This window comes from Cyanistes caeruleus, chromosome Z, assembly GCF_971803275.1.
Source record: "Cyanistes caeruleus chromosome Z, bCyaCae1.hap1.1, whole genome shotgun sequence".
Classification (NCBI taxonomy): Eukaryota; Metazoa; Chordata; class Aves; order Passeriformes; family Paridae; genus Cyanistes; species Cyanistes caeruleus.
Genome location: NC_141732.1, coordinates 8,829,367 through 8,973,545, shown reverse-complemented (window position 1 = coordinate 8,973,545; position 144,179 = coordinate 8,829,367). Strand labels below are relative to the sequence as shown.

The 144,179-nt window shown below is 39.7% G+C and overlaps 4 protein-coding genes and 1 long non-coding RNA gene across 8 annotated transcripts in view; 3 read left to right on the top strand and 2 right to left on the bottom strand.

Moving 5' to 3' along the window:
* Positions 1–51,999, top strand: part of CAMK4 (calcium/calmodulin dependent protein kinase IV) — a 144,464-nt gene extending 92,465 nt beyond the window's left edge. The window contains exons 5-11 of the mRNA XM_086866625.1: positions 4,160–4,232; positions 35,855–35,945; positions 37,753–37,827; positions 41,193–41,268; positions 45,300–45,426; positions 47,429–47,581; positions 50,293–51,999. Of these exons, the coding sequence (XP_086722751.1) occupies positions 4,160–4,232; positions 35,855–35,945; positions 37,753–37,827; positions 41,193–41,268; positions 45,300–45,426; positions 47,429–47,581; positions 50,293–50,460 (763 nt within the window). The 3' untranslated portion in view covers positions 50,461–51,999. The remainder of the gene's footprint in view (positions 1–4,159; positions 4,233–35,854; positions 35,946–37,752; positions 37,828–41,192; positions 41,269–45,299; positions 45,427–47,428; positions 47,582–50,292) is intronic.
* A 10,876-nt stretch (positions 52,000–62,875) lies between these two features.
* STARD4 (StAR related lipid transfer domain containing 4) lies at positions 62,876–73,384 on the bottom strand. 3 transcript variants are annotated; one of them, XR_015280007.1, is made up of 7 exons: positions 73,240–73,318; positions 72,878–73,007; positions 70,939–70,988; positions 68,356–68,482; positions 67,085–67,199; positions 66,200–66,506; positions 62,876–64,267 (listed from the first exon to the last, which is right to left on the bottom strand). XR_015280007.1 is itself a non-coding variant. In XM_023943351.2 (6 exons), exons 2-6 carry the CDS (start codon positions 72,980–72,982, stop codon positions 66,280–66,282), a joined length of 624 nt encoding a protein of 207 aa, XP_023799119.1. In that variant the 5' UTR covers positions 72,983–73,007; positions 73,240–73,384; the 3' UTR covers positions 62,876–66,279. The 3 variants fall into 3 exon arrangements, 2 of the variants coding, with proteins under 2 accessions (XP_023799119.1, XP_023799118.1); XM_023943351.2 differs by having other exon boundaries at positions 62,876–66,506; positions 73,240–73,384; XM_023943350.2 differs by having other exon boundaries at positions 62,876–66,506; positions 73,116–73,258.
* Positions 73,385–73,417: 33 nt separating this feature from the next.
* LOC111940746 (uncharacterized) lies at positions 73,418–83,775 on the top strand. Its single transcript, XR_002869655.2, has 4 exons — positions 73,418–74,329; positions 74,463–74,672; positions 77,173–77,246; positions 83,574–83,775. It is a non-coding gene; the product is annotated as an uncharacterized LOC111940746 (long non-coding RNA).
* Positions 83,776–86,270: 2,495 nt separating this feature from the next.
* LOC111940754 (uncharacterized) lies at positions 86,271–118,675 on the top strand. 2 transcript variants are annotated; one of them, XM_086866628.1, is made up of 3 exons: positions 86,271–86,539; positions 111,645–111,765; positions 114,751–118,675. In XM_086866628.1, the coding sequence occupies exons 1-3, from the start codon at positions 86,360–86,362 to the stop codon at positions 114,837–114,839; spliced, it is 390 nt and encodes a 129-aa protein (XP_086722754.1). In that variant the 5' UTR covers positions 86,271–86,359; the 3' UTR covers positions 114,840–118,675. The 2 variants fall into 2 exon arrangements, 1 of the variants encoding a protein (XP_086722754.1); XR_015280009.1 differs by lacking the exon at positions 86,271–86,539 and adding an exon at positions 107,892–108,019.
* A 421-nt stretch (positions 118,676–119,096) lies between these two features.
* On the bottom strand, positions 119,097–139,207 carry NREP (neuronal regeneration related protein). The gene is made up of 4 exons (XM_086866629.1): positions 139,085–139,207; positions 137,542–137,603; positions 124,159–124,236; positions 119,097–120,770 (listed from the first exon to the last, which is right to left on the bottom strand). The coding sequence occupies exons 2-4, from the start codon at positions 137,542–137,544 to the stop codon at positions 120,648–120,650; spliced, it is 204 nt and encodes a 67-aa protein (XP_086722755.1). The 5' UTR covers positions 137,545–137,603; positions 139,085–139,207; the 3' UTR covers positions 119,097–120,647.
* Between the last annotated feature and the right edge of the window lie 4,972 nt (positions 139,208–144,179).

Sequence of the window (144,179 nt, the reverse complement as noted above, 5' to 3'; positions counted from 1 at the left end):
GCTGGAAAGGCCATTTGGAGTCTGGTAAGGATTACTGCAAATTATGAAACACTTGAACACATACATGTGTTTGGTGATGGAAGCTGCCAAAACATCAAGGAGAGCATGCATCCCCAGAAATGGATTATGCCATTTCCCCATGGTTGCTGGGCAGTGTGACGCTGAGGGTGGTTTTTCTCACTGCTAAATGTGTTATAGCCTCGTTACCTGGCAAGGCTCTTCCACCTCTGGGCAGCAGCAGCTGAAGGAGTGTGATAACACAGATTTCTGAGGGGTCCTGGGCCATGCAGGCAGGCAGGGATGTGTCTCAGCTCCATGGGACTGGGGCTGCTCCCAAAGGACATCTCAATCTCTGCTGGCACTGAGAGAGGGAGGTGAGTAGGGGCCCTGAGAAGTATTTCCCTGCTCCTCTCTACCGAAGGAGGCAGGTTTGTCTCAAATAAGGTGATGTGTGCTTGAAAAGACTAGATTGAGTCAGGTGGTGCTTTGGGAGAGCTCTGACTTGCTGTCCATCTAGTAGACACTCTGCTAAATGTGTGTCTTGACATATAAAGGTGCAAGCAATTTAATCAGCATAATTCAATAAACGTTTATGCATAACCGTGAAAAAGGAATCTTACACAAATTGGCATTGCATTTTTGCTCAGTCTAGAGTGTCTTCATTTTGAAGTTGCATATTAAATTTCCTGGATGCTTGCAGCACCAAATTAAGTGTTTTTCCAAGCATTTTTTCTGGTTTCAAGCAGTTCTGGATTCCCTGCTGTCTTCCTCAGTTTTTCTCTCCGGCACTCTCTTGGCCTACCTGGCTCTTTCATTTGCATATCAAAGAGAATATTTAATTAGTTCCTTATTGCTGCTGTTCCTATCTTTCTCTTTCCTCTCAGCAAAGGCTTAATCTTCCTTCACACACAGTTTTGTCAAAGATCATCCTGTAATAAATAGTTGGGATTTGCTTCAATAATAGTGAAATAAGGTATTCTGCAGGTTTCCTTCCCATTATAGAAAAAAGGGCAATGAGTCATTGTTAATCTATAGTCTGAATCTGAACAATCCTTTTAAGGAAGACTCATTGGTCTCAGGTAGGAGTCTTGCTGGCACACCTATCATTTGTCTTGTGTAAACTATTGAAGGGAGGATGCAAAAAATAAAGGCACAAATGATCCCCCAGCAATACTGTATGACCTAAACTACAGGATAATATTTCAATACTCCTCCTTACTTGCCTTATAGACAGGTTTTAGTTCTAAATCAGAGTACCCTTATAAATAAATGTTCATCTGTAGAAAGGGTAGAATATGTTTTTTTTCATTTATTGCCATCACAAAATATTAGGTTTTATATTTAATAAATTATTATTGAATAAAAGTAAGTTTTCTATTCTCAGTATGTCTGAATTCTAGACTTCTGGAAAACTGGAAAGGTAGCTCAGTATGACATAATCTGTAATTGGCTTGCCAGTGCATGTTATTCACCTGTAGCATTAGCAGGTGAGCCCAGTACATTGCACAATATTTCTACAGTTGTTTTTTATTGCCCTCCAGAAACATGGGCCCACACTTCATCACATTTATTTATTTTAAAGTGTAAATTACAAATCTTCACCTACAAGGTCTGTGTGCTTCTTCTGCTATGTATTTAATGTAAATAATGAGAGCATCATGCTATCCTTATCAGCATATATTGTCTAAGTCAATGTGAACACATCTTGAGGTCAAGGGGCAGTCTTGAGTGTCTCTTTGATTTGTCCCTTGTGTCCAGTGGTCTGGTAATTAGCATTGGCTAAGTATTTACAGGAAGCTCCTCTTTTCTTTGATTTTGGTGAGTAGAGGAAAAAACAAAGCCACAGACTGCCTTTAATGGTTGGTTTTTGGTTTTTTGGTTTTTTTCCATTCCCCTGGTTTATGTGTTTCAAAAGATAGAACAAAGACTAAGCTACCACACTGTAGAAAGAGAATTTTTTTTTTTTTTTTATTTAGGGAGAAATGTAAATTGAATTGTAACTGCATTACCTCATATTTCTCTGATCTTAGTCTCAGATATGTTGGAAAAACAGAATTTTCTAAACACTCTTTAAGCCCTAAGAATCTGCCTCGTGCATTTCTGAGGTCAGGTTCATGAGGGTATCCTGCACCTGGTGGATTCAGTGCTTGGGGCAGGGTGGGTGCTGCAGACAGGCTGAAACACATGAATACCTGGCCAAAACAAAATACTTCATTTGAATTAAAAAGGAGGAGGAAGCAAAGCCAGTGTATACAGGGGAATGAATAACTGAGCAAGAGCATCACTGGGGCTCAGGTCTCACAATGTAATCTAACAGAAGAGGATAATTCAGTCTGAAATGGCTGAAGAGTAATCTAGCCTTCAAGTATAATGTAGCATTTTATTGCATAATTTCTAGGTTTTTGTAAACTCTTCCCTATAATTTAGGCTAAAAGCCTAATATAATGTAAGCCTAATATAATAACGTGAGTAAGATTTGCTTTGTTTTCCCCTTATGGTGATAAGTTCCAGTAAAGCTCTCCCTAATGGTGTAAACAGATGACCAGAACAGGAGAAGGACTGAAGGCACAAAAAACCCAAAGGTGTTAAAGCAGTGCATATGGCATGACAGCTAAAGGGTTGCCAAAAAACCCAAAGAACCCAAACCAAACTACCTTCTAGAAATAATCCCAACCAATTAGGCAGCAAAGAAATAATGATGAAATAGAAGAACTGCTTTAGAGGGATTGCTTGCTGTTACTGCTGCCACATGAATAGACTCAGCTCTCTGTGAAGACAATGAGTGTGAAGTAATTGTAGCTGATTAGGAATATCCCTGTGTAGACTGCTTTCCACAGTGTCATGCTGGTTGCCTCTCTTTCTGGTGTGGAGTGCTATCTTTGCATTGTTTCTTACTTCTAATCACTTGATCCTCTAATGAGTATAAAGCAATGATTTTCATATGTACATTAGTCACACCTTTCCTCTCAGTTTTGTGAAAAACAGGAGCTGCGCTGATGGTAACTCAACATGAACCTGTTATTTCAGTAAAAGAAGTGATAAAAAGTTCCTGCAAAGCAGGAGCAGTGGGGAGAAAGAAGGAGAGCCTTCCTGCCACCAGCAGAGCCTTTTCATATTTTATATCACATATTTTTATGGATCTTGGGGCAGAAGGTCTTTCCAGTGACTTCTGACATTAAAGGTTCCTTGCTGTACTGCTTCATGGGGATTTTAGGATATTGGTTTATAAAACTGGCTTGTCTGCTTGCAGAACATCATTTTATAAAATGTCTTGTAGGCACCACAGGTTCTGTTTCTAGGCAATATCTGTCTATGTTTTCTTAGGCTTTGAAAAATTAATACAGTAAAAATATCAAGACTTCAGATGAAAAATCTGACCTTTAAGGTAACTCTCTGAGGGAGAATTATTGTAGTTCACAAATATTATGCTCGGTTTAAAATGTTAGTAAAAAGCCTGCTTAGTGTCTTAAATAGAGTATTATGATATCTTAATGATAGATACTTCTTAACTGCTTGTATGTCATTGTGCAAATCTGTGTCTACTCCTGGCTCTGTAAGAAAAGTAGCTTTTCTGAAAGAAAAACATAGCTTTAATTGTAAAAACCCTGTATTTCTTTGCATATAGTTTTCTACTGACAGGATAAAAAAAGACAGTTGTTTGGCCCATCACACTTGAGGGATAATTTGAAACTAGTAAACTTTTATGCCAAATTCTTCTTCTCCTGAATAATTCAGATCTGTGTGTACATAGCATAGTGCTTTTGTTTAATGACTTAGTATCTATCTAATTAACTAAATAACTGGGGGGGAGGGGCTTAAGTTAAATATGAAAATGAAAAATCCGTTCCTAAATGTTGAATAGTTTTGTCTTTCAGTAATTCTGATTCCTTGAGTGTCAGAAAGTTTTAAAAACTTTGAACTGAATGTATAGATATACTATAAACATCTTGTCCAGTTGATATTTTACCTCTTGTCTTTCATTTAACTGGAAATCAAAGGTAACTTAAATTGCAAATGGGTTGTTTCCTAGTCTCTTGGGGACACTCCACTGTCCTGGTCATATTTAAATTTGATTGCTTGCTATCTCATTTTTGGAAAGAAGCGTCTACCTTCACTCTTTATTTATATTAATGTTTAATTGTATTGCTTTTTTCTGTAGGATTGTGGAAAAGGGGTATTACAGTGAACGAGATGCTGCTGATGCTGTCAAACAAATCTTGGAGGCAGTTTCTGTGAGTATTATCTGGCATCTCATGCTCAGCACCTGATCTGTCATCCATGGTGGCTCAATAAATACTTGTGTGTGAAAGAAGCAGTGTGCATTTTTAAGGTAGTCAGTGACACTTCAAAGAACTGCACTTCAATCAGAATGACAGTATTGTTGGAGAGAGCAGAATAATAATTGTTTCCAGTAGCTTGTGCAGCTTCTAATATACCTTCTTCCTCTTTATGTTTTGTGCATTTCAAACACTGGGATTTTTGTACAACAATTTCACACTCTATCACTTAGAGAAAGGTATGCAGATTCTTGAGGAAGGCTCCTAGTGTTTACACACAGGACTTCTGTACATTTTCTGTGCTTCTTAGTCACCTGTAGCCCTTCCATCTGATTTCACACCAGATGTTCTCCAAAACAGCAATCAGATGCTGGGGAAATACTTAAGAAATGGATTTGTCCCATGTCCAGTGTATGTGTTAGTTCTGTTCACTCCCAGTGCAGAAGAGGAGGGACGTGTTGGACAGGGGAAAAGAGAGGTCAGGCTGCGGAGCTCATCTGAAGGATGTCAGTGGTAAGGCAGGTGCTGTACAGGCCACCTATGGAGATTCAGCATCAAAGGAGCTGTCTTAGAAAAGGACTTGTGGTGGTGACTGGCCTCTGCAGAAGGGGTCTAGAGAGGAGAAGATTACTGGTTACAGCAGTAATTTGGTTCATCAGAAGAAATGAGCCAATCTGGGCACGTTCACCTGGTATGATAACAAAGTTATCATCAAAGGTAACAAATACGTGAGCCTGCTCACACTAAATAAGATGTGAGAACTGGTGTTTACAACTCTAATAGCACATACTGCAAGCCCATGCATGTTCACTTCATGATCCCTTTTGAATGATCTGATGTCTACTGTGTAACTCTCATCCAAAGAAATCTAAATTATGTATTTTACAGCACATCCTAATGCATTTACATAAACTTTTAAAATTGGCTCAAATGACTATTTAATTTCTAATTTTTTCTTTCACTTCAAGTGCCCCAGTTAAGATGGCTCTGCATTATTTAACATTCTTTTACCAAAAAAAATATGATTAAGTTTTGCTGCAACATATTTCAGAAGATGTTTAAGTTCTTTATTTTAAAGCCAGAAACAAGAGAAAAATCTTCAGCTTCTAACAGTTGTAATAGTTTGCTGAAATCAACAGTGATGTATGAAAACTGAAAACTGAAAAGCTGATTCTTATATGAGCAATAATTAGGATTTCTATGGTTCCTTGTATGAGATCCTTAACTAGAAATAAAGTGTATTGACTTCTGCCCTTACAGCTGAACATCTGAGCCAAAGATGGAAAAGCTGTGGAAGTGGCCGTTCTCAGCTTGGGATCTTTGCAGACCTGCTGAAGTACTCTGATAGATTTGGGCTATAAACTTGGCAGAATGGGGTTCATGAGCAGGACAGGAGTTATTATTAGAAACTGGAAACTGCTGCTGCAGCAGAGTAATCTTTTCAAAATAAAAAGAAATGTATCCATAGATCATTCTTAAAACCAAATATTTGTACAATTTGTACAAAAGGCAATGCTAGTGAATACCCTTCTGGCACCGTGTAGGCTTTTTGACCTATGTGATTTTTATAAATTGCTCTTTGAAAAAGCAGCATCCAGCCCTCCTTTTGCTGACCTCTCTTGAACTAAATGTTTTTTAAGGCCCCTGTGCAGGGCTGTTGCTATGGTCATGGATTTGTCCTTGCAGTGGATCACGAACACGAGGAGGTATTATGTCTTCATATAGCAAAGGTTTTTATGAGACACTTCTAAGAATTTAATGAGAAGTGTAGAGTCATATTTTAAAAGCACATAAGCATTTTTTATTCAATTCCTTTTGAAATTGTTAAAGCAAATGGACTAAATAACAGATTAATCCATAAAGTTTCTAGGTCTGTCTGGTTTTTGTAATACCTGAATACCTGTAAGCCATGCTCTTACTGGCTTACAAATAATTAATCAAGCAGCCAGAGTAGCACACAGAAGATTAATGTGAATCTTCATGTCACAAATCATCATAAATATATGACAGACATCTGTCATATCATCCCAAATCAGAGAAAAAACGAAAACCAGTACTGTTTTGAAGACCTCCACATTCATTTTGCCTTTTTTCATGACTTTCTGCTGTTTACATCTGCTCTGGAGTTCCCAGCCAGTGACTGTATTTACCCTTAGTGGAAACACATCAGATTTTTTTGCTCTCTCTTCCACATTTTTGCCTTTTCCATTATTCTTTCATTGTTCTTCAAGCTGGGAGATAGCTTAATCCATAAAATAAAAAGCAAAGGTACAAAAGTCAGTCAAACCAGTGTTCATCCCTTTAGCCCTTGTGATTTGCTGTTCAAAGCAGACAGAGAGGTTTTGTTGCTACCTGACAGCACAGGGAGATGAGATGGAATCCCATGATTCCATGAACGAGTTTCATGCCTAAAGAGGAGGCATTTGAGGGCAGTCTCTCTTGTCACACTATTGTCCTTTCTCTCCTCTCAGGGAATGAGTTGCATGCAGTGTGGTCTACTCGCATACTTACTCTAGTAGCAGTTTTTCTTAATTTTTTTTGTAATGAATGAATTTCTGCATGCAGATGTCCTGAGGCCAGATCTCCACTGGGTATCTTGCAGAATGAGTTTTTGATATTTTGGTATCCAAGTAGTCCTCAAAAGATTGGTCACAAGAGGAATATTGCACACTTTTTTAAGAGAAGAACACACACCTATTTTTTAGCTGATCAAACTTTATAAAATTACAGTGATTTTTTTTTTTAATGTGTTTTTTAAAATGTTGTGTTTGTCACTAAAAATAAATGCTGTTCCTTCTTACCTACTCTGCATTATTGTCAAAGGGATAACTTTCTGCTTAGGCACTAAATTACTCTTTTCAATATATTTAAATTCGAAATTAAGCATAACAGTTTAGTTTTTGTATTTAGGGTAGTTAGTAGCATACATACTGTATGTAGTTTTGAACTCATCCATTTCTAAATTAATTTCCCATCAAATTTTACAGTAATTTGTTTTCTTAGACTGCCCATTATCTTGTCTAGATAGGAACATTTTCCTGAAGTTATATGTGAGACTCCCTCAGTTTCTATTTTTTTAATTTAAATTTTTTACCACTTCAAGCTTCATTATAGATTTGCATTTCTGTTCAGATCCTTGTCATAAATTCACTGGGAGAATGCTGAATTGTCAGGCATGGTGGCAAAGCCTGAGGGCACAATTTGCTGCAGGTTTGAGAGAGAAAATCTAGATTGAAGGTCTCTATTCATTTCAGAGAATTTTGATCTCTCCAATAATGAACTGTATGTTATTAGGTAAGAACCTACCTACAAATATGCAGCTTGCAAGCATATTTACAAACTCTGAAGCATTGGTCTGTCTGACAATTAGAGCTTAAGCCAAATGTGCTAATCAGACTTCTAAAGACAGGATACGAATCAAGAGAATTTATATTTGGGGGGTTTGCCATTCAAAGAAAATTGTACAAGAGATAAAGATTATACAGAGGTTTCTCTTTTTTTTCTATGTAATCACTGAGTTAGTTCTTGGTGGAGATAGAGACAGCGAATATATTTTTGTTTTAGCCAGCAGCTACAAGGTGAACTTAACTGAGGTGTGATTGTCATAGGTTTGTGAAATTCTGAACAAGGCAAATGTGTTACATTATCAATATATACTTAGCAAAGGCTAAAAAGGCACACCAAATAAAAGGATAAGAATTGGGAAGAAACCTGGAGCTCAGTTCTGTAGAAAATTAAGTCAAAATTCACAGAAGAAGATGGCAGGGATGCCTAGGTATTACAGCAGAGGATAAAGACTTGTCTAAAATAGTAGCAAAATTTAGGAATACTCTATGGAGAAAGAAAAGTCCTACACTTGATTGAAGAAATTGAAGAGCACTGACTTCTTCTCTTTAGAAGATTTTGAAAAGGATTTTCTTCTCAATAGAAGAGGCATTTGTACCTTCAGATTTCTCCCCATTCACTGATGAATCCTGAGTGTTTTCCATCCTCCCTCTGGCAGTGGAGTGGTTTTCTGAGTCTGTTCCTGGCATAAGTGTTTTTATCCATAAGGAGGAAGTTAAGAAACAGCCACTGTTGTGATCTAAGACTGCCCACCAAGTCCTGCTTTTCTGAGGGGGAAACAAAGGGAAATGCAAAATTCTTCTGCCAAGTTTTCTGTATGTTTACTTGAAAGCGTAATTTAAGAAGCTTGCAGGTTTAGGCCAGATTCAGTGTGTCTTTAGCTATGTGGTTGTTGCTAAGGATGAATGCTTGATACCATAAGGAATTTGCAAAGGAATTTGCAAAGGATTATAGATATTTTACTGTATTCCCTGGGAGTGTGGTCCACTTCCACCATTCTCCTTTTTACAGGATCATTGCCTCTTGAAGTAGCATAAATACTACTTTAGTGGTGGTTGTATTAGACCACAGAATAAAGAGGTTCTAGCAATATTTCCAAAAAGGACTTCTATAATAAAACATGCCTCACATGCAAAATAAACCCTGGATATCAAGGCAGAGTGTCTGACATAGAGGAGGAGTGAAATAAAGGGACAATCTATTGTTTGCTTGCATTGTATCTTAAAATACAGTGAAAGCAGGCAAGGACTGATGGCTGGATTGATATCAGGATGTGTTTTGCAGGTCAATTACATTCATTTTTCCCTGAACTGGGAGTATTGCCATTGGCATGGTGTACAATTTAATGACTTGTAGTAAGAAATAACAACATCTGCCCATTCTACAGCATTGTTGTTGGGTTTTTATTAAATAAAAGATAATTTCTATTTGATCTAGTCTAGGCACAAAACGCTTCTTTCTTCAAGATTTGTTTGTGGGGCTTGAAGGTGAATCTTCTTGGAGAGGGGTGGTTTAACACATTATGTACAGAGATGACTGCATGGAAGCTTTTCTTCCATTTGGTGACAACATTCATCAGTGCCCTGAGAGACTGTTCTGTCACACTGCTGTTGGGAACAAATAAGCAAGTAGCTAAACTGACATGTTATGTAAGAAACCACTGGAAGTGCTGCCCCTGCCTGGGAGAGAAATGCATGTGTGTTTCAAATGTGCTGTTTCTGAAGCATGGTTCCATGCACAGCACAATCTGCTTAGGGGGTGAAGGTGTTCTTAATGAATAGGTTCATAATTTTGCAAGCTTACATTTGATTGCTTTTCATGTTTGTTGTAAACAGATTTTAAACTATTTTTTTTCTTGTTATCAATGTACTTAAATTGTGGGGAGTATGACAGAGTGGGACTTACTATCAAACTGGATTTATCAGTACCTTGATCCAGAATTATATCTTCAAAAATATTTTTGAGATCTGTTTTCAGCTGAGCACAAGGTTCCTCTTGCAGCACACGTATTGAAGAAGAGTTACAATCAAAAGAGCCCAGCAATGCTGCCATCAGCAATGAGGAAATGAGAGTATTGTATTTTGCTATTATCACTAATAGAGGAAATGGAGTGAGCTGATTTACTGTATTGCAGTTAATGTCCAATGCAGCAAAAAGTCAGGGTCATATTTGCCTGACTGTTACTGTTTGAAATTATGCTTTCATTAAGTGAGCTGTCTTTCTCTTGTTTTGGAAACACATCACTACAGTATTAATTTTGGAAAAGATTTGGAAGTAACAATGAAAGTGACTAATTAGCACTTCTTTTAACTCTCGGCGCACCACAAATACAATGTCAAATGATGCTGTGTTTGAGTAAGTAGCTGATACTTAGCCCAAGAGACTGACATTTGTAGGGAAATTGCTAAGAACTGACTGGGGACTCAGGGATTTGACCATTTCCCAGTTCATCTGAGGGAGATGGACAATTTTCCTGTGCCTTTTTTATAAGATGGACTGTTGAAAACATTGTGTGAAGGTAGTGCTGAAACCATCCAAAGGCTGGGTCTATCTGCCTGATTCACTAATTCTTGAGGCACTGTTTGGTGGAGGCCTGTCCATCTCCTTTAGAGGGGGAATAGCACAGGAAGAAAGCTCTGTGAGAGCTGAGTCTTGTCTTTCAACAGCCACACAATGCTCTTCCACACATTAGCCAGCACAACATTAGCAATTAATAAGCACAAGCAAAGGAAAAAGACTCTTTACCTCAGACCTTAAACTACTAATACTCCTCTTATTAAAATAATTTTTATTGCATGTATTTTGCAAACTGTAATGCAGTGATAGGGCACTCAATTACCTGTTCCTGTGGGACACACTGTACATTCTGCATCTCCAAAAAGTACATGTTGCTCCATGAGCTTGGCAGGGCTCTGACAGCTCCTGAGTTGGAGAAGCTCCTCAAGCATCCTGAGATCCTCACATACTGTGTAGAAACAGTGAAAGATTAGCAGCTGGATGCTACAGGAAGAGTCAAGAAGGATTGACAAAGAATGAGGAGGTCTCAGGAATTGCCCTAGAAGGCATACCAAAGCAGAAAACCACCCAGCTGTGCATGAAAAAAAGGAGAATTGTTAATTGACACTGCAGCAGTGCCACCAGTACCTGCTGCCCCTCATGCAAACTGTGCAGCCTTGGTAAAGTGATAGTGGTGTAGACACATATTGCAGAATTTCACTAAAGACTGAAAGGCAGCTGGTGAAATGCTACATTAAAATAGGAGCACCTTTGTAGGAGTCACTGCTTTATCCCCAAAAAGATTTACTGAAGCCTAAGGAAACTCTTCCGCCCAGGCCTCCAGGACTCTGTTCTTTTTCCTAAGCCAAGTGTGCCTGTAGGACTAAGCAAGGACAGGCTTCTCTCCTTGTGTCTTGCTGTTCATGCATCAGTAATGATGGCAAGGAATAAAGAGACATTGATTTCAGGAGTAGATTACAAGGGAACCTTTTCTTTTCACTGAAAAGAAAACCAGTTGCCAAAAAATTACTCAGTAGTATTATTATAGCCTTGTGCAATTTTGTACTTCCAATTTCATAGTACTAGACTGACTAAGATAGCAGCCTCTTAGCAGAACAACTGTTTACAAAATTGCATTTTTTTTCATTAGGTTGTATGGAAACTTACCAGAGCCCCCATGCCTGTGATTTGAAAAAAGAGAGAATTCCTGGCCTTTTTGGGGGAGATTCCTGTCATGCCAAGGAGTTGTCATAAACTAAGATTGACTGACACTGATCCCTCTTAAATAAGCTACGTAAAAATTTATCATTATTTCAGTTTAGTAGCTTCATTTCTCTGGCCCTGATGAGTGAATCGAGACTCCTCATTTAATCTCTCAAGGTCCTGACTTGATCCCCTGAAATGTCAGCAACTGTGGATATTTTGGAACTTCTAATGCATCTGGTTTTATCCTTTTTAATTTACTATTTCCTGATGATTTTTATGTCTCTGAGTGACTTCTTTACATAATGTTGTCACACTTGTTTTCTGGCATGTGAAGAATGCTTTCTGAATACTTTTACCTCCATTTTTATTGTTTCTGTCAACAAATCCAATGAGTGCCTAGACCTGAAATTTCACACACTCAGTTGAGCTTTACACAGACTTCCATGTTGGAAGATGGCAGAGGTGGATATTGAAGCCAATGTTTTCAGCAATCAGCACCACCCCAGACTCACCACTTCATTAGACTGGAGTGCATGTCTGTACTTGATGAGCTAGGAAGAGTGAGATGAGGAACTGACATGAAACAGGTGTCACCTTGGTTCACCTTTCTTGGGTTTTTCAGGAGCTGTGTTGGATGGTGCCTGAATAAAGCACACAGTTAATTTCTGACATTCTGATTTCTGGACACTGACAAATTTGACTGTTTGGTAACAGTGCTGGGTGTGAGGAATTTGTTGTATTTTCTGATGCAAGTTCTTGAGCAATAGTAAGGATGGGCAGCACCTGGAGTGTTAACAAACAGTATATCTCATTATTGAAATGAGTGAAATATATTGAAATATATTCCACATATTCTGATCAGCTGAGTCCATCTGATGAGCAGCAAGAGCAGAAATTCAGCATACTGTCTGTCAGGAAGTAAACATATGAATCTTTTATTTCTTGTGTTTTAAAGTTGCTTTGTTTAACCTTTGTGGTTTCCTGTATATAACTTATCACTGTATTTCGAAATTATTATCGCACTTTATGGTCATAAAATATTATAATTCTGAATTATATTTTAGTGGGCAGAATCTAACAACTGTAGGGTTAGATAAAATAAATTATCAGTGTGGCAAATTGGTCCTTTTCCTTCTCTCTGACCGTGCCTGCTTCACTGGTATTCTTATATCTTTCTGTTTGATACAAAGATGGATTTTTTTATAAGAAACTTGAAAAAGCATGAAATAAAATCTGTTAAAACTATGTCCTTCATTTAAAAATCAAGATTTAATCTAAAATTCCATAATGATTTGATAATATGTGGTATGGAACATTGTTGCCAACAAAAAATTCAACATGGTTTTCTGTGAAGATACAACCACTCTGGAATATGTTTGCACTTGAGGCTGTCTGGAAGGATGAATAATTGAACAAACTCAGAAAAGAGAAATTTGGCAGCTCCATGTCTCTCATAAATGAGAGTTCTTTCTTCCTGAATTCTGAGAGGGTGCTTCATTAAAGTGTCTTTAGTCTGAGCACCACATGAGCATTCAGATGTATATGGAATGAGTGTCTTGTCTTGTAGCATTTTCCTTGATGACAGGACTAAAAAAGATCTCTTCTTCTGGCTGCTTAATTTTTTCCACCTAGTGAGAGAGATGGTTGGTAATGTTTCAGTTTCTTGTAAAATGTATTCGAAATTATTCAATAGTCTGAAAAATTATTAGTTGGAGGGAGCAGGCTAAGCCAGGTTTTTTTTTAATAAGAACAACATAGTTTCAGACAAAATACTCTTAAATCATAGGATATCTCACTATTTTGAAGGATTCATCTGGTTTTCTGTGAAAGCATAAGTCCTTGCAATAATTTTGAATGTATGGTTGTCCAGAAAGGCAAACTTGTCAAAAATTAAATTTATAAATACACAAATAATATTAGAAGCTTCAATCTCTAGTAAGCTTTGAATTCTCTAATCAGATCATGTGAAAAAAAATCTGGTAACATGTAGAGAAAAATCTGATATACTTTGTTTTTAAATACCTGTGTGGTGTTTTTGTTTTGTTTTGTTTTTTTGCAGGAAGGGTAAGATCCAGTACGTCACTTGAATATAAATAACCATTTCCAGCCCTACATGTTTTTGCAGTTGTTTCCATGTGAGACTGCAGGATGGCTCCTGTGCTGGGTTTTCACTAGTGTTATCAGTGGAGGTGTTCCAGCTGCCACTGTCCTAGGCTTAATTTCCAAGTAGGGGTCTGTGGGGGATCCCCTGTTTAGTCAGTACAGACCTTCTTCCTTTGCAGACTTGCTGCATTTCCCCCATCTCTGCTCATCCTAAGGAGGCAGCAGACTGAAGCAGTTATGTCTGAGAAGATCTTTGAGCATGTGTTTCAGGAATGCACAACAGATTTTTATAGTTGTGTCTTAGTGGTAATGAAGAAATAACTGCTTAAATAACATAATAAGGGTACTTTCCAAACTACTGGATAAGATAAGCATAAGAGTGATATAGTTGGGTTAACATTGCTGCAAGAGAACTGGTTGGCAATTAAAAATTGAAATAGCCAGCAAAACATGTCTATTTTGCAGGTCTTTTTGAGGTTTGTCGCAGGTAACCCAGTAATCTGAGTTTTGGATCACGCACTGGGACTATTCCATGGTGCACCTGTGCTCTGTGGCTCACATCACACCTCAGGCTTTGGAGGTGATGGGCAGCAGCCTGGCATTGGCAGGGTGGTCTCCACAGCCCTGGGCTGCAGAGCTCCTCATGCTCCAGCCTGTGCCAGATTCCCCAAAAGAAAGTGCCAGAGCTGGCTGGATTTAGATCTGTAACTCATTTGACCCTGTTTTCCCCAGAAAGCCTTTAATGTATTGAAAGAACAGGTTCATGAAATGCTGTCACTCTTCAGATTTTATGTACTCAATATGATGTTACACAGAATGGGCATGTGGGTCTTTGACAGTAAATTATTCATCCCTTAATCTATTACTATTTTACTTACTGTTCTTCCTGGACTTTGTTTTCTGTTACCTTTTCTCTTTGTTTCTTAGAATTGTTTGCTTTCTGCATTAAATACAGACCAGTGTATTTAAATAATGAAAAGTCGTGGGCCAGTTCATAGCTTTCTGTCAGCTTTCAATTTGAGTGATATGCTTAAAACCACAGGGCTGATATCTGTGATCTAGGCAAAGAAAATGAAATTATTTTATATGGTAAGGCATATAAAATATGCCTTACCTAAGCAAAGAAAAGCAAAAGAAAATAAGTAATTCACTGGACTATTTTTTTCAAACACTAGCAATCTACCTTGGAGAGCTGAGTTTTCTGTCAGAGCTGCTGTGTTGTAAACTTGGCAAGGGCCTTTGGCTGAGATCCTTTCATTCAACTTTGGACATATAAGGAGGAATGACACCAGAAAAATAAGGCTGATCATTAGATTTCCCTGCTGGAACTCCCACCAGTTACCAGAAGGACAAGCCCCTTCATCACACCCTCCCTTAAAGACCAGCTAAAATGACCTTAAAGTCAGCTAAAACGATCTCTGATGCAGCCCCTATAAAAATTCTCATCTGCAGCCAGAGGTGGTGAAAAGAGCCTGGCAACCATTCAAACATGAGACCCTTTAGACCCCACAAGAGCCTACTCATCGAGAATGTTGAATGAAAAGCACTGTGTACCCAGCAGGGTGTGTGCCTCTTCCAGCAGGGGCTGCAGACATGTTCATCACTGACCTTCCTGACTCTGCTTCTTGTTCTGCTGCTGAAGCGTGATCTTGGCTTGTTACCACTGCAGCACTCGGGGGGAGTCCACGTTTTCTTCTGACTGGGAAAAGTAGTTTGCATTTTGTCTGAGCTCTAAGCTGCACTTGGGGAAGGGGGCTATCTTCCAGAGGGACAGGGAGATAGAATTCTTCACTACCCTTTTGGGGGGTGTCAGAGACCACAGAGACCTTCTGTGTCATTCCCCCTGTAATCCTGTCTAGTGATAGCTGCATTCATACTTTTGGGTTGATCAATAAATGCTAAAGAATAAAGGGTGGGAGGCCATAAATCCTCACCAGTTCTCAAATGTCTGGTCCCTTCCTCACTGTGCCCAGCATAGCAGTAGAGAGTTGCAAAGAAACATGTCTGCAGTGTTTGGAGGTCAAGAATCCAGCTCTGAGCCCCTCCCTGGATGCAAAGTTTTCTGCTGAAACAAAATTGAATGTAGCTTTATGCCTGTTGCTTTTCCCTTCCAATGCAGGTACTGGCTGCTAAGATTATTTAGATTTGCACAGCAACAAATCACATGAGATTTGAGAATAAGCTGTAGCATCTGCCATGCTGTAGTTTCTTCATCTGCTATCAATTTTGATTTACTCTGAATTTCAAACCTAAATGTATTAAATCTCTTTCAAATTTCTTTCACTCAAAAAAGAGTGAAATTTTCCAGTAAGATTTGTGCAGTATTTGGCAATGGAGGTAATTGTACATAACATTTCATGATAATTAGATTAAAGGACTGCTGTTTCTGTAATGGTGTGGATATATGGGATCTTATCATAATGAGCAGCTGATTTGTCTGAGTAATGATGTATCAATGTACAGTGACCAGAGAATGTCAAAGAACGTGGCGAGATAGTTCTGAAATCCTCTTTTCTTAATATCTGTGCCAGGAAAATATAATTTACACCCTTCCTAACTTAGGGGGAAGGTTATGTTTTGTAAAGTTAAAGATTTTTGCCTTTCTTAACTGATTTGCATGGGTCTTTATTCAGTTTCAGGAGGTTCTAGCCCTGATGATATTTCCTTTGAATGGGGAGTTTCACTACTGAGAATAATGAAAGTGTCCAGTTCAAGCCACAGAAATTTTAAATAGTCTGCTTCATTAGACAGAGTAGTAAATATAATAGGCATTGCACTTAGGCACAAAGGAATTTCTGAGTGCCATTGCATTGCCATTGTCTTGGAAAGTCACTTTGAACTTGGTGTGGACATTCATCCCTGTGATCTGTCATCAGTCTTCCTCTGCATTTTGTGTTAATTCTGGGGGGATGTCTAAGCAGGGAAACATGGCTAGCAAACAGTAGTTGAGTTCTCATTCTAACAGGTAGTGTGTTCAGTTGAACAAGCAGATGAACTTATCTGCAGATATTGTTGGTAACACTAGTGGGCTTGTTGTGTTCTTGAGAAATCAAAACTTATTTTGAAAGTAAAGAACTTAAGTTTCAGTTAACTTGGAAAACTCTTTAATGTGATTTAGCAGTATAGCTGTGGTTTGTACTTCTAGTCTGCTCAGAGCAAAGCATTCTGCATGTAAAATAAATGCAGCCAACTAAAACAAAAATTTAAAAATAGACTAAAAAAACATTGTTTGTTTGGCTTCTATGAAGCTTCCATACCTGATTTCAACATAAAGAGGAATAGACTGTTAGGAAAAGGGTGTGCTGTGAGATGTAACATGGACACACTGAAATAAACCCAGCATCAAATCTGTGTAAAAAGAGCTGAGGCTATGCTGGGTTACTCTTTCTGAGGCTGGAAAATATACCACTCCACAAAAAGGGTGTGCACAGCCTTGTTGCAAAAATGAGGTGTCACTAAACAGATGCTCTATAGCATCCCACTGTCCTCTTCTGGGTCTGTCTGGGCTGGCTCTGCTCTCTCCAGAAGGGGAGTCCAGGCTCTGGAAGCAGCAGCCATGCATGCTGCCTTGCTTGGGGCAGGGGGTGCTGCTTGGAGCCTCAGATGTGCCTTGCTGATTGATGGAAAATGAGAAGAGAAACCTGTGTATTTCTGCCATCAGCCACCATTGCAACAGCAGTTTTTTATCCAGGAATTGCCTTGAGAAGGAGTTCTTAAATCAAAGGAAATGGTGCCTTCAGATGTGGCTAAAAAAAAATTAATACTGGCCTTCAGATATTTACAAAAATACCATTTTCTTAGTTGCTAAAATGAAAGCCTCTTTTTAGTATTTGTTTTTTAGGTTTTTGGGTTCAGAATTTTTGGCATTTCTCTTGAAAAGAAGTGGCTTGTCTTGAGGAAAGGACTGAGATGTCACAGATTCACGTATTTAAATGCTCACTACAGAGAAGTATATTCAGTCTCTAAGATGTGATATGTATAGCCTCAGGTGTTGTGCACTGTTAGGTTTTGGCTGAAGCAGGTAGAACTGTCCCAGAGACTGAAGTCCTTTAGACTACAATTTGCAGATCAGGTCCTGTCCTGAATTTTAGAATACTTTGGTTTTGGCAAGTATTTTCCTGAAAAAAACCCACACTTTTTCTGGGGATTTTATTGACTCATTTTTGCAAGTTTAGTTCACAGTGAGTAATCATACCTCCAGAATTAATCCTTCTTGATTTCATGCATGCTAGGCAAAGGGAAGGAATATGCTCCAAATAGGGAACTACAAACTTACATGTCCTTTCACCAGCAAAATAAAAGCAAATAAAGGCTCAGGTGAAATAATTTTACTTCTCTTTTTCAGAGTATTTTTAATAAAGCAGCTACAAGGTAATACTTTCCTGGCAGTCACAATATATATTATTGTATGACCTTTTCCTTTGCTTTCATAACTCTGCCTGCCCCAGCCATGTGGTGGGCAGCCAGCTGCCTGCTGCCTCCTTCCAGGATGGTCACACCTCACCAACCTGGGCCTTAAAATCCTGGTCAAGGATGTTGTCCCTCAAGTTTAGTAGGGATTTAGGTGCAGCACCAGGTAGAAATGCACAGCTCCACGTGGAAGTGATGTTACTGAAACGCACATTCTGAATTTTGCACAGGTTAAATGCACTTGCTTTCTTCTAAAGAAAATGTGTCTGGTTTGGTTCAGTTCTTGTGCAATATGCTGGTGTACATTTATAGTCGTCCATGTAATGTGGTAGTCTGTAACTTAATGTTGCCTGCTCTCAGTAGGCTCTGTGGTAATTTTTTTTGTGCAGAAAATACCAGCTTTTGCTCATAATTCACATGCATACTGTTACAATTCTGCAATAAAATCTTCCAAAACCTGGCATGAGAGAGTTTAAGCACAGTGACAGTTAAGATAATTAGGTTCAAAGAGGTAGGTGTAGTAAATTCATTTCAATGGTGGAAAATGTTGGCATTTTCATAAGTTTTCATAACATTTTTGATCTTTTCCTGCTAAATCATTTGTTTGATGGTGTGCTTGAGAGTTTCTGTTTCCTTGTTTGGAAACAACATTGGTTTGTTTGAAATTGTTTGACTTTTTATAATAATATTTGTCTAAGCACAGTTACTGTCATCTCTGCAAGTTCAAAAGAGCTGAAAAATTACTGCAGCAGCTGAAGTCCCAAAGCTTTTGTTCACTGATTTAGCAGGGGGAAAAAATACATCCTATACTGAAAAGCAGGCATGTATTACATAAAAGTACAGATTTTACTGTGATTAAATGCTCCATCCATGGAGATCATCAATGCTGCACTGAAGCCACTGGAGTAAACACAGCCATTAAATTTGGTCTTGTTGACTCCACAGTTTGGAAAAAGCATCCCTGTCTTCACAGGTGTGCCCTCTTTTGGAGCCTTGGAAGGGTGCTCAAATCTGAAATTCAACCCTTTGTTTCCATTGTCTCCATGATTTCCAGGGTTTTTGTAGATACATCTCACAGAGCCATGATCATGAGACCAGTCAGATTTTTGTTACTGCATTCCCACTGGAAACCTCATTTGATCTCAGTGATTAAGTAACAGCTGTGGCTTGTCATTTCCCTTTCCATCTTGTATGGACATTCTTGTCTTGACAAACAGCATTTGTTTCCTCTCACAGCCAATAACTATTGCTTAGCCAAGTCTCTGCTCATGAGAACATGGACTTCAGGCTTCATAGTTTTCCTATTGGGAGGTCTGAACCTGATTGCAACATGTTCTGGGAAAACTCCAGCCTCACATTTCAGGTACTCATACTCAAGGTAAAATAATTCAAAATTAAATGAATTCTCCTGATCACTCAGATAGGTCTTTGCATGTATCACCTTATATATCTCCAAAATTCCCTTCTTGTTTTTCAGTCCAGAAAAGTCTCACTTATATGAGTTAAATGTTACAGCACATGGTAGCATCATCAGCCTGTTTTTACATCTGGTCTAAACCAGAGTCTTAGGCAGCAGCACCTCTCTCCATGACAATATCTCCCTGGCTGCATCCAAGGACTGCATTTTGTCTATTGTAAAAATGGCATCACTCCAGGAGTTCACTCAGTGCATCTGGGATGTACTCACAGCACACTTTGTGGTGTATAAATACACCTAAACATCTCTCTTCCTCTTGCTCTTGATAACACCTCATCTGTGAGCTCAACAGATCTATATAGGTATCCAGTAGCAGGAATTTTTGCTACCCCTAAGGGAAGTTGGTATATTAGAGATACCTGTGGACCTGCCAACACTTAATGCAGCTCATCTCTAGAGTGGTCTTATGAAACTGGTTATATTTGCTGTGTGAGGAAAACAGCAGAGCTGTGTGTACTGCAGGACATGCTGCCAGGATGCTGGAAGATGCACAAATGTGGATAAAGGCTGGTGCTGGATGAAGATCTTGGAGTATCTGGGTATGAGAAGCAGTGTGAGGGGGTGTGAGAGCCCTAAGCAGAAGGATGTGGAAAGACTAAAACAAAGAGTGTGATAATAGAGAAGAGGGACAGACCTTCAAATGAGCAAGAAGATACCAGTGGTTTGACTTCTTAGCTCTGTGGAGTGAAGAACTGGAGAGAGAAGAAATATAATGTAACTTGAAACTAGTTTTAAAAAAGTACAAAAAACCCAGGGCAGCAACCAAAGCAAAGATGGGTTATAGGCAATCTGTTAGCAGGATTACGTGTGCTAAATTGAAGTATGATAATTATCCAAAAATCAACATAAGTAAACATTAAAAACCTAAGCAAAAGAATGCACATAAATAGAAGACTTCATCATAGACAAGACTGTGTAGAAGCTCAGCCTCATAGTCTGCAGTGCTATCCTTGGTGTTTGAGAAAAGTCTCAGTGAAACATAAGTTTGCCAACTTCATCTGAGGCTCACAGATTAAAAGATGTAATTTTCAGCAGTACCTTTCCTTTCCATCACTATTTCAGAGCTACAAGATCTCTCTGCACCACATTTGCCCTTGAACTGGAGCTAAGCAGCCCATTAAATCATTCCCCTTTGACATGTTAGCAGCTTGAGTTGTTCTTACCTGACAGGAGACATTCCTCATCTGAACTTCTTCCAGTGCATCACTAAGCAGGCAGAAAAGTCATCTCCTCTTGTTTGCAGTATTTTGTGTACCGGGGCTTTGGCTGAGCAGAGATCACTTTCAGTGTGATGCTCACCCTGGCAAGCACTGATTTGAGATCAATACTAAAGGATGTAGTTGTCATTTCCAGTTCATCAGTGAAATAAATTGCTCCTAGCTCACTGCTTCCCTTTTGGCCTTCTTACTTTCAGCTTGTGTCCTCCTCCAGCCCAGCTGCACAAGTGCTTCTTACCCAAGAAATAGGATTCGATGCGTGGATTCCCGATTTCTGCTAATTAGCACAACACACAGAAGCCACCAAAAACTGCAACTCAAAATCATTCAAAAAGCTGTATGTGGAGCTTGATCCTGGCAGGATGACAGATGCCTACCTAAAGTATTCTATCTCTCTTTTCATTAGATGGGCAGGGGAGAAAAAAAACCCAAAAAGCTCATGGGTCAAGATAAGGGCAGGAAGGGATCACCCTTCCATGCAATTTCCATTACATGCAAAGCAGACTCAGCTTCAGGAAATTAGTTTAAATTATTACCAATTAAATCACAGTGTGATAATGAGAAAATATTCTCACTTCTCTCCTTGAACTGCTGTTGCTGTGGTGAGGGAAAATTTTCCCGTTCTTAAATACATTATCCCAGAGCTGCTGCCCCTGATGCTGATGTTCACCTTTGGGTACATCTTGGAGCCAGCTGGAATTGGCTCCACAGGACAGGAGGGAAGCTTTTGGCAGCCTCTCACAGAAGCCACCCCTATAGTCCCCTTGCTTCCAAAACCTTGCCATGCAAACCCACCACCTTTTAGTATAAACAGGAAAGAAGAAAAGATATACCATAGCATGTAGTCTTTATAGAGTCTTTATAGCCTTTTATAGAGCATCACCTTAAAGGAGTTCATGATTTGACCCACACACACTCCTCCTGGAAGGCTGCCCTTGATACTTGCGACTTTCACAGTGAGGAGCCTTTTTCTCATTTCTGGCCTAAAAATATTCATAGCTGCTTTCCAGTTGGTAAGAATGCCTTAGCTTAAACCTGTTGCTTCCACCCTGCCTGGTGTTTATTGCTATGGACTTGTAGAGGATGGTCAAACCCACCCTCAAACCTCTGCTTTGCATTGCTGAACAGAGCAAATTTGGCATTGTCTGATCAAACAGCCTCTCCACTCCTCCATTGATCCCTCATTTTCCAGAACAGTTTTCTCAACACCAAGTGCTTTCCTTGCTTTGTGCTCCTGTCTACTTTGCATTTCTCCTGCTGATCTCTATTTTTGTCAGTGCAACCATCAGCAAGACCAATAATACACCTGAGGCTGACATGCAGAATAAAGACTCCACAACCAGCAGGGTTGTAAAGTAAGAATGTTTTCAGTGCATGGGGGGATTGCTCCACCACTAACAGAGCAGGCACTCTGTTTATAAACACTTAGGCTCATACATATTTACAGAAGTTTCAGCATGCCTGTACATACATATTCATAACCTGTGCCCTACTACTTGCTTTGTCTGTTAATCAGCCTTTCATCATTCTGTGCTCACACACTGTCTCCTGGTGGTCTTGGGCAGGGGTCACTGCATGAAGGAAGTAGTCATCCTCACAATGTCCTCTTGATAAACCTTGTCTTTGCTCAGGCTCTCTTGGTATCCAGCCATCCTTCAAGACTTCTGGCCATAGTCTAAACTAAAGATCCAGTTTTAACCAGTTTTTAGAGCATTAGTTCATGTTTTATCAGTCTTGAATGGTAGGTGACATTCTGTTGTTGCATAGCAAAGAATTATCTGTTCTGAACACACTTGATTACACAGCAAACTCTGGTTGCATAAGCTTAGTCATAAGTTCCCTATACCAAGGTAATGTTAGATGCTTCACTAAAATTCATACATATTCACATCTGTGAGTGTGGCATAAAGTTTACTTATCAAAACTTCTGAAGAGGAGATATTTTTTTTCCCTGTAAGCAGTCCACAGGCAGACTGTTGTTTTCTCTTTCAGCATTGGTGGCTGTATTCACATTTGCCATTGAGCCCAGTCCAGGTGTGGTTTGATAAGAGGGGGTTGTAGGATAGAAGCAGCACCCCATGTTCTGAAATATGTTAAAATTAACCTTGATTTATCTTCTCTTACCACTTTTTAGTCTCATGAAATTGTTCAACCGCAGCCCTGAGAGAGCTTGGGTTCCTCTTACATAATTATACCATGCAAAACCATGAAAGACTTTGAATTTTTGCTTTTGTGTTTCTTCACAGTATTTCAATATTTATTTATAATCCAGGTCATAGCAAGCCAGAAACCTCTGTGATTTAAAATAACCAATAAATGGTGGCAGTGTAAACACTGAGGTGATAAAGCCAGGGTGTTAAGAGGGGATGTAATTTTCAGTCACCTCTTGACAGTTTTTCTGTCAGGTTGTTTTCTCATTCTGTTCAGTAGGAATTCAGCTGTTTACTTGAATGAGGCCATTTAGATTCAGAGATGTGAGATGTGAGAGAAAAGGTTTTTCATCCCAGCTGTCATTCCTGTTTCTCATTTCATCTTTTAGATTTATTTACTGGTATTTTGAGTAAAAGACTTTCTGTACACAAATTTTTAATACAATCATCCCCTCAATTTGGAAGTTACTCTAAAGCAATAAATACATTTTATATCTCATACTGATTGCTAGTCTAATCAGTAAAAAATCTGTGGACAACAAGAATCTGTGGAACAGATTCTTGATTCTCCTGTTGTGTACTCTTAGTATGGGAATAAATTTAATTCCAATGCTAATCTTTAAGTCTCTTGTACTTGATATAAAACCACAAACTTAGATAATATACAGATAGTATTTTTGTAAAAAAATACAAAAAGGAAAACATGCCACCACTCTGTGTCCAGCCCTCAGAGCACAGTGTTAACATGTGACTGAGTAGTGTTCATTACATTTAATTCCAGAGTTTTAAACCTGAAGACTTCGACTCTCTTTGAGAGCCACAGCAGTGACTGTCTGCTGATCAAGGGGACAGGGATGTACACTAAATTATAGTGGCAGTGCAGTGCAAAACACTAAAGTAGCAGACACACACCGGTTTCTTTGAAGATAACAGAAACATTTACACTGATTTTATGGGACAATTTGCCATTTTTCATGTGTAGCTGATCCCTTTTCTAGCTCTAAATACTAATTGAAAATTACCAGTGGCCTGTAAGACAAACACCTGAGATGCTTTTGCACCCCAGGCTCCTCCTGTCTGACCACAGACCTGAGAGAAATGCTGGAGGTGACAGCAGGTTCTCAGACATATTTTGTCACTATTCACCCTGGGGAGCACTTGTATTATATGAGTTTGTCACACTCTTAGCGAAACAGCTCTGGAAGTTGCAGTTTGGGAAAGGCTGGGTTATTTGCATTGGGAATACAATCTGTCCACAAAGTAAGGTCAAAATAATGTTTTCAGTTCTATGGCCTTGTAGAATACATGACATAGCACAACAGTTTTATTCATATTTGTAAACATCTTTGCAAGGATTTTCTGAATGCTGGGAAGAATATGCACTAACAGAAATTTAATTTTTTGTAGTTTTTTTATAGATATGTCCATTATAATAGTAACATTTGGAATTAAGAGAATTAAGAGAGATAGAAACCAGGAAAAATGTTTGGAAACATGTTTCTGAAAATCTTTCAGTGACAAAAATAAAATTTTAAATTAAATCTCTTACTGTGTCTCCCAGTATTAGTAGATCTCATAAAGGAAAATATTTGTAGCCCTCTGGATATTAAAACAACGATCATGATGTATTTTAAAAATTGGCAGCATTGCCTGAAGTTCTGGACTACAGCATCAAAACCACAGGGAGGTTTATTTTTTAGACAGAAATTAAGCAACACATTTTGATCTGTTCCTGGCCTTTCTGAAAAAGAGGATCTGCTAGCAAATTCAGGTTTACACTTCAGCATTTCTCTGGATGGTATGTGGTATTTCAGAATTTCAGGTGTCTCAACAATGAACATGGTGTGCCTGGATGAAGTCATGATGATGCCCAGCAGAAAGTGAAATTTTCTTCTGCTTTTGTGAGCCTCCACAAACACAAAACATGCCTTTACAGAAAACTCATACTAGTGTACAGTCTGAGAAAACTTTTCAACAGAAGCAGGCACCTATGTATCAGAGATATCCACAGGCTAACCTGACCTCTTCCTCTTACTGCCAAAGGAGAACTTTATACTTCTAGTTATATTCTTACAGCCATAGCTAATTCTTATGCTTTCGATTTTTTAAAACCACCTGACTTCCTAACAAATATTTCTGGTGCCTTGTAAAATAGGAACAGAAATGCGTGTTCCTAATGTCATCACTTGAAGAAAAATTCAGGCTTTAAAACCTAGAGTGGCAATGGATTTTATGAATTCTCACTGGTTTGGGATCCTAAGTAACTGTCTATGAAGTTGTTTGGATTTTCTCACTGAGTACCCATGACAGAGCATAATGGATTTCTTTTCTGATTTTAAGTGTAAATTTTGTGCTGCAAAACCATGGAAGTCGGGGATGGTTGGCAGGTCTAGCCCCCAGCAAGGAGCTGCCTGAGGTGTGGTGCTGCAAACAGAAATGACAATTTTTCCTTCCTGATTTCATATTGTATTTTGTGGTTTTTGTATTGCACGTGCTGAGGGCTCACATCTAGCAAATGGATAAGTGGAGACTCTTTCATGCAAGTACTCTTTGAGGGCTATGCTGTTTAAAAGTATGTTCTGTAAAAAATCTGTAACAAAAGTAAAAAAAAAAATATTGGTTTTTTTAATATCATGCAGCTTAAATGTGTGGTCAGTGTTAGGCTTAACAAGTGATGCCAATGTAGGCCAAACTTGACCATTCAACAAAAGCAGTCCAGTTAACACAAAACAACATCTGCCTGTTATTTATGGTAAAGAAGAATTCAAATGAAGGATTATAAGTATCCCATAGATAAAATGATGTGTCAAAAATCATAGATTTTTTAAAAATGAATAGTGTGGAATGAGAGATTCATGGGTGGACAAGAGAAATTTCATCCTCCTTGGTTTATTACCCTGAAATCTCACCTTTGAAAGAGTTTAAAGTCTGACCCTACCAAAACAGTAATTTGATGTCAGCAATGCCAGCTGGCTTGTTACAGATAATATCCATGCCACTAAATTGTGTCACCCTTTAAAAAAAATGGCCAGATTCAAATTGCCTGATGGGAATACACTTCCCCTTGATAAACAGGGTGTTGTTTTTGGTCAGTGCTACTTTACCCAGGACTTTTCTAAACATTTCAACAGTGTAGAAATTGAGTATTGGCATCCAAGAGCACTTCTTCACATGGCTAAATTTTGTAGTGTACAACACAGGCAGAACAAAATCTGCTTGTTCAAGAGCACATAATAAAGACTGTAACTTACCCATTTAAGATTACATTACTTTATGAAATATCCCTCTTAAAAAAGGACAAAAATTACTCAAAATGAAATTTAGTGCTTTGATTTGAATACAAAGTATCAGTTTCTTGAAGGAAAACTAAAATACATTGGTGCAGAATGAACTGATGTGTGCCTGTGTGGCTAATTAGGGCACTGTATTGTGGTCCTGTTACAGGTATCCTGGAGCTGTGGCTAGTGAATCCCTGTGGTCAGTGAAACCTAATGCTTCCAGAAATAGTTTTCCATTAGGCAAATGTCTCTCTGATGATGAAGGTTACTGGGACCAGAGCTAGCACCAGATATCACTGACAACAGCTTTAGATCTATTCTAGATTTGCTTTCATTTGTAAATTTTCAATTTCCCAATGGCAAAACCAAAAATGTTACTGGTTTGCAGAAACAGTGCTTGCTTTTCAATAACCTGCTCAGAGTACAGAATCTACTTAATTTTTAAATTTGCTTGAACTGTGGTGATCTTGCTAAATTTTGTTCCATATAGGGATAGCAGATTGATAAAAACATTTCTGTAGATTTAAGCCATTGGCTAAAAGGTAGAAACCAAATTTTATAAAATTCCTACCTGTTTCCTTTCAAATTTGCTGTAGTTGCATTACTTTACAAAAGCACATTAGTGTATTTACAAAGCTTTTGAAGCTGTATCTTTTTGTAGATAAGTCTTTAAATAATTCCATCTCTAATGCTATTTGAATATTTTTTATGCCTCGAAGTTAATTTAAAACTCTTGTTTATTAGGGATTTGTTTGTCTGTTTGTTTGTAGTGTGACTGTGGTCAATAAAGTAGAAGATGGTGAAGGTAGTGAGTATAACAAAGTGGTGAAATATAATGTGATTAAGATGCTTTTTGTCTTCTGACCTCTGTACAAACCCTAGAACTTCAGCACACTGTGGAGGGCTGGTTCTAAGGGCTTTGCTAAGTGCAGTAGGTTGAGCAGAGAGCTTCTGCAAGTTGAACAAAACTGTCGAGGAAATGGGTGCTCATACCAAGGAAAAACTGCACTGCTAGGTTTTGGCTTTTGCTTTAAGAGGAGTGCTGTTTTAAGGGGGAGTTTAGCTCTAGGTGTTTTTGCACCTCACAGAGGAGTGTATTGTACCTCAGCAGGTCTGACAGATCAAGTCAGACCTTTCGGTAAACTCTGCCCACTGCAATTTTGTGGCATTGCCCTGCATCTATTAAAATGATTCTTTTGAATTTCACCATAAATGACAGAGTTATCCCAAAACAAAATATATTCTTCACATCTTCTACATGCAACTGGAAAGGGGGCAGGCACAAGGAAGGTGCCCAGTCTATGTGGAGACTGAAGTGGGAAGATTTCCCTGCATGAAGGGTCTGGGCAATTGCAGGGGAAGATGCATCATCTTTGTCTTCTATAGCCCAGACATCCAGATCAAGAAAAACCCAAAAAACCCAAAAAACACCAGCAAACCAACCAACCAACCAACCAACCAACCAACCAACCAACCAACCAACCAAAGAAACAAACCAAAAAAACCAAAACAAACAACAACAACAAAATAACAAAAAATAAAATTAAGCAGAGTAGTTGTGTGGGCAACATGGTAAATGTATGTTAATTCTTCTCTGAATTCAGATAGTCTGCAAGTGGGCGTCTGTTCTGAATGGATGTAAGAAAAAGCCACTGTGTCAAAGCTCTTCTAGCTACTCTGATGCTGTGGCCTACTTACAGTTTAAGAGGAGAATTTTATGCCACTGCAGACTGTTAGCTTTCTGCACAAAGCCTGCTTGTTTGGGAACTGTGTGGGAAGATGTGCATGTTACCGTCTCCTACATATGTCAGATTGTACAGAAATTACTGTACATGATTTGCTATCACCACACCTGGTATAGTGTCATCATCCCTAAGGCTGCTTCGCTCTCCTGAAAGCTGGAATGTTCAAAAAGATAGAATTGCTTCCAAATGTAAAAGAAAATTAACAGTGAGGAATGCAGTTGAAACTTTATATAACCCAGCTGCTTCATTTAAAACCTCCTTTCTGGCCTATTTCATAACTCTGATTATCATATCATAGATAAGCGAAGAAAATAATATTTGGATTTATTCATCTATGCTGATGCATTTCTTCATTCTTTTTCATAGTAAACAGATTTATTATCTGAAATTATAAAATAAATTAGTTGTGTCAGTGCATACTTATGCTAAGTACAAATAATTCTTTGTTCCACTAAACCAATGTTCAATTAAATTAATCTGACTAGGTTAATAGATATTTTATGAAAATGTTTGGAATTTGGTTTCTCAAGTAGCAGACATAATGGCATATTCCTATTTCCCAGAGCAACCAGTAAATGCAAGATAAGTGCAAAGAATCAGATTTCTGCAAGATGTTTGAAGGAGCTTTCATTATTTGTGGCTTTTCTAAGTCTCTGTTTTGTTGTTATCCAGACACTGAATTCCAAAACTTGCTGTAATAATGCATCCAGAAAATAAATTTGTATTGGTTTTGTATTCTGTGGTGATAAAATGATCCTCTGTTTATTCAGTCCCAGAACCAATGTGACCTCCAGAACAGAATGGTCACAAAGGGGAGATAAGGATGTGTATATAACTATAACTTGATTGCACACTTTTATTACTGAAGCCTTGTTGATGCCAGTGGAGCTGGGTTTTGACATTACCATTGATGGAGGGTTTTTATTTTGGGTCTTTTTTTTTTAAGCTCTTTAAGCAGGAATTCTAACATATACTTCTGCAAGACCTCTTAAAAAAATCCCCATGTATTCAACATTGTTTATATTATTTTGTTCTATTTTGTACAGAAAAAAATTAACCCTAAACAATATTTTTACCATGTAAGCAACAGAGTCAGATAAATGCACTTTCCCATAATCAGCACAAATAAAACTATCCAATTTCCAAAGCATATGGGATTTCATGTTCTTTTCTGCCTTTAAAGTTATGTGCTGCCTAAGGGATAAATGGAAGCACAGGAACAGGTTGTCATATTACTACACATATTTTAAATAAAGTCTGACAAATGTGAAGTAGGGGAATTTTACATGGATTTCAGTGGTGACAGCACCGTTTCAAAAACAAATTATGTGTCCCCATTTCCCTTTACACTTGTCACTCTGACATCTGTGCAGCTTATATGCCTCAAAAGTTTCAAAAATGTGGAAACTGAGATGCAGAAGAACTGTCTGGTTTTCCCTAGGATAAGCCTACAGTAGCTCCAGGTCACATGCCATATCCTCTTATCAATCTGTAACTCCTGTGCAGCTCTTGGACCTGTGAGTTGCAAATTGGCTAATAATGCATGAGATTGTAGCAGTGCAGAGGTGTTCACTAACTATCACATTTTAGATATCTCTTGATTCCCCCAAGCCACATGAGCCTTGTGTTCCAAAGTCGACACCAACATGGAACGTGGGATGCCAGGTACATTTTCAGTGACACATTTTGAATGTGTCTCTGTACTCTGTAAGAAACGTGCTGAATGATGATTTTAGACATCACTTAGATGGAGACGGGCTTTCCCATTCTACTTGTGTAAGGTGAACTCACCATCCTAGGAGAAGAAAAAAGGGAATTTTTTTTTCCCCCCAATATCCTTCTGATTTATTAAAAGTTTATTTAAACTTCTTCTTAACTGATGCAAAATCTTTATCAATTAACCATGCCTTATTCAAACAGTATACGGCTGTAATCAAACCAAATTACTGTGCAGTAGCTTTCATTATGCAATGACACTTTTTGTGCAGCTTTTGTGAGATTAATTACAAGTCTAGACATTTCTGAAAAGGGAGCAAAAAACCTCCCTGTTTTCAGCTCCTTATGCATATAATGACTGCATTTATAGCAGAAGATGTCCAGAGCTGGCTTTGGTTCAAAAATCTACAGTTCTGTTTTTGTAATAAATCCAACATTTAAGTCCTAAATATATTCCGTCAAGCAATGAAACTGGTGGAAATTTTCCTTTTGAAAGCATGAGTTTTCAAAATCTGGTATTCATGACCATGGCTGTCACATTATCAGCATGCTGGACAGAAATTGCTATAATGAAACCACTGCACCAGCCACATCAGACAACAGACTTCTCCCCCGTGCTAATGCACACAGAAATCTGCCATCATCAGTCCTTGAATGAAGATCACTGCTCAGGAAGAGCCCGTCCTGGAGTTAAAAACAGACACCTGCAAAAACAGAATAAGTCGGGGTCTTGGATTTTAATAAGACCAGGAATTCAAAGGCCAAGGCAGAAAATAAGAATCCAGCTTATTTTCTTGTCTTACCTAATAAGCTTAAAAATAAGCATCCAGCTTATTTTTTAACTTATCTAGAAAATATGCATCTAGCATGAGACAAGAGGGGTAGCAAATTCAATCATCCTCATAAGAGCTACAGCTGAAGGAGACCATTGAAAATGTCTAGAAGGAGGAAGTGCTGGTTTGGTTTTTTTCCTGCTGGTTTCCATTAAATGTTCAGCTGTACCCAGATGTCCAGCACATATAATAGCACTGACTAAGCTGTAAAAGATTAGCCTAGAATAAGAAAAGACTAAAGAAAAATTAGTTTCAGAGTGTATTCAAATAATTTAGATTTTTAAAAATTTTTTGCACCCAATGACCTGCATAATACAATCTTTAAAGAGCAAGCTTTTAAAGCCTAAAATAGATTTAATAGATAATATTCACTTCTGATGGAGGCCAGGCAGCCAGATATATGTAGTACTCACTTCAAGAGGAGGAAAGAAGGAGTTAATTTCACACCCTTCCAAAATTTGAAATAAATAATGAAGAAAAGAATATGGGGGCACCTGGGGAATAACAAGGCATGGAGGTCACAAGCAAGGCAGGATTTTGTTCAGATCAGGCCATGCCAGATCAGTCTGACTTTTTCTCAAGCACGGTAAGAGACACTGTTAGTGGGAGAGAAGCAGAAAGTATTGTACCTACTTGACATAAAGTAAAGCTTTCAGTACTTGACTCATCTGACAGTCTTACAATAAATTAGCAAAATATTATCAAGGTTATGTGATTTTAAGCTGTTTAGAGACTGGTTGTCTCTACTGAGAGAATGTGTATCAGCTTATCTGAAGATCAAAAGTGGAGGTTCAGGAAAAGCCTTACCTGCTCTGCTTTTGTAGTGTTTTTTGTTGGTAACCTCATATGATGGAATAGAAGGTCCACTTATAAAAATTCTGTACACCATAAAATTGGAGAAAGCTGCAAGTATATTGCAGAGTGGGATTAGGAATAAAATAACTTTGCTAAAATTCAATGTCCTTTTTGTTAAGTCAAGAACAGCAGAAGAAATAGAGAAAGGTCTTGAAAGTTACACTGGATCAAAAGGCAGATAGGAGTGGTATATGTTGAAAAAAATGGTAAATACATTTATTAATACATTCTATAAAGTTTGTCAGGTCACGACTACAGGAATGCATTTTTGCATTTTCAAATACATTAGTACAAGTTGACACTTTCCTGTAGGAGAAAACAAGAATGACCACAAGTCTAGAAGAGACTGACCAAACAAAAGTCCTGCAGTCTTAGAGAGAAGAATGATTGTGTACAGGGTAACAAGTATTCAAAAGGAGATAATCTATTTTCTTGCAAATAAAGGAGATAATCTATTTTCTGCCTCTTCCATATATAGGAAATAAAGCAATGGGCTTCATCTGCTCTTGTCAAAATCTGGGTGAGTTGCAGGGAAGTACTTTGTAGCAGTCAGGAAAGCACAGCCCTGTAATAAATTGCTTGGGGAAATTGTAGAGTCTCTAATAGCAGAGGTCTGCAGGAATAAATTGCAAAAACAACTGTTGTACGTGTAATTGATTCTGCCAGGGAGAATAGAGAGGATTGGATGATTCAGGTTCATTACAGCCCTACTTTTCTACACTTCTGTGTAATGGGTACCATAAATAAAATTAAGGGATAGGGCCAGTGTTTTAAGCCATTTACATTTGTCCTTTTGTCATAAAATCTCTCAAGTTAGATAGGTACCTGAATTAGTAAACAAAAAAACAAAGAACAAAAAAAACTTTCATGCAGCAAAGCGAGAGCTTTTGGGGAAAAAAGCTTAGAGGGAAAGAAAAGAAAAAAAAAAAGAAAAACAAGTCTTTCTGTTGCAGTCATAGTTATATTCATGGAAATCGTTCAGTCATGAGCTGCTATTGTGTGGCCTAGGAGTAAAGGCCAAGATGAAGGCTGCCTCATTTTAAGCAAGCTCTGCAGAGAAGAGCCTGTATGTTGGACTCAACATGACCTAGTGTCATGACGAGTATGACCTCAAAGTTTATCAAAGAGTAAAAAGATTGTGCTACTCAATTATTTTATAAAACTTTTCTCCCTGAAAGAGGTTACCTGAGAGGTCTCTGTGGTTTCTTATTGGCTGGCATTCTCTACTGAAAATCTGAAGAAAGTGAAAACTGAATATTTTAGTTACAGTGAGAGTACACATTCTATGAGAGTACACATAATCATATTTTGATGTGCATGCTATGTTAAACTGCTTTGCAGTGCTATGCATTTACAAACTGTGCATCCAGCCATAGAAATATTTTCCAAGTCTTATCCACATGTTTTATGTGGGGAAAGTGATGTAAGTCAGTAATGCCTAGGTTCATAATGCGAGTGATATGGCATTATACCTGGGCCCAAATCCTCTCATTTCAGCACATAACTTAATCATTAAGAGACATAGCACATAATTAGTAGAGCACAGACTACCTGTCTTACAATGGAAGTGCACAATGCCCAACTCTGTACTACAAACTGGGAAAGTATTCAAAGTTATGCAAAGGAACATAACTTTTATTAAAATCAATATACAAGAAATAAGCTGAGAGCAATCAAAATACAGCAGATATAAACTGAGATAAGTGTTAAACAAAGTGGATTATGCTAATTTAACTAAACTTGTTTTTGAGTGAAGAGATTTTAGCTCAGAACACTTTTCATGTTTATATAAGACCAAGCAGTAGTCCTGTAAATACCAAGAGCTTTAATGCTGCATGGAGAGCAGAGCTATTTGGACTGAAGAAAATTTGGAAATAGGTCAGTCCCAGGGTATCTACTAAGTAAGATTTTCAGCAGTGCTGAAAATGAGTGTTGCAAGGGGGTTGTGGAGCAGGACATGCTCTTAGTGAGTGAAAGGGGGCTCAGGCTGGAGGACAGGAGGTTACTGCATCTGCTTATTTACCTTTATTAACAAGGCTGTTTGGATGCAGATACCTTCTACAGAAGTTCAGCCAGTTGTCTATCCCTTCAGAGGGCTGGGGGCTTATGAGCCTAGCTGGTACTTCCATGGAGAATGGGATATCCAGATATCCATATCCATAAAACCACTGGGGTTTTTTGTTCTGTCGGTTCAGGGTTTTTTTTATCCATGTTGCCCTTCTGTCTGCTAGTTTACAACAAAACTATTGACCCTATTGGCAAAACTCAAAGAATTCTAACATATTATGAAAGATATAAGCTGCCAACAGTAGGTCTGCTAAATGCAGGATCTGGCAGCATCCCATGCCATATGCATGTCTTGTCCCAGCAAACAAGTCAAGCAGGAGAAACAGAAGATGAGAGAGGCAAGAACAGCAAGGACTGATTTTAGGGTGTGACCAGGGCAGGACCTCTGTGGGCTGCAGAGAGATGTCAGAGGAGTTATTATGTCTGGGCAGGAATTCTGAATTAGATGCTGGGAAGATAAGGGGAGGTGTGGTGAAGAGGGAGTAGGTGCGGGTGTTGTGATGAGAGCACATGGAAGAGAGAGAGCTCAGATTATTGCAGTGACAATCTTTGAAAGGCATGGGTAAAGTTATTGAGGCAATTTTTATTTGTTGGGCACCCCCATGTGTGAGTTTTATGCAAATGGTAGGCTGAACAGGGGAGGGAAATATTCCTTCTTGGGTTTTTGTGAGTTTGTGGCAAAAAAACCAGTTCACACTCCAAGTTCAATACAAGTTGTTTAAAAAGTCAGTCAGTCATGAGGCACATGCGTGGTTAGCAGATTTTCTCAGTTATAGTTCTTACTGTGTCTGAGAAGGAGCTCCACAAGCCAGTCTCATTTTATGATTTATAAGGGAGGAAAAGTTGAACAGCTTCTCCTAAAGTTTTTCCCAAAATTCCCTCCTACAAAAATGTGTTTCTGGAAAGAGAAGAAAATTTCTATGTTTTCAGCCTCACAGCATAAAATGTTTTTAAGATTATGGGCATGTGTTAAAAAGGACCTGCTAAAAGACTGCAAACTTGGCTGGAAAATTCCTCTGCACAAATTTGGTCAAGGATTTTTTTGTGCAGCTGAACTGGAAGTGTCTGTTTTCCATCGAGTGGTTGTGAAATATCTGATTCTTCTCACTCTTGCAGAGGCAGCTAAACTGGTTTGCAGCACATGAACACAGACCACTTCAGACATATTTTTCTGTCCACCCCAGTCTGATGGCTTTTGGCCAGCTCCCTGTGTGCCACTCTCAGCTCTGCATGTCAAACACACCCCTCCTATGCTGTGGGAGCATCTTTGCTACACTTACGTCTGGTGTGATGAAGATGTATTTTTATGCAGGGTGGACATGGTTGTTTGCAGGCATGCAGATGTGGCTGCATTAAATGATGTAGTAGTGTACAATCCATCAGTTTCCATATGTTGTTGGCTGTTTTTACTTTGGATAATTGAATAATTATCTCACTGTAGAAAACAGCTGGGACAAACACTTAAATTTCACTGTGAAGTAAGGTGAGAGTCTTTGGCTTATCTCTAAAAGCCACATCATGACAAATCCTGTGACTTTAGGATTACAGACAAAGTCAATAGAGAACACTTATTGCACTGGGAGAAAAATACTTATGAAAAGCACACAATGTCACTAAAACAATGCCCAAGGACAGAGCAATGTATTCCTCATTAAAGTTATTTAATCACTGGTAATTTATAAGAACTAAAATTCAATGAGATACACAGTCAAGAATTCACCTCAGATGCTAACTCAGGTGCACATTATAGCTGTGTGGTCTAGATGAATATTCAATCTTTTATCATTTCCCACATAAATATGCACAGACACTGGGAGGTTTTGGTAGTGAAAACACAACTGAGAGAGATGCTGCTAAAATGTAGAATATGAGACTTTTGAATAGGATAATGTGATTCTACCCTAAAGCATTTATCTTCTAAGACTTCAGAGTTTTGTGTGAATATTTTATCAATAAGAAATACAAAATTTCTGTCACTAGTTTATCCCTTTTTGTCTATCTAGTATATTTTATATTATATTTTTTTCTATTTCTGTTCATAGCAGAGTAAATGGCAGCTTTATGTTCTAGAATTTTTTCTTTCCATTAGTGCAGGCAGGAATTCAGTGGTGAATCAATTCACATATACTACATATACTTTGGCAAGACAGATGGATTTTTGGGGCTTTGCAACTGAGTGGTTTTAAAACTTGTAAGAAGTCTGCACCGAGGGACCCCAAGCATTTTGTAGTTGGCCCAAGACACCTACATCCTTTCTACTCGAATACGTCTATTTAATTGTTTAATAGTTATGTGACCATTTTCCTATCTCTCAGAATGTTATAATGTGGAGAAACAACCTTCCTCTGAGCCAGACTTTGGCATCTCATCATCTATTAGATTGCTTCTTAGGAGCTACTGCTGTATTAAAATTCAAGGATACTTTCTGAGATGTTTCTGTTCCCAGATGAACATGATGTTACCTTTGCCTTCCAAAATTTTATTTTTCTATTCAGATTACAGTATGAACCCAAGGATCCTTGGTGGGCAAGTTTGCAGAAAAAAGAGCTGCTGAAAATTGGTGAAGTAACTCTGTGTCACACACAGAACATATATTAATCTAATGCAATAGAGAATTAGAGAGATGTTAACTCATGCTTGACCATTCTCACTTACGTGCTTTGACTTTCTCTTTTTCAGTATCTGCATGCAAATGGGATTGTGCATCGAGACTTGAAGCCAGAAAATCTACTCTATGCAACACCGGCACCAGATGCACCATTAAAAATCGGTGAGCAGCATTAGAAGTGTGATGCCTTCGAGTCAGTAATATGTGCTCATTGATGTTTGGAGTTGATGCACCTCACCTCAAAATCACCCTGCTTGAAGCCAGTGCTTAATGAACAGCATGTTACTTCAGCAGCACAACTGCACATGATGGTTTCAAAACCAATGCAAAATTATATCCTTGCTTGGAGAATTTATAGCCAAAATTGTGCCAGCGTGGCAGAGATTAACACACTTAGAAAAAGAAGGATCATGAGAACAGCATAAAGTTCTGTGCACCACTTCTATGCCCCTTTTTTCTAGTTAAACTAGTACTTTAAGAGGAAAAATAAATTGGTGTGAAAATTAAAATGTGCAGATAAGTGGTAGAAAGATAATTGGGTAAGGCTGGTTTCCATTTTGAAGGCAGATTTGAGGGACATGGAGAGATTTTTGCAAAGAGCACAGGAAAACTCTCTGAAGCGAGGTCAGCACCACAGAGGGGGTGAAGAAGGACAAGGCTGTCCTGATCAGGAATGTATTGTGCCAGTTCTGTTGGAGGTGGCAGACACTTCCAAATGGTGTGACCTCCAAAAATTTTGGACATGCCTAGTTTTTGCTTAAGCAACAAGAAGCATCTGTGTCACCCTTCTGGGTTTGAAAATACCACCTGGTGCTCCCTTAGGAGCATGAGTTTTTTCCATGTTCATCAGGCTGGTGTTCGTCATGGGTTTCTGGAGACAAATTTCCATGAACTGGCCTCAAGAAATTTAGTATAAATTTCTAGGAACATCTTAGTTCTCAGAGTGATGTTATCTTAATTTATATCTTACCCTACTTACCTTTCCTGGAAAGGTTCTAAATTTGATAATATAATGCAGCACCAATGGCTTTGGTTTGACATCCAGAGTGTGTAGGGCTTTTAAAGCATTTCCTAAATGCCAGGATTATTCATCTTCCTGGTGAAGTCATTGCTGTGTTTAAATTGAAATCCAGTTTTGAACTAGTGGCTATTTTTATAAAAGTAAACTGTTTTCCTAATTAGATAAATAATAATGCAAGAAGGATAGCCATTTAGGAACAAGTAACCTATTTTTATCCTGATCTTGAGCCAAAACATTCCCTTTTATATTTGGTCCAACGAAACAAAATCAAGTATTTTTTGCTTTTGATGCAAAGGTGATTTTCGTCACCTAAACCAGAATTTTAATAAGCTCAGTTTATTCTCAGTGAAAAAAAAAAGAGTAGTGAACAATTCAATTTTTATGACTTTTGTAAAGGAGTCATACAAGTACAGTATGTATTGTCATGAAGGTCCTTGCTCTGTGAATAGTAATGCAGGGTGGAAACATTGCAGAAAGGATGATCAATACTTCTGTCACCATCTTTATGCCCCTAGAAGCCTCCTATCAAAATACTGCTGATATTGTGGTTTTGTCTTGCAGAGACTACATGACTCTTGACTAAAAAAGCAACCCAAAATAGTTCTGATAATTTTATTGGGTTACTCACAGAGTGGAAACTGAATATATACCTAAAATATATATCTGGATCTCTGCTTGCATGCCCTTAGGCCTCACACTGTACTGGCTTTGTGCAGTTTTCAGAATAAAATACAAGCTACATTTTTGTCAAGCAGGAGCCAGGAATACTCATTTGTACAGCAAATTTTGCTTCCAGATTGCAGCATGGGTAGATTCATTAAATCAGTGCTTACCTCTGGAAATGCCTTCATTTAACATATAAATGTTTATTTAATTGCATATACAACAAACAAACGCCACATTATTACAGGGAGTACAAACATTAATATTCCCAAACCATCTTAACAGCTGACTTTGGACTTTCCAAGATTGTGGAAGATCATGTGACCATGAAGACAGTTTGTGGAACTCCAGGGTACTGTGGTATGTTGTTTTGTTACTTACATATGCTTTTTTAACTGTAAAGTCAACAGAAAGGGGACACTGGAGAAGACCACGAGATCACTCTGTTACCTCAGAGAACAGCTGATAATGCAATTCAGGTGACATTGTCGTTCTCCATTACCTTGTGTGACATTGCCTGCAAAGCACACACATGTGCCAAGTCTGCTTTAGAGCAGCACCTAATTCCTGTCCAGTTAGTTTCATAAAACTATATTTCATATATTAGCTATTAATGTTCTGGTTGTCTTCTCTTGTGACAGTTACACTACCAATGCCACACATCTGTAGACAGTGCTTAGCTCTTTTAATGCCCATCCTCATATACTATAAAAATAGGATAAGGCTTATTTCCATAGAAGAGCCCTCAGACTTATGTTGACTTGGTGGGAAGGACTGAGGCTGAACATTTCTGCAGAGAAGGGAAGAAAGGAGCTTTATGCCTATAGTCATGTGTCTGTAGCAATCCTTGATTTACAACTCAACTTAACTGACCGTGCAGAAGTCCTGGAAAATATTCAAGCATTACTTTCCAGAATTGGAGGAGACCCAGGAGAAATACTGTTTAAATGCCAAATTAAACTATGAATAATTGATGGTTCCAGGCTGCCAGCTCCCACATCCTGCTCACCCATGTATCGGCAGCTTCTCCAGAAAGGATACAGCAACAAAAACAAAAACTGGAATCTGAATTCTTTGGCATCAAGACTTGACAATCTACAGTTCTTGGGATGTGCAGATTGATGCAGAGGACTGAAGGCAAGAAAGTGGTCACAGAAAACTTAGTTTGCTGCAATGTTGTGCCTTCCATGAACTTAACAAGAAGAGCATCAGTGATTTCTGAGAGCAGCACAAAAAATGAAGCCCAGTGCAAAGCAGTGATTCATGATCAGTCTGTTACAGGCAACATCTAAACTATAAGTGATGTGTGGGACAAATCCATTCACCAAAAGAAAACTTCTGGAAATCGATCTGGAAAAAAAAAATACCAAAAGCCCTTCTCTTCATGGCTGTGCAAGTGTAATGTGGGGAGGGGAAGAGGTTGCACTGATGCTCGTAGGTACAGCCAGCCCACTGTGCTCCAGGAATGTGCATCACAGATCCAGGGACCAGGGCCCTCAAGCTGTGCTTATCAAGCTGCTTGGGTAGACATCAACTCCTCTTTACTGCTGCAGATCTGAAGTCCCCAAAAACTGCCTGGTCTTTCTGTCTGGTCCTCACTGCAGCAGAAGCAACTCTCTGAAATGGTTTGTCTTTCTTTCCAGCTAAAACAGAATATCAAAAATAAGCCCTAAATAAAGTGCCAAATAAATAGTCTCATAGAACCATTGACTTAACCATGGACTTAACAATCTTGGAGGCTTTTTCCAACCTTTGACTGAACAACACCATGATCACTGAGCTATGGCACTAAGGGTCACGTCCAGTTATTTCTTGAACACCGCCAGGGATTAGGACTCCACCATCTCCCTGGGCAGCCTGTTCCAATGCTTAACCACGCTTTCTGTGAGAAAATCCTTCCTAATGTCCAACCTGAATCTCACCTAGTAGAGCTTGAGCTGTTTTCTCTTGACCTATCATTGTTACATGGGAGAGAAAGCCAATCCTCACCCCACTACAACCTCTCTCCAGGTAGTTGTAGAGACTTCCTGAGCCTCCTTTTCTTCAGGCTGAACATTCACACCTCCCTCTGCTCCTCTTAGTATTTATTTACGAAGTCTATACCTTCACCAGTTTCATTGCCATTCTCTGGACACACTCCAGCCCCTCAAGGTCCTCCTGGTTGTGAGGGGCCTCAAACTGGACACAACATTTGAGGTGTAACCCCAGCACAGGGGGGATGGTAACTGCCCCACTATTGCCTGGATGCCCTTGGGCTTCTTGGCCACCTGGGTACAGCTGGCTCATGTTTAGCCACTGTCAACCAGCACCCCCAGGTCCTTTCCTGCTGAGCAGTTTTCCAGCCAACCTGCCCCCAGCCTGTAGCAGAGGGTTGTTCTGGCCCAAGGCAGGACTGACACTCAATCTCACTGAACCTCATGCCATTGGTCTTTCACGGATCCAGCCTCTCCACATCCCTCTGAACAGCTTTCCTAGTTGCCCCTTGACTTAGTGTCATCTGCAAACTGACTGAGGGTGCCCCCGATCCCCCCATCCAGATCACAAATAAAGATATTAAGCAGAATTGGGCCCAACACTGAACCCTGGGGCACCCCACTGGGGTTACATCCACCACCAGCTGGATTTAACTCCGTTCACATCACTCCCAGGTCCAGATGTTCAGACAGTTTTTCACCCAGTGACACAGCACCTGTCCAAGACATGAGCAGCCAGTTTCTCCAGGAGAGTGCCATGGGGGACAGTGCCAAAGGCTTTACTGGAGTTCCCATAGACAGCATCCACAGCTCTCCCCTCATCTGCCAGGTGGATCACCAGCTCATAAAAGGAGATCAGGATGGTCAGGCAGGATGTGCCATTCCTGAACCCCTGTAGGCTGTACCTGGTCCCCTGCACTGTCCTGTATGTGTCCTGTGATCACATTCAAGATGATCTTCTCCATGATCTTCCCTGGCACCAAGGTCTGGCTCACAGGCCTGTACTTCCCTGCATCCATTTTCCTCCCTTTCTTATGGATGGACATCACATTAGCCAAGCTCCAAATCATCTGGGACATTCCCAGTTAGATAGGACTGATGATCAGTGATGCAGAGCAGCTTGACAAGCTCCTTCTCCAGCTCCCTCAGCACCCCAGGATGAATCCCACATGGTCCCATGGACTTGTGGCTCAGCAGGTCACTGCCTCCCTTGTCCTGGATTGCACAGGGTCTGTTCTGCTCTCAGTCCCTGTCTGCCAGCTCAGGGGCTGGCTCCCAGAGGATAAACAGGCCTTGCTGTTGAGGCAAAGAAGGCATTAAGTACCTCAGCCTGCTCCTCATCCTTCATTCCAGTGCTTGCCTCTGCTTCCAGTAAAGGATGGAGATTTTCATTGGCCCCATTTCTGTTGTTGATGTATTTATAATAACACTAAGCAAAATACTGAAGTTAAAGCATTCACCTTCTTGGTCACATTGTAGCTCCAGTGCAGCTGTAGCTTTCTGTGGTTCTTTTTACAAACTAAAAACAATTTGAATCCAAAGTACACTTCTCATTTTATTCTGGCTCAGCTTGGGCATGACTTCTTTTGCTTTATAGTCAGTGAAGGGAATCATTTACCTAATTAAGGGCTTAAATGGGTAGTGCCAACTTTTTACAAAAGACAAGACTGTGCATGGACTTTAATTGATTTTGTGACTGTTATTTCTTCACTCAGCTTTTGTGTTTACTGACAAGTATTTTGTCCTCTGCAGCACCAGAGATACTACGGGGATGTGCCTATGGCCCTGAAGTGGACATGTGGTCCTTGGGGATTATCACCTACATCCTGTAAGTGCAGACAGTGCTACAGAGAGGTTCTCTTTTTAGCACCCCCCAGGACTTCATAACACTAGGAGCTGTGCCATTGAAGATAAGAGCCTGAACTTTAATTATTGTATTCCAAACTTTACTGAAGCAAGTCAAATCCTACAGGAGGACGCTCAGTTTAAATATTTGATAAATATAACAGTTCTTCCTGCACAGCAACAAGATATGTGCAGAATCATGCTATTAGTGTGAACGAGTATAGGCCAAAAGTTCCAAAACTTGTGTTTAAATAGCCATTTTTGTCTGAGTATTATTGTGGCTAGTCATGATTCAATTGCTAAGAATTGTAATTACTTTATTGTATTGAATGAATTTTTCAAAGGAAGACTACTGAGAAGGGAAAATAGTCTATGATGTATTGACTCCCTTCTTTATGGGAGAATAATTAGAAGACTTAATTTAGACCCTTGGCAATGACAATGCTAAGACAACTTGTGAAGTTATGTACAATACCTCTAGGATTCCTTTTATGGGAAGAGAATGAGATTTTACATATTTACTTGTCTTGGTTTGAAAGACAGGTGTCTGCTAAGGAAGGTAGGAGCCTTGGAATGGAAAATGTAAACTCCCTCCCTTCAAATTATTTTATTTTTGAAATCAAGGGGCTCTCAGGCAAAAGATATGAGAATAGGAATAACAGTTCTTTACTAGTACATATAATAAGGCAAACAAAACAACAACTCTGGCATTAACAAGAACCAGAACCAAGACCCAGTGACTGGTTTGCTGCACAAACTCTGGGGCAGCCAGGTCCTGGTGCTCAGCAGGACTCTTCTCTCTGGGAGTGGGATCCCTAAGTCTTTGGGGTTTTTTTAAGTACCAATAAATACCCAGTAGCTAGTTTCCTGGCAACTTTTGGGGAAAAAAAATCTGTAAGTGAGAAAGAAAGCAAGCCAACCCCCAACAGTCCCTTAAAGATATGGAGGATTTTATACATGTGGGCCATTGTCCCTCCCCTGGTACTTGCTATGTCCAGCAAGTATAGTGTGCAATAACACAATTCTTTTCATCTTTTGCAAAGAAAATAACTATATTCTCTAGAGTTTATACTAAAAGTCCATGTAAGGATATATAAACACTCTGATGGTAATGTCAGAAAAAATTCATCTTTTGTTCTGCACACAAGCCTCAAAGAGTTCACAGGTCTCTTTTTGGGTACCTGTAAATAATGGGCTACAATATTCCTATTTGCCATTTTGTTATTTGCTCCTTTTTAAATGTGTCTATCTTTGTCTCAAGGTCTGGTTTAAGATCCAGACCTTGTGTTGAGGATCACATCTCAGATATTGCCTGCCAGATGCTCATTTCTTACAACTTTTAAGGTTTCCATTCAGAGATGTGAAATTTGCCAGCAAGGTGGTCCCCAAGGCTGGAGAGGTGACTTTTGTTGCCCCTTTAAAAAGCCACCTAGGTTAAGTTATGGCCTTTCCTAGTTACTCAAGGCTTAGTGAAGTTGTTGTATCTTAAACTAAGAGCCTTTTTTAAGCAGAACTTGTTTTCAAGTGTAAGCAAGCTCCAACCAAACTCCAGACAATTCCTATCTGAATATCTGGAGTGGGATTTTCTATATGCAGCTTCTCAAAACCTTCTAGCTATTCAGGGGATGCTCCCAAGCCACACTAAACCTCTGCAGGTGCATAAATACAAGTGTGTGAGTTCTTGCCCTGGATGGGGCTGCATGACTAGATACTCTTCTATTCTTCCTCCTTCTAATCCTGTCCTACTCCCACCTCAAAATCCAATTTGATCTACAGGAACAAGACAGGCAAAAATCTACCTGGTTGTCTCTTCCATTTGCTTTAACAGTACTCCACATTTAAAACTCTCCTACTGTGTATAAAGCTTTGTTGATCTATGTCTGATGGATTAGAAACTGAGACCAGAAAGGTACATGTGAAATTACTAATTAATCCTGGAGCCCAGAGGACAATGTTGCCTGTCTCAGTCTTATAGTTCAGTAAAGGAAAACTACTTACATAGAGTCAAAAAAATATAATAAAAAATTTCCTGTATGCCCCCCCAGAATGGAGTGGATGTAGGAGTTAACAACCATGTTAAAGAGGACCTGCATAAAACTGTATCTTGTCATTAACCAAAGTGAAATTCCTATTTGATTAAAAAAAACTTTGGCACATATTCTGGCAGAAGTTTTTCCTGAGCCAAATTATAGTAAGACCTATTTGTGATAACTGTCATAATTCAAGGGAAGCCACATGTATAGTTTTAGAAGTCAAGAGGAGCAGTCCTTTTGTATGCCTAAAGCAGCTTAGAAATCCTTCTGCATGTTTGAGATGAAGACAGTGGTTGACAAATACAGAAGCTTTGCCTGTAGTTGAAATTGCATGGATTTAATTAAAGTTGTTATTTTACTAAGTTGCTTAAAAGGACACAAAACATCATCTGGTCATTTTTAGTTGTTTTTTAAGCTGTCTACATTGACTTTTCCTTTATTGGCAGGTAACTCATATAAAGTGAATCATAATAGTAAAATGTTCTTTCAAAATAAAATTAAGTCAAGTGCAGCCACACTAGTCTTGCACTGATTTAATTAATCTAATCTGAAATATCCAGGTTTACTTGCCTATTTTGGCATGTAGCCAAAAAAAAAAAAAAGAAAATCTGTCGGCTGAAGTGGTTTTTTAAGTAGAAGCGTATCTATGGAAATTGTTAATAGGAGAACAATAGATGATGGTAGTGAGTTCAGTTAGGAGGCTTCCAGCACAGTCACAGCAAGGTTTAAGGAGGTTCTTACTGTCATAGGTTACCGGGATCCAAAAGGCAGTTTGGGCTGAGTCAGTGAGGGCACTGCTCAGGGGTGTTCCATGGGAACAGCTGGGACCTGCTGCAAGTCCAGAAATGCTGATGGGAGAGGCAGCAAGCAGGAGGAGAGCAGCAGAGGGGCTCTGGCTGGCCACCACCTCCTGAGGCACAAGGTTTGGAGGCTGGATCCTTGTGTTTTAATACGTCTCTGCCAGACTTGGAAAAATAACGTGCTCAGAATGTGCCTGCAATGAGGTGTTTCCCCTCTTCGGCAGTGGAATGTGATGCAGCTGCTCCACCCACAGCTATGTACCACTCCCAAAACCACATTTCTTCCTTGAACCTCAGCCTCCTTTTTCAGAACAGTAAGCACACTGAATTTAAAAAAACAAAAACAGGTTAAAATGTAAGGCTTTTCTAAATTTGTTGCTGTCTTGATCTTTACTATCTGCTTTTGTTTTCCTCTCATCATCTTAACTGCTTGTTGCATTTTCTGGAGGCAGAGGAGCAGAAAGACTTTCTCTGTTAAGCTCAGATCACGTACTGGCTGAATAGGAAATTCACTTCAAAAATCTGATTATGTGTGCAGGCATGATTAAGGTGATTTTATCACTTCACTAAGTGATAAAAAAAGACATTACACAAATGGAAACCACGTTTATGAGTCTGCTTTCCCTGGGGCCAGCTGTGTGGATCTCTATATTATTCAATATATTTATAAATGCAGTCATTTAGTGAGATCACAAGACTTCTAGATTGTATGTAGGTTACCTAAGTAAAGATGAGGGCTGATCATGAAAACTTACCAAAGGTTTTTACATATTGTGGCTAATAGGATGAAAAAATGTACATGAATAAAAATCAGTCCTAACTGGATATATAAAACTTGTAACTTCACGTGTAAGATGAAGTTTGCTCAGCTAATTTCTATTCCTCTGGCAAGAGTTATAGGGGTTCTGATAAATGCTTCATGATCCTGTTTTAATAGTTCCAATTAAAGACATGTGAAAATAGAAAAATTAATATTATAAAAGCCTTTCCCAGTGCTTAAGAATACATTTGGCCACATTTCTCCCTGCTCTGTAGAATTGGGGGTTCATGAGTCCATCCAGGTCTGGTTTCCCAAAGTGATCTACAGAACACAAAGTAGGGAAGTATACTAACATGAACAGTTTCTAACAACACAAGACTAATTAAACTTGGATAAATTAATTTCTTTTTTATCCTTTCAGACTTTGTGGCTTTGAACCATTTTACGATGAAAGGGGAGATCAGTATATGTTTAAGAGGATCCTGAGCTGTGAATATGACTTTGTGTCCCCCTGGTGGGATGATGTGTCTCTGAATGCCAAGGATTTAGTAAGTAAAGCAAAAATGAGACTTGTTGTATTTAGTATTTTTGTCACTGAGAAAGAGTCCATTTTGGGGTGGGGCAGAATAATTCATTAATTAATTGATCATAGTTGTTTCCTCTTGTCTTTGCTTTATTATGGTGCTGTGATTTTGCACTCAAAACATAGATACTCAGGTTCCCCTGTGAAGTAAACCATAGATTGTTGGCAGCTGTCACAGTGCTCATGTGAAGCTCTTACAGATCTGAAGCGTTTCATCATTCCTCTTTTCCAGGCAAACACCTTCAGGGGAATGTAGAAACAAGCCCTTCTTTTTGTGCAGTTTTCAAGCCTGAATTTTGGGGAAGAATATAAAAAGGAATGACACTTCCCCCCCCACTGCTTTTTCTGACATACTTTTTGTGCACATTCAATTTTTTTTTAGTAGATGAGGAAAGATTGACTACTTTTAAATATGCTCAATTAGAAAAATGCAAGGGCTGGCATGCTATCTGCACTGTATTCTTTTATTACTGGATAAAGGAATTTGAATCCAGGAGACACTGATCTGCAAAGATAGGTATGCTTGAGTCTGACTTTGTCAATAATATTTTGCATAATTCAGTTATTTCATTAGCACTGTAAACACAAGTGCTTAGTTCCATATATTCTTATGCAAGCTGTGTCAAAACATACTATGTCATTAATTTTAGTGAAGTACTTCAGGATATTCCAAATGGAAAGACTGTACAAGTTCAAAGTACTTTTTTGTTGTTTTATGAGATGTGAAATTTTTCTAAGGCAAAAAATGTATAATTTAATGCCAGATAAACAGCAGTCTACAGGTAAAGCTTTTGTCCTAACTGCTCCATACTGTTTTAGTAAATTGAAGCTCAAACTTTCAGGTTTGAACTTTTCATAGCAGAACTGTAGATAAGGATGATGACCATGACTCTCAAAACCCATGCTGTGGGCAGTTCAGTGTTCAGCTGAAGTGATTTGCTTAACTCAAGGTTTTCCTTGGAGACACCCACAATGCCTGTTCTCTTCCATGCACTTCAGGGCACCAACTTTCTTTAAAAGCTCTTTGTAGGGAGATTTCAGAGAACCCTAAAGCAAGTTTTCCCTCAGCCTTGGGCACATAGGAGCAGTGGAGCCCTGTGCCATGCACTCTGCTCCAAGAGGGTCTGCAGTCAGGAGAGCTGGGTAAGTGTGGGTCTGCAGAGTGCAGTCTGCTTACTTTGTTACTCCATCCTCTCACCTTTCTTTTGTTAAAACACCACTTGTCCAGAGATATAATAAAACCCATGGAATGTCGCTTGACTGGACACACCCTGTATCCAGCAGGACCGTCTCCAGTCCCAGGGGTATGTTTGCAGTGCCTTTTTCCCAAAAATATCTTACAGTCATGTTTGTAGAAGTCCAGGTTTGCTGGCTTTGGTGACAGAAGGAATGGTGCAAACAGCATTAGTTTCAGAGTGAGCTAAGACAGAAACATCTGTACAGTTCTTTTTTTCATGTGTACATGAGGTTTTACAATGACTGAAAGAAACATTTCCTTTATGATGTACCTGACAGGGACTGAGTGGTACAAGTCTGCATGAGCTGCATATGCATAATTTAAACTTTCTAATCCAGTTTAAAACTTGTCCAAATCCAAAAGCAGAGATACTTCTTAGAGATTTTGAGAATCTCTTAGGGTTTTTGTGACAATTCAGACATGAAAGAGCCTATGATAGATACAGGTCATCTGCATTGGTGATACCCTTCATATGTTGGTAACCAGTTGATTCTTTCTCTTCTCTCTTCCCCCTTAGTGGCTGTCTTAATCAGATGTTATTTATGGAGGACCAAGAAATGCCAGAAGTAGAATACTTAGAAAAACACAAATGAAAATTCTTGTTGGTCTCTTAGAATGTCTCACCTAAGATGCTTCCCAAATGAAGACCAGAGCCCCCAAATGCAAAACTAGGTAAATTTGAATGAAGAATAAGGTTGACAGTCTTTTGTATTTCTTGCTTGTGATGCAGGTTAAAAAGTTGATTGTTTTAGACCCCAAGAAACGCCTCACCACTCTACAGGCTTTGCAGCACCCATGGGTCACAGGGAAGGCAATAAACTTTGCACATATGGACAACGCACAAAAGAAACTTCAAGAATTCAATGCCCGGCGTAAACTTAAGGCAAGTCTCTGCTCATAGTCTCTGTTTTGGCTATGAAAGCATGCAATTAAATTGGTGGCCTTGCAGAAACCTTGCACATTTTTGAGGAAAATATTCCATGATGTTATGGAAGCTTTTTATTTAAGATGTCTGATGAAGATTGAAGAAGTCTGAAGCTGATTTAGTGAATGACTGAAGCCAAACAAATAAAAAGTGTGAAGTTGATTGAAAACTTTATCTGCACAGATAGTACTGCTGAGGATGTGCACAGCTCTCACTAAGTCCTTACTTTTCATCTTTTTTTCCCTTCTTCCTTTCTTGCTTCTGTCCATCCATCTGTATTGATGGTGCATCCTTAGAATCCTGACCAGAAATAACAACATACTGAGCAATTTCTTAATGAGCATCCATAAATCTAGAAGAAAATTACTCTATTAAAGCATGTTTTGACCCCTAATCCTCCCTTGGTTACCCATACCTATCAACACAAAGCAGGAGGTTTAAGCCATCCTTCTGTATGATCTAGAATCAGCATTTCAGATATGTAGGTCCATAAAATGTTCCCAGGATGCTCCTTTACCATCCAGTCTACATATCTACCATGGGACAAACCAGGGAAACATCTTCAGGTGCAAATAGCAGGCAACTGGGGACCCGACTGACATAGTATCCAGGAAACTTTCTTCTCCCCTAAACTGTTCTTCAGTTTTTAAAGACTGCCATCTGCTCAGGAGATAATTCCAGGGGTACTTCAGCACAGAAAATGTTAGCAACAGCTACAGTGAAGCTGCCCTTGTAGCCCTGGGGAATAATAGTAAAAAATAACCTGAGAGCTTTAGTGAATTCCATAGAGATACCAATTCACAAAAAACTGACCCTTAACTCTGGCTTTGCTATATTTTTTTTAGTAGAGAACTGTCACAGAGAATCTCCACGGGGTAAAGAAATTTGTTTTGTCACTTACAAAGTTCTCAGAGACTGTAGATATAACTCACATTGATGTTCTGATTTTGTTTTTCTTTATATTTTTATACTAGAGACATTTTTTTAAAGTTTATTTTATTTAGACCCCTACAGTAAATCAATTCATTCTTTTGTGATTACAGACTATCGCTTTTTTTAAGTTTATTTCTTCAGTGTTTCTCTGTTTAGATTAAATTATCAAATCTCCAATTATGAAGAGGATTGATTGAAGGTAGCAGTCCTTGTAGAGTTAATAATTTCCCACACATATATGTGTAAAAGAAACAATAAATTTTTAGACAATTCCAAAAAAAAATAGAACCCAAGCAGACATCAAAGTAGTGAGTACACACTTTAGCTGTTGTTTTCTTAGTAAGAATGATACATAATTATCTCCACTTTCCCAACATAGAAGTCCATCAGCAGGCTTTCTTTATGTAAAGACAAATTTTAAAGGGTAACTCTAAAGGTCTCAGTCAGGATTTGGTTTCTCATTGGCCGTGTTGAATTTGTTTCATAAACATCCAACACTGCTTGTGAGAGTAAATTACATTGAAAGTTCCTTTAGACATTATAATATTGCCATTAACAAGCCATTGAGTGGCTTGCTGTGTTTGTAATCAGTTTTCTAAAGTTCTCTCATCACTAATGTGGATGTCTGTAGTTTTTCCTTTAAGAGGTCTAGTCTCTCAAAATTCTTGCCACTTTCTTTGGTTTATACATTATAGCATTTCTTCATTATCTGTTGCAGCTGATTCTTTTTTATTGACCATGTTTATGTTATCTGTTTTTCATCAACATATTCTTTTTTCCTTTTTATTTTTTGTGGAAGTTTTTTGTTTCTTTATTTTTTGTGTGGGTTTTTGTTTTTTTTTTAATATGTGTGTGATTACCTCTCCAAAGAATCCTCAAAACTTGCTACACTCTTCATCTCTTCCTGCAGACCCACTTCTTTGATGTCTAAGCAAAAGCTGCCAAGTCAAAAATAGCTTGAGTTGTCACACACAGAAATTAGCATTTATTTTCTTCACCTCTGTATGTCTAGGGTTTTTTTCAGGCAATAAAACTCTTCAAGGCAAAGGCTAATATAACTGTCTTCCTGTGTGTCTTCATTTTGTGATATTTCATGTGATATGAAAGCCTATCCCCAGTGTGTATTTTTATATATCTATACTTAGGAAGCTGCCCATGTGGTCCGCAACATTGTGCTTGGAATATGCAATAGTGATAAATATTGTGTTCCTTCTTGAAATATTCATGGAATAATCAGTGATAGTACTATTGTTATTATTATGACAGACGGCGATGACTTTCTTTTTTGCCATCCAGCCTAATCATGGGACACCTGAACTATTTTCTAAACAACAAAAAAAAACAAAACCAAAAACCCCCAAAAAACCCCAAAAACAAAACCGAAAAACCCAAACAAACAAAAAAAAAACCCAAAACCCCACACACAAAAAAGAAGCAAAAAACAACAACAACAAAAAAGAAAAAAACAAAAACAACCCACAAAACACTAGCAGGCATATCTGAAAACCAGTTGTGTTCATGTCACCCAACAGGTAACCTTGTGAAAGCATCAGTTTTTAACCTCAGCCCAGTATCCCAGGCAGCCTTCTGAGCTGGCCCAGGCCCAGGCAGGTTTCCACAGGTGACATTCCCAGGAAGACCAGGCGCAGTGGCATTCCCTATGGGGCAGTGCTGAGGCTGCAGTGCCGATGGGCCGTGCCCCCTAAGGAATGTTTGCTTGGACCTCTCTCTCTCAGGCCGCCGTGAAAGCCGTGGTGGCCTCCACGCGCCTCGGCAGCGCCAGCACCCACAGCACCCACGACGGCCACAAGCCCGGCCACAGCACCCACGACACCCAGCCCGAGGAGAAACCTACTCAGGAAGCAGCAGCAGCAGCAGCAGCGGTTCCAGAAGAAATGCCTTAGGTGGATGTTGCTGATGCCGGCAGAGATGTGTCATTTCATACACCAGCTACCTTGTCACCCAGCGAGACAGTAAGCTTGGCCTCTCTGGTTCTGCTTCGGGGCGCCACAGGCCCTGCCTGGTGATCCTACCTTCAGTGCATGTGACTGCTTATGGAAGTAGTAAACTGTACCGCTAGGCATGTCATGGAAACAGTGTCATTTGCAGTAATACCGGCAGGTGAAAACATGGGGATTACTAACTACCTACCATAATATGTATTCTTCATCTATCTAGTGTTCTTAGGTGGCATTTGAAACAAAATGCTGTTTTGTTTGGTTTTATGGAAGTAGGTGTCTTATCTATGTTGAGTTTCTTTGAACTGTTTCCTTCCAGATTCATAGTCCTTCAGCAAACAAAACGGAAGGAAATATCAAACCAATGCTTTTAAAACTTATGCATGAAATAATTTATTTTATCTGTAATACTGAAAAGTTATTTGGGGATTTACATGCAAAAAAAAAAACAAAAAAAAAAAACCAACAAAAAAACATTCCAGTACTTCTGAGAAGAAATTGAAATGGTAGTTCCACTGGGCATGAAAACATATATTGTGCAAGCTTGCATTGAGAATGCCTTATTCTGACTTTTCCTGTTTATATACAGTATTTTAATAACAACCAAAATTTCTCAGATTTCTGCCATTCCATTCCACAGTAAAGTGTTAGCAAAACAAAACCATAGACTTAACAAGGATTAGAGTACATGCAAATTTTTGGCATACCATTATATTTATTCATTAAAATTCTAATCTGCAGCTAGAAGACATTTTATAGGCCCTATGGGAATAATCTGCATTTAAATAAGTTGTAAGTGCTTGAAGGAAGCTATGCCACAACTTTCTGATTTTGCTTCGGGGAAACACTCTTATGCAAGGTCTAGGAGCAAGCAGTATAATCTAGTTGGTTCCTGTGTAATTTAACCTCATGAGTGAGCACTTTCCACTTCTAATTAGCCCACCTTTTCCAAACAAAGGACCCCTCCTGTAAAGTGATCTACCAGCACCAATCTTGCATCTGCCCAGAGGTATTCTTGAGTTAGCAGCTGTGTGCATCAATCAGCTTGCAAAAGTAGGGTCAGGCTCTTCAGCTATCTTGATGTTTTTGTTGAATGTGATTGATAGGAACTGAAAAACTAATGTGCATCAGTGTGTATGACCACTTACACTTGTTTGTTATCTATTTGAAAGCATGTGACTATTGTACTGATATATTACAAAAATGTCAAAAAGAACCTGATGTACAAAAATGTTACTTGTGCTTGTTAAACTTTTTAATACTGATAGTTACCTATCATCCTAATCATTCCTCTTTTGCTTTAATGTTTTCATGTTGTTGTTAGGCCTTGCACAACTTGCCTTGAAAAAGTATAGCAGCTACTGAAAAACCAAGACTTTAATAAAACATTCAATAACTACATTTCCTGATGAAATTAAAGGGTAATACAATGTTATTCGTATGATAGATTTAATAAATAAAATGTGTTCTAAATTAATATATAAAGGAGGATTAAAGATCCTGTCTTTACTGTGTGAAAATGCATCTATTATACTTCAGATTTTTTTATCCAGTTCTTAGAATTCTGTACAAAAAGTTTTGCTGACTAAGAAGTTGAAATTTAAAGGACAAGCATCCATTCAGTTTTCAAGGGACACACTTTCAGGTCAGGTCATCTGGTGGGGCCATAGCAGCTGTATGCAAGCCAACATGACACTTTTACAGATTTTTCCCTTGGAAACAAGTACAGCAAGATTAATAACTTTAGAGAAGATCATAGGTACATCTACCTATCTCACTTTCTATTCGCTGTCTTACCTCCTTTGAGGTCACTGGAGGAAAAATGCAATTTTCAGCTACTTCACTGCCATCATACTGTGGTGAAGTCACCCAAGTTCAGTCAGTAGGGAAGTTTGACGGGAGAGGCTGGATTTCTGTATCATTTTGTCTTTCATTTGGGATCATTGCTTCAAACCTGCAGCAGTGGAGTTGGCTGTGCAGTAACTGCACTTCTGTAAGAGTTTAAGCATAAATTCCTTCATCTGAGGCATGGTTTGTTGAGCTGAAAAGTGGTCCTAGCTGATTCCCAATGGTGATTTTTGCTACAATATACCACGGCATACCATAACTATGAACTGATTCCATCCAACAGGAGATCTCTCTGTCACAGCATGATCTTCAGAGGCAGCTCAGTTTTATGCATAAAGGCTCTGGGGCTTCAGTTCTTTTTTTGCTTTGTTTTCTTTTATCATACTCAACATTAAACAATCAGGATGGCCGTGCTGAGTCTGTGATTACCAGTATGTGACTCAGTAAAGCACTGTGCCTGGATGATATATTTGATTTGTGACAGCACTTGGGTGTATGCATGCACTGGAAGACAAGAGTGTTACGTGCACTGGCTTCATCTGAAAAATCACATCCTAGTGGCATCTGCTGTAGTGCAGACAGGGATGTGCAACATCAGTGTCTTACTGTGGCTGAAAAATGTGAACACACTTGAAAACTACTGGAGATGGAGCAGATGTTTCCAAATATGTGGTTATGCTAAGTAGAAAGTTACTTGCACTCCTTTCTGTTGAAATCCTAAGCTTTAATTTTTTAGAATATTTAACATATTAACAAAGTTCTTCAAGTACAAAAGGGGAAACCTTCCAATCTTTCTGAAGTATTTGAGCTTAGCAAAACTTTTCCTTTAAAAGCAGATTGCAGCACTAGCCTATTTTAGAGCAAAGATGATGATCAGATGCCTGTTAAATGTCTAAGGAAGTCCTGCCTTTGCATCACAGCAGGGGTTTTGTCAGGTTCAGAAAGATTCCCTCCAAAATAGAACATATTTCCTGTGGTTTCAAACACTTTTGCTTGCAATTCTGTGGATGACACAGTAAATTGCACTGTGTGAGCCTGGTACTGGTTTGTTGGCTGAAGTTTGTACTTTACAGTGTGCAAACATACTGTAAAAGAGGCGGACACACTGTAATCAAACTTCTGAATGCAGCATACCATCAATGCAAAAGTTTTTGATATAACAGGTTCTTCAGAAGAAGTGTACGTAGGACTCTGTCCCCACAAATGAGCAGGCCATTGGACACATGGAATGACAAAAACTGCCCAGCAGTCCCTTTGTCTTGGTGAACAGAGCAAAGTTCTCTGAAAAGCTGTGTGGTAGCATAGTGGGATAAAAGCATTAACCAAAAGGTTTTTTGGAGTGGCTCAGACCAGCAGGGAGGCCCAGGCTGCAGGAGGCTGTGGCTCACTGGCAGCTAGGCCTCTACACCTTCCAAATGAATCACCTTCTCCTGCAACTCACACTGCAAATGGAACACAGACACAGCCAGCAGCCATGGGAGAAGTGAAGACAACACCATATTTTCTGCTGCCCAGCAGCAAGGAAAGGGAAAATTAATACTGGGAGTTGTTAGTGTCCAACTCAGCAGAAGGAAAGCAATATCTGACAAGCAGCAAATGCAGCAGGACTCTGGAAAATAAACCCTTGTTTCTAGATAAATGTCCCTCAGCTCCTGCACACATGCTGGGTCATCTCTGGGGTTTTAAGAGCAGCATATGAAAGTGTGGGATAGAGGAATCCCGGCAGATCTTTGTACAATGTCCTGCACATTGCCTGCTTACAGAATAACAGACACAAGCATCAGCACAGTGCCTTGTGCAGAGGCTATTTCTCCTGGAGAAGAACTCATTTCTGAGTGGCTGAGCAAACCAATTTTTGTTGCTCAAAAATTATGAGAGCATAGCTAATGGAGGCATGGCATCCATGTAACAAAAAATATCAGAGGCTGACCAAGAAAGATGCACAGTTAGACCTAGAGACCAGTGGCAGGATACACACAAGTCCTGAAGGTAACAAGGGTGGCAAAGAGACAGGCAGAACATCTGTAAAGTTACTTTAGAAAACATTAACAGCTCAGAGAATATCCTTTATTCCCTATCAGAGTTAGTTCAGTTAGAACATAGAGTTGATTCTTCTTTTGGATAAAGAAATTTATATAAAATTCTCTGATAAGCCCCTGCACAATACCATGTTTTGCTGAACAAAAACCATCCACTGCATTGCAGAATAAGAAGAAAATAAGGAAGGAAAAGGGACAAAAATAGGAGTGAAATATTTGCCTGGTCTAGACACAGAGTTCTAAAGCAAGTCTTGTAGAGGGTTACAAAGATGATGACAGGACAGGAACAGATCTCTTACGAGGAAAGGCTGAGGAAACATGGCCCATTCAGTCTTAAAGAAAGGATGACTGAGAGGGAACCTCGTTAATATATGGGAATACCTGAAAGAAGGGTGCCAAGAGGATGGACCAGGCTCTGCTCCATGGTGCTGAGCAACAGGACGAGAGGCAATAGGCAGAAACTGATGTTCAGGCTGTTCCTCCTAAACATGAGGAAGTACTTCTTTGCTGTGCAGGTGTCCACAGATGGGGACAGATTGCCCAGAGAGGCTGTGGAGTCTCCCCCACTGCAGATATTCCAGAACCTGGACGCAATCCTGAGTGATGTGCTTTAGGAAATCTGGCTTGAGCAGAGAGGTGGGACCAGATAACAGTGCCAATGGTCATTTTCAGCCTTACCCATTCTGTGATTTCATGAATTTATGATCTTAGTTCCAGAAGATATATAAATTACTATTGGCAAGACTGTAGATTCTTTTTATCTGGGAGGTAAAATTTCTGGCCAGAGTAATCCAGAAGATTCCAGGAGAGGCACTGAAGAGCATCCCTTGGAGTGTGAATCCTCAAACTAATATAAGGATAGGACAATATACATGCATATAACTAAAAATTCAGCAAGTACTTACATCCTCTTCTACCTCTTCAGAATGGAAAAGAGAACATGAATGCAGTAATGAACTTAGTTATAATGGGAAGGCATTCAAATATTGTAGGAATAGGCATAGTACAGAAACAAGAATACAATGGAATACATAAAGTGGCCCAATTCTGAATTTAGCAGTAAAATTACAGACTAAAATCTGAATATGTATATGAACACATAAATATATAAATTTGTCAAATAAGAAGCAGAGGCTGATGAACAATCTCTGAGAGCCAAGTCTGTATTAGAAGCTGGAGCAACCTTTTAAGCCATCTTTTGTCCCTTTCCAGCATTACTCAGCTGGACCTGAAACCATAATGATTAACAGTTTGGTATACATACATCATTGCTGGATGAAATTCAGTAATGCATATCAAGGTATGAAATATAACAAATACAGTGGTACAGAATTTTTCCCAGCTCTGGCTCCTTTCAAGGCACAGCTGGGAAGAAGATTATTTCAGTGCCTTCCTTTCATGTGCTCAGAACAGGGGTCGAAGAGGAATGGCAGCATAAGCACAGCATTTCACAAAGAGTTGGAGCTGCCCCAAACTGTACAGAGGACCTGCCCAGTGATGCTCCATCCACAGCATGTGTGACTGAGAACAGTCTGGCCCTTTATTTGTACATCAGGGAGATGTTTATTGGCCAAGGTATATTAAACAGCACACGTTTGCCCCTATGAAGTAGAACAGAGTTCCTCCTATAGGAAGATACATAAAAAGCGAAGTTTAAAAGAAAGTTTTTTTGTTTTATTTTTAAATTTGAAAAATGACTCTGACTTCAAGAAAAAGTGTTAACATTAATGGCTAAATGGCTTATTGTTATTTTTCCCCTCTGTGCTTAATCTTTTTTTCTTTTTCCTGGCCCAGGGGCACCCAGGAACAGCTGTCAGCTGTCAGTCAGTGGGTAAAGAGCCATCTGACACCTGGCAGGTTTCAGCTTTTCTGCCCTGACAAATCTCCTGTTGCCCTTGGTTCCATCAGATGGTTTCACTACTGCACTTGTTCTCCCAGAAGTCTGGGTTTCATCTGTCAAGTATACATGTATTTCTCTGTGAGCCACACCCTGGTGTGATTTGTCACTGCCATTTAATACCCAGGGAGAGGCATTTCTGCTTTCCCTCTCTATTTCCCAGACTCATGCTGTTTCCTGGCATCTTCAGATTCTGTTCTTAAAGGCCTATACCTGTCTGACAGAAATAGCTCAGTGGTGTGCAACAAATGCCAAACAGACACAGAAAATAATTTAGCTTCTTCAGTTAATTTCCCAATATAAAACGAAGGCACCTGGGCTGCTGTTGGTGCAGGATGAGGAGTTCAGTGCAAAGAGAACAGGACCATGGCAGATTCTGCTTCTCAGCTCCAGGAAGCACTTTTGTCAATAGCACATTTTTCCTTCTGTGGGTGACAGTGTTTAGGTCAATCCAAAGAGACAAGACGTCAGACTTAGGAACTCTGAAAAATACCATGTATGCTATGACCAGTGACCTTCTTAATATTGTTTACATAATATGAGTTGATATACTTAGAATCATATTTTATGCAGCATTGCCATTTACAGTGCTGGCACAAGAAGCTGCAAAGTCAGTTTGGAACATTTGGTCCCATTTGTTGCCTGGAACTGTAAATAATGATCTGCTTTGCAATACAAAACTATGGAGCCAATAATTGTATCTGTGTGAGAACACACATCGGCATTTCCTGTCCATCGACAGGAAAAAGGACTAATTCTTTGTAAACCCTGTGTCAGGTGGATATGGGATAGCTCTTCTAATTGAAATTATTATGTCGAATGACTTGAAGCAGCTATTCTGGTCACTTGAAAGCTGAGGACAAACCATTTGGTTTGATTTCCAGCTGCAAATGGCATGTGATCTGTCCCAGAGACAGTATGTTCTAGGAGCCACTGAATCATATTTAGTCATCCAGAACTGTGCACAGGGGTCTGCACTGTCATACCAGCCCTCAGATCCCAAAGCATGATGTTGTTACTTACAAATGTGAAATTTGCATGAATGAGCACTACACAAATCCCCAAATAACACAGTACAATAACTGCCCACAACAAACACACCAGAGAACTCTGCTACATAACACACCAAAAAGAGCTCCTTTTAAGCTTTCTGTCAACACAGGATAAAGTGAAAAGTGTATATAAATGTACATTTCAAGGTTTTAAGTTTGCTGATTTCTGTTATTTTCCTGACATCTGGACAGCCATTATTTATGAAGTAGTGCAAAAATATCTATCCAGTGACAGCCTCCTCCAGATGGAAAAACATCACCACTGACCCTACTCTTCACTTGTAAGACATCAAAGTTGTATTGTTTGTACTATTAATATGTCCCCCAGTTGTCTCTCCCTCACCTCACCTCCCTACCTCCTTGCTATGGGGTCTGAGGTAGTGTTTTATGGAAAACTGAAATTTATCAAGAAACATTTCATGGAACTAAGCAAGTGGACTGTATGTGTATTTAGACAAAGATATCTCTGAAATATCTCTGAACCCTGCTGCAGCTGTGTCCTACCTGAGAAGTATTTTCCTTGGGAATGACAAGAGCATCCAAGGCTGGTGCCATCATCAATGTACTACCTTCAGTGTAGTGATAGGTGCTTGTTTGCTCTGCTCAAATCATTACCATCTTGGCTGCAGGGAGACAATAATTAAAAACTAAGAATTTTTTACTGAAAGTAATTAGAAACAAGGACATTTACAACTACTAACTCTGAAAACTAACCCAAACTGTTCCTTTGTGCAAGAACCACTTCCTTGCTCACACCACATCCTCCTAAGATGTCATTCTAATGCTTCTGACTAAATAGCATGTTCTGTAAGAGGACATTTTGGGCTCTGGTTGTTTTTTTGGGGTTTTTTGGCCTTATTTTTTGGAATACACGGTGTTGACAGGCCTATGCTCATGAGAAAATTACCTCTGAAATGGTTAGTTGCTCAGGGAGAAGGAAAGATGGCAGAGTTGGAGGGTGAACCCTAGTCACAGAACCACAGAACCATTCAGGTTGGGAAAGACCTTTGGAATATTGCTTAGGAAAGATCATGCAGTCTGTTAATCCAGCACTGCCAAGTCCACCATGAACAGGATGTTCCTGCAAAAATCAGCAGTGGTGACTTGTCCAGCTTGTCAGGGAGGAGGAGGAGGGAAGAGTCGCTGAGGCTGTCTGGCCTGGGGGAAGGAATTTGTTAGTCCCCAGGAGCTATACCACCACACCCTCACAAGACCAGGGGGTACCATGCAGAGGCTGCCTGGCTGCTCCACATTCACAGCAAGGTGGTCATCAGCTTAAACTGGTTTTAACCTGAAAAAATGTGATACATGAAGGCTGCGTGTCTGGCTTGGCTTTGGTTTGGAGGCTCCTGGTTGGATGTGGACCATAAAGAGGGAATTTTGTGCTTTTGTTAATTCAATAACACAGTATGCTGTATGGCTAGGGTATGTGCTGATATTTCCAAGACAAACAGAAAAATGGTGCCTTTGACTAGTAACACAAAGTATTTTATAAGCCTGTTACATAAGCTTGTTGATCTCAGAGCACTGGAGGCTGGACTCTTACTAATAAAAATTAAGAATGTTGTAAATATATATAGCAGAATCTCAAATTAGCTACATGTCCTGTGTTCTTGACTCCTTATTTTACTGCTTAATGTGTAAGAAATCCTGTACTGTCAACACTGTTTTCTTCTACTAGCAAAGATGTAAGCAACTAAATAGCAGTTTATAGACTGTTTAACTGTACCCCTTTGCTTCTGATTAAGCCTGTTTGTGACATAACTTTCCTGATACTGTACAAGTGAACCAGAGAGAAATTTTAACTGGAAAAAAATGACCATTTTGTTATTTCCATGTATTGTATGTGAGACCAGTGTACCTCCTTGTGTGTTTGCATGGCAATGCTGACAAGCCATGAGAAAATGCTTTGATGCTGGGATGTCTATTTTTAGTAAGTGGCTTGCATGACTGATCTGATGCTAAATAAACTAGTAAATCTAGAAAAGGTTATATCTATTACTTGCTGATTTGTAATGTTTAATGCTAATGTAGAGCAAGGAACAATAATCATCATGGGTATTAACTGTTTATATTGCAAAGTCTAGACTTATTTCCAGCTTGGCACAACATTTCCCCTACTCCTCTCAAAAGTTAGCAACTGAATAGCAAACTAAATCTGTTATTTCTGGTGGGTACAGAACTAGGGGCTGCCCAGGCTTCCCCTGTACCCCAGGGTGGGTTATGTGAGATAGATGCTTGCATCCCTTTTTATTAATTACTTCCAGTGTTTAAGAAATTACTCTAGTTCTGTTGCTCTTTTAACTGGAAAGTATTTTACAAAGTCCCAAGTCTTTTTGTTGCAGTTAACAGTTTGTCTATCACAATGATTTATTTTCTGCAACCTAATCCAAAGGTTATTAATGTGCTGCTTTATTCAGGATGCTCCTCTCTCACCAGCACAAACCAAACCTTTACTCCAGAGGTCTTACACTCTTCTTCTTGCTTGAATATAGATTTTCTGCTTTTAGTTGACTACTCTTTGTCTTGAGCTATGTTGTCAAAAGCTGCACATGGTACCTGAATGGAGAACATTTTAAGACTGATGTGTTGAAAGGACTTTTTGGTTTTTATTTCTCTGCTCTGTGCCCATATCTGTCACTCACGGTGTTCTCTCTTGCTTGGTACTGGTGCATCTTGCTATTCTTGCCGTCTACAACTCCTTCATCTTGCCAACTGCTTGAATGCAAAGTCCCTTCATACCCTTTAGTGAGAGATGATTTTACAAAATCTCTCCATCCTGGAGCAATGGAAGAAATAAGTCATTATATTCTCTATGAGACGTTTTGCATGACAAGAGTGCTCCAGGAAAAAAAAAAAGAAAGGTCCAATTTGGCACTTCCACTGATGTTGCTGAATCTTTTCCCAAGGCATGCATTCTTACTGCAATTTCATGAAATCATCTTGGTCACCTCCATAACAAAGTGGAAAAGCGAAAGTGGACAAGACTAAAGGAGAGGGCAAGTATCAAGCTGGCTTTGAGCTCCCCCTGGAGCTCAAGGGTTGTTTGCTCTTGGCTCACCTCTTAAAAACAGCACATCAAACAGCTGAGTTGGAGCTCATCACACAGCACATTACACTGGCTTTATAGTGAGCTTGAGACAAATAAGGAAATGGGAAATAAGAAAAAACTAAAAAGTCAGAGGAACTTTTAATGAGTTAGGATAGCTGGGGAGTTAAACATAATGATCCTGCCTCATAACTACCAAATTCCTGCATTTCTGTTGATGCCTGGCACAGTCTTCTTCTTTAAAAAGCCCTGGGCTTTTGTAGTTATGACATCCTTCTCAGCAGTTCAAGCACTTGTTTCCTTCAATGTTGTACATACCCCAGAAACTTTATGTTTCAAATATCCAATGATGCAGGCGGTTTTGGGAAGAGATTCAGTAGTTTTACATCCATGGTGAAATCTCTATACTTCCATTTAACATTAAAAAGAGTACATGAAGGGTCTCTTCCCTCTTCCTAACTTCTTTGGTATTTGTTGTGGGCATTAAGATTTCCTCAATTTTGTTTCCACTGAAGTTTTATTCCCATGGTGTGGGCTGGGAGGCACACAGCAGAGCAGAAAGATGGTTTGCCCATGTTGAGCATATACAAAATGTTATTTTCATGTAGCTGATTGAGACAGGAAGACCATGAAGTTCTGCAGATATGGCTGTGCACATACAGGCTGCATCCTTAATCCTGTACACAGAAGAGATGGTGGTTTGTGGAGACGTGGCTTATGCTCCAGTGAACAAGCATGCTGTGGTTTCTTTCCTTCCCCCTTCAAAATGTGAGGAGCTTGAAATCCTGTCAGGCATACAGACAAGGTGGGGTTGTATGGCACTCAAGTAACAGGGGTTGGCTGAACTCATGTTTGCTGCTGCTGAAATGCACCCGCATGAGCACTGCCCTGCCTCCCCAGTGCGCCCTGGAGGTGGAATTAGTAACAGCAACACCTCAGTAGCAATGCTCTCCGACTGGAACCCAAATTGCAGGCAGCACTTCGACACACTTGGCATAACAATTTTCTCTCCAGGGTTATAAACTGCCTCAGAGAGATGTCTGTGATGGCAGGCAGGTCAGCAAGGTGCAGGTAGAGCTCAGGAAGTGCTCTCTACCCCTTTGCATCCTAGGGCAGAGCCAAACTGGTGCAGTGAGGGCTTGAACAAGGTCGGTTTCTGGTTTCCCTCTGGGCAGCAAGAGTTCCACTTAGGTTACCTAAGAAAAACTTCTGAGATCCTAGTGTCTAGGCACAGTGAAAGAACTGTTTTAAAGAAACTCTGGAGAAGGCAGTTCTGGGCATTATGTTGGTATCTGAAGCTTCTTAATCCAGATGTGGCATTTCTTACCATGTGGGTCAGCTGTGAAACATGCACAGGTATCTCCTGCCATATGCTGTTACCATCTGTGTCTGCTTTCTCCATGCTAGTGGCAAATCCCAAGGAAGCGAAATTTTTCACAAGTTACCATAGGTCGTTACTGTAGTAAGAAGTTATGATGTAACTCCATGGTAAGCAGTCCCTATTTGAACTGTAAAACTGAGTCTGGAAAAAAATGAGGACTGGAAAAGGCTGAATGAATTATAAACTGCAGTTTAGGACTTTAGGATATATTATTTTCTAGAGAACATTTAATACTTAGTGTAGGTTTAAAATCTCTCCCATCTTTCTATTATCTTTCACCAGGAAATGGATTTGAACATCAATGTTTTAACAATTCTAGTAATTAACATCCTTAAGGATTTCCCAAAGATCCCAAGTGGCCTCTATACCTATCCCTACCATACTTTGCAGAAGGACATGATACATGCCCTGCAAGAGTATGCTGTATCTCAGATTGTATCTGTATCTCAGATGTTCAGAGGTGACAGTTCCTTTTCTCAGCAAGAGAAGGCAGCTACAAGGCTTTCCACTGAAGTCAAACGCTACAGAACTCTACTGCCTTTGTGCCAGCTTTGTAAGAGAAGCAAAGGAAGGGTCTAGAGGAGATACAGAGATTTTCTTTGTTTCTGTAGATGCTAATTAAATACAAGTCAATATACATGTTGCAGCTTGTTTTTATATGCCTGATATATAACCTATATGCCTTCTGCCAAGTGCTATATGCTCATGTGTTTCAGATTAACTTAATGTTTATAGTTAATAGATCGCTTCTTAAACATACAAAAAGGTAAAAAATAGTAAGCCAAAATAATAAAGTTCTTCCACAACAATCATGGGGTCATCATAAAAAAACAAAACAACTCCTGTATATACATATTTAGAACTGAAGCCTTGAGAAAATCCTACTTGTAGTTTTCAAGACATTTCAATTGGGCCTTATCCTCAGTCTAAATCAAGTTTCTAAGTGAATCCTTTATGGCTTTCAAATTTAAGGAGACAAACTGGTATCATTAGAGATCACCAGTCAGCTAAAGATTAACGACATCATCAGACTTAACGCCCCAAAAATGCTACATATGGCTGCACAAGCATTGAAGAAGGTACATGATGAGCCTGTTGGAATCCATTATTTTAATTTATTCTGCAGTTGCACTCAAAATACAAATACAATCCCTTAAATGCTGACCACAGTAAGTTAAACTCACTGTTAAAACAGACTTTGACTTTCCATACACAGGCACAACTTGACTGGTTTCACTAGACTTAGGGCTATTTTTACAGCAGTGCACCTCCTAGGCTGAACCACCAGGTCACACCATCAAAACTGTTCTGGTTACTTATAATTACTGTAGAAATTATATGCTCTGTGTTTTGTAAGTTCATCATGTTTCACATTTATAAATTCATCAAATTTAAGATCAGGGACTGTGCACAGGGTATCTCTCTGAGGTATCAGTCCACCTCCCAGCCAGTTGTGGTACTTTGCCTCTAAAGTGAGCTTAACCCTATCTCTGCATCTTCTGCACATCTACAGGAAAAGTTTCATGCTGGAGCTTTTAGATGAGGAACAAACCCAAGCATGAAAACCTTTCCCACACACATACAAATCACCTAGTTAAAGTGCCAAAGAGTAAAGTATCACATTGCCCATACCTCTTAAAAAGTAAGGTTTTCTTAAAAAAAAATATTAGCCATATAAAAATATTTTTGATGTGCCTATATACATGCTATTTATCTAGCAAAATAAGATCTCTGCTGTTCTTGGGCAATTTGTTCAGAAGACACTTCTGGATAACTGTATTCCTCAGTGATAGAAATATATACTAAGCATTTACTTTGTCTCCCATTAGTTCTACATAGGCAAAGCATGGGCTCCTGCACTTTGTCCTTGCCACTGCTTTCCTGTTTTAACCCTCTTGGCTCCACCTAGATTGTCCACTAACTCAGGAAGAGAAGAATGCAATAGTGGGAGAACAGGCTCTGATACTGTGGCTTTCTTGTTTCTGACGTACTCTGGTGAAAGAACAGCTCTTCCTCCCTCTCCATCTATAGCTATATAAAAATAATATAAATTTCAGGTTCAAATAAATACAATTGAAATTGGACATCTTTCTCCTAGTTCTGTACTAGTCTACAGCTAAAATTTTATTAGAAGTATCAGTATACAAAAATGCACTAGCAATTTTCTTACTTTAGCTCAAGTTCTTCTTTCTTCAGCTGCTCTGTGCTTCACCAATTTGTCTTCATTAAAAGCAGAAAAATCCATTTCACTGGATACTAAATAAGGCTACTGTGTATGTGTCAGAGCGCCTAAAATGGGTGTTTGGAACAATTACTTCTGCAGTGCCTGGTGTTGTACCAACATCCTCCTGTGTCCTGTGCTCCTTCTAACCCATTTTTCCAGCACTGAAGTGCCTCTGTGCACATTTAAACTCGGCTTTTTACATAGAGAGGCGGTATTTTTCTCTACATACATCTGTATCCCTCCATTAGTCAGTCACAGCAGCTCTAAAAAGAGAAGACATGAATATGCAGATTCACTGCACATGTAATCTTTGTAACTGGAAAGAAAAAATAGGCTACACTTCAAACACTTTCCTCTACAGTGATGTCACCATTCATCCCACAGAGCAGCACTGCCAAAGATTTCATAATTGCCTCTCTACCAGTACTAGAAGCGAGAGAATATTGGCAGCAATTCCTTGGTGTCCTTGGTGGTAGAAGATCACGTTGTGAGCTTGCAGTAGTTTGGCAGACATGAGGAAGGTAGGAAAAAAAAAAAAATGGGAAGACTAACTGAGGGGTTTAAGAGAAATACACAAAACCCAAAAAAGAATTAACATTTTCTGCCCATGAGGACCAAAGGCTGTTTGATGCATTGTTTTCAACTGTCTTAATAGTACTAAATACCTTAAAACATGAAGCAGGTTGAAAAAGCCCCCATTTGGTATGATTTTTTTTCTGCCTCTCTGATTGAGCAATAAGAAAGCTCACTCCTCACTATTCGGAGTTCAGCTACAGTAGCCAGTGTCAAAAAAAGCCAATATTGCAAGGGACTTTGATCTGAATTTTTGTTTTTCTGAGTCTACAACCTGTCCCTGGATTGTATGTATACACTTGGCTCCACAGTATCAGGGATCAAAGATACTTTTCCTAACTCCTACACAGTTAAACTTGCCACTGTGACAGCACTGGCAAACTACATCACCTGAGCAAATGACACATACCAACATTAAAAGCTTAGCATCAGATTTTAAAGAGAATTCATGTTCCTAGCAGGAAGAGAGTTATTTCTTAAATGCCCCTGCTATATATCTATCAGAATCACTGGACTGCTGAAATTTGCTTGAAATTTGCATTTTTAAAAAAGACCCTGTATCCTTCAGCAGATCTGAGCAATTCTGCAGCTTGAGCTTTGGCCTTCAGTTGCTTGTATTTTAAGTTGTTAATTTATTGCACAGATCAACCTAGGGGCAGAACAGAACCACGCTACAGCACCAGAACACTGGCAAGTCTGTGGTGCTGTGGCTACAGCAACACCTATCCCTGAAGCAAAGGAGTGGCTCTTTCTGCTGCTTTTGTTATTCCAGGGTATGCAGTTGAAGAAACATACACAGAAAGAAAAATCCCTCAAAAACCCAACTAAACGAAATTCCCACATATGTATTACATGCACATTTAAGTAAAAATGTCCTTAGAAGTAAAGAGTATCACCGAAGATCCATTAGAGGTTTGTTATTTTGACAATTGTGTGACTAAAAGCCCACCAAAAAAACCCCCAAAAAAACCCAAAAAAACCAATGGAAAGACACATGATAACCTAAATGAGCTTTGGATCAGCTGTAAGGGCATTTCTTTATGCACTGAGACTGTTGTATACAACAGTAAGTAAGTTACAGTTACAATATCAAAGAAATGCCAAAAATTAACATTTACTTTTGTTCTCAAGTACAAATAGCTTTTTTATGAATAGTATCATTTAACAACTTAGCTATATAATATCTATATGATAAATCAGAGCAAATTTAAAAACAAATTACAGATGCAGCTGAACAAACTTAAAAAAAAATCAAAGAATTTAAGTAAATACCTATATATATATATATATTTTACTAAATTACATCTTCAATGAGATGCTGCCTGTACAGTAATGTGCACTGTCAAAATCCCGAGCACCTGGCTCCCAAAACTGCTGCAGGGAGCTGAGCTCATGCTGCATTTTCCAAGCCCACACACACATCTTGTGCTTTCTACTAAGGAAGCTGGGGGTTTAGAGATTCAGGCTACTCCTCACAAAGCTGCAGAGTGCCAAGCAGCAAAAAGCGTATTGAACTGTGCACAGGGAATGTATGCCAATTATCACACCAAAAAGCACTTGCTAAAGCTGTTTGTATCCTCAACACAAAGGTTCAGGTGTCATTCAGGAAGAGTGTCACTCACCTCAATTTAGGCAACCTACGCTAAGATAAACAACATAATCTGATTGCAAGGAACGCACGGGCTTTTAAGTCAGTGTTTGTCTATGTTTTGAGTGCCTTTTTGAGGTCAGAGTAAAAATTGGCCAGTGTACTAGACATGGCAGTGTCCACTGCAGACTGTGGTAGCATCCCTCGCAGTTCAGTCTGGATATAGCCTGTCAAAAGACTGTGGCCAGGAGCATCCTTGAGAGGGACACAGAACCAACCACAAGGGTGATTGAATCCACGGACAAAGTTTGGTCTCACCTCTCCATAGTCCAGGCTTATACCTAGAAAATAAAGGAAAAATAAAGAAAAATAAAATTTTAAAAAAGGGAAATTATTTTGAGAGAAATAAAAAAGAAAAATTAATGTGCAGTAAATTTGAAATATATAAGCTTCTGGCTGGGGAATTTAGTGGTAGTGACAGACACACTACAAGGTTCTGGGTATTTTCATGCATGGAATTTGCTGTTCATTCAAACTCTGTGACAGACAGGAAAGCAGGGTAAGCAAAAATTCAAATGTTAAGAGGACATTTCTCCCATTTACTAGAAGCAAGCTTTTACTCATACCAGTTTGCTCTACAGCCTGAGCTGGAGGACTCAACTTGTCTCTAACACTTGTGCTCCACAGCTGACATAAGTGAAACCTGGCACAAAGGAATGGTTCATGGGTAAACCACTAACTTGTACACTTCTTTAAATACGTAAAATGTTAAAACATCTTTAAATTTGTTAAAATACCTTGAATTTATTTGCTGAAGACTATCTTAGACCATTTTTGCAATGTTTACTGCTACTAAATCTGAATCAAATCTTAAGCCAAGGAACTGTTGCAAAATAAGAAGAGGCAGGTGGTGGCTTACCACATGTTAGAAGCCCGTCTTCGTAGCTTGTAGTGTAAGAGAAATCAACAAACTCCCTTGGTGCTATGATGTTCCAGAGCTGGCCAGCAGTTGTGTAGCGCATCACACAGCAGTTCTTGTTGAGTGACACAATTACAAGGGCAAGAAAATAAATATATCTTAGTATAATGAATAAACAGAGAAACTTAACGCTCGCAGGCAGCTAATGCTTTTCACAAAGGTAACAGCCTCAGTCAACTACACTGAAAATTCAGTGAGGTCTGAATGGCTGTGCCATTCTCAGCCTAAGAACTGGAAGTTGTAAAGACTTGTGGTCTACAACTGAAAGCTGTGGGAGTAAAGAATATCTGGCACCATAAAGGTTTAAAGATCTAAAGCTAGGGAACTCTGGCACGTCTGAGAACCGAAAGCCACATGGCTCTTAAGTTGCCAAGGAGCACTTGGGAAGTCTAAAAAGGACCATGAACGAATTTCAAGAGGAATCTCTTGGTACTAACTCTATCAAATACTTTTAATCCACTAAGCAAAAAATGAAACAGGATGTGAACAATTCTTCAAAACAGGCTTTCTTGTAATACAGTAGTCTGTATAAATACTATACAGACAGAATACCTTGTCATATAAATCTTCCTTCAGTGAAAGAACAAAAGACAATCCATGTTCAAGCCAGGTGCCCAGATGAGGGTTTTGAATTCATATTGAATGTCTGCATTAACCAAAGGAAGGCTACCTACTGTTTTGTAACCAGCTTAAAACTTACCTTTCTTTTATCAAGTCCTGAGCATCAGATTGAATTATTTTGTGTCTCAGCACAAAGCCATCCTACACAAGTTAGCCCTTCAGGAAGAGGGTGAGGTTGCAACTTCCATATGTGTGGATTATTACTATTGTTTGTTGAGGAACAGAAGAAAGCAAGCTGTATGAAATGGCTTTGGCATACACAGTATCATACTGTAGCCCTCTGTATGTGAATTTTATCAGAAGCTACCGGAGCTCCCAGGTCCAAGAGAATTGTGACTGACTCCTTTATTTTTAGCATTAATGGAAAGATGAATTCCAAGCTTCAGAACAGGACTGTGCTGCCAGAAAGCCTCATCTGTGGTCATACAGAGAACGTATGCACAATGTTGCTCGTGCATGCAAAAAAGAAGGCTGTAAAGGGTTCATATCTGTTGGAATTGCTCTGCTCTACATGAATGTTAAATTCATGAATGTTAAATTCATGTATTCATCAATACACATTTCTCTTAGGAATCTAAACAAGTCTTCACCTCTTCAAATGTTTCCAGGATGTCCATTGAAGTCATTAGGCTGTCCCAGTCTAGCCTGTAAGGTCCAGGGCGAATATGATCCACTATTCTGTTAGTAACATCTTCCACCACTCCTTGAGCTTTGTAGCTAGGAAAATGTGTTTACATTTAGTAAGAAATTCTTTATATTCCATTAATTTTCAATGGTACACTTACATTAACACCTTGATACCAAGAAGTACAGTGGGTGTACAGCTGAAAAGAGAAACAGCACAGGAAAACACCTATGGGTGTTTCATCTATTCTTCTCTGCAAGAAATCCTTTTCTGAAAAAATTTGTCTTTTTTTATACAGCTAATATTTTATAAATGGCAAATTCCTTCCTTGGATAAAAATTTTCCTGTTTATTTCCTTAAGAACTGTAACAACTTGTAATTTTACTCCTATTGCTGGGCTAGCAAGGGAGTCCACCAGAGGTAAGTAAACCTAAAATAACAAGGTGATCAGGAATATAATGAGAAAATCATTTTTCTTAAAGCAGAAGTAACAGGATGTTGGAGACTGAAATGCTATGGTTTATGGCTCAAACAGTTTTATGAAGGATTTTTGTTTATTATAGCAAAACTGCATAACAAAAGCTGCACAGAAGCACCCTAAATGGGCCTCCTGACTGAGGCCCTGGACTACAAATTGATTTGAGATAAGATAAAGTGACTCAGATCTGGGCTGGGGGAGAAAAATATTTTAACAGGATTAAGCCCAGTACCTTCAGGGTGGAGGCCACAGCCCCAGGCTTATCTGCTGTCAGGCTGGAAGAGACCCTCACACCAAAGGAGCGAGGAGAAGATGTTTTGGGTGTGTGGTGAAAAAGCCTTTGCTCAGAGGCAGTGAAAGCCTATGCTTTGCTGTGCACACCAGCTCAGTTGTGGGGCCTCTTCAGCCCAGCAAAGCCACATCTAAGGGACACCCAGAAGAGGGACAGCAGAGGGGTGTCATGGCCCATCAAAGGGCCCCCAAAGAGGTCCCCAGACCCTGCACCAGTGCTACATGTGATGCAAAATGATGCAACAGACACAGAGTCATGCAAGGGACATGCCTCAGGGGAGGCACCTAGGCATTCCTACCTGTCCAAACATATATTAATCCATGGGATTCTATACTTCTGGATGGGGACCCTCACCACCAAGAAGACTAGACTGAGGGGAGTAATGAGACATCATTGGGATGCACAGAGAAGAAATATGTTTCTACTTAACTTGCCTCTGTCATTCTCCCTGTCCCCCCAAACACACCTCCCTCCCTTCCTTCTTTTTTTTACCTCTTTTATTATTAAATAAAATGCATCAGTTTTTCAGTGTCAACATCTAGCCTTGTTTGGTTTTAACCAAGTTTTGGGGAATATTCAAATGTTTCTGGGTTCGTTCTGCTTTGTTCACTGAGAGTTAGTTCTCTTTACTCCTCTTGGATTAGAGCAGATCATAACACAGGCATAGAACCAAGCTAACGAGAAACTTCATTCTGCTTTAGTGTCATATGATTACCAAATAAAACAATCTGGCATATGACATTACAGAATAATCATCTGTAATTAGATATTTTAGTAGACACCAGAGATTTTGTTTTCTTGAGTTACTGGGCCTCCAAATCTTGAAGGAGAAGAATCCATCAAAAAATTGCTTTTAAAATGCTTTATATTCATTAAGATGTTCTTATTAATAGCAAATAGTCAAGCAACAGATTCACCTCTTGACTTGTGCAGTTCACCCATATTCACTCATAATCCTCTGTATGGAGCCCATCTCAGCTGTATGCTTGGAACTGGAGGACAACATGGACATGTCAACGGCTCCCAGGTCTGGAAAGCCCTTCAAAGTGTGCTTTAGTTCTCCAGGTGCATAAACAACCCTGGGGTCTTCACCTGCACACAGCAGTCACTGCCCTCCTGGCAATGGCTCAACTACACAACCTGTTGGTGCCAGTGGGCCCATGGAACTCTTGGTGTCTGGGGCCATCAGCTCTTGCAGATTCAACAACATGTAAATTCCATGGGGTGTATCAGTCTTTGAGACCATTTTAAACACCACCTTTTCACAGGACTTTTTGTTTCTTCAGAGTGCTGCTTTCTGGTCAGTATTTCTCTACCTAAACCTACAGAAACCAACAGAACCCAGAGACAGAAACTTGCACAGGCAGGGCCTTCACATCACACAAACAACCCCACAAAACCGTCTCATAACCCCACACTTGGTATTTTGAAGTCGCACAGTCAATGCAAGAGTCAAAGGACTGACTCAGCACGCCCCAGTGACCCTTCAGGACTACTGAACCCAGGCTTGATTCTGAGCTTTACAGGCCATCATTTCTGGGCAGATGTTGTTGTCCACTTCAGCCAATGAGAGTTTTGTGGTGTTGTTCTAGACACATGCAATGCTAAAATATATCAAACTTAAAAGCTAGAAAGGATTCATAGAGCCACAAGAGGTTTAGCCATTTAGCTTCCCCTTTGGAGCATCTGTGTAGCTGATGGCTATAGAATTCACAGTCTTCATTTCTAAATTCTAGAGAACACATTTGTGAAACTTTAAAAATGTATCTCAAACTTACAGGTATCCACTGAATTCCTCCGATTGTTTACGCCACACAGTTGCATCTTTCTGAAGGAAAATAAAAGATACAATGTTAATTGTCACTTGCATGCAAGTGAAAGAAGTCCAGAAAGTGCTTCAATTTTCTTGAAGAAAAGCAGCCAACTTCATCATTAGCTGAGGTTCACCTGGGCACCACTGTACGCTTTTCTAAAGATTTTTCAGATACCTTTTACTTATAATTTTCTATTATTTAAAAAAATAAGAAATCAGCTTTCTCAGAGTCAAATGCTTGAAGTCTGTGCAGAAGTATGGTTTGGTAGGCCAAGCCAGTTTACTGTGAAAATACACAGAATAATGGAACAACATTAGCAGGAAAAGCCTTTCAATTGCAATGCCATTGGAAAGCCAACAGCTGGATGCTACTCAGACAGGAAGAATGTTTGCTTGCACCCCTGTAACACAAGTAACAGAAGAGTGCAGGAGATGCAGGCACAGACAAGAAAGTTCAATTGCCTTTCTCTTCTAGATGCCTAACTAGAATAGTCTTGCAAGCTGTAGTCTATTTATTTTAAAGTTACACAGAGAAAATAGAGAAATCAGTATCTTCTGATTTTTACATAACTGTGAAATGGAATCTCTGTACAAAATCTCAGAATTTTGGTGTGAAAAGAGTACCATGTACCACCACTTTATTTGGAATCATGATTATGATTATGATTATGATTATGATTATGATTATGATTATGATTATGATTACACGGAGGACAAAATATCCTAAAGAATAGTACTATTAAGTACCACATCCAGAATAATTTAAGGTATTTTGGGACACAACACATCTCCTTGTGGTAGATAAAGCTCTGAATGTCTTCTACATGGCACAATACCAAAATGGAAAGAAAGGACAGAGGAAGGAAGGGCTGGAGGGAGGGGTAAAATCTGAGGATTTGAAACACAAGGATGCAGGTAACTTTTTAAAGGAGTACACTAGTACTTAATATAAAAACACAGAAATACTAATACAGGAATAGACAACATTTAGTAGGGCAGAGGTGGTAGAGGTGTATTGCAAGAATGAAAGGCTTGGGTGGTCTGCTCTTACTTCTCCAGACAGTATTTGTTAATTTTGCAAATAATCAAGTTACATTTTAATCACTTGCTTCTGTCTCATCAATGTCTGCTCATGATGGAAGAAAAAATAAAAGCCCTACTCAAATCACTGTAACAAAAAGACAAAGACAGAAATTTACCACACTAGTCCTATCATATTGCTACACTTCTACTTTCTGTGGAAGACAGCACTAAAAAGTATTCACCCAGCCTAGAACTGATGGACAAGCAAAGGCTATTTAGCTTGTTGAAGCACGACTCAAAAAATCCCGGCAGCTCAAAAGAACAGGATGGCAAACTGCTCAGAGAAAGCAGGAACGGTATTCCCTTTCATGGAAGGAAACCTAGGATAGTATGTGGTCTCTAAAGCACAACAGAAAAGTGAAACAGTATGAGAGGAAGCCTTGAGAATGATCTCATTTCTTAAGAGGAAGACATTTGGAAACTGAAGCACGATGAACTATTTATTGACAAGAGATTCCAGAGGCTGACAGGCTGTGTCTGCTTAGTTTAAAGTACACTTTAGCTTCTTGCAATACTATCAATGCTAACACAATTTGTTGTAAGTCAAGGCTATAATCCTACACAGGTAGGATTCTTCCGTGAGACACACCCCAGAAAATGGGTAGAATGAATGACAAGAGTATACGAACACGAAAAATATATCCTGTCATCTAGAGATGCTCTAGAGGGCTGGTTTCACAGAGCCTGTCAGTTTAGAGTCCTGCAGAGCCCGGATACGTGTTTCTCAGCCGTGTGACACGGCACAGGGGGCTCTTTCCGCCGCCCCGGTGCCCCACAGCTTCCTGTGAAGCACGAACCGGGAAGCCGCCCAGAGCACTCACGGTTTTCTTCGCCACACGCCACTCGCTGTCTGCGATGCTGTGATACCGAACCAGCGTATTCCGTAGCTTCGAGGCCAGGGGTGCGGGATTGGGCAACGGATCCATTTGCTTCCCTCCTGCGCCAAGATGCCTAATCACACAGCAGAACAAGGCACGGGGTCATGGATGCCAACAACAGCGCGGATCATTCAAACCCGACCGGAAGATGCGGGAAACACCGCCGCGCGCACACACGCACATCTCCCAGCCAGGGTCGGGTGGCAGCGAGCGGCTGGCAGCGGCGCAGGGGCCCAGCTGCCGCCACCTCCGCCGCGCCGGGGCCGTCCCGGGATGGGCCGGAAAGGCGGGACAGGTGCGCTCACCTCACGGCTGCACCGCCGCGCCGGCTCCGCGCTCACCCGCGGCCCGCCCGACAGCGCTGAGGTGCCGGCAGCCAATCAGAGCGCGACCGCCCCGCCGGCACAGCCAATGGCGGCGCGATCCGCCGGGCGCGAGGGCGGGAAGGTCACCGCCCCCTCGCGTCACGCGACCTCGCGACATGTTGCGTCCGTGGCGTCATGAGGCAGGGGCAGGGCCGCGGTCGGGATTGGGAATAGAGGGGTGGCGTGAGGGAGGGAGGGGGAGTCCTGGCAGCTGTGGGGGCGGCACGGCTCCGCCTCGCTGGGATAAAGCTGCTCTGCTCATGCCTGTCCGGCAGTGTCGCTTTGTACTGATCGCAGAGAGTCACAGAATCAGCTGAATTGAAAGGGGCACATCAGGATTATTGAGTCTCAACTCCTGGTCCTGCATAGGACATCTCAAGAGTTGCATGATGCCTGGAAGCATTGTAAACGCTTCTCGCACTTCGTCAGCCTGGTGCTGTGACCACTGTCCTGGGGGGCCTGTTCCAGTACCCAAACACCGTCAGAAAAGGAAAGAACCTTTACGCGATAACCTAAACCTCCCTGACACAACTTCAGGCCATTCCCTTGGGTCCTGTCACTGATCACCCCAGAGGAGAGATCAGGGCCTGCCCCTCATCTTCCCTTTACAACAGAGAAGTTGCAGACCCCAGTGGGGTCTCCCCTCAGTCTCCTCCAGGCTGAACAGACAAAAAGCCCTCAGTCACTCCTCATATGGCTTCACCTCAAGGCCCTTCACCATCTCTGTGTCCCTTCTTTGGACACTCCAGTAGTTCTAGATCTTTTTTACTTTGTGGTCTCCCAAACTGCCCTCAGCACTGGACCTGAGGCTGCCCCAGCCCAGAGCAGAGTGGGACACTCCCCTCTTGCCCAGCTGGTGATGCTAGGACTGATACCCCCAGGATATGGTTGGCCCCACAGGATGCCAGGCTACTGTTGACTGATGTCCAACTTACGCTCAACCAGGACCTCCTGCAGCAGTTTCCATGGTGCTGCTCTCCAGCTTCTCATTCCCCAATCCCTCTGGACATCCAGGGTCACCCCATCCGAGGTGCAGCACTTTTCTCTATTGAACTCCACACAGTTGGTGATTGCCCAGCTCTCTGATTCATCAAGGTCTCTCTGCAGGGCCTCCCTGCCTCTGAGGGAGTCAACAGCTCTTCCCTGTCTTGTATTGTCTGCAGGTTTGCTGAGTCTCCCAGTCCTGTGTGCAGGTTGGTTATGAAGATGTTGAAGAGCACAGGGCCGAAGATGAAAACCTGTGGAACCCTACTAGTGACAGGTCACCAGTTTGACAGCACCCCAGTCACTGTAACCCTTTGTGCCCAACCCGTGAACAGTTGCTCACTCATCATATGGCATGTTTATCCAGGTGTTCAGGAGATCAATTACTTGTAAGTAGAATGGCCTTATTATGGTTTAGGACCCAATGTGCTTCACTGTCAGGACTTAGAGGAAGGTTCAATGCTCAGACCTAGGGGGAGTTGACAAAAACCTAGGGGAGGTTGACAAAGCCTGGAAGAAGAATGTACTATTGCAAAATGTGGAAAATGTAAAACAAATTCAGGAAGTGATGTTCTTTAATGTATTACATTTTTATACTTCCAACAAAAAATATTTAATCCCTGAAACAGTTGTAAGTGATGTCCAGGTGTTAGAAAAACAAACTACTTGTTGGCAGAATTGCCTTATTAAGGCTTGGCAGGCTTCAATGATCTCAGACCTAGGGGAGATCTGAGCTTGGGGAGAAGGATCTACCACTGATGGTAGACGTAAAGAATGCAGAATTTACAAGCCACAAGGACATCTGGCCAAATCCCCGAGAAAAGGAAGAAACTAAGAGAGGAACTCAGCAATTGTGCTGAATCAGGTATGACTGTGTAAAAAAAATAATTCCAGCAGCAGGAGATGCAACCATTGACCCAAAAGAAAAGAAAGACTGAGTATGCAGAATAATTAACATAAGAAGTGAGGGACTCTCTTAACCTATAGAAGATAGACTACTGATTAATAAAAGAACTATGCCATTTATAGCCAATGAACATTAATTCTTATTTTTGCTAAAATGTATAATAGGAAAAAGTTCTGGTAGTTGTGGTGCTGGCTTTGTGGATTTGCCACCAAGCCCCTGTTGCTGCACATGTCTGTAAATAAAATATCTCCATTCTGTGCATGGATTGGCCTTCTTCACACCAGGTGCAAAAACATATTTGGGGACAAGAGGGCTTCTTTACAGTGGCCATATAAGGGTTTATACTGGGCTGCAGCTTTCCAGGGTCCTGTGGATTTGCTGTTCAGCTGAAGCATGTCCTGCAAGTGCTGTTGGTGGGGCAGGAGCAGAGAAGGAAGATTCCCTGGGTCAGCATCCCCAGGTGGCTGTTAGCTGTGGCTGTTGTCACAGCACCTGAAAGTGAAAACAATATGTTTGTCCAGCCACAGAGGGCTTAAGGTGGTGCAGAGCATGGTGAGTGATTCATTGAGGTGAGAATGCCCAAGACACTCCTGCTCCTTCTGTCAGCAGTGCTTACAACACAACTCACCAAGGTGGTAAGGAAGCGTTGAAGTTCCGCTTTGCTCTGTAAAGCAGCAAGCAGACCAGACTCTTCGTCGGAAAAGGCGCCTATAGTCAGCCCACAGCTGAAGCAAACTTCAAAAGTGTGTGTAAGTGCTTGTTTCCTGCACTGTTCACTGGGCATCATTCAGTCCAGCAAACACATTGGACAATGTCCACATTAAAAGTGAAAACTCTTGTAAGGACAGAAAGATTAATCGGTTAAAATGCAGATTATTAGATTATTAAAATGTAGATTGGGAGGAAAATACATCTTTTTTGTGTGTTAATATGTAGTTCATTTTGGCCAATGCTGTCTCCCAAAATGAATGTTTTGGACATAGTTTTGTTTTCAATACAGTGCTTTACACCAGACCTTTTGCACTGTCCCTAGTTCCCTTTGCAATTTAAAACTCTTGGTCATTTTTCCCAAATTGAAAATGGGTCTCTAAACAAAGGTCGTGCTAGCACACGCAAAACAAAAAATGAAGATATTTTACATGCAATTCTTGAAATCTTACAATGCAGAATCAAAAGGGAAGCTTTGAGTTGAAAGCGTAATGACAATACAGGAATGTACTTCGCTCATCTTCCTTCAGATTGCTATCTATTATATTTCCCTGAGTGAAAAGATGTACATATGACCAGTCCCTGGCTGCTTTCTCCATTCTTCCTTGCCCTGTTACACTCCTTGAAGTCCAGCATTTTCATGCCTTTGAGCATGACATTCCTTCCCATAGTGGTTTTAACTATTTCTAGTTTAAAACACCAGTGTAAGTTTGTTCATATTTAAAGAGGGAAATTTCTTTTTCTTGAAGGAGAGAATGACAAGTTTGCATTGGAAAACAATAATGTTTTCAATAAAACCTTATTTGTAGGAATGTTTTGTGTTTCCATTAACTGGGTGGATTTGAACAGAAAGCTGAATTTTTAAAAGCTTCTCTGGGCACTCATACATCAAGTTCCTTAAGTTCAGAAGATCTGTTAGCTTTCTGCAAAGTAGTCTTATAGATTATAGATACTCTGTAGTATCATATTCAACATTCATTTTATTATCTGAGCCAACAGGGTGCTGTCAGGGCTTTTAGACTTGTTCTTGCTCACAGTGAGGTATTTCCATACCTTCTGGGCTTCCCAGCTGTGCAGAGCAGTGTCAGTCAAGCATGTGAGATAACTGATGTGGTGCTGAATATGTTTTCTGTCTTACATTCCTTCATGAGTTACAGCAATACCTACAATCCCACCAGCTTGTGCTTGTGTGAGAAAAGTGCTGTGAGGACATAAATGTTAAATTTTGCTAACTACTAATACTACAGCTGAGCTTTTGCTGCTCCCTCCTGCAGGTCTCTCTGGCCCATGTCTGTGCAGCACCTCCTGAACCACTCCCAAATTATACCAGAGTTGTGTCATGCTTGAGGTATGTAGTATTCCTGTGGAGCAACATCTGTTTCTCTTGTTACATAACACCTTGCATGGGTGTATTTTGATTATAATAATGGGTAAGACCCACAAACACTGTCAAAAAGCCCCAAATACCTCTGTCCCCCAACTGGAAAGTAACTAGATAATTCTCTTTTAGGAAACATCTACATTCACCTCCATGAAGAGGAATGCTTGTCTTAGAATGCCTGATATTTCATATTAGAAATCCTGTTGTTTGGAAAAATGGGAGACTAACAACTGGCATTTAATTTTAGTTTACCAGTGCCTGAAAATGGTTTTGATCACTGGAGATGCTCCTCTGTAGAACGTATAACATTCTTGCCTGGTTTTCAGACACAAGGAACTGTACCCATTTAATCCTAATGTCTTGCAAATCAGCAAAATGTCTGCAGTTTACCAAACATATTGGACCAAATTCTGCTTTTGTAGGGAAGGGTATAGAACCACTGATACATAATGTGTTCACTCATATGTGGCACTCAGCAGGCCAGTTCTAATGCAGAACAGTACCCAAAGTATTTAACTTAGCTAAGGATGAAACCTTAGCTCCAGCTGTTGGAAGAAGAGCAAATGGCATACCGCTACCTCATTAAAGTTTTTCTGACCAATTTACTTCTCTTAAATTTAAATGCATTTAGTGCTCTTTCCAGATAAAAAAGATGTCCCTGGCAAGTATTATATGATTCTAAAGCTCAACAGGCTGCCATTAATAATAACGTGTTTGATATTCTCAAAGTTAAATATAATGTGAACTTGTGTTACACAGAGAACTCTAAAAAACCCACCATATTTTGTCCTGCCAAGACTGCTCTCTGCTGGTTGACCTGGCTTGATCATATGGAGATGCAGTATCTCCATTTAAAATTACATTGATACAGCCCTTCAGAATCAAATATGGATTTTGGAAATGAAAAAGCAAATCAAGATACATCTTACCAGGCTTATTGTTTTCTCACTGTTTTTTACCAAGTAACTAATAATTACAAATAAATTGAAAAGCTGGGATTTTTCTCCTAGTTTTCTGCCTCATTAGCAGCTTACTTCTTTCTACAAACATTAACTAAGGCTTGTGCAATTAGTCATCAGATAATTCCAATGCAGAAGGGTGGAGATAATGTCACCTGGTGTCCTTTATTCTTTGGGGTATCTGCATCTCTTTGGCTTATGGGTTGGCAAGAACCATTAGACAAGAAGACACATTTCAAGAAGGAAAATGTTAACTATTGCTATTTATCAGTATTGCTTAGTACTTTTGAGGAAAAAGCAACATTTTCTTACTAGATTTCTTAACTATTTATTTTATGGTGAATAAAACACACTGAGTGTGTCAGTGGGGGTGTGATTACCAAGGTAGACCAATAATGTTTATTCTGAGCCTGAGTCTTTTTTAGCAGTTATGAAAAGTAGCTGCAATCTTTATGCCAATATGTGTTCTGTAGTACAATTTTATTTTGACACACCACTAATTAATTTTGTGGTTTTTTTTTTAGATTTGTGAATCTGTAGGAGAGTGATATGATTGGTTGATTGACCAATTGATCTATTCCTAGAGCTGTGCTTAATTTGATCATGGGAAGTGTGTTTATCATTACTCTCTTCTGATTTCTCAGTTTTCCTTTCTTTCCTTTGTTACTGTGCTCACTGTTACCAGGACATTCCTCTCAATCTACTGTCAACTGGTGCAGGGGATCTGAGCAATTTCAAGCAGTGAAAAATACTCATAACTGAGAATGCAGTTCAAAATGTTATTGGGTTTTTGGTTTTTTTCACATATTAACTTAAATTGCTTTTAACTGTGAAAGGTAGAAATCCCTCCACATATGTCAGAGTACTGTAAATTTGGGGCCTTTTCACAGGCATCAAATTTTGTGTTAAAATTCAGAGTTTCTAGACCCATGCTTTCTGTGTTCCACAAAACACATGAGCTGTATAGCACCTTATTCTACAATGCAGTGCAGACCCAATGACTGGATGGTTGAAGCTGTCAGGGATCTCAGTGTCATCTGATCTGGATAAGGTTCCTGTCACCCCCTTTTTTCAACCTATCTGGATCCTTCTGGACAGCACCATGACCCTCTGGTGTATCTGCCCCACCTCACAGTTTGGTGGCATCTGCAGATCTGCTGAGTGTGCAGATGCACCTTTATCCAGAGTGTTAATGAACATGTGGAAGAGCTTCAAAGCCAATATTGACCCCATTGTCACACTGCTCCAACCAGACTTTGTGCCACTGACCACTACCTCCCTCACTATCTGGTATGTCAACAACTTCTGTATGAGGATCTTGTGAGAAATCCTGCAATTCCTTTTCTTCTGCAGCTGTCTTCTAAGATTTTTTCCCCCACCTTTCTAACTATCCAATCTAGTCTCTCTGTCAAGAAAATGAAATACAAGTATCTGGGTTTGCAACTCAGGTGTAAGTATATTGAGAGACCGCCAGCTTATTCACCACCTTTCACAGAAGCAAAAGTGAACACCGTTTATTTCTATCTTTAGCACACCTTTTATAGGGTTCTACAGGGTCTGCGGGCTAAGCAAGTTACCACTGGCTAACACACACAGGTTTACATTTTTTCTCTTATACACAAGGATATTGTTTTGCTTTACTCTCTCTTCTGCAGAAAGGCTTCAAGGACTTTAGCCTTTAATATCACTACTTATTTCAAAGACTGGTTTGTGCAGACAGGCCTTTACTAATATATAAAATATATCAACATAAGTAGAACAGTTGAAAGTTGAACTTAGAGAAAAGTTTCCCTGGAACATGTGCCCTGAAAAAATAGTTGGAAGGTACTGGAAAGAGCATTCTGCAAGTGGTACATGAGGACTGATAAAACTGATTAACTAAAACAATTTTGTTTCGAAAGTTTCTACTGGCTCACCTGTAATTATATGGCCCAGAAGATTTCTTGGTAAATGGCAGACTAGTCAAAGTGTTTTGCTCTTAACCACTCTTGGTGTATTCCGTCAGACTAGCATAGCATTTCAGCTGGCAGGACAATTGCTAGAGGAGTCTGACATTAGAAAATTCAGCCAGTGAAATCCTGAGGGGCTATTCCTTGCTAAAAATACGCATAGGTATTGTTCACCTGCAAACTCTCACTAGCCACTAAATCTAACTGACTACATCTTTGGTAGGAGGCTGTTTCAAATCCAGCATGGGCAATTTTTTTTTTCCATACAGATATGTCACCAGCATGAAGAAAACAAATAACTTTGTTTTTCTATTGGGCAGTTAAAAAGTGAGCCACAACAAAAGCAAAACAAACCAACCAAACAAAATAGCCTCCAAACTTTGTGGAAAACCTCTAATATTTTTCGTGTCTGATTTTCAACCATCTATTTAACTTTGGCCGGATTAGGTGAGCATACAATATGATGCCTTTTAATGAGAGTGTGATAGAAAGCAAGTCTTTATTTTCTACAGTTGGCTCACAGAAAACGAAGAAATGGCATTAGGATTTCATGTTAGTTTGCTTAATATGAGCTGTATTAAATCAGCTAGTTTGACCATTCCCAGTAAATGCCAAAGAATCCCAAAAGGCTGGATTCTTAGCACTCATGCATATTGCCAAATGCAACTTTCCAGATGGTGAGAAGTGTAACTAATAATATTGCATGCTTCACTTATGTAGCACTGATAGGGTTTGTCTCAGTTTGTGAATGAGCCAGACTAGAATTCAGCTCACTTCTCACATAATCATTCAAACTAAAGTATTTAACTGAGAAATAGGAATGCAGTAAGAATTCACTGTCTTAGGCAGATCTGAGTCAAGGGAACAGTCTGGAAGAGAGAATGGGCCATCACCCCTCTGGTGAGACCTCACCTAGCTGGCACAATTTCTTTCCATGGTATCGAGTTGTTGCAGGAATTCACTGGATTGCAGGTCCGTGCGGTTGAAAGCTGCAATGTTCTTTAGGGGAGAAGGGGTGATGGTCTGGAGCACAGCTTAGATTAGATAGTATTCCAAAAGCAATCGCTTCACAGACCAGCAGTTGTACCGCTTTTTCATAAGTGCATTTTGCGGTTAAGCCACAAGATGGCAGGAAAACAAAATAAATATTATTTTATGAAGCAGCTGCACTTGAAAGTTGTGTCTAAAACCAAATATGATCGAGAAGAGGACAAATTTTGCTTCTGAAGGTGTTGCTAAAATCTTATAAAGTTTTAAAATATGCTAGATATCCCTTTAATTAATGTTATCTAACTGTGATTTACACTAAACCATCTTTTTCTTACCTGCTGCTTTATGGGTCTGGACAAATGTCTGATTTTTTGCCTATAAGCAGGAAGTAAAAAAGCTGCTTATTTCAGTTTTGGTTCCCAGTGTAATATGGTGTGTAACGAAATTAAATTCAGAATAAGGTCTATTTGTGTCTGAAAGGAGAACCATTATTTCTCTGAACAGCGATTAATCTTTGGTTTCTCTATCTTATGTAGATACTCTCATTCTCTCCGTGCAAAAATAATCTACTTTCACATAATTCTCAAAGCAGACTGCAAATCCAGATAGGGGAGTCAAATGATGAGTTGATTCTTCTTGATTTGAAGAGTAAAAGGCATAGTGCCTTAAAATAATCTATGTGCTTTATCTGCCTGTGTCATTTGATATTAAGAATGTACTATAACTTTTTCTGTGAAAGAATTTCAAATGACTGGATTCTTTTCCTCTCCTGCCATATCCTGTCAGTGGAATTTTAAAGAGAGTGGCTTCTAAAATATCTTAGCTCCTTTTTTCGAAAGCAGTGGTCACAATGTCATTGTTAGTACTGCGTAAGTAGAAATAGTAGCTGTACATGGCAATAGTGTCTGTAAGAGTTGTGTACATGGAGTCTTATGAGCAATTCTCAGTTGTTTGGGTATTCTTGTCCAGCAAACACTCTTAAATGTCCTGTGATGCTGATTGCAACCCAGAGAATACATTGTCTTCCATATTCAAAAATGTTCAGTTTTAATGTTTTCCTGACTGTAGCAAGCTCCTGTAGTAAAAAACCTATATCCAATGATAGAGTTTTAACCTCTTGCCTTATCTGGATTCCTGGATGCACTTGTCTGTGGCCTCTCTGCAGTCAGGAGGCTGTTCACCAAAATGCCTTTATAAGTAGTACTGCTTATCTCCAAAAAAGTTGTTGAACTTGTTTTGGACAGGCTTCAATGACACCCTCAATGGCTTTCTGTAGTTTCATCTGTTTGGGAGCTTGCCTCTTTCCATCCTTACTGTTGTCATTTATTGCTTCAAACATGGGCATCTTTTTCTTTTCCAAGAGGCAGCCCTGGGGATGTGCCAATGACAGAGGTCTCTGCTGAGCTGGTCAAAGAGGGCACCATTCTGCAATAGCTGTGCCTTGGCCAAGGGTCAAAAGCACAGATTATTGGCCATGAAGCAGTGTACAGAACTTTATCACGGACAAGAAATGAGGAGTAGTTCATGGCTTTGCCATGAAGTTAAACAGTCAAAGTTCACCTGTGCACATGTATTTTCCCTGCTAATTAAATGGAAAAAAGTATAACTGTAAAATTGCCATGTTGGTAACTCCTGGTTTCTACATACAATACACTTATTTGTGAGAACTACTGATCTCACATTTTCTGGTACTGAAATATTGGTTTATGATAAATTAATAGCTGTCCCTAAAGCAATTTTGACCCCTGGGAGGCTCAGGCAGCAACCCTAAAGCAATGTTTTCATTTGATGCAGTCATTTAGTTATATTTTCTGTGAATTTTCCATGCTTGTGCTGCTATGATGGAGTATTATCAGCAAGGTGTAGCTGTTGGATATATCCTTGTTCTAATTCATTGTCTCAGTCATGGTGAAGAATTCCCAATTTGAAGTAATAAGTACCAAAAGTGACTTCTTTGTGTCAATCATAAAATCTGTCAAGTTTACAAACATTCCTTGAAAGGACGTACTGCTCAGGTCACAGACAGAAGATGACATTCAGGTTTAGAAAACCAGATCTTTTATTACAGCAATGAGAAAAAAAAAATAGAATTTTGAGATTACGGATCTTTGAAAGGTGGATGCTGGATCACAGCAAGGGCTCTGTACTATATATTAAGATGCCATGATGTTGCACTTTGCATGGGAGAACACACAGCAATAATTACCAATCTTTGTTTAGAAGGCTAATGTTTAATGTGTTTTTAGAATCCTGCTGCACTGAAAACTTCTTGCCACCTCTCCATTGTTTTCCAACATTGGGATTGTTACAGTAACACAGCGTGTTGTGATTTCTGCAACCACAGTTTTAAAATCTTAGTCTCTGCTGTGCTTCCTTTTTTCTGCCTTCACCCAAAGATTGACAGCAGGAGCTGAGTGATGCAGACAAAGAGTGAAGCTGAAGCTGAATTTTCTCCTGGTGGCCTTACACCAGTAGTAGAGTTGTGCCAGCCTCGCTCTGCCCACTGAAGCTGCTCACTACTTCAGCTGCTGTAGTTTTGAAGAAATCATGAGAAAGGAAAGGAAAAAGAAAAAAAGAGAGAGAAAGAACCAATGACAGGTAAACACCAGATCCCTTTTTCCTGTGGGTTTTTCTTTTAATTATTTAATTTACCATGCTCCTTGGCAGTACTGTATGTAGGCTTTTGTGCTAAACTACCCTCCTTATCATTCATATAAAACAGAAACTACTTAGAATACTTCCAGGCTAACAACTTGGAGCTTTTAAGATCTTAAAGTATGTTTGGCAACTTTTCAGTGAACTAAGATGCATTTATCTTGGATGTCTGAGCTATTTCCATTCAGAAAATGGCATTAAGAGTTGTAAATAAGCCTTTTTGCCTAATGAACAGAACATGACATCATTGTTTTAACACACAATCTGTCTTAATCAGCTAGTTATATGGACAAAATAAATGCCTCAGTTTTCTCAGACAGTCCAAAACAGACTTGATATCTTGAATTAAATATTCATCCTGGTTATAAGTGTAATATTGGGAGTATTAAGTAAGTAGACTAACGTAAAGTAGCATGGTTCTGGTTGAGGCTTGCAGTCACAGACAGGAAATATGAAATATTTTTCAGTTGTGAAAGTAGCAGAAGACTGAACCTGATAGTCTTAAAAGCCTTCTTTGGCTTCTTAAAAGCCTATGATCTCTTGTTTTCTTAGTTTTAGTGAGAGCAAGTGGTATAAATAAAACAGTTATTCCTCTGCACCATGGAGGCATGTCGTTGTCTTTTCAGATGATTCTTATTACAACGTGCTCCAGGGTTTGATGTGAGAGGAGAATAACAGTATGGACAACAAAATTCAGAACGCAGCTTAAAACTCATTGCATGCAATTGTCAGGATTTTTTTTTTATATAGATGGACTCCTTAAAGCAGCCTTAGATGAGACAAAGATGAAGAGTAAATAATTTTTAGAAAAGAATTAATTTCCTGGATGAAGAACACATTTTTCCTGGGATGGGATCCTGAAATGTCACCACAAAAAAAACCAAAACCAAACCAAAAAACCCCCCAAACAAACAAACAAACAAACAAGCCAAAAACCAAAAGCCAAAACCAAAAAAACCACAAACAAAAAACCCAACAAACAAAACCCCCCACTCTTCTGGGGGCTAGGGCACTCTTCTAACACATAGCAAAGAATTGATGAGGAAAGTATGCAAATTAGCAGCTTTATGTAGAAGCAAAACAAGGTTAGAGTTCAAGTAAACTATACTTGTAGCCAGCTACAAGTAGGAGGCTGATGATTTGAGGCGGGTAGTTCAGCTGATAAAAGGATGTAATTCTGTAGGGTAGTAACAAAGGCTGCACAACAGGGGTCAGAGAGTGACTGTGTGGTTTCAAATAGTAAAACTTTTAAGGGGCTTCAGTCACATCAACTGCCTGTGTGTACAGCAAGGAGGAACTTGAATAAAGCCCTATTCAGAGTTCAAGGAGCTTTAATATGTTTGAAGGATGCTCTGACACAAGCTTTTATGCAGTGCTCTGGAAATAAGAGGCTGAAATTGGGTCAAGAGAGCAATATTCTTCACAGCACAGTATTTTAAATTGCAAGATGCATTAGAAGGTCTAACTGACCTCTTCTCTGTGTAAGAGGTCCGGAAAAATAAACTGTGTTAATGCATGTTTTTCATAGAAAATGGCCGTATTTTTATGGCAGAAAATTGTCAGATAGACAGCCTAGGGAGAAGCAATTTACATTAGCTTCTCAATTAATTCTGATTAAAGTGGAAAGAAGTAGGTATTCATAGACTACATATACCATAACTGTGATGTGGATACATATATTCTCTTCTAATGATAAATCTTGCCCGGTGGGTCAGTATCATATAGCTTAGTGGCTTCATCTTGCTATATCAGAAAATTTTAAAAGTTGTCTATACATTTTTCTTAAATACAAGCCAGAGGTGTATTTATTTTTAATAAAACAAACTCACTTATTTTATTGGGAAAAAGTTTATTATTTATTGTCATTTATTTTGGGGGTAATATTGGACATTTTATGTATGCAGTAGTGGCTGACAAAGTTTTTGAGTGGTGTTAAATAGTTTAAGGTAAAAACTGGTTTAAATTTTCTATGACTACAGCTGTGAAATAATGGCAAAGAAAATAAGACAGTAATAACGCTCATGGGTTTATTTCGAGTGAAAAGCAGCAAAACAATAACAATTTTAACAATCTGCAACAAACAAACAAAACAACTTTCCTCGGAAACAACACCAAAAGTTTTACTTGTTGAAATGTTTAACTGGGCACTTCATGTCAGAAAACTTTTACAATGTTATCTGTACCTGTAGGATATTAGTTTTGTCATTTAGGTTAACATTAATCAAGAGCATGCCAAAAGCCTGCGCTGAAACGTGACTAAATTCTGTTTTCTAGAGAAACGGTTTGGAATTCTGGAAACTCTTTCTGATAGATACAGAATTTACATATTTCTTTCTTTATTTTAACAAAGTACAGTAAGCATCGATAACATTATAACTGTCCCGTATTACTTTTCTGATTTTCACACTTCTTCTCTCTGCATCTTCTGGAGCGGGACAGCCTCCGGTTCCTTCTCTTTCCCCTTCTCTCCCCGTCATCCCATAGCTTGTCTGCATGGAAGATCCGTGTTTGCTCAAGGAATCGCAGCATGTGGCGAGTGGAGAGGGCCAGCATCAGGAGCATCGCGCCTCGAGGCCGGGCAGCGGCGGGGCAGCAGCAGCGGCGGGCGGCGGGCGGCAGCGGGGCAGCAGCAGGCACGGCACGGGCACGGCACGGGCACGACACCGGCGGGGCAGCGGCAGCAGCGGCGGGGCAGCAGCGAGCTGAGGTAGTACTCAGGGCTCCAGGCTAGGGGCTGGGCGCTGCGGTGCGGTTCATAATCCCTTATATACAGCATGGCCCCTCCCACAGTCTGATCGTCCGGAGGAATCATTGGGTCGTCTGGAGGAGTTCATCCTGGCGACAGTGCCTCCCCCTCGCCCTGAGGGGGGCTCGAAGGGGGAAATCATCCTAGCGACAGAGCCTCTCTGACCTCCTCCTCCTGGCGATCCACGGGTGCTCGCCCTCTCTGGGCACTGTCAAGGCATGTGTGGCTTTTCTAATACTTCAAAATTTAATGTTAGTACACCAATCTTTTAAGCAACAGTTCAGAATAAAATCCAAACTACTTGAGAGGTTTTCATTTTAATATTAAACTTCCCCCTCAAGTCGGGGAAGAACCTTTTCCTGATACCCCTGACACAACTTCAGGCCATTTCCTTGGGTCCTGTTGATGTCTTCTTCTGGGCAACTGGGCACCAGAGAGATGAGATCAGTGCCTGCCCCTCCTTTTCTCCTCAGGGGGAAGCTGCAGACTCCAATAAGGTCTCATTTCAGTCTTGTTCTCACCAGGCTGAACAGACCAAGTGTCCTCAGACACTCCTCATATGGCTTCCCCTTGACATCCTTCACCATTTTCATGGCCTCCTTTGGACATCCCTGATAGCTCATTGTCTTTGTTGTATTGTGGTCTCCCAAACTGGCCCCAGCACTCGAGGTGAGGCCACCCCAGCCCAGAGCAGAGCAGGACAATCTCCTCCCTTGCCCAGCTGGTGATGCTGTGCTTGATGTTCCCAGGACAGATGTCCCTCCTGGCTTCCAGGGCACTTGACTCAGAGCCAACTTGCCACTAACCAAGACCACCAGGTCCTTTCCTGTGGTGCTGCTCTCCAGCCTCTCATTCCCTATTTCTAGCTACATTGTTTGGCAGCTGAATAAAACAGGCACCTCAGGGAGGTGAACAGGGTAAATAGCTCTGAGTTAGGTTCATGCTGACACCTTCTCCAGGTATGCAGGACAACCTTGGTTACATAATCTCAGTTGTATTGTGAGTGCCTGGGACATGGATCCCTTTGGGTCCCAGACACAAAGGGACCCAAAGGGATCCATGGATTCCATGACCATGTCTGTGACATTAAAATGCTCCCTTGTTCACCCCTCCAGTGGAGTGCAGGAAGCCAGTGGCTCATGGAAGGGCCTGGGAAAGTCCTGCTCTGGCTGCTCCCACCAGCCCATCAGAGCCCACCTTGACACAGCCAGGGGAGCACAGGAGCCCAAAGCCAGGTGGGAACTGTGCCCTGTCCAGGCTCTCCCCAGTCTCTCACAGGGAACCCACCACCCCATGGCCCACCTGTGACACCAATTATAATAAAAGGTCAAGGCTGGAGCAGCTTTTGAACTGAGGGGGTTTCTGCCTAGAGGCATAGGATGTGTTAGGGGAAGAGCGTTTTAGGATTGCAGAGGATTTATAATGGGCTGTTTAGGGAAAAACCAAAGATGGGAAAGGAAAAGAATTTAGATGATTTGGGGAGGAACAAGTAGAGGAAAACAGAGGGATAAGATGACAGAAAGGGCTGGTTGTTTTGAAATAATTATGCTTGTCTGTCTTTGCCATGTGCCTAATTAGTGGAGGCTGATCTATCTTCTTATCATATTAATTTCTAACTCTTTTTTTTTTCCCCTGAGTTTAAGGGGGAGCTCTCTCTTGGGAGCCCAGAGGAGTCCCAGTTGCTGGAGAGATGGCAGAGTCTGGGGCAAAGGCAGGTGCTGTGTCTGTGTGAGACCACAAAGTGGTTTTCTCTGTCTGAGAGTTCCTGTACCTCGGGCACTCCTACATCTCATGCCAGCAGCAGAGGAGGCTGGCATCCAGAGACAGCTGCTGGATCCACAACCTCACTGTCCTGCTCAGCCAGACGAGGGAGCAAGATGTTTTTTCTTTGTTTATGTGAGTGCTCTGTGTGCCTGTGCCTGCCGTGCAGCAGGCTGCGATTACCAGTGCACGTGTTGTGCATTTCTGTGCTCTGCGTGCATCTGTCTGAGTTCTTGGTCATCTCTGGATGGTTTTCTGTGTCATTTAAAGCTCAAACCATGTCAAAGGAGAGAAGTTTTGAAGCTCTTGAAAAAAAAAAAAGCTCTTTTCTGCAGAAAGTGTCTGGCAACATGACAGATGGCAGTTTAAAATAGTTGTAGAGAAATTGAAAGGGGTTTAGCATTTAAAGGCACCTAGCAAATTGAGTTTACTATCCCACATTATTTAGCCTTTCAATAATGAAATTCACACTTCACACAGGCCAGCAGGTGAAATTTTATCAATTCATTTTAATAGGAAGTATGGGGGATTGATAACTGATTTTTTAATGATCTTTTTCTTTTCCGTATTGCCATTACTCTTTTCTTCAATTATTTCTTTTATGCTCATTTTATTTCTGGCACTTGCTCTTGGTGGTTTTTTCCTTTGACTTTAGGTTGATTGTGGTTTTATTTATTTTTTTTCCCCCGGTGCTGCTTAATGGAAGAAAAATTATCATTTTTTATTCACTGATCTCCCACAATACTTCTGAATTTCTGTGTTTTGGCGTTTTGGTTTGGTTTTTTTTTTTTCAGAAAGTTGGAGTTACTGTGGGACAAAATCCAGAGTATTTGAGAGACTGATTTCTGCTCAAGATTGAAAGCAAATGAAAAAAATGCAATATCAACATGGGTCTTTTCCTTAGATCTATCAACATGTATAGAAACATGTTTAGGTTTAACAATAATGATTGCATTCTTTTTGAGATAGCCTAAACAACCAGAACAGGAGACTGCAAATATAGAATGTTATTTCACCTCCTGCATAAATTCCTATTATTTTTAGGAGAAAGGAAAAAGAAGTAAAAAAATAATAGGTAACTCATGCCGCAAGGAAAATGTGCCATTTATAGTGTAATGTTCCTTAAATTGCTAAAGCAGCATAGTCTAGTTCTGTACAACATTTATTTACATTTAAGACATCCATAATGATTTTCAGAGTTTCATAATACACTGCAAAGAACATAAGAATGTCTCTTCCAGTGGCCAAGGGCATCTACCTGTAGAAGAATATAACAAGTTAATCACAAATTAGTTTTCACACATGTACTCTCTCACCTTTTGATTATTTGCAAATAGATATTTTTATACAATTTGATTAAATTAATGACTGGTTATGGATTTTTCTCCCATGAATTTGCCTATTCACTTTTAAAACCTGTGTAAAATAATACTATCCAAAAATCTGCCATATGCTGTGAGGAAAAATGCCTGTTTTTGCTTGTGTTCCATCTGCCTTCTGTTACTTTTATGTGATGCACTCCCCAGCTCTGGTTCTGGAACACTGTGATCAGTTAATCCCCATTCAATCTCTCTGTGTACTTGGGCTTTATTGACATCTGTTATGGACCTCATTCAGTTGTCTCTCTTTTTTCAGACTGAAGAGTCTTCACTTAGGAATCTTCACTGAAGAGTCTTCACATAAATATTTGTTGTGCAGAAGGAATTATAGACACCTGGGCCATGTTCATTGCTTTCCTCTTAGACTTTTGCTTTAGTTCTGTGTCCTCTCAGTCAGACCACATAAAACATTTCAGTGCTTCTGCATGGACTAATGCTTCTAACTCTTGGGGGGAAAAAAAAAGGAACTTATTTAGGTTACATATGCTAGATAAGTAGCACATAACTTGCCATATGTTTCAGGTGTCTTAACATTTGTACATAAGGTGAAACCAGGACAACATCCGTACGTGTTAGATCTTGCTAGACTTTGACTGCTGATTTGAGGGAGTGGGGTTTGCTCATTGACAAGTTCTGTTCAGCCAGGAGCTGTTCAGAGACCCCTTCCAGAACTAGAGGTATTGGTTCTGTGCCATTGGTTACTCATAGACAAAGTTTACAAATGGTAAAGTTCTTCTTGAAATGCCCCGAAATGTTTTAGTCAGTTTATTCTGTAACTTCAAGAGAAAAGATGACATATGGTGTTTTCTTTGCCTAACATGGAGGAGTTGTTTGTGCTGGCATGGGGTAAATGATACTTCATTACTTCTCAATGATTTTGTGTGGTTTTGAGTAAGAAAAGAAAAAAAATAGGTGCTTGGTGAGTTTCACTGCTCTCCATTAAAATTTTCTTACTCAGTCATACTGCAGCCATTTCAGTAAATTCCTGGGGAATTTTTGGTCTACATTTTTTCTCTCCTGCCCAAGATAATGACAACAGTAGCATTATGCTTGATATTAAATATGATGCCCTGGCTTAACCCAGACTATTCATTTAGCTTTTACTCTGAAGATGAAATAATTCTGTTGTGACAGGAGCCCTTGCTGTGGTCACAATGAGTTGTGTAATCCATCACCTTGGACAATATTGACACCAGTCTGACTAATAATAAACTGATGCATCCTTCATAACTCAAGACTAGGAATTCTTCTCTGAGGATATTAATGATCCTCTCAGGTTCTTTATGGCATGCCACTTTGTTCTAAAGGCTAGTGGAGCTTGGGGCTTTCACTCTCTACAGTGTAAAACTTGCCATGCTGTTCTTCTGTATGTTTCTTCATGTTGTAAGCCCTCATTTAGAGATGGGAGAATTGCTGGTCTTGGTGCAAGAGCTCCCAGGGATCTTGGCCATCCACACAAACATACCCTGCAGTGGAAAAGACAGCAGTCCTGCCTCTAGGGAAGGAGCCCAAGAGTCCTTTGCAAGGGGGATGTGGGGAGATTGATTTGCAGTTATCATTATAAATTGGAGTGATAATAAAAGACAGCGGGAAACTCACAAAAGGGAAAAAAATGGAGAGGAAAGATGATGTGAGACCTTCAAGCAGTGAGTGCTCAAATCAGAGTAAAAACTCTTCCAGCGTATTTTAATTCTCTGCAATTAACGTAGAATATGGGTTTTGATTCTTAAACTTGCCAATACACAAATGTTTCTACTAGGTATTTCTGTTTTAACATTGGCACTGCGTTAGTGACCTATAATTTTTCCTTATGAATCACTCTAGAACCACATTCTTCCCTAATCAATGACCATTTTCCCCTTTTGAAATTTTTGTTTCTACTTCACACACAGATTGTCTGGAAGTCAGTGTTTGGGAGTTTTTTATGTAATTCTTTCTGGTTATTCAGGACATCCATTCCTCTACTCCATCTTAATTCTAGAAGACTTCCCACTTTTTACCAAAATGCAGTTTTGTGAGAGGTGTACATGCTGTGTTATACCTCCCTTCACCTCATGTGAGAGGTCAGAAGATAACAAATTACCCTTTGTGGAGAAGGTATTTCAAAGACCCAAAGGCAGTGGGCTTTCAGCTCTGCCATGGAGACAGAAGAAATGAAGCAGCTTCCTACTTTGCCTGGTCTCTTAGAGGATCCTTCTGTTATGGAGTTGCTGAAGGTCAAAGATTGGCAACAGATGCCAATCTCTTCCACTGGGAATAAGATTCCCTGATACCCATCCAGTAGATGATTTATCACCTGGGGAAGCAAGGAGTGATCAGCAGGATCTGTTCATGCTTTATCAGTCCCATATGGCCAGTGTGAAGGTTTGGGGAAGAATGGAGACTAGCAATAGGCTATTGCCTGGAAGAAGTTGCATCATCACTGAGTGCTGCTGTACCGGACATACTAGAACTTCAGTATGAACTGGAGTCAGAGGCAGTGCAGTGGTACCACAGTGGGTTTCACTGATGCATTTTTGTCAATCCTTTTGAAAGCAGAGTGCAGGCCACAGTTTGCTTTCACATGTCTGTGCTGGGTTTGGGCTCTAACCCCGACTCCTTTTTGATCACACATTAATGAAGAATGGACTTTGATGGAACCAGACAAGCACAGTGGTGATGGATTCAGAACTGCTTTCCACATGCAGCAGTCCAACACCACACACCTTCTTTCCTGCCTAAAAACGGGTTCTGACAGATGGAGCCCAGGGTCATGCACTCAATGAATTCAATGGACATTCATAGGGATGATGCATAATTTATGGGAATGTTGTCTCTGTGTGTGTATGTACCAAAAAAGAGGAAAGTGATGGGGTTTTAGGAAGAGTGACCTGGCATTGTAGAAATTAAATGGAATAAAGGATGCCTGCTGTCTTAGTTTCATCTGGAATAGAGAGAATTTTCTTCCCAGCAGCTGTTAGTGCTGTATTTTGAATTCAGTGTGGGAATCATACTGATAACACACTGATGTTTTTGTTGTTGCTGAGCAGTGCTTATCTTAATGCAAGGACTTTGCAGTGCCTCATGCTGTGCCAGTAAGAAGCTGTGGCAAGAATCTGGGAGGGAGCATTGGGACAAGTAACGCAGTGTGGCCAAAGGGATATTGTATAGAATGTCATGCCCACTATGTAAACTGGGGGAATTGGCTGGCAGGGAACGATTGCTGCCTGGGCATCAGTCAGTGTGTGGTGAGCAACTCTATTGTGCATCACTTCTCTTCCTTGTGTTTTAGTTCTCTTTCTCACCTTTCATTACTATTGTATTACTATTGATTTTATTTATTTCAGCTATTAATCTACTCTTATCTCAGGCCATGTGTTTTTTGTGATTCTCCTCCCAGTCTTGCCAGGGGTGGGAGTGAGCCAGCAGCTGTGCAGTATTTAATTGCTGGCTGGGATTGAACCAAAACACCTTATCATCTTTGGAGTTTACAAATAACAGTTCTTGACTTGCACAAATCACTTGATCTGTATACATAGGGTATCCATGGATACATTGTAAATACAATAAAGAATTTCTTATTAGTGTGGAGGGAAATTACAGAATCATGGAATCATGGACTAAGCTGAGCTGGAAGGGACCCAAAGGATCATCGTGTCCAGCTATCATCCCTGCACAGCATCATGAGAGCATTGTACAAAAGCATCTTGAGCCCTGTCAGGCTGGTACTGCAACAGCTGCCCTGGGGACCCTGTTCAGTGTCCAAGCACCCTCAAGGGAAAGAACGTTTTCCAGATACTCAAGCTAAAGCTCTCCTGACAGGCCATTCCCTCCAGTCCTGCCACTGGTCACCTTGGAGAAGAGATCAGTGTCTGCGTCTCCTCTTCCCCTCATGAGGAAGTTCCAGCGCCCAGTGAGGTCTCCCCTCAGTCCCTTCTCTAGGCTGAACAGCTCATCTGCCCTCAGCTGTTTCTCACATGGCTTCCCCTCAAGACCCCTCACAATTGCCACTCCCCTCCTTTGGACTCTCTAATAGTTTAACAGGTTTCTTGTGTTGTGGTGCCCCAAACTGCACACAGTATCTAAGGTGGCCATGCTAGTGCAGCTGGACAATCACATTTACATAACATGTTAATGTCTTGGTTTAGTTTTCAGTAAGTCCTGAAGATTCACTCATCTTGAAGGTGCACTTGCTTCAAGTTACTTCAACAGCTTTCTGCAGACAATAGCAGATGATGAAAGGAATGGAGAGCCTGCACTGTGAGGAACAACTGAAGGAGTTCAGTCTTTTCACCCTAGAGAAGAGAAGGCTTAGGGGCCATGCCATGACCAATACTTAAAGGCTAGCTACAAAGAGGTTAGAGCTTGTCTCTTCACCAGGACAACACAAGACAAGACAAGGGACAATGAGTACTAGTTGCACCAGGAGGAATTTCAACTTGAAAACAAAAAGAGATAATTTTCATGGTAAGAACAATTTTCAGAGCAGATGGGCATAGTCCAGTTTACTGCATTATCTTTAATAGGCTGGATAGTTAATTTAACAAATAGTATGTGAAATGGTCATTCTGAATTATTCAGGGATGGTAAACATAAGCTCTTCAAAATATTTTCTTCTTCTTTGTCTTCTTCTCCCTAATTCACTTGTTTTTTGACCTTCTCCTTTTCCAGGTAATAATCAATTTACTTGCCTACTCAATTACATGCTAAGATAGTGAAATCTTCCATGCATTTTCCCAGAAATGTGGTAAGGACCATTAGAAACTTTACTCTTCTTTCTCTACCTTTTATTTATTTATGTTCCCATTCTTTTCAGAGGTTTGGGTCTTTTGCACATGTGATTGTGACTCTGACAAACAGCAGTAATTACGTGGATATATTCTTCATAATATTTCTTCCTAGTCTAAGTGTTTGCTATTTTCTAGGTTGAGCTCCTCCAGTGTGAAGAGGTCCTCATCATAGTTTAGAAAGCACTTGGCTCATCTTGATGTTACCTAATGGCTTTAAAAACCACTAACATTCGTTGAGTAATTTTCTTATGCCTGATTCTGACTGTTGGTGATTTGAGTCAATTTCTATACTGAGTATGCCTAACTGGCTTAACAGGAAATGTTGGCTATTTTGTTTTCTTCATGCTATCAGTGAAGGTTGGTCTTTCAGACCATTAAAACCCTGCCCAAGAAAGGGCAGGAAGTCACAAAATCATAATTAATTTCTTTTTTTCATGCAGTTTTTGAAGAAGAACAGCAAGCCTTGGTATTTTGTGGAGGTCTGTTAAGGGGTCTATGTGTGTGTGTGTGTGTTCATATCCTCAGAACAGGATACTGTTTCACCTCTCATACGGCTCAAATGTGGCGCCCTTTTTGCCAAATGCTTAGTTTTCACTCCCATTCTCACATTTAAAGGTAGCTTAAATAAGACTGAATGTGTGTATTTCTTGGTAAAGCAGTTTAATGTGAGCATACACAGGCTTGAACTTTGCATAATGAGTCTTGTAGCCCATAGTAAAGATCTATGACCTTACTTGGGTTCCCTAGCTATGCCAAAGAAGGGTTGCAAAACCCAGAAAAATATTATTCTTCATCTGAAAAACAAAACAAACAAAAAAAACACCCCAGAAAATCTTGGTGCATTGAAAAACATAAGTTTGCTTATTGTTATCTGTGTCACTTTCATTCTTGAATGGAGACCCTGCAGAGAATTTCTGGGAGAAAGGCAAAGATGTGGCACTTCTAGTAAAACTTTACCTATCAAATTCTTATCCTTCAACAGCCAAGTTAACTACTGCTTTGAAATAGTAATATCATCCCAACATATCAGCTGGTTATTAATATCATCCCAACATATCATCTGGTTATTTTTCTAGTTACTTATATAGATTTTTCTCTATAATGGAAGGATTAGTTTTCCATGAGCATGAGGATATAACAAGGTACTGGAAAACAGGACATGAAGCTCATGTGTCGTGGCAGCAGTACACAAGCCTGGTGTTCAAAGGCTCTTTGGTGCCTACAGAATATCTGCATGCCAGTCAGGTGTGACTGCAGCATATGGAGCTCTACCAAAATAGCAGAAGCACAGGTTTGTTGATGCCAGTAAGAGATAATTTTAAGCCAGGTTTGGGTACATGAAGCTTGCATAGGGCGAGGATAGCCAGCCCAGGCCAAAGCCCTCAGCACTAGCAGTGCTGGTGAAACAGGCTTTAAGTAGATTCAAGTTAGCAGAACTTTTTCTGTTTTCTGTGTTTTTACACTTCTGCTTAGATCATGGGCATATTCAATGCAGTGCATGTGTGACACTGTGCATGACCACAGTGTCACTTCAAAGATCTCCGCTGCCAGGTTGACTGTCATTAGTATGGTAATGTTATGATAATTGCAGCACTGAAAATATTGGCAGGATTTATGGTCATTTAGATTCCTGTTTTTTTTTATACTGTGTCTTTAGATGGCTATTTATTTACTCTTACTACTTTCAGAATTTTTTGCAGATCATTATGCAAGCTGATGGTGGTTCTCTTAACTAAATTTAGAGGTTCCTGTATGGACGACTTAAATAAATTTTAAAAGGATCATTTACTTATTAACTGGTATAAAAGGGAAAATACTGAAAGTAGACAGAATGTTCTGCATTAAACCGATGGATAAACGGGAAATCAAAAGACTGAAACTATTAATGGGTTACAGATGAAGTTTTCTGTATTCAATAGACTAAGAAAGCCAGATGAGCTAGATGAGGTAAGGAGATAAGCAGTAAAATTCCTGAAAATGAGGTCACCATTGCAGCAATAGAAGGAGAGCCCTGGGGAAGGAAGGCAGGTGTGCAGATAGCAAGGTTGCTCCTGCTGGAGCCCTGATCTTCAGGGACATTGTGCCCTGGGGAACTTGGGGACAAGCAATGCCAGGTGGACTGGAGCTCTGCAACATGGTGACAGTGAGTATCAGATCCACCCAATGCAGAACCCTCCTCCTACACTGATATTTTTCAGGGGACTAGAACTGTAACACAAAATTAATGCTACCCACTGCAGTGTGTCTGTTTCACTGAGGGTACAGAAATACAGACAGAAGTCCTCCCACATCTACTCAGGACACAGGCTAACTGAGGTGCACATCCTTTTGCTATTTTCTGTATGAATGGGTTTTGTCATCCCTATCACTATAAGACTGACTAAACTTCTAGGCTGTGGGGTTCTTCAGTGAGAGCATTTCCTGCTGTTCAACTCCTCTGGAGCAAAAATTGAAGAAGCCAGAAAAAAAATTGAGCTGAGTGAAAATTCAATCTGCCCTTGTGATTATGACATTTCAGTGAGAGTTCAGATGAGAGGGAACCTCTTTTTTCTCTCTGTGTGCCGAAGACTTTCCTCTTTTGCTAGGCAAAAGGAGCCTGTGATCACTTTGCAGACAACTGAGTCTGTAGGCCCAGCTCTGTTTGTGCCAGCCCAGAAGGAATGGAGACTCTTCAGAGGAAAGTTTGTTGGTTAGAGTGTGTGATACAGTAGTTGAGACCATGGTTCCTTCAGTCCTCTTTAGAGAAGGATTTTGTTTTTGGAATGGTCCTTGGCTTTCCACAGGCCTCAGTGCTGCTGACACCTTTGCAAACAGATGTTTGGTGATGAATGTTTGAGATGCAGTGAAATGCAGATGTTACATTTAATACCAAAACTAGTTGTTCACACATTTTACTCTCAGGAGTCACAATCAGAAATGGCATTGGAGCAGCTGAGAACTTCAGTCCCAACCACACTCTTTTTCCTCTGCTCTTCTAGGTCTTCTTAATGAGATTGTTCTATAGATAATAAGTGAAAGAGCTTTTCTGGCATGTTTGTATATGAGCAACACTTTGAGCTGTCTCACTGTAACTTGGTTTTCTTCCTTGGCTGCACCTACATCAGATTTTTTTTAAAAATTTCCCTCGGTAGAGACAGTGGAATGCCTGCACGGTACATAATGAAATGCTGCTGCCAGTGCCAGCCAGAAAGTGAGCACGCCACTGTAATCTGACACCATTGCCATAAAGACACCGCAACCATCTGTACTGCTCCTGCAGGTCTGCAGGTGGCATGATGGCAATGTGTTCAAATAGTTCCTCATGTGTAACAGAGGTAGGAGATACTTCCTCGAGTCAAAGCTTTGATTTTTCCTTTTAGCCCCCTCCAAAGGCTTGCATTTTTCTGAGGGCTTTTGTAAGTCAGGATTTATCTAACAGGGAGGTCAAGGTGACAAATAAGAAAGCAATTATAACAGCAATGAAAATGTTAGCCAAAAAGCCATCAAATCATAAGTCTTGAAAACACGATGTTAGTCTTCCCTTTAATCTATTCACTGCAGAAAATAATTTTCCAGTGCCTTTTCTGAAATAATTAGTGCAGAGATTGACTGGCTGTTGTGGTGTGTAACTACTCACAAATGGTGAAAAAATTATTCCACCTTATCAAGTCAAATATTCTGCCTTTGCTTCATAGTACTGTAATGTAATGTGTTCTCCATTTTTATGATAAAGGCATAAGTTGTACAATAAATTTGCCTTGTACAACCTTGTAACATTTCTCCCTTGTCTTCACCCTCAGATTTAATGTTCTGATTAGTAGAAAACAGTACAGAAAAGCACGAACCTTGCAGTGGTAAGCAGTGACTTTGATCAGATTATGAGCTTGAAGAACACATGTAGGACCTTCACAAATCCCATTATACAGTTTATGCCATGAGGAAAAATTTGTTCCCAGCACAACCCTTGCAGTCTTGAATTCTGACATGAACCATAAATCCATTATGTATTAACTCTAATTCTGGTTAATTTAACAGCAAATAACATCTCATTTATGAAGAATATGTTAGATGTTTTTTAATTACTTTTTATCCATCTAACCACTTTTCCTTGTTTTTCTGATAGAATGAGATAAAAGGTACTCTGATTATTATTTGGTTCAACACATAATTAAATTTTTCCTCCTGATTCTAAATTGTTTACTTCTGTATCTTCAGTGGAAGGTCCTTTTTTCTTGTCTTATGGAAACTAAATGGGTGACTCTTGGCTGACTTCCTGACACTGACTCTTATAGGGTTTTTCTATCTGCTCTGCCATTTTTGAGTTAGGACATGTCTAGGGGGCAAAGAAGAAAGCATTGCAAAAAACCATTAGGTATTGCCAAATAATTATGTCCCTGAAAATTTCTAACCCAGTCAGCCTTGGTTTGATCTTGAGCTGAGGAGCCTTGCTCCAAGGGTTAATGAGATTAGGTGTTGCAGCCTATTGACATGGGATTCCAGATCCAACCTCGATTTTTTTTTTTTTAACAGTTCCACCATTACAGTGAAATTCACCAGTATACAATGGAGAATTACACTCTTCCATGTGTGGGACCCTGCCTTCTGCACCTGAGGCCCTGCTGCTCAAATCCATGTGTCTCATTTGCTCAGTGTTTGGCTCAGCTATTACTTGTTGGCTGGCTCAGGAGACATCTGTCTGCTCCTGGGTGTCAGAGGACATCCTGTCTTAGTGCACAGGGAAGATCTCGAAGCTGGATACAGATAGGGCCAGCCCTGTCCCCAGCTGGCTACATGAAGTCTCCACAGACAGCACAGGCTGGACAAGTTGGACAGTGCAACAGGACAGTGAAGATGCCACTACTGCTCCTATAGTAAAGCTGCCAGGAGTGGATTGCTCCACAGTCCCTATTGCAAAACTTCTCTTTTGAGGATAAATTGAAATTTAAGATTTTCTGCATTGGCCCCTTCCTGTCCTCTCTCTTCTACAGTGGCACTACACAAGAGAAGCCACAAACACTTCCACTAGTTGCAAAGAAGCTGTTTATCTGGGATAGTTTTGTTCAGTTCAGAAGAAGGTGCTCAGTGCCAGTCAGTGTCATGGTGCTGTAACTATGCTGCAGAGACTGTGCTGCTCTCAAACCTGGCTTTCTTAACCTTCCTGAGGTCAATCTGTGCGTCTCTTTGGGCTTCTCTTGTCCAATACAAAAAGTGCAAACAGTCTTAGGATATCCCAGAATCTCCTCAACCCTGCTAAATTGTTTCTATCACTAAGCTTCTCTCACTTTCTAGTTGCTCTTTCTATGGGAATATTAGCCCGTGGCAGAGGTGGGAAGGAAGATCTTTGTGTAGATGTGAGAGGATTCTTGCTGAAAATTGAGATCTTAGATCCTACAGATTGTAGATTTGGATCTGTGAATCTGGACAGATTGTATGATTTGGAGCAATGTCTTATCCTTTAATTGACCCAGCAGCTTTCCAAGTCTAATACACAGGTTGAAGGATGCTGAAGTGAAGCACAAGAGAATGGGTTTAGTCATCAAGGAACTGAAACAAATGAATTTTCAGGTGCCTGTGGAAGCAAAAGGTTTTTAACTGAGGCTTTAGCACTTACACTACCAATTAAGGCAGACTAAACTCACTTCAGTGTGTCTGCTTATGCAGCTCTTGACCTATCCCTGTCAGAAAAATTAGCTTTGTGGATTGCCCTCATGATCTCATCACATGTCTTAAAGGGAGTGTGACCCCAGCCCCTTGAATTGCCTTATTTGTTAAATGCTTTACAATGTCTTTTTTGGAGGTGCCTTGCAGAAGCTGAAATCCTAGAGGCCTCACAGTTCTCAGAGATAAGAATATATGTAACTACAAATAATAAAATGGAACAAAACAAGCACAAAAAAAATCAGAAATTCCAAAAACAAACAAAAAGAAAACAAACCAAAACTAAAAAACAAACCCAAACAAACAGAAAACCCACAACAAAACAAACAAACAAACAGATTGCAAAATATTAATTCATAGAAAACACAAAAATGAGGCAAATATTTTGCTGCAATTTAAACAATACCTCAGGGTTAAGACTGGGGATATTTCGTAGTGCTAGTATCAGATAAGAAATAAATCAGCCTATATTTGGCCCAGGTTTATCAGCAGTAGTTACTGAATAATCAGTTCAAACATTATCTTCTTAGTAAGCAGAAATATTCTCTTCACCCTCCAATGCATTCTAAGTCAGATATTGCTCAGATAAGACTTATCATTTTGCAATATTTTATTGACATGAAAAGCAGATTTTTATTGTTTACCTGCAAACAGGTGCTGCATCATTTTTTCCAAAAACTTTAGAAGATAATAAATTCAATTTCAGCCCAACTTAATTGATACAGAACTGACCTTGAAATATTTTCTGTATTTGTTTTAGTTGATTTTCTGTATTTTTCACCAGCAGAGTATTTGTCCTAAATAGTAATTCAGGCAGATTTAAAGAGTTGAATAATACCTCTCAGAAGCCTTATTTTCCTGCAGAGAGAGATTCCTTCAGTCTTATTCACACTGTGTATCACAAGTAAGAATGTAGCCCTCAGCTATGGAAACAACCTGAAATGTTTAAAATAATCTACCTGGAGAAGTTTCTTGTGTATTTACCTTAATAAACTCCATACAGCTGTTACAATACCAACAGAAATTGTCTGTTTCAGTAAACACTTTAAAAAACAGAATGGGTGACTAATGCTATGCATAAATTTCACCACTTTCTCATCTACATTGGTGTATAAACACCTGACTTTCTGCAATGGTATAAAATATATTTCAATACTTGTAGAGAATGTTTTTCAACCAGCTAAGTTTTCTGGTTAATTAACAGGTTATCTTAACATATGGCCAGTAAGTGTCATAATTGCTCTAGCTTAACACTTCTGATTTATGTGTGGCTTAAACCAGAACACAAAAAGTCCATAGAGCAGCCCTTTGAACAAAAAACCCTGTTTATTGAAAGTAAAGTTTACTTTTAGCCTGTTTACTAAAAGTAAAACATTCAGTAAAAGTGGAGTCAGCAGGATGGGTAAGACTCAAGTCTGTTCCTATTTTGCTTGTTGTTTATTAGTCTGCCTGTACAGACTGGAAAATTCACTGAACATTAACTTTATTTTCTGCCCTTACTCCTCAACACCAAGGAGGGCTGTGTGGCAAAGTGAGATGATGCTTCTTATATTGTCTGTCCTCTACACATTAAATAAAGTGACTGTTTCTAGAATGGTACTTCTGAGAGATTTTATGTTTTCTGTGTTTAATATGATTTTGTGGAGTTTGCTTTTGTTAACCTTGAACTCTTGGAGCAAAAGTAGATAAAACAAATTGCAGCAGTGAACATTCTACAGAAAATGGTTAATTTGGGTTTTAGTGTCTTCCCACACTTACAACATCATTACAGTTTGTCTGCTGGGAGCTGCATAATGTGCATGCAAGATATTTACCCAGGTGTTCTGGGCATCTGTAGCTTGGGCTTCAACTAGACAGTCTAAGCTCCCACCCAGAAGAAAATAAATCCACTTTTGCCTCTTGACATGCCTTCCAAGCATGAAAAATCACATATGCAAAGACATTGAAACTGTGGCAGACCTAGATACACTTTTTCGATTACTAGGTATTTAGTAGATAACAAAGCTTCAGGTAGCAATATTACTTTTCCTCCTTTTATTTTCTTCTGGATCTAAGGTCTGTTTACAGGGAAAACTACCTGAAGCCAGTTTTTCCATAGATGGGACCTTTATCAGGCGAATGCTATAGCAGCAGAGCTGTACTTTGTGACTTTCTGCAAGTGAGGACTCTGCAGTAGAACTGGTTATTTTAAATGGAAGAGGTGAGGCAGTGCTTCACTGGACTGTGACCAGGACATTTGAAGCATTACAGAAGTCAGCCCCTGTTCTCTTTGGTTTGATATTTTGTCAAATTCAAAAATGTGTCAGCTGTGCAGCAGGTTTGTAGTACAATCAAGTTGCTCCATAAGAAGCAACCAATATCTGTCTTGTATGTTCATGAGGGTTTTTGAGGACTGATTGGGAAATTCATCTGGAAACATGCCTAGTTTTCAAATCAGATGTTAAACAACAAAAAAATTCCATGTTGTTTTGACCACTTGTGGTCATCTTAAATAAATGATTAGCTTGTTTTTAGAAGTGGGGAAAAAAGTCTTTCTTTCTGATGGCAAAACTTACTCTCTTATTTTTAAATATATATGCTTATATAACTGTCAGTGTTATTTTTTATTTGGAAAAATACCATCAACCAGAATGCCCCTAAGTATTGGGGTCCTTTTCTAGCAGAATTCTTGGAATGCAGCCACCTCTAAATCACATTGCGTGACTGTAGGTAGGAAAACCTGAAAACGAATGAGACTTGAAATGAGACATGCATACTTGTTTTGGAACATCAAGAGAGGAAGGATGGTTGTTAGTCCTCAAACTACATATTTTGCAGTCATCTACTTTTATTTTCCCGTCATAACTCAAGAAGATTTGAAAAAAAATCTAGGAAAAAACATCTCAGTGGCTGGGAAAACATGCTAGAAGTGAGACAGAAAGCTGAAGCAATTCTCCCATCTCTATTATCCAAACCTTCCCACTTTTGCTTAGCTTTCATTTCAGGGCATGTTAGTTAGTGAGTACTGGTAGAGGAGGAGCTAATACTTGTCTCTGATTTATCAAGTAGAAACTTGCAGATAGATACTATACTCTCGAGGCTGGCAAATGAGATTGAACTTTTGGCATCTCTTTCTCTCATGCTTGCCAAGCTGGACATAAACTTGCCAAACTTCCTGCATAACTGCTGCCTTATTTGGAAAATGCTTAAACTATTTCTTGGAAAGTGTTTGAAGGTCAGGCAGAGGGGATTTTTCTGTGTTTTACAGTATTTATTATTACATAAGAAGGTTGTGTCCTACTTCTCATAGAGATCTGGCTAAAGACTACTGATATAATGAAGGCATGCTTCCTGACATGATAGAAACCCTGCTGAAGACAGTGAAAGACACTACCTACATGTCCCTGTACCTGCTACACATCCAGATTAACATTTAGGAAAATAGGCATTCTAGAATTTTCTTTTAAATCTCCCAAATATTTATGCACTGCACAAATTTTGTGGCTCAAAATGAGGTCTCCAATAACACAGCTTTGAAGTCATCCTACTCTATGGCAGAGATCCTCAAGAGGTCTCTCCTTTTGTGACACCTCAGAGGTCCTCAAAAGTGGCAGAAAATTATGGTAGTGACTGTGAAGATAGGCACAAGGGAGTAACAGGAGGCTGAGGGTGGAAGCACAAATCACAGCTGGTCAGCAGACTCAACAAAGAATAAGAAATACATATATCAGATGTAAAAATCCTGTATGTAAAAACACAGGAGAAAATAGGGAAATGTCAAGAATTATCACAACTCATAGAAGGTCAGGACCATAGAGAAAGGGAAAAATAATGGGGGGAAAAAAATAGAGAGGAATTGCTCCACTCTTCTCTTCCTCCACTGCTCTTTAATCACAGCAAATTCCCCTCAGCCTGGGTAGGTTTTTTGGCCATGTTTTGTCTTGCTATTCAGGATATTTTACTTGTGTGAGGTGTCTCTACTATCTCACTGTACAATGTGAATTTGGCCCCCACAGAGCTCTGTGTGTGCGCATGTGTGTACATAAGTGTGTCTGTGTGTGTCTGTTTGTGTTTGAGTGTGTTTGTGTGTGTTTGTGTGTGTTTCCCACTCCAGCTGCCCACACAACAAAGTGATTTATCTGCAGGATTGAGCCAAATTTAAGCTCAGAGGCAAAAACTCACTTGAATGAATAAGAGAATTTCAAACCTCCTCTCCACTCCCTCCCACACTTTCTTTGATCTTCTTTTAAAAATCTCAGACTGTCAAAACATGAATGCATGTATGCGTTTAAGCACATGAATAGTCCCAGCAAAGGCAAGGGAGCGGGGTTCTGCCTACTCTCCCATTAGCACATTTGATGGAAGACAAATCTCTCCTTTCCTCTGCACTTCTGTTCTTGCCTTACCTGACCACTGGATTTATTCTTTGCTGGCTGCTTTCTGTCCCACGCATTTGTACATTGCATAGAAGAGCACAGTAACAACCCAGTTAATTATAATTAATTTAATTGCAAGAGACGTATGTGATTCAAAGAGCAATGTCCTGCTGTACAGAAAAAGAACAAATAAAGTAAAGCATAAAAAGTTCTAGGGTAGGTATTGGTATTTGTTTTATATTTTCTCTTTTAAGTTTAGGGTTGTTCTGGTTTTGTTCAGCATAGATTTGGATTCCTGGGTGGAGGAGAAACTGCTCACACAACAGTGTCTGGATACTGTGGTGTTCTTAGGTTTTTGCAAAATGTCTCCAAATTATTTGAAATGTTAGTTTAAGAGATGCTCAGAATTGGATTGAAAACAGAGAGATAATAATTAGAAAAGTACCAACTTAAATTTTTTGAGTATTCTGGAAAAAACCCACCCAAACTGAAAAAACCTTTTTTCACATTATTGCTTTGAGAAGGTATTCTGTGTTTGCACACTGTTCTCCTGCACCACAGTGCTGCAGAATTACTGCGCTGCAGATCTGAGTTTGTCCTCATAATTTCACTTTATGTTTACTTGTGGTAGAAGTTTAAAGCAGCCTTTGCCTTTCTCTGAACTCAAACTGGAAAGGCAGTCAATAAACTGTCTAAAGTTTGTGGGCGAAAGCCCAGGTTGCTACATTAACTCCAAATTATGTCCCTGGCAGACTATAAACATGATTTCAATCTAGTGGAACAGTATCATCAGATATGTGCTTCTCAGCTGGAGGTGGCTTTCCCCATCCTCTTAAAATTGTCATTGCTAACAGTGGTGTAGGGGAGATGTGAAAGAGCATAAATGTGTAGCACAGACACTCAGTTAAAAACAAAAAATAATTTCTTTGGTGTGAATCACCCCCTGGGAAAATTACTGCTTTTTGAAGTATGCAGTCCAGTCCCTGTGAATGAAACAAACTGATAAATTGTCACACATGACATATGCTATGGCCTTGCTTCAGAAGCTCCCCAGAGGCAAGTTTTGTGAGACAGACCATTGCAGGACTGGATGAATTCCCCTCCTTCCAGTACTTCATGAGTTCTCAGCAGACTCAAAATTATTTGAAGAGGAGGGTTAAATTTGGCAGTAGCCTTAGAATAAAAGCACTCCCACCAACATAACTAGGGAGCAAGAGTCTATTATGCAATAAATTACACTAGTAATAATTGACCTTTGCCTTTTCCATCTTGTTGAACAATTGCACATTTAGTCTGAGGTAGCTTTAAACCAGGCTAATTATATTCCTATGATGAGCAGCATGCCGAAGTTAAAGAAAAGTCTGTTAGAAATTCAAGATAGATCTACTTCCTCCATACCTTGCTCACTTTGTCCCTCAAAATCCCTCTTGCAGACTCTTTCAATCTTTACACTATTCTCTGTAAACATACTGATATTGAGGCAAATAATCTATTAATTGCAGAAATGAAAATAATATTAATTTTGTCCTTTGCTGTGACTTGGGTGTAATTGCTGGGAAAACATGAAGTTGAGGTATTCTAAACAGCTGTTGGCTACAACAGTGTGTGAAGTGATCTAAGTTGCAGGTGAAGGAAACCAGTTGGACATTCTTTCAGGTCTTGTCACTTCAGATTTAATTCAAGGAATTGTACTAAACCCCAATATATTATTAATATTTATCATATCTATCACAAAGGAAATACCAGGTAAAATGTTTCTCTTATAACCTTATTTTTTTATTCTAGACTGTTGGGATAAGATACCTTCAGGCTATTGGAGCATTGATGAAGTTGAGCCATATGAGAATTTAGAGAATTCCGTTCATAATTACACATTGCTTTTTTTAGCAATCCATTCACATTGCAGCAGAAGCCAGTAAGTTTAGTTTGATGTTAATGCACAGGTACTAAATCAGATCTGAGGCCTAAGCAGTTGAGTTCCTCATCTCTCAGAGTGCCCAGATGTGGAAGAATTTGATATCTGTACCAAACCAGGCTGATGGGAAAAAATTTTTTCTGCTACATTAGGTCTTTCCTTTTATCTCCAATAGCAAGGTTAACTGAACTCATGAAGTTAAAATGGTGGTCATCTTACCTGCATGAAAATCACCACTGTAAACCTTCCTAAATTCTTGGCTTCACCTCTGAAAAAGACTGTGTACAAAGCTTTCTTTAATGACATTTAGTTACAGCGGTTTCATTCAACAATGAGGAAAATGCACAAAATAATCTAAGCACTTCAAAAATTGCAAAATGGGGAAAAGCAAAGTAATTGACATAAATTACTGTCATATAATATAGAAAACACAAGTAATTCTTCATATCAAATTTTCCTTAGAGGTACTTTGCAAAAAAAGAACTTACCTTTATTTCTTTACTAGTATAAAGAACGTCTTCTATTTAATTTTATTGTACAATTGTACATTTGAGTGTACAATTTCACATCTATTTTCCGTCTAGTTCTGACAGACCCCATAAACTTACTATGGATCAGTCCTTAGGGTTAAGCAAGTGTGAGTCCCAGAAACAGCTTTTCTCTTCTGTATTCAGTACAATGCATAATGAATTATTGCCTTTTAAATTTACATGAAGTACTATAATCCCCCTGATGATAACGATGTTAATCAGATGATGTGCCAGAGTTAATGGGTAGAATACAGATGTTACAGACACACTTCTGAGTGCAGAACCAATACTAACATGAAATCAAAACTTGCTTTTGGACAGATAATTATCCTGGTGGTTATGTGTGCCTCAACAAAGCTTGAGGCAGCTTGGATGTTACCAGCTGAGCCCAGGGAAGCAGTCCTTATCCTATGAAGTACCATGTTGTGTGCTAGGAGCAGCTTTGCAGCTACAAATCTGTTCCTGCATATCTTCCTCACAGGGAATGCTGCAATAGGCAGCTTGTTCAGCAGTTTATGTCCAGCCTGTGCTACCTGGTAGATTTCAGAAAGATGAAGGTTATTTCTAACAGTTAAGTAGATTAGAGTTCTACTTTCAACAGAAGCAATAGTTTTTATGCATAAATTATATGAGTCTGGATTTTCAGTGTCTAAAAGTTGGTCTAGTACAGATTTTGGCAGCTAAGGGATGTGGGGACATCCAAGTTGTCCTTGGGACCCCTCAGCAGCCTCACAGCAGGAAACTCTACGCAGTGATCCATCCACTGGGGTCATAAACAGCCTGTGCCCATGTCCTTGGTTCAAGCTACTGCATCATCTTATGAGGCAAAAATAATTAGAAATAAATTAAAATCTGGCTTTCTCTAGGCACATATGTAATCTGGTGGGAGCAGGGTGGACTAGAGGGCACCTGGAGCAGGTGACCTTGTTATGCACAATCCAGCACCTGCAGCTGCAGCTGGGTCTGTGATCATCTTTCTTAGAAGCAGCACCCGGTGGTCCAGGCTGAAGGGTGAAGGTGGGGAACTGCCTGATCTTCTCAGCACCACATCAGTGGAATGCATGATTTGAGGGGGAAAACTGGCTAATTACCTGAGTAGGTGCCTTAAAAGAAACCAATCTCCTTGCTTTTAGTAAATAGTTTTCTTAAGGCTGTGAGATAAAGTGAAAATTTAAAATACTTTTCAAAACAGCATAAATACTGTAGGTGGCAGAAATAATAGAAACTGAATGAAGTGAAAATTGCGTTTCACTCACTGTTTGTCTTCCCCTTCATATTTGCTGTGGTAGGTGCATCATATATTCAATTAAAGCATCGGGTCATTAGGCCAGGGGCTACAGTCTGCAACTGCTGCTTCTGTTGGTTATTAGATTACGTGCAGCCAGTAGTTTTAGCACATCCTCATGAGTGTGACAAGAAGGCAGTCAAGGTTCAGAGTTTTATATATTGGTCTGCTTACACCCATGGAAACCAGCATATTTAAATATCCATTAAATATTTCAAGTGGGGTAGAGAAAGGAGAGGATAAAAATATTGGAAGTATAAAACATTGAAGTCTTTGGTTTGTTAACATGATGTTGCATTCTTAATTAGATATTGGGAGATTGCCTGCAAGACATGGTTCGAGACAACAAAGAGTGAGGCAAGGGAGAGTGGGCATCAAAGGCAGCACTTTTTGCAGGGCAGGACATTTCCACCAGGTCCAGAGAAACAGCACTGGCACTCTCAGAAGAGCTTTACATGTCTCCCCCCTGGCCAAGCTTGCCTGGAAAAGTCTCTAAGATCTTCAGCCTTCTTCAGCAGTATGAACTACCTGCATAGTTGTGAGGTTTTTCACAGCTTGGAAAAATTTGTGCAATTTTCTTTCTAAGGTGTCCTGCAGCAGAGGCCAAGCTGATAGGAAACCACTTTCAAACATTCAACCTAATGCTTCTTACCAGGATTTAGGCTCTTTGCATCCTGCCCTGACTCTCATCGACCAAAAACCAAAATTTTTCCTCTGTCCTTGTGCAGCTGCCTTTTTTGTTGTGCTTTCCTCATGTTAAATTAAGCAGTCCTGTTTCATGCAGTCCTTCCCTGGTAAGCACATTTTCTCAACCCCTGGCTACTCTCAGAGCTCTCTCCTGGGCATCCTCCAGCTTCTTCCCATCTTGCAGAAAGTGCCTTTCCCAAAACCAGATACAACTGCTCATCTGAAGTTCGGCAAATGTTGACAGGAGCAGAATGAGTTCTGCATGAGCCCTGTAGGTTAATGCTTTTGTTTGTATAATCTGGTAGTGTTAGTTTTTCTAGCAACAGCAGCAGATTAACTCCTCCTACCTACAGATTCATTGTGACCCTCAGGTAGTTTTCCACAGAGGTACTGCCCAAAAATTTGGCTGCCTAAGTACCAGGTGGCATTGTCCTCTTCTTGAGCAACACTTTCTTATAAAGAAAAAATATCAGTTTGTCATGAAAATTTCAAATGTTCCTGGTTTTCACCACTGGCACTGACTGTACTTTTACCTCAGCCCTTGAATTTCAATTGGGTTTCTTCCTATTTCAATATCCTAGTTACTGGAAATACTGATTTGGACAAATATAAGGACTTAATTCAGAACTCTGTTTTTGTAGTAAATGGCTGGGCACTTTTCTGGTATGGTTCTCCAGTTTTGTTCACATACTGCTCGCACGTATTTCATCCAGTCTTGGTTTGCCTATTTTATTTATAAAAAAGATCACATCAGCCAATATCAAAAAACATAATGAAAGACAAGATTTATGGCTTCTATTGTTTATTCACAGGCCTTTAACCTCATTATAACCTTCCATAAAGGAAATGAGATTGGCTGGATGGAATTTTGTTCTCATTAAATCCTTGCTGACTGCTAAAAAATGGTTTGTATCATTAGTTTTGTTTCAAAATTTCAAACTTTTGTTATTTTGTCTTAAAACCTTTGTGATCAATTAATTTAATTGGCTAAGGCAAACTTCTCTTATCTTGCACAGATGAAAGCACAGGCCTATGGACTATATCCCACAGCGTAGAGAAGGATTTGGAAATTTCTGTTGCAAGGCATTGATAACTCTAGAGGAGGATGAGACTATCCAGAAGATTTTAAGCAATGCATTCCTAGATAAGATAGATCAGATAAAATAATGGCCAAATCCCATACCTTATAATCAGCAATGAGTAGACCCTTATGGCCTTAGCAAGTAACTCACTCAAGGTGAATTACAAAGGCTTAGAAAAACTTGGTTACATTAGTCAGTGTAATTTGAGTTGTGAATATTAACAGTGACTATTGTCATTAAAATGTATGACAAGATTTTTGGAAAGCCATGAGTGACTTAATAACTTACACCAACAGCAGACTTAACTAAACAACAAAACCCCAAATGGATGCAGCAAACATGTAAATGTTCCTTACAAGTAAATCGGGGCTGAACATACAGGGGAAAGCAACAATTATTGTTGAGTTCAAATAATGGAACTTCCAGAGTACAGGAATATAGCTGAGGGAAAGCCTGTGTGTTGAGGCAGGCACTGTTAGGTACAGCAGGTATTTCATATTTGTAGAGTCCTGAAGTGTCAGCCATCAGTCTTTTGAGCCAATGTAGTAATAGTATTTAGGAAGAAATAATGACAACTACTGCAAGTATCTTTCATATTTCCATGCATCAGACAACCATGCATTTAGTATTTCAAAGTGGCTGGGTTGTCACTGCAGCACTGCTGGAAAGGAAGAAGGTCAAGTTTTATAGTGGAATTGTGATGAAAATGGGCAAGGAAATGGGGGTAGGTTACACACTTGGAGTGCCTAAAGTGCACTCCAACATTGGACCCATAGTTTATTTATTTTGTTTTTCTCTTCTGGTTGTTGCTGTTGGTTTTACTGTTGTTAAGGTTGGTTGTTTTGGGGGTTTTTAAATCTGACACAGAGTGACCTGCAGCAGTTGGCATAAGAAATCAGTGAATATGACTAGTTTCCTGTATTTTTTTTAGTGTCCCACTCTGGTCTTTGACGTATTTAATGATATCAGGGATTTCTGCACCCTCTCACATTACAAAACCTAATAACCAGTACTATTTCCTTTTACACCCTTGCGAAGAAGACAGGGATAACTTAAAATTACTATTTCAAAAGTAGCTTGTGTGTCAGGAGCTGTAGCTTTGAAGGACTTAGCATCTCTTTTAAGGACTGCAGCTGTTCCTAGGGGAGCCTCCTGCTGCTCCAGGGCTTCCTCTTGCATGCTGCCGTGCATCCTGCTGGCTCTCTGCATCCAACAGCGCAGGCATGCTGGCCCTGGGGAACAGACTTTCCTGGTGCAGACATTAACCTTTCTCCCTCAGGGATTTCAGCTCTCATTTTACAGCTGCTTGCTTTTATTAGTCAGTAAGTTTTGTGAATGCACCGAGAGCACTATGGGTGTTGCTATCAAGTTGGGACATACTCCTCATTCACTGTTAGATTTTCTCTCTACTTTTTCTTATGAGTGCCAGGGAATCAGCAGTAAATCAAAAAAATAACAGCAAAGAACATCCATGACTGTTCAGTTTGGCAACGTGAGGTGCATACTCTTGCAAATGCTGCGGTCCAAGACATTGATATATGTATTTTTGTTTCCTGGCAGGGAAAAACAGTATTTTTAGCAACTAGTATAAGATAAGTAAGTCATGAGCATTGGATAAAGTAGTTTCCCTGACCTACTGCTTTCTTTTTATTTGCTTTCTTTTCAGTTTCAGCACCCACATATCATTCTGGAAACAGGAATGAAACAGAAAATCAGTGAGTGGCACAGGCTTGGCATGGAAGTGGGGTACTTTGAGGAAGTACTAGTTGAGACCTTCCAGCTCAAAGGTGAGTGGTGCAGTCACAATTAGCCATGAATATACACCTCCAAAATACTGTAAGAAGCTGCTTGCTGCCCAGAGCCAGTTCAAAAGCCACCACTCTCTCAAGCTCAAAGAAAAGAGACACCTACTCTGGCCTTGAGTTACTTTGACATACTGACATACTGAGGGCACAGCATGCTAGTTTGTGCCCTGTAAGATGCCAAACTAGCCAAAAAGATCTGTTCCATGGTAAAGGAGTTGCTTTGTGGTGCACAGGAAGCAGGGAGATGTGCCATTCACTTTTCTGCCCCTTCCGAGGGGGACAGCAGCTCTTCCTGTCCTACTCCTTTGCCTCCTGCCTGTACTGTAAAAGCAATCTCCAGGTTGCTCCTGTTGCCTCAGAAATAGGCAACATGAGGCCCCTAATCCGCTTTCCTCTTCCACACTGAACTTGCATAACCCACAAGAGAGCCAGGCCAAATCTGGCTATTTATAATCCAGCAAAACTCAGTCCTGTTGTCTCCATTGCTTCAGAGAGGGTTTCCTGAAATGCAGGAGAGTGTGATGTTCACCAGCCTAATTCTAGCAGTTTTGTTTAAAAATATTGATGTTACAAATTATCTACATAAAATATAGAAATATGATGTAATTTCAATATTTATTTTTTTTCTCAGATATACCTACCATGCTGAGTATAGATAGTTTTGTTCATTATAGAGTCAAAAACTTACGTAGGTTAACAAAATTGAAAAGAGATGTTCTGAAATTATAATCTCTGCCTATCCCTTATAGTTTGCTATTGCTGTGAAGACTCTGGAGAACTCTTTCTCTGGGTTTTGCATGGTATTCCTAATATAAAACATTACGTTATGTTTTCTAAGGTTCAAGACTTTAAGGTTAGCCAGAAAACATTATGTTCCTCTCCAAAGGGAAAAAAATAAAGGACATGGGTAATTATTCTCTCAGCCTTCAAAAATCCATTTCCTTAACAGCACTCTATCCTCTCAAAAGAGAGTTTATGCTTATGGGGATGGTTTGCTGATGGGCTGTGCGGGAACAGGTTCAGTACTTCATGTGTGATTCCAAGAAGCACAAGGAAGCCCAGCTTTCTGAAGTGGGTCCACCTGTACCACTCTGAAATAAACACAAAGTCCTGTGGTTTTCAGAAGCAGGAACAAATCTTGCCTTACCTGACAATGGACAGAACATTATTGCACTATCCACAAACAAGATTTTTGTTCCATCATAATCTGTAATTTGAATTGCTGTTCACATTTCTGATATGAGTGCTTACACATACAATAGATGGGAGGGTAAAATAGTCGGGTATTGGCTTTGCAGCAGAGGATTTAATGCAAGAGAAGAGAGTTGTGTGTACCTTGTACCTTCCTTATGGTACAGCAGGACAAGACCAGTCCCAGATTGTCTTTACCTTTCAAGCACATTAGAGCAATGCAAAGCCCATTAGAGCATCAGGAGAAATCTGAGTTTTTAGGGAACCTGTGTTCTGACTCCTTTCTGTGGCCTATTATTCCCTAAATCAGTACAAAATTATTCACTATCCAAAAAAATGCTTTATAGCTGATCAAATGTTGTTTAGGCAGGTCCTAAAGCTTCCAATCAGAAGGTGAGCTCTGGCTTATGTCATTCCTCCACATCAGAGGAGTTCCATCCATCAGGAGGGAACAAGCACAATCACCTTGATAATGAAGGAAACCCATCCACAGTAAGAGTGGTGGACTAAAAATGCATGGAGAGCTTCAGTTTCTGATCAGTAGCAGCCAAGCACCCCTGAAAAGAGAGAAAACCTGAGGTTTTCCTTTCAGCATCCCAAGGTGGTTAGAAAGGCAGGGGTGGTGTGCATGGGCAAAGCCCAACTGAGGGAGATTTGCCTGCCCCAAGCAGAATTCTGCCCTTTTGTTCAAACTCTTCCTGTTTGTCAGTGACACTGTCTGGGCAATGAGAGCTGAGCTCTGCAGTTTCCCTTACTCAGCTGAATATTGGCCTCACAAGTGCATCCAAAGTTCTGGGCTATCCCCATGAACCTATTTTTGATCTTGTTTGTTCAGCCTGGTAATTCCAGTGGAATAGCTCAGCATCTACCACTTTGTGAGGTCAGAAGGATGGTTTACTGTTTCAAAATGCCTGGTTTGGCATGTGATTTAGGCTCACAGCATCCTTGGATTCTCCTTCTGAATTAATTGGAAATTAGGACAGATACCATTAACCATAGAAAAGGCTTTAGCAAGATACCTGTTTTCTGCCACAAGGAGTCATTCCTTACCTTCTAGGTCCTTGACCACCTTGCTTTCCAGGACTGGAAATGCATCTCTCTCCTCTCATTTCTCTTCAGCAAGCTCCCCACCAGATGCAGGACATGTGTGCTGGATTACCAAATCCAATCCCTGGGAGCTGTAGATAGGTTTCTTGATTCACAGCAGCTAGACTTGGGCTATTCTGGCTGAAACTTGCTTCTTTGTGACCCTCTGGGCAAAGGAAAACAGAGCAGAGACCTCTGGAGAGGTTCACTGGGGCTCTGGCAAGGTGGGAAATGGGGCGTCCATCTCCTCTCTTCTGATTTCAGAGGTTCAGATCCTTCAGTAAAAAGATAAGCAACTTGGGGAACAATGCCCAGTTTTTTCTCTCTGCTCTCATGTGTGATCTGCCAGTGCTGTGAGCTTTAACATTTACAGCAAATTGAAAGTCTAGTAACTTGAGGTTCCCCACTGAAAAGAGCTACCTCAAATTGTTCATACTGATGTATTTTGGAGTGAAAAGCATGAAATGCATCTTTTCTCCCTTTGTTGATCAAAGTACACTTTTAAATAGTAGCAGTTTTACACTTTACGTAACAATTTCCTGCCATGGCTGGCTTTCCAGAATCTGACAGAAATGTTTCCTGCTGCTACAGTTAAGTTACTGATAACTTACTGCTGTTTATTTACAAACAGTGTTCAGATATCTTTTTTTACCCTCCCTTCCCTTTTTTTTTTTTTTTTAATTTTTGAAGGGTGTTTTGTCCTCACTCAACCTTCCTGTGAACAGCGCTGCCAGCTTGGGTGGGCTACCAAGGAAACGCCGAGAATTTGTCGGACTTGAAAAGAAAAGCAAACGGGCTGTGAATTTGTTAGAGGCTGCAGGTGGCTTTGATTCTCTGCGCGGAGCCTGCGCCGGAAACATCCCGGCTCCTGAGCCTCCCAGGGGACTCCAGCAGACAGGGCTGCACAGCCCCGGTGATGACTCACGGGCAGGAACTCACCTCCGAGCGAGTGGCAGTAGCGGGGGAAAAGTGTCCGAGCCAAAATGAGTCAGAGGGGAGCGAAGGCTGCAGAGCAGGGCTGCCCTGGCAGCCTGCTGACACACTGAGCTCCAGAGCTGCCAGCGGCGACAGCGATTGCATAACTGCTGGGAAAGCAAACCCAGAACAAGCTGTAAAACCTGTGGCAGCCTGGTGGAAGACACAGCAGCCTTCAGGGCTTTCTATCCAGCAATTTCGTTGGAGAAAGCTGGATGGCCTGTGGTAGGTTTTGAATGGGTGGGTAGAGAGAGTTTTATTAGGAGGGTGCAGTAAAATTTGCACCTTTGGGGACAATGCAGCGTTGAATGGAGAAGCTGTGCCACAAAGATCTTTTTGCACTCTTATATTTGTCAGTGGAAGTCTGTTGAGATCTACTAGAGACTTGAGACTACAAAAACCACCTGAGATATGGGAAAAAAATGCACAAGAAACCTGCTCAGCCATTTCATCTTGAGGATGTGTCCTGGAAAATAGAAGTCCCAGGTGCTGTGACTTCTTGAAATCTTCAGGATCTGTTTTAAGTACACAAAATAAATTTACCAATAAAACTATTAACTGTCTAGACAGATTTATGGATTTAACTTTGGACATGTGCAATATGAATTTGAAACAGTGCTATCCTAACAGGATACTCTTTCTTTGTATAGAACATCAGCTGCTGGGTCATATCTCTTCCTCTGGAATCAGCACCTGGAAAATATTAGATGAGTCACAAGAATCTGAGAGCTCTGAAAAGCAGCATACACCAAGTGACATACAGGATGAAAGCTTTAAACTCACAACTTAAAACAACAAACCAGAGCCCTCAGAGCAGGAATAGACTTAAGCTGCTGTGAAGTGTTAAAAATTGACTGGTGGGATCAAGCTAAGGTACTCAGGCAGCATCAGGAATGGCAAGATAGCAATGAATACACAAAGACCATGAGCATCCTTTTCTGACTCTTTTTTTCTCAGGCAGTGCTGATTTTGCAGTTACTCTCCTTCCTGAGATAATTTACACCAGCCTACACAGCACTTTTTGCTCTGGACATACCCTGACAGATGGTAGCTCTGGATGCACTTACAAAATAGTTCAGATGGATAAGTGTAGGCCAGCAGGATTGTCAATGTGCTAGTAAGATACCTGAAGATTCTAGGTTATGTTTACATAGCAGTTGAACTATAAATGCAGGATCATACCATGTTCCCCTACTTAATCCAGGATTAGGACACAGGTTCTAGGTGTGGTGGTCACTCTCTGAACTTTGCCAGGCATGTTCATGGGCAGAAAAAGTGCTAGAGTCTCAAGATGAAAACAGGGATTAGCCTGCATCCTGCCCCTGACACAGCTGGCCAATAGTCTCTTGCTCTGCTATGTCTTTTCCTGTGGGGAGTTCCAGCCTACTCCCTCTCCTGCAGCTCCTCCTTCACAAAATTTGGTGGAAAAAAAACGCCAGTAATGACTGTCTCCTAAAGCATAAATAAAGGGTTTCATGAAGGGCTTCTTCCTGCATGTTTTCAGCAGGTCATTTCACAGGTCTGTATCTGTGAAGGAAAATAGCTGTTCCAAACTGGAATGTGACACTTGTGTTTTCTTTCTGAAAACCTTGCACCTCTGGAGCTCTAGTTCAGACAGGCTCCAGACAGTCTCAAGTCCTGAATTTCTTTTCTCCTTAATTGCTTGCTATATTATTCTCCATGTTTATTTCTTTTTAATTTCTCCCTCTTTTTCCTCCTGATCTTTCTTTTCTCTGCACTAGAATGTAAGTTACCCATGTTTTCATAGCTGCAGCAGCAAAGCCAAAACTCCTGCATTTCTGCCTCTAACTTCACCAGAACTCAAAATGAACCTTAGTAAACAGGGATGTGAAGAGCCACAAAAAGGGGCCTTGTACTTTAGCACATAGATCATGGGCCTCTTGGACTCAGCCTGTGGTAAGTGTATGGGAAATGAAAGTCTTGTGTGAATAGCTCTGGAAGTGTTTGGGGCCCACACTGTGTTTGCCAAGGAAGTTTTTAGGAAACTTCAGAAAGGCAGAAATTTCTGATTCTGGACTATCTTTACTTCATGGTAGGATCATCTGACTTTGAGTTATTGGTGATAACAAATGGTAACAGACCCAACATCATCTGGAAGGTCTCAGATAAGCACTGATAACCTCTCCTTTGGCTACTTCTTGAGCACATTCCTAGCCTTCCACCTTTGACTTTCCAAAGTATTTTCCAATTAGTGAGGTATTGCTCTCCCCCTGTGAAAAGCAGCTCCTTAACTTCACGTGGGACTAAACCAGATTGTTTGCTTCAGTCAGTCCCCACCAGCCACAGTCTCTGACATTGCTCAGACCACTCCTGCTGCTTTTCCCTGGTCACTTGCCACTGTGTACCAGTGTTCTCTGAGCTGGGGAGCCTGAGGATGTCTTATTCCAGCTGTATCCTTCCTATTGCTCAGTGGTACTAAACCATTACTTCATTTGAATTGCTGGTTAAACTCAGGGTTTTTGTTCCACTCACAAGAACATTATGTTGATGAGACAGATCTGGGCTCATTCCATTCTATTAAAATTTCCTTTTTCTGTTTGAACTTCTTATGTAGAATATGGATTTTATTTTTTATCTTTTGTAATATGGTAGTACAGTTTTAACAGTGAAAATTAAATTGGAGTCTGGCACTAAAGTACTATTGACTTAAATTTTTTATGATTCTTTTCTGTATGTTTTATATGCTTGCAGACAGAATTTAGCTGGCTTCCAATGAATAAAATTATTAATATGAATCAGATTTTTTAAAACACATCCTCAGGATGCTGTTGGTGACACAAACTCTAAGGTGTAAGGATTAATGTTTTCAGCATGTGGTAATTAATGATGCGGCTTTTTAGTATGTAGTTCAATTGATAACATATACTATTCTGCCCTACTCTTAATTTAAAATATGCTCAGTTGTAACAACATTTAGTTCCTAATTAGTGATTTTATCTTCATAGCTTAAAATGGTTTATGAAAGCAATTATTCATTACTAATCCTATTTTTTAGAATTCATCTCTGGGGTTTTGTTTTTTGCTTGGTTTGCTGAGGGACAAATATTGATTTGCCATATACTCCATGATATGTTATAAAAAGGTTTGAAGTTGGAACCAGTGTTTCCTGAATCAATTTATTTGACCATAATGCTTTCAAAATACTCTTACTAGTCCATTTCGCAAATGATTATTTAATGAGGTGGGTAAAAAAGTAGCTGGTCATGGTGTTCTGAAACAAGTGACTGTGAGACACATACTCTGCACTTTTTTCCCCTATTAATTCTATTTATATAATTTTATACTTTATTCCAAAGGTGAAAATACATGTATTAAGTCCTGGGGACATTCTTTAAAATGGCCATGTGCTTTTTTTGTTGTTTTTTTTTTTTTTTTAATGCATAATAACGTTTTTTCCTTTTTTAAAAAATCTTAAGAAGCTGACACTATGTGTATGCCACAGCCACTATTGCAGATGCAGGAGTGTATGCCATCTTTGCTTATTCTGGAAGTTTCTAATAATCATAGCATATATTAAATAATCTTTGTTTCTGCTTTATCTACACTATAATGAAACCAATGTATGTTCTAAAACTTAGCAAAGTGTGTATTATTTTTCCACCAATAAAAGTGTTTTTAAGAGAGGACTGTATCAGCACTATTCTAAACCAAATTACCCACACATGTTAAATTACCTTTTAATTCGGTTTACCAGAGGTGGTAAGTGAAACATATTGTATTTGCCATGCACAGCCCCAGAGTGTCCTCCTGGGGCTACTAAAAATGGCACTGAGTGTCACATCTGACCCAGCCACTCAGCAGTGTAGGAAGCCAGGTATGTTGACTGCCACTGTCCAGCAAGCTATCATTTGCCAGATCCAGGTCTGGCATTTAGGTTGTCTTGATAGCTCTTTTTTAGCAAGAAGCAAAAGAAATCACTTTTACTTCAGCAGACATTCCTGAAACAAACCTCAGAATTCAGGAAAAGAACAGGTGAAAACAAATGGTAACAGGAACTCTTCCCTAACTGTAATAAGGAAACAGACACATCACAGCCACCCTTAGAGCTTGCATATTTATTGAACAAAACCTACTAAAATAGCTAAAATACATTGGGTACTTGCATTATTAAAGATCACATTGTTACAAAAGCCTGCATTTTCAGCAGTACACAACTGCAACTATACATAAATGCCACAACTGTTGAATATTACTTCTCGCTCTATATACAGCACAGCAGACGTATCTATTCTATTGGAAAAGAAAGTGTACAAGGAAAGGGATACAGAAGGTAGGGAAAGGAAAGAAATCTAGAAGTGCAGTGCATGCATTGGTTTTTAACAGTCAGAAGCTAAGACAGTTCAGAACAAGGCCTGCCCTGTAAAAGGAATAGCTAAAAGACAGAATTATATAAAAAATTAAGGTGGGCTTTCAGACTGTGTCTAACACAACAACACTCCATGAGTAGATGATACTGCTTAGTTTTGTGGTTTGTGTTATTTTGTATTTATAGTAGATTGGGAGCAAGAACAAAAATGTAAAGTCCACATGTTGACAGTATCGTGGAAATGTACTCTTTCCCCTTTAGGACTTCTCTTCCCAGAAATTTGCTGTATTTTTCTTACTATATCCCCTAGTTTATGGATTTGAAGAGGACATTAAAACTTGTCCCTTCTTTAAAAAAGGCTTGTAAGAAAAAAAGACAAAAATCAAGAGATTTTGAGAAGTTGGTGGAAAATTATTGCTCATCTTTCTCCATAAGGTGGATAGGAGTCAGAAAGGAGATTTTACGAAAATTACAGTTTTGTGATTGCTCCCACTATAACTGCATGTTTGTGAGTGGACACTGATAGGGAATCAGTTCCTCACTTGTACACTATAAGTAGTTACTCACCTACAGCACTGAATAAGAAAGCCACACTGAAGACACAAGTAAACAAGTCAGTCCAGTCTAAAGAACAACATTCAGAAAAACAAAGTACCAACACCCTCTCAGAACATGGAAATAAAAAATAACTCCATCAGAGCTACCTTGCCAAGGAGCATATTTAAAGTCCAAAATAGCACCATTCATCAGTGTCTCAAATCCCGTGGCAGCATCACGATCACTTACCACAAGGAAACCATGAGTTTCATACTACTTCTATACATCAAAAGAGTACATGGATAAAATATAGAGATATACAGACCATCAATGAAAATAAACTACTAGGCTTGTTACATCTAAATGAAAAAAAAGGGGGACTCTCAGCCTCTGCAAGAAGCAGTTTGGGTTGGTGGAAATGGAGAGAGTGGTTTACCGGTTGTGTGTGAGCTGTGGAGTTTGAGTAGTGAAAGACATTGCTGTGGTAGAACCAGGCCTGAGGGCCCACCTGTAATGTTTGTAAACATGGATTCACAGTGTGAAATTCTGAGAGCTTTCGCTTGAGTTAGAATGTTAAAAACTAGTTTTTATGGTACATGTTTGTCCATTGTTATTCTCTAAAGCAAGGCTCAGAGTCCCGTAGTTTCTTCTTACACTTGATGATTTACACAGAAACAATTTCCAATATATGACACCATGACCTCATCAAACCCATACACCATATGTAATATGAATGGAGAAATTATGTTTAAAAAGAGTAGAGGTAATTGATTTTGGTGAAATGTTGTCCATGGCCACTTGCTGGAGCCAGGGATGTCCCCTCCATCTCACTTTTCTTGCGGTTCACTTCCTTTGAGATAGGGAGATTTCCCTGTGGAGAGGAGAAAGTGGTATTAGTTGTGCTTCTGTTTGCTGGGCTGCTCCCTTCTCTCATCGTAAAGTTTCCATAGTTCCCTATATTTAGTTCATCTTCTAAAGATGACTGAAGCACCTGATGCTGCAGAGAGCAAAGGGTTGGTTGAAAACCCGGCGGTTCTTGCAGCATCTGAGAAAAACATTTCATTTGGGCATGAATTAATGTGTCCTAGCAGCAAAAAGTTCAAAAGATCTAACGTAAGAGTGCATCTTATTTATGAAAGATGATCTTAATACTAAGAGAACTTTTCCCAGGCCAGACCTCCAATTTTTAAAAAACCTTACTGTTTAACCAACCAACATACACTAAGTCACTTTCCTATAATAATCTGTCAAAAAGAGCACACTAAAAACACTGCTTTGTTTTCTTGTTCTGAGTAGGTAAGGAAGTGGTGTGCCATATGAGCGAGCTGCCTCAGACAGGTCTTTGTTAGCCATAGATATTAACTGTGCATATTCAGCAAAGTTTTTAAACAGCATTCACATATATGTTTCATTTTAAGCCTCAGAATGAAGCCTAAAAGCTAAGCACCTAATACCTAAAGTACTTTGCTGATGATATGTCACTATGGAATCTGAAATAAAAATAATTTGTTTAGCTAGTAAGATATCTTAAGGGAAAAAAAAAATCTGTGTTTTTTGTGTTTAAGTGGTAAGAATCATAAAGGTGTTTTATTGCTCATATTGTTTAGGATCTGTTTGTCACATAATATCAACACCAATTTTTGTTTAAGAAATTAAAGTTATCTTCTCCAAGTTTTTGTTGTTTTTTTTTTTTCCTGATGTGAGAGTTGTGAATTTCTGAATTAAGAATTAAACACATGGCAGTTTCCCAATGACCAATAAAATGCAATTTTCAGCAATTTTCCTTTCTTGGCTCTTCAAACCCAGAATTTTCACTGGGGTGTTCATACTTGCTACATTTACTTGTGCTGGGAATGAAGCCATCCCATGGCTCTCCCACTGTCTTCATCCCAGTGTACAGGATAAATTCTACTTTTAGGCAGATGAGCTCCCCATGGGGTTCTGCACTGCACACAGGAGTGGTTTTCAGGCTGAGCACAGAGCAAAATCCCTTCCTGGAGATAGCTGGTGACCTGCTCCTTTGAGGCATCAAGAAATGGAGGAAAAGAGCAGAATTTGGTCAGTACATATGCAGAAGAGTAAGGAGCTGTAACAAATATTTGCTAGAGCCAATATGGCTATTTTGCAAGAATTTCAAAATGAGAAAATAAATTTTAAATTTTAGTGACTACACAAACATGTTTCCTCACAGTACTCTAGAAAATTCCATCCTCATGGTAGTATTTCTACTTATTTTTGTTTTACTAAATTTGCTACTTGTGTGTCATTAAAGGATATGAAGGGAAAACTAGAAACTTACACATGCAAACAGGCACACCACACAGACAAAAGGTCTGGGCAAATTTCCAAAAGCATTGTGTCGGGCAGTTCCTTTTCAGCTGTGAAAACAATCTCAGTCCTGAAATCCTGCCATACAATCATGAGATAGAAAGTCCCATGTGACCCTTCTAGGTCTGGAAATAAACTGTCATTAAGAACTGAAGCCTTTTACATTTGTTGGTTGTATGAAAATATAATTAAAAAAGAAAAAAACAAAAAAACAAAAAAACAACCCAACACTTTTAGCTCAAATAATAGTTTTTAAAAATCTATCAATTTTACTTTATTCTTTCAGAAGTTCAAGCTGTTTACCATTGAGTAGATAAAAGTGCTCAGCTGGAGGACAAAAACTTTCTGCAGTTTTTTTCACCAATTTATCCTAATTAATTTTATAGTTCAAATGAAAGAATTTTCCAAATATGTACAGTTTCTGCTAAAGATGATGCTCTGCTGGAAGCTGGACTATGTGCAATTAATATTGAAGTTGCTTTTGAATGTCAGTTGTGAAATAAAATTTGGAGGTAGTTCTAAAAACTGGTTGTTGCACCAGCACATGCCAAATATCTTCTGAAGAATTACATAAAGGCTAGGGAAAAAAATGTACTTTAAAAACAAGAATCCAGTGACTTGAAAGGGGAAAAGGATTTATAATATGTTTTGGCTAGTTGAGAAACTGTTATCCCTTCTGAGAAACTTTTATTTTAAGCTATGTACAGCATAAACCCACAGCTATTCATAAATCCAGTATAATGCAGCATTGTTGCTATGCTGCACATAGTGCACAGCCTCATTCCTGTGCTTCAGGAGAAACTTTGTTTAATGATGAATGACAATTTACTGAAAGCTTCTAACAACATTTTGAATAAAAATTGTCTAGTTAACACACAGCTGATTCATAAAATTAGCAAATTAATTTGATGTAAATATGACCCTATAGAGCACATTAGTCATGCTCTGGCACTGCTACCAGCCTTCTCAGCTGAACTTTTGGAATACTGTGAATGCTAAGAATGGCAGTACTGCAGTATATGTTAGTTTAAAGACTGGCACATGAGGCTGCAAATAGCCCATCCATAAACTTTAGAAATTGCAGAGAAAAAAGTGTAGAGGAAGGTACAGTGTTATCCATATGGAACTGCAGCAGAGTTTTGTTAATGGAGCAGAAGCCTTGTTAATAACTGAAACTTAAAACAATTTTCCACGTGTTGTCTTCTTTACTTACCTTCTTGAGCCAGTAATTAAAAGGGAATATGAAAATAAAACATATACATCACATGGTTCTGTGTAATATGTTATCTTTCACTACTGGAATTCCATGTCCAGTTTCACATTTATTAAACCAGGAAAGGTAACAGAGTAAAATCCTATTAATGCATTCTGATGAGCCACACCTTCTGCCTTTATATTGTGCTATTTCTTGTCAAACGCAGATGAAAACTGCCACACTTTGTATGCATCAAGCCAGTAAAGCACAAGCAAGGTACTCAATAAAAGACAACCCAGTTCCTCCTGCTGCATTATCATTGACTTTTTCATCTGCATTGCTAGGAAAGCATTGCCAAAATTAAACATTCAAAACTCAGATGTCAAACTTGTAAAATCATGAGACAGGCTTAAGAAATATGAGCCTTTGAAAATTAGTATGTTTTCCTTCTGGTGTGCAGCCAGCAAGAGTCCATGTTTTCTGCAAGCCTGAAGGGTAAAAACATAATTATAAAATGAAAACTGAGATCTTCAGTTAACTGCATGGTGCAAGGAGCCAAGGCTTTAAGAAAAACAGAGTAATATGAGACTTGTGATAAAATCATGAGAGTTGGCTTCTTTCTTGAAGTGGTTTTAAAATTAAATCCATTGAACTTTCAATTATTATTTTTTTTTCTGAAAACTTTCATTTTAGCAAGCTATTTATTATACAAAAGAAATTACATAAATAACTTTACCTTTGGAAATCCCCCATCCCCACGGCAGGTTGGAAAGATCTTCTGGTTTACCCAAGTCATTGAACCTGGTTGATAAACCTGTAGTGACATAAATATATATAAGATCTTACTAACAAAGAGAGATTCATTGAATGTGATGGTGCTCATGTGACAGACCACATCAATAAAACAAGACTAATGTCAGTAGAACTTGGCCCAGAGTATTTAATGTTTAGTTCATGTGTTTTGTATCCATGACAACATCTGTCCCTAGAGCATTCCAACTATATTGTTTTATGTTTATCTACATTCAACAGGCACCTTTAAAAAAAATAAAAAATTTAAAGAGTAAGGATGGAATTTTTTTAAATTTCTCCAATAAATTCTTTATAGAGGATGTCTGTACTAATGAGGTTGCTGAGGATATTGTGAGAAAACATGTCCATTCCCTTCTGCCAGAGATCACTGGTAAAGGGCTGTTTAATGAAGTTCATTATCTTTGCTGAAGACTGCAGGTGACAAGAGCACTGCAGCACTGATATGCTTTCACAAGGAGTGGTGAACTAGAATGTGTAACTTTGTAAGATCATTGAAACAATTATAATTCTGTGTTAGCTCCCTGTATTTTCTGCATTAAAGAAATTCCAACACATTATAAAACACATACAGTAAAATAGCTGGCAGCAGGATTTAACTGTTGAAGTGCTGTCCTACTATGTCTACAGGAAATTTTCTCTATGTAAAATAGGTTAAGATCTAAAGTTGGGCACTGACTACAGTGGAGGTTAAAGTGAGCGAATACCAAGCTAATACCTCTCAGCTTCAAGATGAAGATCAGAATATCTCTTCATCTCAGCCTCAGAAACACTGATGTGGTCAGGTACAAGTTACATTCAATGACAAAATTCTTAAATTTATTTTCTTGCTGGATCTTTCTCCTGAGCTCTTGTGTTTGGTGAACTGAACTCTCTGCATGGTGATGGGATGTCAAACTGTCAGTATTTTGAGCTAGCCATTATAAATTACACTATTCAGATTTGTTTGCACTTTGGGAATCAAAACTTTCATTGTCAGTTAAGTAAATGCTGGACCGGTTTTACTCACCCACTTGCTCCTGTGCATATATTGAAACATGAGAAAAGTTTTCATTTCTGTGGAGGTGCATGTTGACTATGAGCTATCAGAACTGGACTAGTTCTATCCTAAAGAAATTATTGGAAGATTACTTAAATCCTCTTCCCAACAGAAAATACTGAGCTCTTCTATTATGCAGGAGACAGAGAGAAATTTAAAACACAGAGCTCAAGGCAGTAGCTGCTTTGTACAGTGTCCCATGCTTTTCTGTACTACAAACCACAGCGCTTTCCATGGGTTAAAACAACAGATTTGTTTCATATCTGAGGTCTCAGGCAAACCAGTTCTGCTCTCTGGGTGTGTTTGACATAAAATAACCAATGTGTAGCACAGTGCTGGGTGAAATTTCAGTGCTGTGAAATGGGTCAATGTTCACTCTGAATATTTGAAACATTTGAATGAGAGATACTAAGTAATGTCTGAGCGCTTCTGTTGCTATTTTAATCACTGGGTACCCATTCTGCAATCATGTCTTGATTTCATTGTGTAGACATCCTTTCTGCTTGAATACTCGTGGTGGGAAATAGCAATAGGAGCTCAGCTCTACCACAGAATGTGCTGTTCACACTAGCAAAGTATACAAAATGTATCTGGGAGGCTCACATAAGCACCAGAATACAGAATTAGTCAATATCATCAATACAAACTTCTATATTTTCCATGGAGTCTGAGGTGTATTTAGGTTAGCCCATAGGCCATGCTATCCCTATGAATAACCTAATAGGAATAAAATAAGCACCCAAAGTTAGATGAAAAAGAAAGGAATCCTCAAATTAAATTAATAAAAACTTAGAGGAATTGCAGTTTGAGGGTGGATTTTGGGAATAAGGCAGGAGGTAAAAGGTGTAAATTCTAAGATGGGCTCACAACTATGCTCCAGGGTTAAAAAAAATTAACCCCAAATCCTACCACCACCTGCAAAATACACCACATAATGGCTAAACTATCTTTTGCAGTAGTTCTCTGTTAAAAAAAAACACAAACAACAAACAAACCCACCAATATTATCCTTTTTTTCTTCTTCAAAAACAAATACTAAGGCCCATATTGATAGATAACAATCATATGGACCTATTTCACATGAAGTGACTGTTCTGCTATGATTGTACCAGAGTCCTGAATGGACAAAGAACTTTAGGTATCTGCCTTGAGAGTAATGCTGAAAGGCTGGAGAATCATGCCTTAGAATCTGGCCAAGTGGAGGAAGATTCTGGAATGGAAACAAAGATGCTGATGTAGAAAAGTTCACTGAATATTTACTTTAATTCACCAGAAAAAAACAAAACAAACAAAAACAAAAACAAAAACAAAAACAAAAACAAAAACAAAAACAAAAACAAAAACAAAAACAAAAACAAAAACAAAAACAAAAACAAAAACAAAAACAAAAACATGACATCTTGCTGTGCTTTATAAATGCAGAAACTACTTAGAAGTTCAAATATACTGATAACTAAGGTATTAGAAAAATATGTAGAACATGAATTCAGTTACAGCAGTGCAAAATTAGTGATATAAATGTTGCAAGATGAGCTATGAGAGAGAGGAAAGCATTGCTCCATTACAGAGTAGGATGTAAGGGTTACAACATTCCAGCTGTTAGCATGAAGCAAACACTTCTAAATAAATGCTTCCATTGATACACACCAAATTTTCATTTCTTAGTACTTCCTGTGTGACTGTTATGCAAGTGCAGGCTTGGCTTAAATAACCAAAGTATCAGGATTCAGAACAGAATTACTGAGCTTTAGGATGGATTGAAAACCACAGTTACTGCAAGTCTGCATAATGCTGAGTCACACTGATAGCCTCAGTGTTTGATCCTCGTTAGCCAGACAGTTAAGCCAGGAAGCTTCATCCATGAGCTGTCAAACCTGGGAAGGGCCACCTGAGACTCTGCTATGCAATTCTGCCTGAAACATTGAGGCCAACTTGAAAACTGGGAATTTTGGGTTCTCTATGAGTATGCTTTCAATTTTGTAGACTCCAGTCCCCTGAAAAAATACAAATAATACAATTTAATATTAAAGCAAGAGCAGAAGCGGAAGAAAAGAATTGCCTAGTCTGTTTACCAGCTCTTTCACATTGCAGAACTACTGATAGTTTTTCTGGGTTGTTTAGTTTTTTGGGGTTTTTTTCCAAAACCAGTAAAGTCTACTACAGTCTACTTTACTCATTTGGCCAACAGACTGAGAAATTCTTTTGCTCTTGCTCTGTTTTACCAACATTTCAAAATTCTAATTCCTAGGTTATTTCATTTTAAGCTGTTTTCTTAAAAACAATGGTAGGGGAACACAATCTTTTGTCCAGCCTTAAAACAATTTTAACAGAGCTGAACTTAGCATACTCTATTAGTCACATCAAAATGCTAAAATTGATTTGGTACCCACTTTTTGTCCCTATTCACTAAGAGCATCTTTCAAACATTCAGATAAATCCACCAAGAGGAAAAAATTCCAAGATCTATGGTATGCTAAACTTACTAAAATGAGCATACTCCTGTTAAGAATTCCCAAGATTTTTATAATTAAGAAACAATTGAGAAAGTCCTTGGATTTTTTTTTCCTTTTTTCCCCATGTGAACCATCACTAAATTCTTGTAATCAAATCTCATTCAGGACTTACAGTGGTATTCAACTGCACTGTTGGTTTCTTAACTAAAAGTTTATTGAAGAGAAACTGCTCTGAGTAAATCAGCAACCACCTTTTAGAGAATCTTCAGGTAACTTCTTTGTCTTATAAAGCAATTTGGATGTAGAAGGAATGAAAAAAAAAAGGAAATGATAAGTACTGTAGGTCCTAATTCCAAATAAAAGGTGACCATGTCCAACAACTCTGCAGTAGCCTACCTAGGAAAAAAAAACCAAAAAACTATAAGAAACACATTTACTATATGGCTTAGCAGTGTAATAGCAGACACAGATGGCCACATGCTGAGGAACATGGGAGTAGAATGACCAGAGGTGTGTGTGGAAAAGAAGGAAAGAAAAGCATTCTCATTCTCTCTGCAGCACCAAAATGACATTGTACAGCTGCGAGGACTGAGTGCCCTCTGTGCTTAATCCAGAGCAGAGAAGGAGAGAGGCCACCCTCCTCCTGAGAGTGGGCTGTATAGCCACTTTTGTCTGTATAGCCAAAAAAGAACACTGCTCCTCATTTCTGTACCCACATTTCTTTAAAATTTCTTAACTGACAGCTAGTTTGAGCTGTAGATGTACTTTTCACAGCACATCCTACCATGTACTTCTCAATCCCCTGAAATGCCTCCCACTGCAGTAAAACATTTTCTTTCTACCCAACATCCCACAATCACAATCCAAATGCATAAACAATCTTACTGCACCACTGTTCAAGCACTAAATAAAAAATTTTGTAAATGAAAACCTCACTAATTCTTTTTAAACTAAACTGGAGGGAAAGCTTGTGCTAGAATCAAAGTCTTTGCTTCAGTGCAAGGGGTAAACTAATGTTCCCATCCTCAGTAATTTATTTTTAAGACTGTAAGGGGGATATTATGAAAGTATAGAATACAAATATCCACTGTGTTCCTAACCTAGCACACAAGATTTAATACATACAACGGCTCTCAGCTGAAAGGTGGCTGCTTTATAAGAGTTTAGTTGGGTAGCAGTACTCTATCAGTCACAGCTTTTTTTTTCCAGATCTTCTTGGAGAGGGCAATGACAAGGCTACATCAAGAGTACTCATCATTACTCCTAAATTCAATGAGTCCTTGAAGTTTTGATGAGCCTTTGTTATATTTAAGAAGCTGTGCTCATGATGAAATGGGATGCTGCTGTTGTGATAAGCTGACTCTGGAACAGGCTCACTGAGGAAGCTTTCCCTGTGCAAACAGCAGAAACCAAAACCTGCTCAAATGAAAGTGCAACTTCATTACTTTAGCTTAATAATTTAAAAATGCTGTGAAAGTGTGATTTAGCAGATGTGAGGCTTGACAATTTTTGTGAACTTGTGAACTTGTTTGCTTTTTTCAATGTCTCTGCATCACGAGTCTGAGCCTCTGCTTGAGATGCAGAGACAGTCATCCCAAATAACCTGAGTTCATGATTTCAGTATCGTCAGGGCAGCAGATTTTTCTGTCATCCCTGGTTTTCACATCAGTACCATGAACATCAAAAAAACAGTGGGGAAAATCAATAATTTACATTTATTTCAGTTGTTAGTTCCGCACAGTAAAGAAGGTTAGATAAATGGTTTGAGAGAACTGATGAAAAATTACATCATGATCCTGCAGTTGGGATTGCTCCAAGTGGCACACCTTTTTGTGAGACTTTACCTGCCATTGCAATGATAATTAATACTTGGCAGTACATCAGCAGAAAATGGCAAGACAGCTGTACACCTGAATTTGCCTTTGACTTCTCTGCATCAGCATCTTTTGATGTCTTTTCCTTTTCATTGGTAAGATATTACTGCTGCTTTTTATTCCTCCCCATCTGATGACTCAAACTCACAACCACATAGAGATGAAAAGGCCTAAATGAGACAAGTAAGCTTTTCCTTGCATCCCCCTCTCCACACTGCAAGTGAATTATAAAGTTTATTTATTAGGTATTTGGGGATTTTTGCAGTCCTTTTGCATCTCTTCTGCAATTTCTGTCAGTTTTTCAGAATAGGATGTAATTTGCTCCTTGCCTACACAGCAGAAGGAAGTGACCTTGGAAATAGGGTTTTTTTTATTTTAATGGAAAAGCTTCTCCTACAAACCCATCATCATCTGTTGTTTCCTTTGTTGTTCTTAAAGCATCTATTCTTGAGGTTACCCTGAAGTGTCTGCTCCTATGCAGTCTTCTACCTTGGCTTATCTGTATCAGCTTCTTCTAGAGACTCATTTCTGCCCTCATCCATATAGAGGTTGTATGTTTTATATGTGTACTTATATATATATATATATATATATATGTATGTATATATATATATATGTATGTATATATATATATATATATATAAGACTTCTGCCCAGTTTGTTATCTAGTAAGAACCCCTCCACAGAAACTTGAGCTGCATTCTAACATATGTGATTGACTGAGGTTAGTTATAGAAAACACTTTCTAACTTTCCCTGGGGAGGTATCCACTCTACAACACCTGAATGTAAAGCAATTTTGTAAATGTAAAGAATGTAAAGAAGGGAAATCAATTTTCATTTTCCTGCACCAGTTAGGATAAATCCTGCAGCAGTGTTGTCATGCTGCTTTTTTACTTCATTAATACACAAAAATAATTGCAAAACATTGTTAATATTTACCATGCATACAGAGAATAAGAGAAAAAAAAAATCAAGCAGTACATTGTGAACAGTCATAAATGCTCCTCCAACTTCTTACTGAATTAATGAATTTTACTAACATTAGCAAAGTATTGCCCTTCTTGAAAGAGAAAGAATACATTTATTTCAGAGAAAATAAAAAGAAAATGTATATTATGTGGAAAGTTCCATCAAGAAATATAATGGCTGCAAATTACTTTGTTCCTTTAGTAAATTTCTGTGTATGCTCTCCAAAACTGCAAAACATTACAGAAATCAAAATAAGCAAATCAGCCATCCAGAAAACCAAACTCAGAACCCAGTGCAGCCCCACATATTTGTCTCTGTACTACAGTATTTTTTTTGTTTTCCTTGAAATGCAACACACAGAGAAACAACAGCAACAAGGCTGAGAATTGAAATAATACTCTAGTTCTCAGTTAATTACTTATGAGCTTGTAATTTGCTCCTCAAGTGCAATAAGGTAGAGCTTAATTAGTAACTATTTGCATCTACACCTAATGGTAACTGCAGAACAAAATGCATAAGCAAGTCTCTTGTTATAAACTCAGGTGGGCACACAGCATGGCAGCAAAAAAATCTGGACCAAAGGATGCATAGTTGTTTTTCAGTAGTTTCATACCTGACATGGACAAATTACTTGAGCTACAGAGGAGGAAGAAAAGGAGCATGGTCAGAGGCTGACCAAAAATTCTATTTAGTCCATTGTCCTCACTCTATTGAGTTTTGATCTTAAGGGAAAGTCCAGCAAGAAAAGTGGCCAGTAAGAGAATCCTTAAGAACAGGAAAAGAGACAGACCAGAATAATGCTTCTCCTGTGTGACCTCTCAGACCTGTCCCTCCACTCTTTGGGTATGTTCATTCAGAGTATATACTGAGTATATACTCTGAATGCTGTAACTTATAGAAGGCTCAAGAGACTGCTTTGGACTTCAACAGGATTTTCCCCAGATACCAAAGAGATGAGCAGAAATCCAAGCAGGGAAGTGTTCCCCAAGTGCAGGTAAGCCCACTGCTCCTGCAGAGCCCAGCCACAAGAGCCTTCTTTCCCCTCAGCAGGTGCCAGCCCCTTGCCCAAGCAGTGTTTTGCAGGCAAGTATTAAACAGCCCCAGCCATACTCTTGGAAATGGGAGACAGAACCACATTGTAGAGCCAATTCTTACTTATCTCATTAAAAAATATATATTGAGGGCAACTGATTGTTAACAAGTGCTTGAAAGCAGAGTGGTACATTTACCTGAAGCCTCCCTATTACCAGCCTCTTCTAGGCAGATGGTGATGCAGCTAAGTGTTACTCCAGACACAAAAACACAAAATGTATCATGGATGTTCTGGAGGATAAAAGTAATAAAATATCTGTAGGTTCTGGGACTCATCTAAGGAGCTGTGTAAACCCATACTCTTTCATGATGGAGATTTATTACAGTCATTTTAAAGCAAAGAAGGAAGATTTGTTTCTCTCTAACTTGACCTTTCTAAGTAGCTCTGTGGTGTCAATGTGTGCCGTCTAAACATCAGTGCTGGAAGGTGCCAGGGGTTATTTCTGACAATATGTGTACTAAGCCAAGGCTTTTACCACCTCCCATGAGGATGCACAAATTTCTTACAACTTTTTCAACTTGCTCCCACATAAGTGTGCCAAGCTAGCAGAGATAATCGGGTTACTGTTAACAAAATTATTCCAGAGACACTTCTTCCCGGAGGACGAGAAAATCCTACTTATTCTGAGGGCAGGTTGGTTTTGCTTGCTTGCTTGTTTGTTTTAATGCAGTATTTACAGAAGGAAACATCAGGAATCCTCCCAGCAACATGTACACAGGGATTCATTCAGCAGTGCTACCGTGAATTTGCCAGACCAGAAGTCCAAATCTAATTGCATGTAACACTCAAACAACGATTCATACTATCATTCTACGTTAAACATTTGAAAATAATATTTTTTGCACCTATGAAGATCGTGCCCTCAATCAGTATGGTTTAATGAGGAGACAAAATATTTGAAATAAAACCAAAATACAAATAGTTAAAACTATGTTTATTAAAATATCCTGTCCCAGTCAATGATGCAAACTGAATTATGTTTATGAAGTTGTTCTAGAAATAATTAAGTGTCATCCTTTTCCCATCTCTTCAGCATATACAAGGAATTCAGGTATGAAGCAGTATAGCAAGGTCAGGCGAAAAATAAAAACACTGTTACTGATTGTTTTAGATCCCAGGCCTTAAAAAACCAATATCCTATCTATAGTGTTACTAGATGTATCTTCCTAATTCTGATTTTCCAAAATTTCAGCCTTTGAGAAAGAAATTAGTAAACATTTTTCCTGGACCTAGTATTACATAAACCTCCCTTTCCATGTGTCAACACAGTTTGGTTCAGATAGAGTATGCTGGGGCAGATTAACAAAATTTTAGCACCCAGAGCATGTTTCTGGCTGCATAGAAACAAGTATATAAAAAGCTTTTGTCTTTTCATGTGCATATGAGCTGTACCACTGAAATATCCACAGTATCTATAGCTTTGGGCAAAAATTACTTTTTTTTTTAAACCCTGTTTTTCTACTCCTAATCAAGTAAAGGTTTGTTTTCTACTCAGCTGAACAGGTGGCTTGACAGAAGTATTGCAAAAACTGGTTTGTATTTCTGCCTATAAACTTCGTAAGCTGGAAAAGCTTTAATTTTCCCTGAGTTTTCAGCAATCAAGTAGCACTGTGCAAACTACACACAATGTATAATGTGCACATTACATAAGCACAATAAAAAAGCACAATATACATGCTCAGATGGCCAAAACTATTTTGCTTTCATTCCTCACAATTACTTCTCTTGACCAAATTCTGCCCATGCTATACATGAACCAAAGAGGATCTGACAGTCCTCCAGGTTCTGTGTGGCTCTGACTTACCATAGAGAATCCAATTCCAGTTCCAGTACCAGGCTTGGTAGTAATCAACCAGGTATGAGTTTTCTCATGCCAGACCAAGAGCTGCTTTTGTCCAGTGTGTGTCTAGTAATAGGCTGGACATAATGTCTCATGTTATTACCTTGCTTTTTTTTTTTCTCAGAGCATATAAAAGGTTCCAAATAATGCCTGCCTCTGCCAGTCCAATTCTAGACTCCATTCTCCACAAATAAACCTAAAATTATGAAGAGCTGTTCCAGCCCAGGGGCACAGAAAATTACAGAATGTGTTAAGACACCTGCATGTAATTTCCTGGGAAAAGGTTAGTAATGATTAAACTGGGATGAAATCTTAAGCACAAAATTTTCTTCATAAATATCTTCACCTAATGTAAATGATATTATGAATTTCTCTACAAACTAGGAAAAAACCCCACACAAACAAAAAACTAAATGGGATGGTGATTCTTTTCTCTTCAACCAAATGCAGTCTGTCTTTTCTCTCCCTCTGACTTAACAAAGATCTTTTCTCCAAACTGGTTTTGCCCCTAAAGGTTATCATCCCCTGTTTCTCTTTTCCCCAAAGTAAGACTGTAAAATTCAGGGAATGTAAATGACAAAACATGGCAGAATAACCTCAGAACTGATGCAGTTCAGGCAAGGATGCACTACAGGAAACATTCAGCCCAAATGACCTACTTCCAGAGCCTTTTTACTCTGGGATGACACAGCTATACTGTGCAACAGCCAGCCCAGAGACTCCACACCAGAAAAAAATAGCCTGACAAGAAAGCTATCTCATTGTGGTAAGCCAGGAGCAAATTAATGATTGGCTCTAGATTATCTTCTGTTTACCTTCAGAAAAGTCAAAATTAAATTCTTAAGGATCTATTTACCGATATACACAATTATTAGTGCTGTCAGTTTAAATTCCTTAAGCACTGACACTGTGAGCTCCCAGAACTTAAATTAAAATCCACAAAAAGGAGAAAAGGACACACCTGAGTGCTCTGGAAGCAAATAAACAGAGCAGTTCTCTAACTCTCTTAAATGATGGTCTGATTTCTTTATTTAAAAACTGATATTTACCATAACAAAACAAACAGCCAACACAAAACCCAATCCTTTCCTGGTTTTGGTAGGAGCCTTCTTTGAGATTACAGAAAACTGGAATTTATACTTCCTTACTCCTCCTCTTCTAGTAAGTTCCTTTATTTAAATGATTGGATCACTTTTAATGACTGGATGGGGCAGAAAAAAAATATTAAAACAAACTCTTTTTAAAAAATTCTTTTTTTAGTTATAACCCTTTTTCTCCCCTTGTTAGCACTAATTTTTTATTTTATATTTCATGACACTCAGCACTTGCCACAAAGGTAGTATACAGAAATTCTAGCATTTCAAATTAAAAGACCACTTACGTTACCTCAGGATTTTACACATTGCATATCAATATAAAAGGCTCTTTCCTCCTTCAGGTAGACACTTAAGGAAATACATTATGCAGAAGTAAAGACAGATCTTCAAACAACAAATGTCCTTGTGTAAGATGGTGCAAAATGTCCATGAGTTAAAATTATAAGAATAATAGAAAGTGCGCTCTTCTGCTTTTCTGTTTCTCTTAAAACTGAGGATATTATTATTTAAAAAGTGCAAGAAAGACTGATTAATTGATCAGGTAATTCTAATTCCAAGTCTGGGAAAAGGAGGAACAGCATTGAAAACTAATGTGTTAAATAACTTGCTTTTACTGTTTAAAATGTTTAAGGAACACTTTATGAGAAAAGAAAATTAAGATAGTAAGAGGGTAACACAGTGAAGTTAAACCAAGAACTCATTTGTTTTCACTTAACAAGTTTATTCTAGTCACTTTAAATTTTACTGTAGGCTTAGCTAAATAATTAATGAGCTTTCAGACTGGAAAATAAGAAGGCCATTTTCCACCATTTTTTAAATTCTAAGTCTACTGAAACACAATAGCTAAATTTTCACTGACCAGTGAGAGCAGAGTAGAGCCTTTGCACATACTGTGATATTAAAAATAAAGTAAGCACCTTCATCATCACGTATTTCAGTGTGTAGAAAGTGTTGATATGCAGAGAGTATTTCTTGCAAATTAGAATGGTTAGAGAAACACTTGCAGATAATACAAGAAGAAATATGCCAAAGACAAGTCCACTGCTGCAAGGAAAGTGTGTCACTGGTCTGAGTTAGAATTACATTCAGTGTTAGTGTGCCAGAAGTGAAAGAAATTGAGAAAAAAAAAAAAAGGGTGGTGGTAGGAGAAGAGATTCTGCCAAGTATCACATCTTAAATAGTCTTGCAAACTGGGGTAAAACCTAATAGTACATTTTCATTTTGATCACAAAAAATGAGTGCAACTTTTAAAAACAGCTAAGTGAAGTTTGTATTTATGTTACACTGCAAAGCAAATGATGGGACTAGACAAACGGGTAACAACATTTTATTTTTTCCATTGGATAGCTTTAAGTTGTATTTTATGTTCTGGCCCAGACTGGCTTTATAAAACTGACTTCTTTGGCTACTACAGGAACCTTGCTGGATTTATAGAACCATCTGCTGCTAGAAATCAGTGCCTATTTTATGCCTAAGTAAACTTAAATAATCTTTTGTTCCATAGATAGGCATAAATTGCCCACAGCAGCCTGTATAACATCTAAAATGTGGGTTGATTGTCACCTTGGTATTGGTAGGAAAACAGTTGCCTTATCCAATATTCCACAGTTGTATGAACAACATGTATTTTAACATGATTTCTATTCACAGTTTAAGTGAATCATTTCCCTTTTAATTCCCCACCCCATCTATTCATTTATATACAGATGAGCAAAGCACTTTGATGAAAGTATGTTCCAGAATAGATTAAAACTCCAGAATTTGCAAGTTTATTTTTGCAGATAGAAATGATATAAAACAAGGAGACAAAAACAAAAACAAGGCCTTTATAACAGAGTACATATTTTCTCATTTTAATCATTCTTTGATCATCACCCCTCCCCCATATCTAAACAACTCCAAAGAAGCAGATAGGGATAATATTAATGCAATTTATCCAATCTTCATAAGAGTGTCCCTCAGAACCTCACACTGGGGAAAATATTCTGTGCTAATGTAAGCCCTGTGCAATGTTACTTAAAGCATTGCTCAATACTAATTAACAGAGGTTTGATCATGATTTTATCCTGTAACATCCAAAATAATCACATTTTTGCTAGCATATGTATTTAGATATGCCTCTGAGATAGCTGCCTCCTTGACTAAGAATTCTATAGGATAAAAAAAAATCTAAATAAAATCTGCCTACTTTGAGCACTTTTTCTAAGTAAACACTGTTATCTTTGTCCTGCTGATTCTGAGACAGTCAGAGAATACCATATTTACATGCATGTCCTTAAAATCAAGAGCTTGTCAGCAGTGGTGTCTCAGAGTACAAAAAATGGGCTTTAATCAATAAAAATGCAAACATAATTAGCACTGGAGGAGAAGGTTGTTGTCCATTAAACACATTCCAAACAAGTGCCTGTAAGTTCAGTCAGGTTTGAGGCCTAAACATTTTTCTAGAACAGAACTATGTCACAAAGAATGTTAGTGTTTTCAGAAGGTTAACCTAGTAAGAAAATTTAGTTTGTACCTTATGTACTTCCCTGACAGACTAACATTAAATCTTTTTCACTTATGAAGTGCAATATTCACCTATTTCTTCTTTTTGGGAGAAAAGTGTTAGTGCTGGCATTAGTGGGTATTGTTTTGTCTGCATGTATTGCTGCATGTATTATGATGTGTATCTTTCACAATAACTTAAATATTTCTTGTTTCAATTAATAAGCCTTACTGCACAGAGAGAGATTTCAGATTTTTATTCAAAAAATGCAAGAAAATAAAAGATCCAACATGAAGAGCTTTTCAGAGTACATCAGTTACTGTATGGCAAGTCCCCATAGCCTCAAAAAGTATGTCGCATTACGGTCCTATTTATAAATTAGTATTGGGAAGAAGGAAATAAGGTTTGTACTAACAAAAAACACTTTTGATACTCTGCTAAAGCAACTAATTCTTACCATTTTTAGGTTCTGTTAAGTCTGGGATTGCAGTTTCTCTCAAGTAGCACAAGGAGAACAATCTGAAAACAATTTAAAAAAAATTAAAAATGAAGGAAAAAAGTAATTCTGACTGTCACAATAGTTAAAAGTTGTTGTTTTGGGGGTTTTTTTGCCAGCATAGCAGTGGGTGAACCAAGTATAAGCTTCAGTGGTTAAGATTAAAGTCATGCAAATTATTATAACCACACATATGCTTATATATAATGCACCTCTGCACTTCAGTGGTCTGTAGGCTTAAATATAGGACAAAGGAATCCCTGGTACCTGGATTTGCAGAACCCTGTGCTATTCTTAGCACTGGGTATATTTCTGAAGAGCCCCATACGTAATGGTTAACACAGGTAAAAATCAGTCAAGAGGACAAAAAACTGTCAGTCTGTGTTTACTGTAATTTGTGGTCCATTGTCCCCAGCATACTACTAAGTGTGGGTTTTTGCAATCAAGGAACAAGTATAACAGAATGTAACAGCCCAGAGAGTAGGTATTTTTGGAAATGGCACTGCATTACATAACCTCCAGTTTTCTCCCTCTCTCTATTCCACACACACCCCCTATTTTTAACAGGGAGAGAAAAAAAAATGAAGAGTAGGTCCTACCTCATTTACCTTAAATTATCACTCTCTTAATGGACTGAATTTGTAGCATATCTCCTTTATCAGCTTTCTTATAAAAAAAATAATTTGAAAGCTGTCCTCTATTATTACGTATTTCTTACCTATAGCATGTATGTATGAAATATAATTAGGTATGAGTCATATGTTTACACAAACACACAAATACATATTGAATTTAAAACTGCAAACTCATATACCCATAAGCGTACACAGAAATGTTTGAAAAAGCAGCACGTCACTACACATTCAGCAAAATATGGTTTGTTTTGGTTTTGTTGTTTTGTTTTGTTTTTTTCTCAAAAGAACCACCCAACATTTAACTGCTGCACATGCAAAAATACAGAATGCTGTTGCAAGAATGACTGCTTTCCAAAAATAAACCCCAGCAGCCTGAGAGGAATCCAGTGTCAGGGCGGAGAAGAGGGAGATTCGTTTTACAAGGGAGAAGAAAGGAGATGATAAACCTATCCTAGAGCCTCGCATGCATGCTAACAAAGCCAAGGTTCAAAAATGCATTTTGGTGTTTGCGGAGTGCAAAACCCAGAAAAAGGAAACATTTTAGAAATTCACTTCTCATCTCCCCTTGCATGAGTGCAGAAAAATCCTCAGCCTAGAAATCCAGCCTTAAAGCACAAAGACAAAGAGTTAGATACATATACTGCACATTTTCTCATTTTCCTTAAAAAAGCCTGTTTGGAAATGTGCACCGAGAGGGGAAAGCCAAGCTGCAGCAAAGTCCAGCTAAGGACAGAAAGAAATCAAAAAGAAATGAAAAGAAACAGAGGAAAACAGAGAGAAGAAAGCAGAAAGGGGGGAGAGGAAGAGAGAGAGAAAGGGCATTAATTAAAAAAAATAAAATTCTGTGGATTGGAATTGCATATACTTACAGACAAAAGCCCCCGCTCCCTGCTCACTTTCTGTCCTTTCTACATGATCTGAAACACAAATGTGGATTACAAAAGGGCAGCATGCTACAGAAGGGAATTTATAGTTGGGGGAGTGGAGAGAGGGTAGGGGGTGTGGGTAAGAATGACTGCACCTCTTCCAAAGTGCAGCCTCGGAGAAAAAAAATAAAAAAATAAAAAAGGGGTGGGGGTGGATGGGGGAAAGTCTCTCTCTCTCTCTCTGTTCCCCCCCCCCCGCCCTCCCCCCCCCCCGTTCCCTCTCTCGGGCTGGGTTTTGCTTGCCAGCACTGGTTATATTGAACAATGAGCTAATTCTGATGGTAGCTGGCCAGCTGCCAGCTCCATCCCCCCTTTACACACACACACACACACACACACACGCACACACACACGCACGCACACACACTCCCCCTGCCCGCCCGCCTCCCCCCGCACGATGCTGCAGCGCCAGACTGCTTAGTCTGCAATAATCCGCAGCCCCGCGTTCCCCCCGCTGTCTGGGAGGCACCGGGCAGCGCCCGCCCCGCCGCCGGCCGGGCCCGCCGGGGCAGCGCGGGGAGCGGGGAGCGGGGAGCGGGGAGCGGGCGATGCAGCGAGGAGAAGGCGATGGAGCGGGGCATGGAGCGGGGCATGGAGCGGGGCATGGAGCGGGGCGCGCTGGCTCCGGGCCGCAGGGATCCCGCACCCCTGGGCGGCGGCCAGCCCCGGCGGGGAGCGCGGCCAGCGCTGCGCAGCGCGGAGGGGCGGGCGGGGAGCGGCGCAGGCAGAGCGCAGCCACGAACTGTAATAATAACCCTGCAAAGGGCATCTGAGGAGAGCGGGAGGGAGGCGGAGGCAGGCTGCCGGGCTCGGCCGTGCCTGTCTGGGAGGGGAGAAGATGGTGGGCGGGGAGGACGGGCAGCGCCGCGACACGGCGGGCAGCGCGGCCGGGGGCGCGGGCGGTGTCCGCAGGTGCGGGGGGGATGGCGGGGCTGTCACCGGGGCTGTCACCGGGGCTGTGTCACCGGGGCTGTCACCGGGGCTGTGTCACCGGGACTGTGTCACCGGGGCTGTCACCGGGGCTGTCACCGGGGCTGTGTCACCGGGGCTGTCACCGGGGCTGTGTCACCGGGACTGTCACCGGGGCTGTCACCGGGGCTGTGTCACCGGGGCTGTGTCACCGGGACTGTCACCGGGGCTGTGTCACCGGGGCTGTCACCGGGGCTGTCACCGGGGCTGTCACCGGGGCTGTGTCACCGGGGCTGTGTCACCGGGGCTGTGTCACCGGGACTGTCACCGGGGCTGTCACCGGGGCTGTGTCACCGGGGCTGTGTCACCGGGACTGTCACCGGGGCTGTGTCACCGGGGCTGTCACCGGGGCTGTGTCACCGGGGCTGTCACCGAGGGGTCGCACCGGCTTTGTAGCAGAGGGGTCGTGCCGTGTGGCTGCGGGCAGGGACGGGCGACAGGCGGCGGGGACAGAGGAGCGGTGCGCGACACAAAGGCTCTGCCAAGGCAGCGGGGAAAGGGAGCGGTGAAGGGACAGCGGAACGATGGACGGACACAAGGGAGGTGCGCTGCTCCACCAGGTGTCTCTCCTTCGAGCGCTGTACAGGAATGTACAGCCAAAAAAACAGAGAAACAAGTGGTAAGAAGCAAATTCCCTGCTACCCCGCAGCGTGTGAAGGTATCCTTCCTCGGAGTTAATGTCCAGGGCAAGAGTGATTAAAATGGTATGAAATCATTCGTGATGCAGGCTAATAGAAAATTAAACCTTCTCTATCAGGCCTAGCAAGCAACTAACCTTGTTTTTCAAGCCTGCCGGCATTTAACTCCCTATAAAACTGTGTTATTCTGGTCCATATAGGATTTCCATTTGTTGAGTGCAAGCAGTTGACTAACATGTCTCTGCACCTTCCTGAACAGCAACTACACCTCTGGGAACGCTTTGCAGGCCTGCCAGCTTCAGGAAAATTCAGCAGCTGGAAGGAAAAAATATGGGACATATACCACCCTTGATATTTAAACCCCTGGTAAGCTGTGATAATAACTCCAAGTTTAGTGAATTAAGGATCAGATCATTTATCTCAAAAATACAGTTACTATAGCCCATGTCTGTTCAGCTGCCTACCTCCTCCACAAATTTCACCCATAAGCTGTTAAAACTGAAACACATCAGAGCTTGAATGTTTAAACTTTATCTTGAAAGAGTGATTTGGCTGTTTGGGGTTTTTTTCCTGAATAACAAATATGAGTACAGTGCAGGTAGCAAGCCCTCGTGGCGCATGCCCAGGTACGAGTAAGGGGTTCCCTTTGGCTTTGGTGCATCTTCTAGCTTGTAGAACATACGCCCTACCTTGAGAAATGTCAGGGATTTGCCACTTGTAGAGATTAAGCACCTTGGAATAAACTTAGACGCCAAAGACCTGTTCTGGAAGGTGGGAAGTTTGTGCTGGTGAAGCCCCCAAGAGGCTGAAGTGGACAACGCTGTCCTTTAACACAGAGGAAGGGGATGAGCAGATTCTTTTAGGGAACTTTGGCAAAGTAATGGTTGCACTAGGTCATAGTTGCAATTAAAGGTTTTTATTCTCAGCACAATAAAGATAACTTTCTATATTATGACTCTCATAGCAGAAGATTTATTGCAATCAATAAGTAGCAAAATACAAAACATCTAATACAGCTTAACTTAAAATTTTTCATCACCTAGATCCTAATTAAACTTGCAGTCCAGCCACCTGGACCCTCTGCAGATCATTTCCTGAAAAGCCGTGGAGAAGAGACATACAAACTCCCAGCTAGAGCTGTCATGTATTTCTCCATTCCCTGCCACCTCAAAACCTCATGTGCCCAGTTTCCACAGCCTATCTGCAGTCCATCCTCTGCAGCCCGTTTGAGAACCACTGCACATCCTAAAATTCCTTCTGGAATTCCTTCTGGAACCACCAAGAATCATTGTGGATAGGTGTAAACATCCTTCTGAGCCCTTTTAGCTTTCCTTTTCTTTCCAGTGATCTGGTTTTGTAGCATGGGTAAGAAACCTGCTTTTGTCTGTGTGTGACAGTATGTGAAAAGTTGTACCTGTTTGCAGCCTGTAGCAACCCATGTTGCTGGGATCTGCTGCGAGCCTGCACCCTCCAGTTTAGCTATAGTGTCTGCAGTTTCCTTTTTCTTAGCCAGCTTCCCTCAGCAGCTCTGATGGAAACTGGAAGCAAAGGTTTAGCTGTTAAGAGGAGTCAGAGGGCAAGAGCCTGCACAGGAGAACAGAAGGAGGCAGTTTGGCCCCATTGTGAAGCAGGAAGGGTTTTGGAAATGCAATTACACTTCCAAATTTAGGAATAGAGAAGCCTACCCAGACAATGAGGTAGAAACTGAGATAGGTTAAGAACCAGTTCAAGCAAACTGCTAATATTGAACAAAAGTATCTTTGAAAAAAAAACAAAAAAAAACACTTTACTGAAATTATTAGCCAAAAAGTAAGTTTTTTGTATTAGGTCTTTGTCAAAGTGGCAAAAGCATTAGGGTGCTGAGAAACACCCAATAGGTGAGCAGCCTATTAGGGAGAAGTATTGCCCTTCCTAAAATGCTCTTAAATGTCTTTGCACCTGCAGTTCTGGCCTTCAGCCTGGCTGGGAGTCCAGTACCAACATTCCAATGCTCTTTTAGTCTTTAATCACTCCTCTAAAACTTCATTATTACAAATGTGACACTCAGGTAGATTGTCCTGCTGTCCTCAGGAAAACAGATTTAACCTCAAGCTTGATTGTTACACCCTATGGTTACTGAAACCAGTCTGACTTTGTTCTGCAGTCAATTATAGACAGGGAGAAAAAGTTTGTTCCTTTTACTACCTCTCATCTGTCACAATGCCTTTTGATTCCTTTTCTCTTTATTTCTATCTTTGTTCTGATTTCTAATCCCTAAAATGGAGAGAGTCCTGACCTACAAAGTATTACTGTTATACAAATAACCTAAAATGGGCCTGCAAAGTGGGCAGAGCAGAACAGGCTATTGCAGCTGAGGAAAAGTAAAAGCAGCAGAACAAAAGTTTACTGTTATAGACCAGGTGAGAAACTCCATGGCTTGCAATGAATAGACCTAAAACAGACACCAGAAAATCACTCTGAAGTTGTTCTTTCCACTTCTGGCAGGAGCCAGAGAAACTGTGGGCTGCAATTCCCAGTCTTCTCTTTTCTGTCCTTCAGCCATCAATTCCAACGCTGGGCACAGCACACAGCACTGGCAAGACTCTGGTCTAGAAACCCATCAGACTAAAGCCTGCTAGAGGTGGTTGAAATCTGCCTAGTTCTGTGATGAATTGGTTTTGATTTGCCTGGAGCACCTGAAGAAGGAAAGTTAGAAGGTGCAGAGATTCTGGGTGAAGGTGATACCGCAGCAACTGGAGCCAGATCATGCACACAACTCTTTCATCCAAACCCCAAAATTCAGTTATATTTGCCCGTGGCTTTTGTGAATATGCAATTTCCATTAACAGTATCTGCATCACTCTATTACTTTTGTGGATAAGGCCTGAAAAGCACCAGAAAGAAACCACTGTTCTATCTTTACTGGGTGTAAAGATAGAACATATATTGGCAGCTTTCCTTTCTTTCAAATTCTCCAGTCACTTGTGCTATTCCTATTCTTAAATTCTAGCCATCAACAAATAAATTTGAGAAAGAAATTGCATAAAAATACTTTGAAAGATTTTAAAAACCATAGAGGGGGCAATGTGGATTATAAACTAGATATGAGAAATTATGTGTGATATTTTTTGTGTCACCAAGATGGAAGTGAGAGGGGAAGATGGTCCATTAGCTCACGTTTTAAGAAGACACAAACTGTGGGTTGTATTTTCAGCTTACTTTTCTGGAAGCTGGATTCACTGGGTTAGTTTTTCATGCACAATCTCCAAATTCACGAGAGTTTTATTTTCATTTATTTTTTATTGCTAAACAAAGTGAGCTATGCATAAATAATGAAAGAAACCAAGTTTTCTGGAAAACCTCCAAATAAGATTAGCTTGTCATTAAATAAACCAAATGTTCAGGATTTTTTACCAGTACTCCATCAGAGGACAGCTTGGATGGAAGGACCA

Bases quoted from the DNA above. Each gene is read 5' to 3' on its own strand.
- NREP (XM_086866629.1), bottom strand. The intron at 120,771-124,158 runs GTAAAGTTATTT...TCCTCTCCACAG, and splicing joins GGGATGGGGGATTTCCAAAG to GGAAATCTCCCTATCTCAAA.
- STARD4 (XM_023943350.2), bottom strand. The intron at 70,989-72,877 runs GTGAGTGCTCTG...ATTTTCCTTCAG, and splicing joins GGCGTGTGGCGAAGAAAACC to AAAGATGCAACTGTGTGGCG. The intron at 66,507-67,084 runs GTAAGCCACCAC...TTTATTTTCTAG, and splicing joins AGACGGGCTTCTAACATGTG to GTATAAGCCTGGACTATGGA.
- LOC111940754 (XM_086866628.1), top strand. From the start codon at position 86,360: ATGTGGCGAGTGGAGAGGGCCAGCATCAGGAGCATCGCGCCTCGAGGC. The intron at 86,540-111,644 runs GTAGTACTCAGG...CTTTCTTTTCAG, and splicing joins CGGGGCAGCAGCGAGCTGAG to TTTCAGCACCCACATATCAT. The intron at 111,766-114,750 runs GTGAGTGGTGCA...TAATTTTTGAAG, and splicing joins TGAGACCTTCCAGCTCAAAG to GGTGTTTTGTCCTCACTCAA.